The sequence below is a fragment of the Hyla sarda genome, chromosome 1, assembly GCF_029499605.1.
Source record: "Hyla sarda isolate aHylSar1 chromosome 1, aHylSar1.hap1, whole genome shotgun sequence".
Taxonomy (NCBI): domain Eukaryota; kingdom Metazoa; phylum Chordata; class Amphibia; order Anura; family Hylidae; genus Hyla; species Hyla sarda.
In genome coordinates, this window is record NC_079189.1 from 304316164 (window position 1) to 304429369 (window position 113206).

The window sequence follows — 113206 nt, forward strand, 5'->3', positions numbered from 1 at the left end:
TCATTTTTCAGAGGCCTTTTCAAAACTGAAAGAAGCGATGTGATTGGTTGCTATGGGCAATTCAGCAACTTTTCCTCTGGACAGGTTTTGATATACAGTGGTCCCTCAACTTACAATGGCCTCAACATACAATAGTTTCAACATACAATGGTCTTTTCTCGACCATTCTAACTTGAAACCAGACTCAACATACAATGTTATGGAATCTGCTAAACGTGTCAATGGCCGGAAGAACCGACCAATCAGAATGGGCATTTCACTGGTAAAACCCCTGTATTCCTAAAGTGCATGCACTGACTGGTGTCTGGTAGCGCCCCCTACAGTACAGGGAGGTATTACATGTTCTGTACTCTTTACCTGTGCCAGGGTTAGCTGCTCCTTTGTACACCAGGTGAGGGTGGCTCCATTGCGTGTACTGTACAGGACCCTGAAGAAGCTTCTGTCCTCTACTTAGACCAGTGTTTCCCAAAGAGGGTGCCTCCAGCTGTTGCAAAACTACAACTCCCAGCATGCCCGGACAGCCGAAGGCTGTCCGGGCATGCTGGGAGTTGTAGTTTTGCAACAGCTGGAGGCACCCTCTTTGGGAATCACTGAAATAGACAGTGATTTACAGCTCCCAGCAGATCTTTGGTTTATCTGTATTAATTATCTACTTATTTTTCTTTAATCCTCACTTTTTCCTATTTTTGGATGACATTTTGTTGGAATGAGAACCAATTACTAGGTTTCCATAGAGTTATAGTCTCAACATACGATGGTTTCAACATACAATTGCCGTCCTGGAAGCAATTGATATTGTAACTTGAGGGACCACTGTATATGTGTAGTCATGTTGGACTATCTATTTAGTGTGGATTAAACAGATCTTGTATAGATTGGAGCAGTTTTTTATTTTTTAGATCAATTCTTAATCTCCTCACTGTGAAATGCGACGTTTCACATATTTTCTTTTGTGTGTCATGTTATCACTGCGGCAGGGTGTTTTTTCTGTAGAAACAGCATGTTGTACATTGGTTCTTTTCTTGCAGTTTCGCCCTCATATCTATGACATGAAGCTTGATCATGAAATCTAATAACTGAGCATGCATGGTTCGGCCATACGAGGACTCGATCTGCAATGTTGCATGCTCACAGGTATAGGTTTTAGTTTTATTTGAAAACTACTGACTAAGCCAAACAATAGGAAAGTAGATTATGGTAAACATATATATGGACATTTATCAACGGGTTTAGTCAGGTTTTCTTTACTATAATTGTCGCAAAATTGTCGCAACTGGGACTACGCGATTTTTCGTGCGACATTTTGACTGGAAAGCGAGAAAAGCAAGTTTTCCAAAAATTAACTACGTAGTAATAATTTAAAAATGGACTACGGGTAGTCAGGTATTTATTAACTGCGACAGTCGCAACTGCGCAAAAAAAAGTCGCAACAGGGTTAAAAATTGACCAAATTTACTCCAGCTCAAACATGGAGCAGGAAAAGCTACTACCAAAGTAAAAAAAGGAAAAATTGCTTACGTGAAAGAAAATTATCAACAGGCTGAAAGCAGTTGATAAATAAGTCGCACATAAGCAAAAAAAAAGTAAGGAAAAAATTACTAAAAAAAATAATATATAAGCAAAGATTGATAAATGTCCCTCATAAAGTTACAAATGGTATAATAGCCATGTTTTGGATACAACTGTGTGTTATCATTCCTAGTTTCAATAAAATATTGGGGAACATTTATTAAAACCTGTACGGAGGAAAAGTGTTGCAGTTGCCCATAGCAACCAATCAGATTGCTTCTTTCATTTTTCAAGGGCCTTTTAAAAAAAATGAAAGAAGCGATCTGATTGGTTGCTATGGGCAGCTGTACCATTTTTTCCCCTAAGTAGATTTTGATAAATTTCCCTCTATGTTCCTACACCCTGTGACACTGACCAGTCTGGGATGACATTGTCAAGAATGGGAAAAAATATGCTTCAGGATTGTTACTTCTCTGGAGAACAAACTCGTCCTCTATAAACAGTATTATGTTTATTAAGTGAAAGGAAGCAAGCGTCAGTATCATCACAAGCCCCATAATGCTAGATAAATGTACTGTCATAGCCAGTCAAATCTTTACCCATTGTAGCGGGGAGCTAAGCCACACAGCATATGCCAGTGCAGGTTAAAGGGGCACTCCGGCCCTAATACATCTTATCCCCTATACAAAGCATAGGGGATAAGATGTCTGATTGCGGGGGTCCCGCCGCTGGGGACCCCTGCAATCTTTCACTCAGCACCTACCTTTGTGAGCTCTCTGCAGCGCTGGTGGCTCCAAGTGTGCAGCGTGATGACCACAGGCTGGAGTATCGTGATGTCATGACTCCGCCCCCGTGTGACATCATGCCCCTCCCCTTCACTGGGGAGAGCTTGCAATGGTGGGTTCTGAATGACAGATTACAGGGGTCCCCAGCGGCGGGACCCCCGCGATCAGACATCTTATCCCCTATCCTTTGGATAGGGGATAAGATGTATTAGGACCGGAGTACCCCTTTAACCAAGTTTAGTTAGTAAATTAAAGTTGGGCCTTGTTCCCACATGTATTATCAATTCTGTTCTTCAGTTTCACCATTGTTACAGAAAAACAAAAACGACAGTGTCCCATCCACCAAACAACAGACAACAATGGAACTTGACAGACCTCACTAACTAATAATGTGTTTTTGTTGCCTGCTGTGCTATTGCTCCTGCCAAATGTGATCAAATATGTGACAAAGCCTCTAATGCAGATGTGAATAGAGCCCTCATAAAAATGAATTGTCCAGTATTAGAAAAAGCAGATTTTTTCATTAACTGGCGCATCACCTGTCCTCAGGTTGTGTGTGTGTGGTATTACAGCTCAGTTCCATACAGTTGTAATACCACATACAACCTGATGACAGGGGTGATGCTGTTTTTGGAAGAAATTGGATCTGTTTTTCTATTCCTGAGTAACTCCTTTACATTTAAAGAGTCTGTGGAGAAATTATAAAGTAATCATTCAATTTTCTTTTGCCTAAACTGTTCACCATAGGCTAATATCAATGAATTATGTACGGACTCTTGTGTATACCTTCTGTGTGTTTTTTTTAAATTCATGTACCATAAAATTCACCATCCTGGCTCTTTCTTCTCCCTAACGCAACCTACAATTCCCATGATGCCTCTGGCTTTTAAAGGGGTAGTCCAGTTGAAAACATTTTTTTCATATCAACTGGCTGCAGAAAGTTAAACAGATTTGTAAATTACTTATGTTAAAAAAATCTTAACCCTTTTAGTACTTATCAGCTGCTGCATACTGCAGAGGAAGTTGTGTAGATCTTTTCTGTCTGAGCACAGTGCTCTCTGCTGACACCTCTGTCCATGTCAGGAATTGTCCAGAGCAGGAGCAAACCTCTCCTGCTCTGGACAGTTTCTGAAACGGACAGAGGTGTCAACAGAGAGCACTGTGCTCAGACAGAAAAGAACAACTCAACTTCCTATGTAGCATACAGCAGCTGATAAGTACTGGAGACATTTTTAAATAGATGTCATTTACAAATCTGTTTAACTTTCTAGCACCAGTTGATTTAAAAAAACATTTTTCCACCTGAGTACCCCTTAAAGAGGTTATCCCACAAGGAAAAGTTATACCTTATGTATAGCATCCCACAAGGAAAAGTTATACCTTATGTATAGTATAGGAGACAACTAGCTGGTCAGTGGAGGTCTGATCACTTCGACCCCCACCAATCATGAGAATGAAGGTGAAATGTCGCCAGGAATGAATGGAGAGTAAGAGCTATAAGTGAGCTTTAAACGTGTCAGATCCCCCACCTCTTTACACTTTTGGATTTTTAAGCCTTTTAAGCCTTTATTCGTATGGATGCTGGACTTTATTGCTTTGGAGTGGACAACCCTGTCAAAACCCAATCTTGTTAGATAAAAGAAGTGGAGAAGGAACAACTGACTCATACTTAGGAGCACCTTTTTTAGGTGCAGGGAAGGCAGTATGATATGCAGACTTTAAAGGGGCACTCCGCTGGAAACATCTAATCCCCTATCCAAAGGCTTGGGGATAAGATAGATTAGATCACAGGGGTCCCGCCGCTGTCATTCGGTCCACACCATGCTCAATGACTGGCGATGCCCCCCCCATTCACATCTATGGGAGGAGGCGTGACAGCTATGTACTAGCCGCCACGCCCCCTCCATAGACATGAATGGAGGGGGCGTGGTGCGACGTCATGAACGCCGGCCCAGAGATTCCCAGCGGCAGGTCCCCCGTGATCCAACATCTTATCCCCTATCCTTGGATAGGGGATAAGATCTTTCCAATGGACTACCCCTTTAAAGTCATGGGATATGTTTATTTGGGTGGATTTAATTGCAAGTTTGCAGTGAGTTCCATTGCGAGTTTTAGCTGTGATGGAATTTCCACAGCGGATTACAGTGAAGTCAATGCAATTCTCTGTGGATATCCCATGAAAGCTCAAACTTGCAGGAGGAAACTTGGTGAAACTCGCAATTAAATAGTGTGACCGTACCCTTACTGTTATTTCAAAAACATTTGAAATAAACTCAAAAATATATCTTATCAGAGAAAAATGCTTCCTTCTCCTTACAAAGCTCCTTCTTTTATCCCCCCTGCCTGATACAAACCCCTGCCTGATACAAACACAGATCTAGCAGATGGGCAATTAATGAGTGTGGTGGCCCAGTACAGGAGTTGCATAGTGTGTTGCATATAAAATGTGTTATACCTTTAAGAGATGTTGCTATTAGTTGTAACCAAGGAAGGTACCAGTACCATGTGACCTACAGGGTGACCTATAGGACCCCTCCTAGTCTCCCCCACATAAGCCCTGGGAGGGGCTAGTTTGCTCTCTTTGAGCTCTGCTCTTTCAGCTTAGCTGAGTTGCAGTAAGATCAAGTTCTGTCAGAGTGTGTCTGGAGTCCAGAGGAGGCCTGAAGTCTACCACACAGCCACGGATCCGCAAGTCCACTACCCCCAGGTCCAAGAACCTGGTAAACTACAAATGGGGTATAGTCAGTCTCAGTCAAGTCAGTCCAAGTCAATCTGTCTCAAGTCAGCGTGGCCGTGCATCAAATTGTCCAAGTCCACCATACGTCCCAGCAAGCACTGTGGTCTCTGAAGTCACTGGTCACCTCTGTGGGCCTAGCCAAGCTGTATAGACTGTTACACCTGTCTGACTCAGTAACGCTACTGTTGTTCTGTAACTTGGCGTCTGAGTCATTATTTGCCCCCATGCCTAGACCAGGATCCAGCTGCCTACCTTCGGGTGGTGAAGCGGTTAAACGACGCCCTGGTGTCACGAACACAAGGGGTTAATGCCATCTGTCCTCATCACACCCTCACCACAATGAGTCTTTTACAAAACTGGATAGTTCATGCAGCCCTTTAGTTACTTATTTTAAATCTACTTCAAAGTGAGATATGCGGCCGTTCAGTGATGACTTTAAAGAACGCACTAATAACATTAAATTAGTAAGGGGCTTTATTATACTTTTTGACACCATACATAGGTTGTTTCTTTTGCTGGAAAACCCCTTTAAGGGAAAGCCATCTTCAGCAGAGTAAAGACATGTTTTCAGTTTTATTGATATCAGGTAACACTGCCTGTAGAAGTCTATGGAGAATGACGTTGCAAATAGAGGAGGGGGGTGAGTGAGGAAGAGAGTGAAAGTGCACACATTCTGCAGAATTCTCTCACAGTGTGACTGATCTTTTACGCTGCATAAATACTGTTCTATAATGTCTCCATGATGCTGCTACTTTGGAGGGTTTGCTATAGAGAAGTAGCAGAGCAGAGTCCCCTGATTTCTCTGTGTATGTAGTGTATGGGAGCCGTCATGGAGGCTAGTCTTCATCCACTTTGAAGTTGGGCTCAGGGAAAGCTGACTGAGGGAAGGCGCATGTAAGGAGGATTAACCGGGGGGAAAATGCCATATCTACTGTATAATGTCCAGAAATAGGACTGCTCCTCATGTATATCCACATGACAGTTACACTTTAAGAACTTTGTATACTTTAAACAGCCCTATGCCACAATCTTACAGTATTTCTAGCCAATGACTGAAAATCTAAACTTGACCAAACCTTCACCAAGATCAGCAAAGCTCTGCATTGGTTTTCCTAAAAGGTGTCCTGTGATGTGCCAACTGTGTGCAGAATAGTACAGGGAACAGATATTACAAATCCTATACAGTGATCCCTCAACTTACAATGGCCTCAACATACAATAGTTTCAACAAACAATGGTCTTTTCTGGACCATTGTAAATGAAACCAGATTCAACATACAATGCTACGGACAGTCTAGATCTGTGAAATGTGTCAATGGCCGGAAGAACTGACCGATCAGAATGGGTAATTTACTGGTAAAACCCCTGTATTCCTGAAGCGTATGCACTGACTGATGTCTGGTAGGGCCCCCTACAGTACAGAGAGGTATCACATGTTCTGTACACTTTACCTTTACCACAGTTAGCTGCTCCTTTGGACACCAAGTAAGGGCGACTCCATGTTACTTTTTTAGGACATTGTGTGTACTGTACAGGACCCTGAAGAAGCTCCTGTTCTTTACATAGACCAGTGTTTCCCAAGCAGGGTGCCCCCAGCTGTGGCAAAACTACAACTCCCAGCATGCCCAGACAGCCAAAGGCTGTCCGGGCATGCTGGGAGTTGTAGTTTTGCAACAGCTGGAGGCTACCTGCTTGGAAAACACTGAAATAGACAGTGATTTACAGCTCCCAGCAGATCGTTCTTACTTTTATATGTAAGGATTTGCTTTATCTGTATTATTTATCTACTTATTTTTCTTTAATTCTCACTTTTTCCTATTTTTGGATGACATTTTGTGGCTTCAGAACCAATTACCAGGTTTCCATAGAGTTCTGGTCTCAACATACAATGGTTTCAACATACAATGGTCATCCCGGAACCAATTAATAGTGTAACTTGAGGGACCACTGTATATAATAGTTGATATAGTTAATGGTCGCTATTGTTTTTCTAGCCTGAGAACTATGTAACGACATAGAAAATACCTATCCTTTTATTCTGGCTCATATCTGTGAATACACCAAAAACACATGTGTTTCTTCAATGCATTCTTTCCTGAGCCGGCCTGGACTCCATCCAACTGAATGAATGGAAAAACAAGTGTATGGTGATGATAAATACAGCTGGGCACGGAGCTAAAAACGTCTTTCAAACAAACGTGTGTAAAAGTTCTAGATATCATTTTGCTGTATGTACTACCTGTCCCAGATCTACAGTAAATAGAATGGAGTTGTGAATGAGGCACCAAAGGTCTGTTAGCATTTGGATGTGAGCTATATGTAGCTCTGATAACTCTTCTGTCAATTCTGCTTGTTAAACATGCCAGACTTGACAGTGATATTCAATGGGGAATATAACAGATAGATATGGTATTGTTGGTGCAATAAAAAGGTCCGTATCTATAAGGTGTGCTCTTATAGAAGTGCTGATAACAGTTAAATCGAAACTTCCTTTCTTTTCTTTATTTGAAAACGTGGGTTGGAGTATTCTGTTACACCCCCTCCCTATAATATGTGATGTGCCAGAAATATGCAAAAAGTATACAGTTCTTAAAGGGTACTCCGGTGGAAAACTTTTTACTTTTCTTATGAACTGGTGACAGAAAGTTAAACAGATTTGAAAATGACTTCTATAAAAAAAAAAAAATCTTTACCCTTCCAGTACTTTTTAGCAGCTGTATGCTACAGAGGAAATTCTTTTCATTTTTTAAATTTCTTTTTTGTCGTGTCCACAGTGCTCTCTGCTGACCCCTCTGTCCGTGTCATAAACTGTCCAGAGTAGCATAGGTTTGCTATGGGGATTTTTTTCTCCTGCTCTGGACAGTTCCTGATACGGGCATTAAGTGTCAGCAGAGAGCACTGTGGACAAGACAATAAAGAAATTCAAAAAGAAAAGAATTTCCTCTGTAGCAAACAGCTGCTAAAAAGTACTGGAAGGGTAAATATTTTCTAATAGAAGTAATTTACAAATCTGTTTAACTTTCTAGCACCAGTTGATTTAAAAAAAAAAAAAAGTTTTCCACGGGAGTACTCCTTTAAGAAAGAGAAGATGCCTTTATCCTCAACTCCAGGAAAGTCGTCAAAAAAAAAAAAAAAAGCTGTTAGCTGAGACACATGGGGGGAGATTTATCATTGCTTTTATCTAATTTTTTTGGTCTATGTTCAGGCGCAGTTCAGGCACCAGCAGCATATTTTGAGACTTTTTTGCGCCTTTTTATATAGACAGTTTCACTCTTTTTGCCTACACGTAGAACTTTTTCTTTTTGACTATGCAGTGGTCACGTATTTATCATTTGCGACTTTTGTCAAAAGTCGCCATTTTGTGCACAAAGGTAAATTTTTAGGCACAAAGCTACACTACCTACCAGTAGGCGTGAGAATAATTTCTACCTTCCACAATTCAACCTTTAACCCCTTCCCGCAGAATCCCGTCTATAGACGGCAAATTGTGCAGGTCCTTCGCGCATTCCGCCGTCTATAGAGGGCATTCAGTTAACCCGGCGATGCGCAGCATTGCACAGGTTAACTGGCAGAAGTCCCGCTGTTACCAGCGGAGGACAACTTCTGCTAGCCCCCCCCAGGACTAGGGATCAACTGATATCGATTTTTTTAGGGCCAATACCGATAATCTGTGACCTTTCAGACCAATAGCCGATAACTTATACCGATATTCCGGTATAAGTTATTGGCTATTTAGCCCCCCACCCACCCGGCCCTGCAGAAGCCGCTGCAGATCAATGATTTAAAGCGGGCGCATTAAATCAATGAACTGCAGCGGCTTTTGCGGGGCCAGAGACTGCCGCCGCCGCTCGCTTCTCTCACCCTGCCTGTCCTGGGGTCGTCCCTAGTCCAACCACCGCCGCTGCCACTGCACCATTGCCTCCCCCATCCCGTGTTTTATAATTACCTGTTTCCGGGGTCCGCGCTACGTCTGGCTCCGGCGGCGTCCTGAGCTGTCACTGTGCGCACTGACGGTGAAGTCGCGTTGAGGATGTCACTCGTCATTGCACTGCGCAGCGCGCAGGACGCCGCAGTTTCTATTTGTTTTTTGTCCTGCATTTTTTTGTTTGGGAAAAAAAAACGCAAGAAAAAACGCCACTGCAATTTCCTGCGTCTGGCGTTTTTTTTCTGGCGTTTTTTCATTTGTGTGGAAATTGCATTTTTGGCACCTTGGCAGTTTTTCCAGCATTTCCAAGTTGGATTTTTTTAACTTTTTTGGCTTACTCCAGAGAAAATGGCTGCTATCCATCTTCCTGGGAACAGCCCCTTCTTTTCACAGGTGAAAAAACGCCAAAGAAAAACGCCAAATGCAAAACATACATGCCATATTTAATAGCGTTTTTTTCACTCCCATTGACTTCTGTGGGAGAAAAACGCCACGATTTTGCCAAAAAAAAATGCCAGTGGCTCAGCATGCTGCGACCTTGGAAAACAGCCAAGGAGCTGAACAACGCCAAAAAAGAGAGTAAAAATGCCAAAAGGATTTAAAAAAAATGCCAAAATGACAATTGCCAAGTGGAAAAAGAATTTTGTGATTTCTCATTGATTCACAGATAACATCTGGACGCATCTTTTTTGACCGACAAAACGCCACATGGCAGATTCAGCGTTTTTCTCTGCGTTCCCCCCAAATGGAGCTTTTGTTTATTTACACAATGAATCATTCCTATCAGTTATTTTTCAATTTCTAGTAGAACTTCCTATGGTGAATCCCAGACTTATGCTCACATAGCCAAGGTTGGGAGAACCCATGAAAATATAAAAACTAGAAAGATAAAAACAGGATGTGCTCTGTAGTGTATTACCTCAGGACCAATGTTAATCTAAATGGGAACTGCGCTTACCAAGGGTGGTTGTACTGGAGACCAAGTACAACAATGGGGTAGCGTATATAGAAGATGGGGTTCTCTGCTGCCACTCCATGCCAGCATTTTGCGGAGATTACGCTTCCTCCGATTCTCCGCGAAACACGTTGAATTGTGGGTAGTAAAATTCCCGTACCTTATCCTGGTCTAAGCACCCGCTTTATGGTCTTGGAGGAGGAATGTTTGTTCTTATAAATATATAAAGACATGTATACATGTATGAGGTTTTTTTTTTTTTTTTTTTTTTTGCTGAAATTTAGTCTGTTTTACAGGCAAGAAAATTGAAATAAATCTAAAAGTTCATACAGTATAACTGCCAGGAGACCAAACTGATTATACTTTGCTTTATTCTCATGGTGTGGTTTTTCAGTATTTTCATACAGTTTTCCTGTGATAGCGTGATTTTACTGTGATCCATTACATTAAAATAGCCTACAAGTGCTGTTTTTCTCACAAGTTTGCCAGAAGAGTAGTCAAAATGGCACAAAAAATTGATCAAAAACTTGGAAAAGCACTGTGAGTACACAGCCTAACACATTCAACTGCATATTGACAAGTGGAACACATCCCTAAGCCTGGAGCAAATAATCTGCTTTCGAAGCTTCAAAAAAGAAACTGCTTGAAAGTTTATAGAAGCTAGCATTACCAACATGTTTATTGTGGCGGAAGGGAGGATTAGACCACCACAATGATTATTGCTCCTGCAGCCATCCAAGGTATCTTGCTAAGGGTTGGTTCACATTACGTTAGTGCCCCCAATAGTAGTGACTGGCGGCATCCTATTGAAAACAGGATTTCGATGTATATTGTTAACAGGAGCAGCAGGAGCTGTCTGTGGCTGTGAGGAATCCCCTAGTGACTCAGTTTCTGACCTATGTGCTATTTTTAAGGGGTATTCTGGAATTTTTTTCATTTGACTATGCTACAGGGGCTGTAAAGTTAGTGTAGTTCATAATATAGTGTCTGTACCTGTGTTTGATGGTGGTCTCGCAATTATTCTATGATTTTTGGCCCAATGTTCATTTTTAACAGCAAACAAAATCACTGTCATATCAGGTTTTCCCAGGTTGCAATGCAGCCCGAGACATTACATCACTAGTCAGGTGTTCAGAGGAGGCCTGTCTTTGCTTCAAATGGTGTAGTGACCGCTGGGTGGGAGGGAAATCATTCTGCAGTGAATTGTTGTTTTGCAAAAGCTGGGGGCACCCTGGTTAGAAAAGGAAAAAATCCCGGCACTCACTCAAAGTCTTCTGTGAAGTGATTAGTGTTTCTTCACACATACAAATATGACGCATTCCGTATAAAGCCTTTGTGGTGTCGGTGTAGAATGCAGAGTAGATGCAGGGCAGATGTAATGTTATGTTAAGGGGAAGATTGTATTAACCCCTTCTTGTCGTGACACCAGGGCGTGGTTTAGCCTTAACCACCCGAAGGTAATGCCGCTGATCCTGGGTTAGGCAGGGGCAATGAAGACACCAACGTCAGATTAAGGATAACGGCAGCTCTACTGAGGCAAGACAGGTGATATAGTCTTTGCAGTACAGCCAAATATCCCAGGGAGGGGACCAGTGACACAGGGGAACATCACAGGCTTGCTGGGACTTGCAGTAGATAGACTGACTTTAGTGCTGGCCACGGTGACTACAGATGGACTTGACTTGACAGAAATGGTGACTAACAATAAGATAACTTGACTTACTGATGACCGACTTGTGGCTGCAGGACTTTAGGCTTGATGCCTCCAATGCTCTGGACACAGACACTGAGATGACTGCACTGCCTGGACCTCAGCTTACAGCAGAAGAGCAGAGATTGCAGCCCCTCCCCTTGTTATAGGGGGCTGTGCAAGGAGCCCATAGGTCACTTGGGGGGTCACCTGGTCACTGGAGCCCTCTGGGTAGCAATCATGTGATCCAAACATTAAAGCAACAGTACATTAAATGAGGCAAGCCTATATACAAAATGGGGGTATGCTGCAGGGGAGCCCTGGGGACATGCAGGGACTCTGTCTGACAGGGCAGGAGGACAGTATGGGGCCACATCATCCCGTACTGGGACATCACACCTTACTCAGACTGACTAATGTTACTGATGTCAGTCTGAGCAAGGTTTTGGTGAAACACGTCATATTTGTAATGTGCACTGTGTGAATAAAAACTAATGACTTCGCAGAAGTGCCAGGATTTTTTCCTTTACCTGTACATTGTTCTCTCCGCGTGCACCACGGAATAACACGTCAGAGTGCCGACCTTTTCTTGTGATTGTTTGTCCCTGCTTAGAAAACACTGGTCTATTGCACTGAAGAGATCATAGGTGAGTTTCAGTTGGTGGGGTGGCCGATGTGTGGGAGAGAAAAAAATTACCTCACACTTACAAACAAGGAATTATGGTATTTGTAGTTCGAGGGAGGGAACTCCAAAAGGTAATAGCCAGTTCACAAAAAGATAGCCACAGCATTATGGTTGACTCAGAACATGCTTTAGCAGTTTATCTCCAAGACAAGCACAGATCCTTCCTAAAAATGTCCATTATTATTTGGCAGAAAAAGACTAAAATCACCTTATGGGGGATAACCCCTTTAAGTGGACTCAAAAACGCAAGCTGCTGTGCTTGAAATAGCGGATAGGTCCAAAACAGAGTCACTAATAGAAAGCAATAAGGTCTGTTGCTCCTGTTAACAGTGTACATTAGCATCCCTTTTAAATGTGTTTGTGTGATATGGGATCTGAAAGAATGTGGGGGTCTGGAATGGGATCTGAAAGAACGTTGGGGTCTGGAATGGGATCTGAATGAATGTGGGGGTCTGGAATGGGATCTGAATGAATGTGGGGGTCCGGAATGGGATCTGAAAGAACGTTGGGTTCTGGAATGGGATCTGAATGAATGTGGGGGTCCGGAATGGGATCTGAAAGAACTTTGGGTTCTGGAATGGGATCTGAATGAATGTGGGGGTCCGGAATGGGATCTGAAAGAACGTTGGGTTCTGGAATGGGATCTGAATGAATGTGGGGGTCTGGAATGGGATCTGAATGAATGTGGGGGTCTGGAATGGGATCTGAATGAATGTGGGGGTCTGGAATGGGATCTGAATGAATGTGGGGGTCTGGAATGGGATCTGAAAGAACATTTGGGTCTGGAATGGGATCTGAAAGAACGTTGGGGTCTGGAATGGGATCTGAATTAATGTGGGGGTCTGGAATGGGCTCTTAATCAATTTTGAGGTTTTGTATCGGTTCTAACTTACCTTGGATCTGAATATATCAGGGGTCTGTTCTAAAGTCTAAATTCAGTTTTTGGGGTCTGAGTCTGGGGTGTGAATTAATATAGTTGATGAGATTTGTGTCTGAATTCATTTTAGGGTTCTGAGCCTGGGGGTCTGAATCCATTTGAGGGAGCCGAGTTATGAGTCTGAGTTAATGTGGAGGTCTAAGCCTGGAATCTGGATTAATATGGGGGACCGACTTAATGTGGGAGTCAAGTCTGTATTTATTTAGGGTTGTATATGTAGCGAAACACAAACACTCATCAGCCATAAAATTATATAGGTCCCTCATACCACAAAAATACCTTTTTCTTGTCAATGCATGGACGCCACAAGACCTCTGAAGGTATACTGCTATATCAGACACTAAGATTGTTTAAATCAGATCCATTTAAGGAAATTACCTTTTTATGTTTTTGTTTAAATGTTTTTAATTGTTGATGTTGTGTTTACTAATTTTTCATTTTACTATGTTACAAAATAATCCTGAAATCTTGCAGTTTCCTATCTCTAGGCCACTTTGCCTAAAACTGAGTTGAGACTTCCAGTTCTGTAAGTGGAGGAGGCTGCTAAGGATAAGGAGGAGGCTGCTGAAAAGTGATCTGTACAGCATTACAGCAAATGTACCCCCAGTATATAGATAAGTCAATAGAAGCTCAAGCTCCCCTGCCTGTAGAATGACCTTTGCACAGGTCACAGTGCAATCTTACAAACCTTCCCGTACAAAGAACAAAGGGGGACATGTATCAAAAATGGTGTAGCAATGTGTGATTTTATGTATGTTTTTTTGCGTCAAATGGAGCATATTTGCACCAAAATTATCAATTGTCGTACGCAAGTTTATAATTTTGGCACAAATGTAGCCCTACAAAAGGCGCAGACCCCAGAATTCCAGCCAATAAATCTGACTTTGGGACGTTCTATTGTTGTAGCTATTTTCTCTGTCACTTTATTCATGGTGTAGATTTGCGCCTAAATGAAGGTATTTGCGCCTAAACTTGCGCCAAATCGAAAAGTCGCAATTAATGAATTCCAGACCAAAGAATGATTGTAACTGAAATCACGACTAACAAAGTGAAATCAGTGATTTTGTTCTAAACCATTTGGCGCAATTGTTAGTCCCAAAAAGTGACATAAAAGGAAATTTGAGACAAATCACAGTCAAAAAAACAGGGTAAAATCCTTCATACATACCCCCCAAAGTCTGGAGATATTAACTGTGTCTATGTCCATGGGGCTTCCTGTAAAACCTAGTGGTAAAAGCTGTTAAAAACAACCCAGGCAAGATGGCTGCCCACATAATAATATAAAATAAATCACAATAAAAAAATAGAAAGAGATTAGAAAATCAGAAAATGTTTTAGTATTTGTCTTTAATCAGTAAAAACAAAAATCTTGGCAACACACTCCTGCAAGTTGTAAGAAGGCATCTTCCTGTATTGGACTTGTTCCAGGATGTCCTGATTGGATTGATATCTGGGGAATATGAAGGATAAGTCAACACCAACACAATGAAGAAATGAAAGAGAAGCTCCTTATGAGTAGGACTCACTGGGCTGATACAAAAACAAAGTGAAAGTGTGAGTGTATGCTCACCTTATGAGGCCTTGCTGATGAGGTTATGCTCATAAGGTTTTTTCAGTATAAAATTACTTTTCCTTGCATGCATCTTACTCCAATATATTTCAGTTTATGACTGGTATGTAAATCGCCAGTCTAAGGCTGGGTTCACACTTCGGAATATGCGGACCGACAAAATCCATCCAGAGATTCTGAGTGTGGTCAGCGCTGGCCAGCACCGACTGATTTAGTCAGTACTAGGAATGCGCAGACATTGCCATCCTAATAGACAGCAATGTCAGTGGAGTCGAGATACGCCAGAATATTGAATAGGTTCAATGTTCTGGCAGATTTTTAGAGAGAACTTTCCGGGTTGAAAGTCCGCCTCGAAAACTGCGGTGAGCAATGTGCAGCGTAATCCCATTGCCAGCAATGGGACTCTGCTGCACTGGAATTTATGAGCGGAATTTCAAAACAAAATTATGCTCAGAAATTTTGTAATGTGAATCCGGCCTTAGTTTCTTTTTGTAAACTGCCCCTGCAGTTTTTGAGTCAAAGCTAAAGTGAATTCAGAAGGAATGGGAAATATATAAAGGAAGGACTTATACTTCTCCTTCCTACTGGATCCACTTCTGACTTTGGCTCAAAAACTGCAGTGGCTGTTTTCCCAAAAATGACAGAAAAAACCCTTGTGGAAACCTAGCCCTAAAGGGGTACTCGGATGGAAAACAACTGTTTTCAAATAAACTGGTGCCAGATAGTTAAACAGATCTGTAAATTACTTCTATTTATAAATCATAAGCCTTCCAGTACTTATCAGCTGCTGTATGTTCCAGAGGAAGTTGTGTAGTTCTTTCTAGTCTGACCACAGTGCTAAATATACTGCCACCTCTGTCCATGTCAGGAACTGTTCAGAGCAGGAGCAAATCCCCATAGCAAACCTCTCCTGCTCTGGACAGTTCCTGACGTGGACCTGTCAGTAGACAGCATTGTGGTCACACTGGAAAGAACTACACAACTTCCTCTGGAACATACAGCAGAGGATAAGTACTAGAAGGCATAAGAGTTTCAAATAGAATTTACAAATCTGTATAACTTTCTATCACCAGTTGATTTAAAAACATGTCTTTTTTTTTTTTTCCACCAGAGTACTCCTTCAATAAATCTGCCTCCTTGAATAACTCTGTGGACACAAAAAAACATTTACAAGTTTAGAATAATGTTTTATTTTATGGGCTTGTTGTCTAGAGGTTTATTGGTGTATTGTTACGCCGAGCGCTCCGGGTCCCCGCTCCTCCCCGGAGCGCTCGCTTCACTCTCCCCGCGGCAGCGCTCCGGTCACGTCCTCTGACCCGGGGCGCTGCGATTCCGCTGCCAGCCGGGATGCGATTCGCGATGCGGGTAACGCCCGCTCGCGATGCGCACCCCGGCTCCCCTACCTGACTCGCTCTCCGTCTGTTCTGTCCCGGCGCGCGCGGCCCCGCTCCCTAGGGCGCGCGCGCGCCGGGTCTCTGCGATTTAAAGGGCCACTGCGCCGCTGATTGGCGCAGTGGTTCCAATTATTGTATTCACCTGTGCACTTCCCTATATCACCTCACTTCCCCTGCACTCCCTTGCCGGATCTTGTTGCCTTAGTGCCAGTGAAAGCGTTCCTTGTGTGTTCCTTGCCTGTGTTTCCAGACCTTCTGCCGTTGCCCCTGACTACGATCCTTGCTGCCTGCCCCGACCTTCTGCTACGTCCGACCTTGCTTTTGCCTACTCCCTTGTACCGCGCCTATCTTCAGCAGCCAGAGAGGTGAGCCGTTGCTAGTGGATACGACCTGGTCACTACCGCCGCAGCAAGACCATCCCGCTTTGCGGCGGGCTCTGGTGAAAACCAGTAGTGGCTTAGAACCGGTCCACTAGCACGGTCCACGCCAATCCCTCTCTGGCACAGAGGATCCACTACCTGCCAGCCGGCATCGTGACAGTAGATCCGGCCATGGATCCCGCTGAAGTTCCTCTGCCAGTTGTCGCTGACCTCACCACGGTGGTCGCCCAGCAGTCACAACAGATAGCGCAACAAGGCCAACAGCTGTCTCAACTGACCGTTATGCTACAACAGTTACTACCACAGCTTCAGCAGTCATCTCCTCCGCCAGCTCCTGCACCTCCTCCGCAGCGAGTGGCCGCTCCTGGGATACGCTTATCCTTGCCGGATAAATTTGATGGGGACTCTAAGTTTTGCCGTGGCTTTCTTTCCCAATGTTCCCTGCATCTGGAGATGATGTCGGACCTGTTTCCCACTGAAAGGTCTAAGGTGGCTTTCGTAGTCAGCCTTCTGTCCGGAAAAGCCCTGTCATGGGCCACACCGCTCTGGGACCGCAATGACCCCGTCACTGCCTCTGTACACTCCTTCTTCTCGGAAATCCGAAGTGTCTTTGAGGAACCTGCCCGAGCCTCTTCTGCTGAGACTGCCCTGTTGAACCTGGTCCAGGGTAATTCTTCCGTTGGCGAGTATGCCGTACAATTCCGTACTCTTGCTTCAGAATTGTCCTGGAATAATGAGGCCCTCTGCGCGACCTTCAAAAAAGGCCTATCCAGCAACATTAAAGATGTTCTGGCCGCACGAGAAATTCCTGCTAATCTACATGAACTTATTCACCTAGCCACTCGCATTGACATGCGTTTTTCCGAAAGGCGTCAGGAACTCCGCCAAGATATGGACTCTGTTCGCACGAGGCGTTTCTTCTCCTCGGCTCCTCTCTCCTCTGGTCCCCTGCAATCTGTTCCTGTGCCTCCCGCCGTGGAGGCTATGCAGGTCGATCGGTCTCGCCTGACACCTCAAGAGAGGACACGACGCCGTATGGAGAACCTCTGCCTGTACTGTGCTAGTACCGAACACTTCCTGAGAGATTGTCCTATCCGTCCTCCCCGCCTGGAAAGACGTACGCTGACTCCGCACAAAGGTGAGACAGTCCTTGATGTCTACTCTGCTTCTCCACGTCTTACTGTGCCTGTGCGGATGTCTGCCTCTGCCTTCTCCTTCTCTACAGTGGCCTTCTTGGACTCTGGATCTGCAGGAAATTTTATTTTGGCCTCTCTCGTCAAAAGGTTCAACATCCCGGTGACCAGTCTCGCCAGACCCCTCTACATCAATTGTGTAAATAATGAAAGATTGGACTGTACCATACGTTTCCGCACGGAGCCCCTTCTTATGAGCATCGGATCTCATCATGAGAGGATTGAACTTTTGGTCCTCCCCAATTGCACCTCGGAAATTCTCCTTGGACTTCCCTGGCTTCAACTTCATTCCCCTACCCTGGATTGGTCCACTGGGGAGATCAAGAGTTGGGGGTCCTCTTGTTCCAAGAACTGTCTAAAACCGGTTCCCAGTAACCCTTGCCGTAACTCTGTGGTTCCTCCAGTAACCGGTCTCCCTAAGGCCTATATGGACTTCGCGGATGTTTTCTGCAAAAAACAAGCTGAGACTCTACCTCCTCACAGGCCTTATGATTGCCCTATCGACCTCCTCCCGGGCACTACTCCACCCCGGGGCAGAATTTATCCTCTCTCTGCCCCAGAGACTCTTGCCATGTCCGAATACGTCCAGGAGAATCTAAAAAAGGGCTTTATCCGTAAATCCTCCTCTCCTGCCGGAGCCGGATTTTTCTTTGTGTCCAAAAAAGATGGCTCCCTACGTCCTTGCATTGACTACCGCGGTCTTAATAAAATCACGGTTAAGAACCGCTACCCCTTACCCCTCATCTCTGAACTCTTTGATCGCCTCCAAGGTGCCCACATCTTCACTAAATTGGACTTAAGAGGCGCCTATAACCTCATCCGCATCAGAGAGGGGGACGAGTGGAAAACGGCATTTAACACCAGAGATGGACACTTTGAGTATCTGGTCATGCCCTTTGGACTGTGCAACGCCCCTGCCGTCTTCCAAGACTTTGTCAATGAAATTTTTCGTGATCTGTTATACTCCTGTGTTGTTGTATATCTGGACGATATCCTAATTTTTTCTGCCAATCTAGAAGAACACCGCCAGCATGTCCGTATGGTTCTTCAGAGACTTCGTGACAACCAACTCTATGCCAAAATTGAGAAATGTCTGTTTGAATGCCAATCTCTTCCTTTTCTAGGATATTTGGTCTCTGGCCAGGGACTACAGATGGATCCAGACAAACTCTCTGCCGTCTTAGATTGGCCACGCCCCTCCGGACTCCGTGCTATCCAACGCTTTTTGGGGTTCGCCAATTATTACAGGCAATTTATTCCACATTTTTCTACCATTGTGGCTCCTATCGTGGCTTTAACCAAAAAAAATGCTGATCCCAAGTCCTGGCCTCCTCAAGCAGAAGACGCCTTTAAACGACTCAAGTCTGCCTTTTCTTCGGCTCCCGTCCTCTCCAGACCTGACCCTTCCAAACCCTTCCTATTGGAGGTTGATGCCTCCTCAGTGGGAGCTGGAGCTGTTCTTCTACAAAAAAATTCTTCCGGGCATGCTGTCACTTGTGGTTTTTTCTCTAGGACCTTCTCTCCAGCGGAGAGGAACTACTCCATCGGGGATCGAGAGCTTCTAGCCATTAAATTAGCACTTGAGGAATGGAGGCATCTGCTGGAGGGATCAAGTTCTCCTGTTATTATCTACACCGACCACAAGAACCTCTCCTACCTCCAGTCTGCCCAACGGCTGAATCCTCGCCAGGCCCGGTGGTCTCTGTTCTTTGCCCGATTTAATTTTGAGATTCACTTTCGTCCTGCCGATAAGAACATTAGGGCCGATGCTCTCTCTCGTTCCTCGGATGCCTCAGAAGTTGAACTCTCTCCGCAACACATCATTCCACCTGACTGCCTGATCTCCACTTCTCCTGCCTCCATCAGGCAGACTCCTCCAGGAAAGACCTTTGTTTCTCCTCGCCAACGCCTCGGAATCCTCAAATGGGGTCACTCCTCCCATCTCGCAGGTCATGCGGGTATCAAGAAATCTGTGCAACTCATCTCCCGCTTCTATTGGTGGCCGACTCTGGAGACGGATGTTGTGGACTTTGTGCGAGCCTGCACTATCTGTGCCCGGGATAAGACTCCTCGCCAGAAGCCCGCTGGTTTTCTTCATCCTCTGCCTGTCCCCGAACAGCCTTGGTCTCTGATTGGTATGGATTTTATTACTGATTTACCCCCTTCCCGTGGCAACACTGTTATTTGGGTGGTCGTTGATCGATTCTCCAAAATGGCACATTTCATCCCTCTTCCTGGTCTTCCTTCTGCGCCTCAGTTGGCTAAACAATTTTTTGTACACATTTTTCGTCTTCACGGGTTGCCTACGCAGATTGTCTCGGATAGAGGCGTCCAATTCGTGTCTAAATTCTGGAGGGCTCTCTGTAAACAACTCAAGATTAAATTAAATTTTTCTTCTGCATATCATCCCCAGTCCAATGGACAAGTAGAAAGGATTAACCAGATCTTGGGTGATTATTTGCGACATTTTGTTTCCTCCCGCCAGGATGACTGGGCAGATCTCCTCCCATGGGCCGAATTCTCGTATAACTTCAGGGTCTCTGAGTCTTCCTCCAAATCCCCATTTTTCGTGGTGTACGGCCGTCACCCTCTTCCCCCCCTCCCTACCCCCTTGCCCTCTGGTCTGCCCGCTGTGGATGAAATTTCTCGTGACCTTTCCATCATATGGAGAGAGACCCAAAATTCTCTCTTACAGGCTTCATCACGCATGAAGAAGTTCGCGGATAAGAAAAGAAGAGCTCCCCCCGTTTTTTCCCCTGGAGACAAGGTATGGCTCTCCGCTAAATATGTCCGCTTCCGTGTCCCTAGCTACAAGTTGGGACCACGCTATCTTGGTCCTTTCAAAATTTTGTGTCAAATTAATCCTGTCTCTTATAAACTTCTTCTTCCTCCCTCTCTTCGTATCCCTAATGCCTTTCACGTCTCTCTTCTCAAACCACTCATCCTCAACCGTTTTTCTCCCAAATCTGTTCCTCCCACTCCTGTTTCCGGCTCCTCGGACATCTTCTCGGTCAAAGAAATTTTAGCTGCCAAAAAGGTCAGAGGGAAAAATTTTTTTTTAGTGGACTGGGAGGGTTGTGGTCCTGAAGAGAGATCCTGGGAACCTGAGGACAACATCCTAGACAAAAGTCTGCTCCTCAGGTTCTCAGGCTCTAAGAAGAGGGGGAGACCCAAGGGGGGGGGTACTGTTACGCCGAGCGCTCCGGGTCCCCGCTCCTCCCCGGAGCGCTCGCTTCACTCTCCCCGCGGCAGCGCTCCGGTCACGTCCTCTGACCCGGGGCGCTGCGATTCCGCTGCCAGCCGGGATGCGATTCGCGATGCGGGTAACGCCCGCTCGCGATGCGCACCCCGGCTCCCCTACCTGACTCGCTCTCCGTCTGTTCTGTCCCGGCGCGCGCGGCCCCGCTCCCTAGGGCGCGCGCGCGCCGGGTCTCTGCGATTTAAAGGGCCACTGCGCCGCTGATTGGCGCAGTGGTTCCAATTATTGTATTCACCTGTGCACTTCCCTATATCACCTCACTTCCCCTGCACTCCCTTGCCGGATCTTGTTGCCTTAGTGCCAGTGAAAGCGTTCCTTGTGTGTTCCTTGCCTGTGTTTCCAGACCTTCTGCCGTTGCCCCTGACTACGATCCTTGCTGCCTGCCCCGACCTTCTGCTACGTCCGACCTTGCTTTTGCCTACTCCCTTGTACCGCGCCTATCTTCAGCAGCCAGAGAGGTGAGCCGTTGCTAGTGGATACGACCTGGTCACTACCGCCGCAGCAAGACCATCCCGCTTTGCGGCGGGCTCTGGTGAAAACCAGTAGTGGCTTAGAACCGGTCCACTAGCACGGTCCACGCCAATCCCTCTCTGGCACAGAGGATCCACTACCTGCCAGCCGGCATCGTGACATGTATGTTAGTGCATGTACTGTACGAGTAAGTACAAGGTAAGGATTGAGAGGGGAATTTATATTGTATATAGAGCTTTTTTGGTGTATTTTTTAACGCAAAAAAATTGTTTTTTTGCACATTTTTTTGTGTGCAAAATCTGATAGAATTTTTCATAGCCATGTCTAATGTTAAGTTTACTATAGAGCACTTTCTACTGTAGAATCAAATTTATTAACTGCGTTTTTTTTATGCAAAAAAATGCGCAAAAGCACTTTTCTTGTGCAGATATACACTATTTTGGGACAGTAAGGACTGCTACTCCCATCATGGACAGACTCTGCCCATGATGAGAGTTGTAGTCCAGGGGCCGAGGTGCAGATCGCACTGGGTCATTATCCAGAGACCCGCTGCGATCCGCATTTATTAACTGTAAAAGCCGGCGACACATGCGGCTCCACTGCGCTGCCCACTGGCTCCTGTATACACTGTCATAATTCATAATCCCCGCCGCTGGAACACTGGAGCTCTGATTGGTGAAAAGCTATTAATCAATCAGAGCTCCCGTCTCCCGGCGGGGATTATGAATTACAAGAACTGTATATAGGAGCCGGCGGGCAGCGCAGTGTAGCCGCATGTGTCCCGCTGGCTTGTATGATAATAAATGCAGATCGCAGCGGATCTCCAGAGAATGATCTGCTGCGATCTGCCCCTCTGCCCTTGGACTACTACTCTTATCATGGGACAGAGTCTGTCCCATGATGGGAGTAGTTGTAGTACCGCGGCACTGCTGAGGGATGGCACTTGCACATCCCCGGCTGCAGGACTTTATAGGACTACTACTCCCATCATGGACAGACTCTGCCCATAATGGTAGTTGTAGTCCAGGAGCTGAGGTGCAGATCGCACCGGGTCATTCTGCAGAGACCCACTGCGATCCACATTTAAGTTAACAAGCCGGCGGTACATGCGGCTACATCGCACTGCCGCCGGCTCCTGTATACACTGTCATCATTCATAATCCCCGCCGCCAGGTGACAGGAGCTCTGATTGCTGAAAAGCTAATGACCAATCAGAGCTCCCGTCTCCCGGCTGCGGGGATTAAAAATGGCACTCCTTGGCCTAGGCGGTAACAGGCTGGTGATATTTAGGCTGGGGAGGGCCAGTAACAATGGTCCTCGCCCATCCTGGTAACGTCAGGCTGTTGCTGCTTGGTTGGTATCTGGCTGATACTGAAAATAGGTTTTTTAAATAGTTTTTTAAATAAATAAACAAAAAAAGCGTGTGGTTGCCTCATTTTTTTCAGTATCAGCCAGATACCAACCAAGCAGCAACAGTCTGGCGTTACCAGGGGGGGGCAAGGACCATTGTTACTGGCCCTCCCCAGCCTAAATAACACCAGCCTGTTACCACCTTGGCCCAGGATTGCCATTTTTGATGCTCTGGGCCTGTTGGTACCGTCTCTTCCCAGAACCCCTTTGGCGGTGGGTATCGGGGTAATAATTGGAAGTGAGCGCTAGCTGTTTTGGGGGCTAACGATAAGCCCCGGCTTAGTCATGGATTCTGTCTACAAGACGCCTTCCACAACTAAGCCTGAAAATTCAATTATAAAAAGCACAACACATTGAAAAATTTTTTTTATTTAAGAAAACACTCCCCCACAGCCCTCGTTAACCCTTTTATTGACATTTAAGAAAAATGCTGTTCATCATCGCAATACACCAAATCTGACATAGTCCTCCGCATTCATGTATCTAAGTTTCTAAGAAAAAAAAACAGCAAAAAGTTTAGTAAATTTTTTTGTTTCCACACACCAGCAAAAACGCAAGAAAAAAAACGCAAGAAAAACTGACAAAACGCAGGAAAAACTTGGGACTGTTTTTCTGGCGTTTTTGCTGATGGCAAACCTCAATGGAATCCTGGCCTCAAAGCAATAGAACAAAATCCCTTCGTCCACTTTTCCTGTGAGGTAAAGAAGGAGTGTACGGTAGAGAAGGAGTGCGCGGTAGAGAAGGAGTGCGTGGTAGAGAAGGAGTGCGCGGTAGAGAAGGAGAGCACGGTAGAGAAGGAGTGTACGGTAGAGCGAGGGGGGGGGGGGGTGTTTCAATATTTGCACAAAATTCATCAAAGGAGTGCACAGCCTTAGTAAATTCTGACCAAGAGTGTACAATAGACAAGAGTGTAAAGGGGTAGATCTGTATCTACAAAAGACACCTAATGATAAATCTCCCCCTGAATGTTTGTCTTAAATATTAAAATTATGGCTGCGTTGGTGAATTTATACATTTTCAGTTGTTTAGAATAGATCTGTAATTTAGTTTATTCCTGTAGGGGGCTCCCTCAGCTACATATGTTGAAATGCTGGTGCAGAAAAGTTATTGCCTCAAAAAATTGCACAAGCCATGATATCTCATAAACGTAGTAACTTTATTATAGCAGTTTCAAAATACAAAAATATTAAAGAATAAAATATGGCTATACTACACACAAAGTAGGCTACTGGGCAGGGTATAGTAGTTTTTACAACAAGTGGTGTACGACTGGTGCAGATTGTAACAAACACATATGGGGAGATTTATCAAAACCTGTGCAGAGGAAGAAAGGTGCAGTTGCCCTAAGCAACCAATCAGATGGCTTCTTTCATTTTCACAGGCCTCTTTAAAAATGAAAGAAGCTATCTGGTTGCTATGGGCAACTGCACCACTCTTCCTCTGCACAGGTTTTGATAAATTTCCCCCATAGTATAGCAATAGCTAGTTTGTATAGCGTTTGCCCTTTTATAGGTATTATTGCAGAAATGTTATGTAGAGAGAATGTGGCACACAGGCTGCCAGGCTGTATAGTACAGATCGGCACTCTGTGTAAAGTGGTGCACTTTTGATAAAAGGTTTTGACAGGCTGCCATGTATCTATATTATGTTTTTTACCCGCTGTATACCTGCACTATTACCATCCTATATCCCCTGTGTTTTTTACAGTGTGCTTTCAATTTATTTTGCATTGTCAACAACTATATATATACACAAGATAAAAAAAAGTTTTTCATTTCTGTAAACATTTCTAAGAACTACTTCTTTCTAAATAAAAACACATCAGTGTAAAACGGCATGTATGTTACTCATGATATTGTTTCCCAATGCAGAACTAGTGGAGTTTTCTGCTATACTGATACATGTGATCATACCCCAGGGAAGAAGCGTGAGAGAGGAGTGCTAAGGAAACCACTTCCTAGTACTATCTACACACCCATATTGAGGGACTATGCATGTGTGCCATCTTGTTTAGGGTTTAGCCTCTATGGAATTTAGGTAAATGGAAATGAGGCCTCTATTGTATCTACTTAGATGCTCAATGCTCATTGCACAAATGACACTATACCACACTACTATAGCAATGAACATCAAAGAGTATCTATAGTTACATAGAACTTCTGACATCTCACTGAGACTAATCTGAAGTGTTCATTGCTGGGTGTCCGGGTTCCCTGTTCGCTGAAACAAAGCAACACAATGGTGCATGACACTTTTTCCCGACTATAGCTAAAGACTATAACAAGCTTATCGGTCATCCCTATCTGAGAACATGTAGGTAAATGAGAGTAGTGTAGCTCACTATAGCTTAGTACGTGCCCAAGGTTACTGTTGTTGAATCAATCCCCAGTTAGGCCAAGGAACAATTAAAATAATATATAATAGAGTTATACAGAAAACCAGTCCTCAAAGATACGTAGAAAAAATAGTGGAAAGAAGGTGATATGTCCAATTGCGTTAAAACAATTTATTATAGATAAATGTCAGAATGTATATAGTCGAGGTCTAACGCAGGGCCCTTGCGCAGACTCAACTGCAACAATAATAAAATAAATAAATGAATGGAATAAAACAAATTGCTGGTATAAAAATAGATACTATAAATAGTCCCCACAAGAGAATGTCCATATGTTCCATAAATATCAAATGGCCATGTAGTAGATGGTATAAACAGAGATCTGCTAATTAGTGAAAGCAGTTCATGATAAAGTGCATAAAAATGCCGTCCTCAGCCGTCCTGAGATGCGAGCCAAGCCGACAGTGTTCGGAGGGGCACAGTGAGAGCGTGCGCTGGCAGCGCGTGTAGTTGTGAATGGAGTCGCGCTCCTTCAGGATAGATGATTGACACAGTTGGAGTGCGTGCATTCAGCGCAGTGTTTCGGCTCCTAGGATATCCACATCAGCAGCGGATGGGAGTCCTGGATGGATGGATGCTCAGCTTCGGTAAGTGTGAGATCCTTGCTTGGTAGCAGCTGGCTCAATCTGTAAGGTGGTACAAAATGTATGTACAGATCCCAAATGGGCAAATTGTTAAGAAACAATTCCCGATGGGAATAGTTGTTTGACCATATGAAGTTAAGAGTGTGGAACAGTTCTCAATTGGGGTAAGTACAAGCAGAGGACTAGATGCGTTTCAAGGCCACGGGCCTTTTCTTCAGTAGTCTTGTATGGATGTGAGACTATGCAACAGTCCGGTTTATATAACCCAAAGGATTAAGAAAGGGGAGGGGGGAAGGAATGGGAGAAGGGTAATAAATAAAACATGAAATGGATCTGGTGATCCTACAAAAAGGCTTATAGTGCAAACATATTGTAAAAATGGTCACGCTACTGGATATAAGACAAAGAAGAAAAAGGAAGAAAGAAAAGAACATATATGGTGTACAGATGAATGATATAAAATAAATAAAATATAATATATGGAGAAAACCTCATAATGGTAGCAATAAAAAGTACATACAGTACATTAAGATACCAGTGCCATAAAAATTAAATAATAATAATAATAAAAATAAAAATAATGTAAAAAATTAAAAATTAAAATAAAAAATTATAAAAATATATATAAATAAATAAATAAATACATAAAAAATAAACAATAATAATGAAAAAATGCTAATGTGAGACAACCTGGAAAGTCTACAAGAGATAAATACAGCCAATAATGAAATAGATTGGACACAAATAAAATAAAATATATCATATATCAACACAGAAGAATCGATGTAGAACTTGAGTGGGATCAACCACGGGATCAAAGTGGGGTCCATCATTGCGTCGGTAAATGATCTGCCGATGACGGGCTGTGGGGAAGAGCCCGACCCAAGTGTATCAAAGAAAGCCAAAAATTTCAGCATTCATTCCCCTGGGTGTCAATGTATTAAATTAGAAGATTTTTTTTAGCTTCAGCTCTAGACTTACGTGGGATGTAATCTTCGCCTCTCCAACATCTCCTGACACTCTGGATAGCTGTAAAGAACAAATTAGAGGGGGTCTTGGTGGTGGTATTCTGAAAAATGTAATGATAGAGGATGTGTTTTGGTCCCTTTGTTTATACTATAGATATGTTCGGCCAATGGGGACTTTCAGCTGTCAAAAATGTTTGATTGCAGATAGTCCGGCTTCATGTTTAATTATTGTGTAAAGGGAACTAACATCTAAAGTGGCTAAAACATAGTTGGATTCCCATATAATGGCTTCTAATATTTGTATGACCTGAGTGGTGTCCTTTAAATAAAAATAATTTTTTTGTACAAACATATTTGTTTTTATGCAAATGTAAAGTAGACATATTGTATATGTGAACCCATATATTATTTTGAATATCCATTTTCCTTAAGGTGAAAAAGGGCTAAGTCCTTAAGGGGTTAAAGGGGTACTCCTCTGGAAAAAAAATTTTTAAATCAACTGGTGCCAGAAAGTTAAACAGATTTGTAAATCACTCCTATTTAAAAATCTTAATCCTTCCAGTACTTATCAGCTGCTAAATGCTCCATGGGGAATTCATTTCTTTTTTAATTTCCTTTCTGTCTGACCACAGTGCTCTCTGCTGACACCTCTATCCATTTTAGGAACTGTCCATAGTAGGAGCAAATCCCCATAGCAAACCTATCCTGTTCTGGACAGTTCCTAAAATGGACAGAGGCGTCAGCAGAGAGCAATGTGGTCAGACAGAAAGGAAATTAAAAAAGAAATGAATTCCCCATGGAGCATTTAGCAGCTGATAAGTACTGGAAGGATTAAGATTTTTAAATAGGAGTGATTTACAAATCTGTTTAACTTTCTGGCACCAGTTGATTTAAAAAAAAAATGTTTTCCAGAGGAGTACCCCTTTAACCCCTTAAGGACTTAGCCCTTTTTCACCTTAAGGAAAATGGATATTCAAAATAATATATGGGTTCACATATACAATATGTCTACTTTATATTTGCATCATAAAATTGATGAGTTTTTACTTTTGGAAGACACCAGAGGGCTTCAAAGTTCAGCAGCAATTTTCAAATTTTTCACAAAATTATCAAACTCCCTATTTTTCAGGGACCAGTTCAGTTTTGAAGTGGATTTGAAGGGTCTTCATATTAGAAATATCCCATAAATGACCCCATTATAAAAACTGCACCCCCCAAAGTATTCAAAATGACATTCAGTAAGTGTATTAACCCTTTAGGTGTTTCACAGGAATAGCAGCAAAGTGAAGGAGAAAATTCTAAATCTTCATTTTTTACACTCGCATGTTCTTGTAGACCCAATTTTTGAATTTTTGCAAGGGGTAAAAAGGAGAAAATTTTTATTTGTATTTGAAACCCAATTTCTCTCGAGTAAGGACATACCTCATATGTCTATGTAAAGTGTTCGGCGGGCGCAGTAGAGGGCTCAGAAGCGAAGGAGCGACAAATGGTTTTTGGGGGGCATGTTACCTTTAGGAAGCCCCTATGGTGCCAGAACAGCAAAAAAAAAAAAAACACATGGCATACCATTTTGGAAACTAGACCCCTCGGGGAACATAACAAGGGGTAAAGTGATCCTTAATACCCCACAGGTGATTCACAACTTTTGCATATGTAAAAAAAATAATAATAATTTTTACCTAAAATGCTTGGTTTCCCAAAAGTTTTACATTTTTAAAAAGGGTAATAGCAGAAAATAACTCCCAAAATTTGAAGCCCAATTTCTCCCAATTCAGAAAACACCCCATATGGGGGTGAAAAGTGCTCTGCTGGCGCACTACAGGTCTCAGAAGAGGAGTCACATTTGGCTTTTTGAAAGCAAATTTTGCTCTGGGGGCATGCCGCATTTAGGAAGCCCCTATGGTACCAGAACAGCAAAAAAAAAAAACACATGGCATACCATTTTGGAAACTAGACCCCTCGGGGAACGTAACAAGGGGTGAACCTTAATACCCCACAGGTGTTTCACGACTTTTGCATATGTAAAAAAAAATATATAATTTTTACCTAAAATGCTTGTTTTCCCAAAAATTTTACATTTTTAAAAAGGGTAATAGCAGAAAATACCCCCCAAAATTTGTAACACAATTTCTCCCGAGTACAGAAATACCCCATATGTGACCCTACACTGTTACCTTGAAATACGACAGGGCTCCAAAATGAGAGCGCCATGCGCATTTGAGGCCTAAATTAGGGACTTGCATAGGGGTGGACATAGGGGTATTCTATGCCAGTGATTCCCAAACAGGGAGCCTCCAGCTGTTGCTAAACTCCCAGCATGCCTGGACAGTCAGTGTCTGTCTTGCAATACTGAGAGTAGTTGTTTTGCAACAGCTGGAGGCTCCGTTTTGGAAACAGTGGTGTACCAGATTTTTTTCATTTTTAGAGGGGAGGGGAGGGGGGCTCTGTAGGGGTATGTGTATATGTAGTGTTTTTTACTTTTTATTTTATTTTGTGTTAGTGTAGTGTTTTTAGGGTACAGTCGCACGGGCGGGGGTTCACAGTAGTTTCTCGCTGGCAGTTTGAGCTGCAGCAGAAAATTTGCCGCAGCTCAAACTTGCAGCCGGATACTTACTGTATACCTCCGCCCATGTGAGTGTACCCTGTACATTCACATTGGGGGGGGGGGGGAAACATCCAGCGGTTGCAAAACTACAACTCCCAGCATGTACGGTCTATCAGTGCATGCTGGGAGTTGTAGTTTTGCAACAGCTGGAGGCACACTGGTTGTGAAACACCGAGTTTGGTAACAAACTCAGTGTTTTGCAACCATTGTGCCTTCAGCTGTTGCAAAACTACAACTCCCAGGATGCACTGATAGACCGTACATGCTGGGAGTTGTAGTTCTGCAACAGCTGGAGGCATACTACTTTGGCTGGGGATGCTGGGGAAGCTGGAGACACACTGGTTTGCTACTTAACTCAGTGTTTCACAACCAGTGTGCCTTCAGCTGTTGCAAAACTACAACTCTCAGCAGTCACCGACAGCCAACGGGCATGCTGGGAGTTGTAGTTATGCAACCAGCAGATGCACCACTACAACTCCCAGCATGCACTTTAGCTGATTGTGCAAGCTGGGAGTTGTAGTTATACAACAGCTGAAGGTACACTTTTCCATAGAAAAAATGTGCCTCCAGCTGTTGCAAAACTATAAGTCCCAGCATGCCCATAAGGGAATGCTGGGAGTTGTGGTGGTCTGCCTCCTGCTGTTGCATAACTACAGCTCCCAGCATGCCCTTTTTGCATGCTGGGAGCTGTTGCTAAGCAACAGCAGGAGGCTGTCACTCAGCTCCAACTGCTGCTCCGGCACACAGGTCAGTCCATCGTCGCAGGTCAGTCCCTCGCCGCCGCCGCCACTCTTGGGGCCCCAATCCCAACAGGGATGCCGGGGATCGGGGTCCCCAGCTCCCGGGGTCAACTTCCCGCACCCGCTCACGTCCTCCGGAAGAGGGGCGGAGCGGGTTGCGGGACTGACACCTGCAGCAGGTGCCCTGATTGGTCGGCCGGTAAACCGGCCGACGAATCAGGGCGATCGTGAGGTGGCACCAGTGCCACCTCACCCTTGCTGGCTATGGCTGTTCGGGGCCGTCTCTGACGGCTGGAGACCCGATTGACCCAGAATTCGCAGCAGTGATCTGCGGCCATCGCCGACATGGGGGGGTCATCATGACCCCCCTGGGCGATATGCCGCGATGCCTGCTGAACGATTTCAGCAGGCATCAGGCACCGGCTCCGCTCCAGCTGGCTGCGGGGGGCCGGGAAAGCTCAAGGACTCTGAAATGAAGACGTATGAGAACGTCATGAGTCCTTAAGGGGTTAAGAGAAACTGTACCCTAGAATCACAGTTTGAGGAGGAGGCCATTTTAGAACAATTAATCACTAAAACACGGAAATTAGATAGATCCTCTGTTTTTTCTTTTTACACCTAACCCTACTGAACCACAAATATCTAATCAGGAACCTAAATTGGTTTTACCTTTTAATAATGAATATAGACAAATTGAAAGAATTATAAAAAAAAGAATTGGCCTTTCCTGAAGAATGATAAACTAATAGGACAATAATACAAGTATCTTCCATATCAAAAAATTTTTGCTGAAAATTACTGAATGTCTTACCTGTCACGACAAAGGTGTTATTTATATGATACAATGTAAATGTGGTAAACAGTACATAGGACGCACTTAAAGACAGCTGAAAGTACACATTGCCGAACATATCTATAGTATAAACAAAGGGACCAAAACACATCCTCTATCATTTCATTTTTCAGAATATCACCACAAAGACCCCTCTAATTTGTTCTTTACAGCTATCCAGAGTGTCAGGAGATGTTGGAGAGGCGAAGATTACATCCCACGTAAGTCTAGAGCTGAAGCTAAAAAAATCTTTGAATTTGATACATTGACACCCAGGGGATTGAATGCTGAAATATACATTTTTGGCTTTCTTTGACACACTTGGGTCGGGCTCTTCCCCAAGGCCCGTCACCGGCAGGTCTTTTACCAATGCGATGACGGACCCTGTGGTTGATCTCGCTCAAGTTCTACATCGGTTCTTCTGTGTTGATATATTTTATTTTATTTTTGTCCAATCTATTCCATTATAGGCTGTATTTATTTATTTTTAGACTTTCCAGGTTGTCTCCCATTAACATTTATTCATTATTATTGTTTATTTATTTTATATATAGTTTTATTATAGTTTTATTTTATTTTTGTATATTTTTTTTCATTATTATTATTATTATTATTTTATTTTTATGTCACTGGTATCTTAATATATGTACTTTTTATTGCTACCATTATGAAGTTTTCTCCATATATTATATTTTATTTGTTTTCTATCATTCATCTGTACACCATATAATTTCTTTCTTTCACACTGGTGAGCCGTTCGGCGCTGCCCGATGTGCTGTGGAATTTTGTTGTCAAAATTAAAAATTTTACATTTTTTAAATTTCCCTCCCAGGTGCCGCAGGGGGAGGGAAATTTGTGTGCGCTTTGCGTGTGCATGAGGCTGGAACAGGACCTGTGATGATGTCACCGTCATGTAATCAGTCACATGGAGGAGGAGGAGTCTCATCATCAGGGGCTTCTGTTCTAGGCCTCAGCGTACCCCTACGTCCCCCAGCATCCCTTAGCTTCCCCCTCCTCCCTGGGGCCCAGAGAGGGAACGTGTGCGGAAGCTGCACCGGGCCGGTGTAGTGACCCGTGCCCCAAGTCCCCTCCCCCCTGCGGCACAGTGAATGATTGCCCTGCTGGAGCCCTGAGTCGGTGCCCTGCCGGAGAGGTGAAGAACGGGGAAGAAAAATGGCTTGCTTAACCCCTTAAGGACCGGAGGTTTTTCCGTTTTTGCATTTTCGTTTTTTGCTCCTTGCCTTTAAAAAATCATAACTCTTTCAAATTTACACCTAAAAATCCATATGATGGCTTATTTTTTGCACCACCAATTCTACTTTGTAATGACGTCAGTCATTTTGCCCAAAAATCTATGGTGAAGCGGGAAAAAAAATCATTGTGCGACAAAATTGAAAAAAAAACGCTGTTTTGTAACTTTTGGGGGCTTCCGTTTCAACGTAGTACATTTTTTGGTAAAAATGACACCTGATATGTATTCTGTAGGTCCATACGATTAAAATGATACCCTACTTATATAGGTTTGATTTTGTCGGACTTCTGGAAAAAATCATAACTACATGCAGGAAAATTAATACGTTTAAAATTGTCATCTTCTGACCCCTATAACTTTTTTATTTTTCCGTGTATGGGGCGGTATGAGCGCTCATTTTTTGCGCCGTGATCTGAAGTTTTTAACGGTACCATTTTTGCATTGATAGGACTTATCGCGCACGCCATTGACCATTTTTTATTGGAAAAGGGGGGTGATTCAAACTTTTAATAGGGGAGGAGTTAAATGATCTTTATTCACTTTTTTTTTGCAGTGTTATAGGTCCCATAGGGACCTATAACACTGCACACACTGATCTTCTATGTTGATCACTGGTTTCTCATAAGAAACCAGTGATCAACGATTCTGCCGGATGACTGCTCATGCCTGGATCTCAGGCACTGAGCAGTCATTCGGCGATCGGACAGCGAGGAGGCAGGAAGGGGCCCTCCCGCTGTCCTGTCAGCTGTTCGGGATGCCGCGATTAGCCGCGGCTATCCCGAACAGCCCGACTGAGCTAGCCGGGAACTTTCACTTTCACTTTTAGCGATCGGCGCTGCGCGCTATTAGAGGCGGGTCCCGGCTTCACTATGACGCCGGGCCCGCCATGATATGACGCGGGGTTACTGTGTAACCCCGCGTTATATCAGAAGAGCAGGACCAAGGACGTACCGGTACGTCCTTGGTCCTTAAGGGGTTAAGGTACTGTGGTGTCCCAGTACCACATTTCATATGGTACTTATCTATTTATGGGTCCCCATAGCCAGAGTCCCTAGGACGTAGGGATCCCTGTAATCTAGACTACCCCTAGTCACCTCTATCTTAACGTATAATTAGTAATTTATGCATATATAATATAAATAGTATAGTATAAATGTAAATAAATGGTTAATTACTTGTTTCCATGGTGTCGCGGGGCCTTCGGGTCATGTGATGCGTTTCAAGCCTCACTCTGGATGCATCCCAGGCCTCACTTTGGCATCTCTAGCCTCGTTTTGGTTTTATAATGTATATAGATCCTGTGACGTAAGCAATCCCATCACACCATGTAAGGTGAATGGCAGATGTCCGGACCAATCAGATTCGCCATGCCCCCTACCCATATAAGGGAGCGGCGGCCATGTTTCTCGCTCTTACCTCGTGGGCTGTCAAGCAAGCAAGACCTGTACAGCAGTAATCGCAGTGAGTTAGGCCCGAGGCTTGCGGCAACGGCTGAACGATTATAATTATAGAGTGTATCATCTCCCAAACACTTTGCAGCATCTCCGGACCTAATACCTCCCCTAAATCCGGACGGATCTGCAAATCTCTTCCTTAATTAAGAGACTTATTGTCTAGCTCAAGGTCCGCAACTACTGCCAGTCACTAAGTAACCAAAGGACTGTTTGTATGAGACTGTGACTGTACCGTGAATATTGCAAGCACTTCAGTAAACGTTATTCAAGTTCAAGTTCAAATCTCCTTGTGGACCTTCAGTTATTTTATGCACCTATCGTTACTGGGAAGGGTGGCGATAGGCTGGAACACTGATTCAGCATACCAGCCTTCAGCCTGGCATCACAAACCCTTCTAGGGTTAACATTAACCCCTTATATACCTATACCATACCAACACTACCATACAACCCCCAAGGGCTACCCCAGTACTGTACCATATCCATCCTCCCCCTCACCCATGTCCATCCCTCCCTCACCCATGTCCATCCCCCCTCACCCATGTACATGCCCCCTCTCACCCATGTCCATCCCCCCTCACCCATATTTATCTTCCTGTCATCCATGTCCACCTTGTCCACCCCCCTGTCCATCCCTGTCACCCATGTTCACCCCCCAGTCTACCCCCTGTCACCCATGTCCCCCCCTATTCACCCCTCTGTCCCCCCTCTTTTATCCCCCTTGTCATCCTTGTCCACCCTCCTGTCAGCCCTGTTTACCCCCATATGTCCCGTGTTCACCCTCCTGTCATCACCTGTCACCTATGTCCACCCCCCCCTATTCACCCCTCCATCCACCCTGCTTTGTCACTCCTGTCCACCCCTCTTTTAACCGCTTGTCACCCTTGTCCACCCCTCTGTCATCTCTGTCCATCCCCGTGTCACCCATGTTCACCCCCCCATTGTCCACCCCTCTGACCACATTCTTGTCACCCATGTACACCCCTCTGTCCCTTTGTCACCCCTGTTACCACCTTGTCACTCCTGTCCACCCCTGTCACCCCGACGCCCCCCTGTCACCCATGTACAGTCTCCTACACTCCTGTCACCCATGTACACCCCTCTACCACCCATGTACACTCCTCTACACCCCTGTCACCGATGTACACCCCTCTGTCACCCATGTACACCCCTTTACACCCCTCTTCCACCCATGTACACTCCTCTACACCCTCCTGTCACCCATGTACACTCCTCTACACCCCTCTGTCACCCATGTACACTCAAATAGTAAGGGGGAGAAATTATTAATAATTGCTCTTTGGGAGTTGTCTAAATTAGGGAGTGGACACCAGTACTAGTCCACAATATTATTATATTACCCATGTACACTCCTCTACACTTGTAAAAGGGGAATCTGGAGGCTAATGCTGGTAACGTGCGAGCCTAATAGATTTGTTTTGCAGGTTTTACTGTGAAGAGTTGTAGCTGGAAAAAATGGTCAGGAAGGTTCGGACCAGACAAACTACGCTGATCAGAGAAAACGTCATATGTGATTTGCTGTATAAAGCAGCACTTTAAACTACATACCCACTGATAAATAGATATTGGAATTTGTGTGCATTATGTTTTTTTTTTCTTTTTTTGCTTGTGAACTACGGTCGGGTGCCCCGCAAAATATTTTTTTTCGGAAGGGTGCCCCGAGCCAAAAAAGGTTAGGAAACACTGGTCTAAGTCTTATATCCAGTAGCGTGACCATTTTTATAATATGTTTGCACAATATGCCTTTTTGTAGTATCACCAGATCCATTTCATGTTTTATTTATTACCCTTCTCCCATCCCTTCCCCCTCCCCTTTCTTAATCCTTTGGGTTATATAAACCGGACTGTTGCATAGTCTCATATCCATACAAGACTACTTAAGAAAAGGCCTTGAAACACGTCTAGTCCTCTGCTTGTACTTTTTCTTATTGAGAACTGTTCCACACGCTCAACTTCATATGGTCAAACAACTATTCCCATCGTGCAATATTTCTTAACAATTTGCCCATTTGTGATTTGTACATACATTTTGTACCACCTTACAGATTGAGCCAGCTGCTACCAAGCAAGGAGCTCATGCTCGCTGGAGCTGAGCATCCATCCAGGACTCCCATCCGCTGCTAGCCTCACATCCTAGGAGCCGGAACACTGCGCTGAACGCACGCACTCCAACTGTGTCAATCATCTATGTTGAAGGAGCTCCCAGCGCATGCTCTCACTGTGACCCCCTGAACACTGTCGGCTTGCCTTGCATCTCAGGATGACTGGTATACTGCAGCCATAACCAGTGGCTGAAGCCCTAACACAACGTGGACCCGGTGAGCAGTGCAAATCACCACACTATTTGACTTATGCTGCCATAGCATTTTTATGCACTTTATCATTAACTGCTTTCACTAAATTGCAGATCTCTGTTTATACCATCTGCTACATGGCCATTTGATATTTATGGAACATACGGACATTCTCATTTGTGAGGACTATTTATAGTATCTATTTTTATCCCAGCTATTTGTTTTATTCTATTTATTTATTAAATTATTGTTGCTGTTGGGTCTGTGCAAGGGCCCTGCCTTAGACCTCAACTATATACATTCTGACATTTATCTATAACTAGCTCAGTACCCGGCGTTGCCCGTTTTTTTCCTTCCTAATCCTTGTTGGGGAGGAAAATAAACAAAAGAGGAAGCTTTTGACTTCATATCCCGACCTCCTATCCCGACCTCCTATCCCGTCCTCCTATCCCGTCCTCCTATCCCGTCCTCCTATCCCATCCACCTTTCCCCGACCTCCTATCTCGACCTCCTATCTGGACCTCCTTTCCTGTCCTCCTTTCCCGTCCTCCTTTCCCATCCTCCTATCCCGTCCTCATATCACGACCTCCTATCCCATCCTCCTATCTTGACCTCCTATCCCGTCCTCCTATCTCGTCCTCCTATCTCAAGCTCCTATCCCGTCCTCCTATCTCGAGCTCCTATCCCGTCCTCCTATCGCGTCCTACTATTGCGTCCTCCTATCCCGGTCCTCCTATCCCGGTCCTCCTATCCCGACCTCCTATCCCGTCCTCATATCCCGACCTCCTAACTCGACCTCCTATCCCAACCATCCCGTCCTCCTATCTTGACCTCCTATCTTGACCTCTCATCCCGTCCTCATATTCCGACCTGTAATATGTGTACCAGGTATTGAAATATCTCCAGCCGTACAGAAGTTATGTGGGAAAATACATTTCCCATTGATTTGCATGGGACTTTAAACAAAACCCCCAACCCTCACAAATGGGGGTAGTTAAGGGTTAAATTAACTATCCTATATTTTAAGTGGACATATCAGTAACATGTGACCAAGTATTATCGAAATATCTCCAGCCGTTTGGAAGTTATACAGTAACATATATTTCCCATTGACTTGTATAGGACTTTAAACATAAACCCCGCCCCTGGCAAATGGGGGTGAGTAAGGGTTAAATCACCTATCCTATGTTTGCTGTTGACAGATAAGTAATATGTGTGCCAAGTTTCATGTTAATATCTTTAGCCGTTTGGACATGATGCTGGAACATACACGCATACATACATACATACATACATACATACACACGTTGAGTTTTATATATATAGATACGGTAAGTTGTTTTAACGCTATTGGACATATCAGCTTCTTTTCACCATTTTTTCTTGGTACCTTTGAGGACTGGTTTTCTGTATGACTCTATTATACATTATTATTTTAATTGTTCCTGTCTAAGAACACATAGGGATGAGCCAAGCTGGTATGTACTATAGCAAGTACTTCAACAGCTTTACTTTAGCGATTGTGGAGGATCTCAACAACAAAGCGCCAACAATGACTTATTAAAAGCTCTATAAAGCTGAAAGTACTAAAAGTACTCAATACTCATCACTGTAATAATGGTGTGTGGTGACATCTAGTGGCACCCTCTGTTGGACATAGGTAGGGTGATTATGTAATCACACTGCCTGCATCCATATCTAGGTGCCAGGCTAGGGACAGGTGAGTATCTAATATACAATGGGGGCACAGTGTGTTAATTCCTATATGGGGCACAGGTTTATTCATATATGTGTATTCATATATGAGGCACAGTGTTTTTTTGTGGGTTTTTTTTCAATTCTTTATTTATTAAATATAAAATAAATAGACACATTAAACATTAACTATAGTGTTTTTCCCTTCTACGAATCCAAAATTATCACTTGTAAAGAGGAGGATAAATCTTTAATTTCCCAAAATGGAATAACAAAACATTAATAAAGATTGACAAGAAAAGAAGAAAAAAAGAGGAGGAGGAAAAAAAGAAAGGAAGTGAAAGAGAAGGGAAATTACCTTAAAGTTGTGGGGCATGGTATGTTAATCCATTTATTAAGCACAGTATTTTAATTCAAATATGAGGGAACAGTATATAATTAAATCATATTTGGGGGAACAGTATATTAATTCATACATGGGGACAGTATATAATCAATGAATTTTTTATGCACACAGTAAAAAATTCATATATGGGACACTGTATATAAATAATTCATATGTGGGGCACAGTATAATATAATAGATTTCAGGGGATACAGTGTGTATTAGATTTCAGATATATAGCATATATTATAAGGATTTTTGGGGGTAACATGGTTTCAGGGGATATAGTAGGTGTCAGTAATGTATTCAGAGTTTGCGACAGTATTTAGGGCGCACACTGTATGGGAGCGGTTGTTTTTAGGGGTGTAGTGTGTTCCAGTGTTAAATTCAGAGTGCACAGTGAAAAATTATATTTATATATTGAAGCATAGTGTGTGGCAGTGTAATGTTCAGAGGCTATAGAAAGTGGAATTATTATGTAAAGAGAACACAGTGTGTGGCAGCATTTTATTCAGAGGGTACAAAGTGGCAGTATTTTATTCAGAGGGTACAGTGCAGAGTTATACTCAGAAGGTACAGTGTGTGGCAGCATTATAGTCATAGGAGATGTTGTGTGGCAGTGTTATATTCAGAGGGTACAGTGCAGAGTTATACTCAGAAGGTACAGTGTTTGGCAGTATTATAGTCATAGGAGATGTTGTGTGGCAGTGTTATATTCAGAGGGTACAGTGCAGAGTTATACTCAGAAGGTACAGTGTGTGGCAGCATTATAGTCATAGGAGATGTTGTGTGGCAGTGTTATATTCAGAGGGTGCAGTGCAGAGTTATACTCAGAAGGTACAGTGTGTGGCAGTATTATAGTCATAGAAGATGTTGTGTGGCAGTGTTATATTCAGAGGGTACAGTGCAGAGTTATACTCAGAAGGTACAGTGTGTGGCAGCATTATAGTCATAGGAGATGTTGTGTGGCAGTGTTATATTTAGAGGGTACAGTGCAGAGTTATACTCAGAAGGTACAGTGTGTGGCAGTATTATAGTCATAGGAGATGTTGTGTGGCAGTGTTATATTCAGAGGGTACAGTGCAGAGTTATACTCAGAAGGTACAGTGTGTGGCAGCATTATAGTTATAGGAGATGTTGTGTGGCAGTGTTATATTCAGAGGGTACAGTGCAGAGTTATACTCAGAAGGTACAGTGTGTGGCAGCATTATAGTCATAGGAGATATTGTGTGGCAGTGTTATATTCAGAGGGTACAGTGCAGAGTTATACTCAGAAGGTACAGTGTGTGGCAGTATTATAGTCATAGGAGATGTTGTGTGGCAGTGTTATATTCAGAGGGTACAGTGTCTGCAGAGTTATACTCAGAAGGTACAGTGTGTGGCAGTATTATAGTCATAGGAGATGTTGTGTGGCAGTGTTATATTCAGAGGGTACAGTGCAGAGTTATACTCAGAAGGTACAGTGTGTGGCAGCATTATAGTCACAGGAGATGTTGTGTGGCAGTGTTATATTCAGAGGGTACAGTGCAGAGTTATATTCAGAAGGTACAGTGTGTGGCAGCATTATAGTCATAGGAGATATTGTGTGGCAGTGTTATATTCAGAGGGTACAGTGTCTGCAGAGTTATATTCAGAAGGTACAGTGTGTGGCAGTATTATAGTCATAGGAGATGTTGTGTGGCAGTGTTATATTCAGAGGGTACAGTGCAGAGTTATACTCAGAAGGTACAGTGTGTGGCAGCATTATAGTCATAGGAGATATTGTGTGGCAGTGTTATATTCAGAGGGTACAGTGCAGAGTTATACTCAGAAGGTACAGTGTGTGGCAGCATTATAGTCATAGGAGATATTGTGTGGCAGTGTTATATTCAGAGGGTACAGTGCAGAGTTATACTCAGAAGGTACAGTGTGTGGCAGCATTATAGTCATAGGAGATATTGTGTGGCAGTGTTATATTCAGAGGGTACAGTGCAGAGTTATACTCAGAAGGTACAGTGTGTGGCAGTATTATAGTCATAGGAGATATTGTGTGGCAGTGTTATATTCAGAGGGTACAATGCAGAGTTATACTCAGAAGGTACAGTGTGTGGCAGTATTATAGTCATAGGAGATATTGTGTGGCAGTGTTATATTCAGAGGGTACAGTGCAGAGTTATATTCAGAAGGTACAGTGTGTGGCAGCATTATAGTCATAGGAGATGTTGTGTGGCAGTGTTATATTCAGAGGGTACAGTGTCTGCAGAGTTATATTCAGAAGGTACAGTGTGTGGCAGCATTATAGTCATAGGAGATGTTGTGTGGCAGTGTTATATTCTGAGGGTACAGTGCCTGCCAGTGTTATATTCAGATTGCACAGGGTGAGTCCAGGTTATATGCAGAGGGTACAGAATGTGGTAGGGTTATATTAAGAGGGTACAGTGTATGTCAGGGTGAGTTACTGTGATTCAATAATATCATTGTGTATTCTGCCTGACTGTGTCCAATCAGTGCTGTCGTCACTATTCTGTAATGATGATTGGTTAAACAACAACTCCCAGCATTCCCTTTCCACTGCTTATGTAATACTCGGAGCTGTAGTTTCACATGATAAAAACATATTTAGCACTTTACCCTTACTTTATCAATGGTCATTTTCCATGACACCGCAAGCATCCATCACACCAAGTAGGGACCCTGTTAAATTCCACCCCGCATTCGTGTCCTTCTGAAGCCATACCTTTCCCTAGTGATATCAGCTGAATTCTAGGGATTCAACAGCCAGATTCACCGCTATCAGTTGACACCTGGGGACAGCTTCATTTTAAAAAGGTTCTTTCTTCTTTAAACAATTGTTTTCATATAGCCTGCAAGGTGCAGAAATTCTGGTGTCCACAGAGAGAATAGACATGGCTATTCTTTCTGAGGACTCAGCCGGGAAATGCATTGCCGTCTATGAGATGGTCCTAGTGTCGGAGATTTTCTGTGCAGACATTCCCCTGTGTGAACATAGCCTTAATGTGCATAATTTGCTGCAGATTTTCTGCAGCTGATTTTACTTGGTGCAGTATAGGCAATAATTATGGAGGCTAACTTTCTAGTGGCATGCGATAAACAGGCACACTCTAATACAGTGTTTCCCAACCAGGGTGCCTCCAGCTTTTGCTAAACTACAACTCCCAGTATGCCTGGACAGCCTTAGGCTGTCCAGGCATGCTGGGAGTTGTAGTTTTGCAACAGCTGAAGGCACCTTTTTTTGCAATACTGTGCAATAGTCTGTGCTTTATATGAATAGTCTGTTAACTTTAATTGGTCAGTATGAGATACTTCCAAATGTTTTCCAAGGTAATACCATTATCTTCCATTAACACAGTGGCCCTGATTTATTATTGTAAACCCGACACGATTTGTTGGGTTGTGCAACAGATTCTGTTCAATAGCGCCAGAATTCTGTCTCATTGCGCCAGAAATAAAAAAAAAACCCGACCAACTCTCCATTTTACTGAGAAACCCCGAAAAAGGGGCATGGTTGTGGGGAAAAGGGGGCGTGGTTACAGAAGAGGAGGCGTGCCCCCGACATTTTCACAAAAACCCAACATATTTACTAAGGTTTCCACAGAAAATGTGGTGGATTTCAGCTGAGGAAAACCAGACAGATCAGAGCATGTGTAAAAAAAAAAGCTAAATGTAGGGAAAAGTGCAAAATGTAGGGAAACCTTAGTAAATACAATGGGAAAAAATTATGGGGAATTAAAACCCACAAAGAAACCTACACAACACTCTTAATAAATGAGGGCCATTGTTGCTGAACGGTTCTCCCAAAGCAGACAACTCTGCGTTCCATGAAGCTGGGAATATGAGTTTAAGAATCTCTATCATGGTTGTAACACCCACACAAAAAGCTTGCATTCAAAGGGAAGGTCACTTTAATGCAATTCTGCTTACATCTAGTGGACATTTGTGGTATTGCACTTTTACAGAGTTCAGAGAAAAGTAAAGAATGAAAAAAAAAGTTAAGAATGTAAGAAAAAAATAAAATAAAATACCAACACACATTTCGCTATGTTCACACACAAATGACTGAAATTGTGGCCATGTTTTTAAAACTTTTCTTCATTTTGGACAGTTTACCTATTTTATCAACTGTTTTTTTGGGGGGGGGGGGACACTATTTTCAACCTTTTTGTTTTATACTGCAAAATTTATAGCCCAAAAAACGACTGTTAGCCAAAATATGGCTGTATTTTGTGCTAAAAAGGAGCCTGATACAATTTTACAACCTAAACAATTCAAGGAATATGTGTTTAAACATCCCATTAGATTGGCCGTTTTACATCCCAAAAACTGGGTTACATCTATACTCCATAAACCTGCACACAGCTTTTTCAATGAAGGGTCTGCACTTTGCAGTATGTGGAGCAGGTCCCCTAGGGCTCATCCCCAGGGCTGGCTCCACCTATAGGCAAAATAGGCAGCCGCCTAGAGTGCCCTCTTGATGGGGGTGCCGTTCTGCCCTCCGCAAGAAATGTATTTCTCCAGGTCCTGACAGCTGCTAAGCTGTTACCGCTGTAGTAAGGTGATTACATGAGGAGAGAGTTTGTTACAGTGTGTCACCCCAGTAATAAGGACATAACATGAAGAGGGGGGGTTGTTACAGTGTGTCACCCCAGTAATAAGGACATAACATGAGGAGGAGGTTTGTTACAGTGTGTCACCCCAGTAGTAAGGAGATAACATGAGGAGGAGGTTTGTTACAGTGTGTCACCCCAGTAGTAAGATAATTACATGAGGAGGGGGTTTGTTACAGTGTGTCACCCCAGTAGTAAGGTAATTACATGAGGAGGGGGTTTGTTACAGTGTGTCACCCCAGTAATAAGGACATAACATGAATAGGGGGTTTGTTACAGTGTGTCACCCCAGTAGTAAGGTAATTACATGAGGAGGGGGTTTGTTACAGTGTGTCACCCCAGTAATAAGGACATAACATGAGGAGGGGGTTTGTTACAGTGTGTCACCCTAGTAGTAAGGTAGTTACATGAGGAGGGGGTTTGTTACAGTGTGTCACCCCAGTAGTAAGGTAATTACATGAGGAGGGGGTTTGTTACAGTGTGTCACCCCAGTAATAAGGACATAACATGAAGAGGGGGGTTGTTACAGTGTGTCACCCCAGTAATAAGGACATAACATGAGGAGGAGGTTTGTTACAGTGTGTCACCCCAGTAGTAAGGAGATAACATGAGGAGGAGGTTTGTTACAGTGTGTCACCCCAGTAGTAAGATAATTACATGAGGAGGGGGTTTGTTACAGTGTGTCACCCCAGTAGTAAGGTAATTACATGAGGAGGGGGTTTGTTACAGTGTGTCACCCCAGTAATAAGGACATAACATGAGGAGGGGGTTTGTTACAGTGTGTCACCCTAGTAGTAAGGTAGTTACATGAGGAGGGGGTTTGTAACAGTGTGTCACCCCAGTAATAAGGAAAAAACATGAGGAGGGGGTTTGTTACAGTGTGTCACTCCAGTAGTAAAGTAATTACATGAGGAGGGGGTATGTTACAGTGTGTCACCCCAGTAATAAGGACATAACATGAGGAGGGTGTTTGTTACAGTGTGTCACCCCAGTAGTAAGGAGATTACATAAGGAGGGGGTTTGTTACAGTGTGTCACCCCAGTAGTAAGGAGATAACATGAGGAGGAGGTTTGCTACAGTGTGTCACCCTAGTAGTAAGGTAATTACATGAGGAGGGGGTTTGTTACAGTGTGTCACCCCAGTAATAAGGACATAACATGAGGAGGGGGTTTGTTACAGTGTGTCACCCTAGTAGTAAGGTAGTTACATGAGGAGGGGGTTTGTAACAGTGTGTCACCCCAGTAATAAGGAAAAAACATGAGGAGGGGGTTTGTTACAGTGTGTCACTCCAGTAATAAGGACATAACATGAGGAAGGGGTTTGTTACAGTGTGTCACCCCACTAGTAAGGAGATTACATGAGGAGGGGGTTTGTTACAGTGTGTCACCCCAGTAGTAAGATAATTACATGAGGAGGGGGTTTGTTACAGTGTGTCACCCCAGTAATAAGGACATAACATGAGGAGGGGGTTTGTTACAGTGTGTCACTCCAGTAGTAATGTAATTACATAAGGAGGGGGTTTGTTACAGTGTGTCACCCCAGTAATAAGGACATAACATGAGGAGGGGGTTTGTTACAGTGTGTCACCCCAGTAGTAAGGAGATTACATAAGGAGGGGGTTTGTTACAGTGTGTCACCCCAGTAGTAAGGAGATAACATGAGGAGGAGGTTTGCTACAGTGTGTCACCCCAGTAGTAAGGTAATTACATGAGGAGGGGGTTTGTTACAGTGTGTCACCCCAGTAATAAGGACATAACATGAGGAGGGGGTTTGCTACAGTGTGTCACCCTAGTAATAAGGACATAACATGAGGAGGGGGTTTGTTACAGTGTGTCACTCCAGTAGTAAGGTAATTACATGAGGAGGGGGTTTGTTACAGTGTGTCACCCCAGTAATAAGGACATAACATGAGGAGTGGGTTTGTTACAGTGTGTCACCCCACTAGTAAGGAGATTACATGAGGAGGAGGTTTGTTACAGTGTGTCACCCCAGTAGTAAGGAGATTACATGAGGAGGAGGTTTGTTACAGTGTGTCACCCCAGTAGTAAGGAGATTACATGAGGAGTTTTTTTTTACAGTGTGTCACCCCAGTAATAAGGACATAACATGAGGAGGGGGTTTGTTACAGTGTGTCACCCCAGTAGTAAGGAGATTACATGAGGAGGTTTGTTACAGTGTGTCTTCCCAGTAGTAAGGAGATTACATGAGGAGGGTTTTTTTTTTACAGTGTGTCACCCCAGTAATAAGGACATAACATGAGGAGGGGGTTTGTTACAGTGTGTCACCACAGTAGTATGAGTATGTGTCAAGGGGGCGGCAAAATTAGCTTTTGCCAAGAGTGGCAAAAATCCTTGCCCCAGCCCTGCTCACCCCTAAACTGTGATTGGCAGATGGAAGTTATGGTGCTCAATGGTGTAAGTGCAGGAAACAGACACAATGAGGAGGTGCAATGGGACTTTACTCATGGAGTTGTAAATACAAAATACAAGAGTTTTATTTCTCACTCTCAACTGGTGACCCGTAAAAAGGTTACCCAGGTGCTTGCAGAGGAGAGTTTTGCTGATTCGGATTTATCCTCGTAGCAGTTCCTAATGCTCCTCTATGCTGCAAAAGTAAGGAGAAATCTAGTGATGTTGTAAATTACCATCCAAAGTATATTGTATGTGTGGGCGTAGAAGGCTTGGTAACCCTTTCACTGTCTACTAGTGAAACTGGAACAGGGAGTGGAAGTACAATACAATGCAATAATACATTTGTATGCATAAAGCGAAGAAGACATCAGACACCCAATCCCATACGCTATTTTAGGACATTATACTTCCCATTGCCAGCTCCTAATGACTTTACCCAATGCCATACCTGATGCCCTCTGTCTCTAGTATTGGGTATGGTATCAGGTAAAGCTACTTAGAGCTAGAGAGGACTAGTGTTGCTCGCGAATATTCGCAATTCGAATATTATTCGCGAATATCGCATATTCGCGAATTCGCGAATTTCGCGAATATAGCGCTATATATTCGTAATTACGAATATTCGTATTTTTTTTTTTTTTTTTTTCTTCACAGTACACATCACAGTGATCACCCCTCTCTGCTTCCAGCTTGTGTGGTGTAAAGAAGGCTGTAATACTACTGTGTGAGACTGGCGTGAGAAAATTCGCATATGCGAAAATTAGCATATGCTAATTTGCGCATATGCGAATATTCGCGTATGTTAATTTTGTATTTGCTAATTTTCACATATGTTAATTTTCGCATACGCGAATAATCGCATATGCGAAAATAAACCGAGAATGTGCGAATATATGACGAAAATTCGTCCATATATTCGCGAATATTCGCGAATTCGAATATGGCCTATGCCGCTCAACACTAGAGAGGACCAGAAGCAGCAGAGGACAATTTAGCTATGCTTCAGCCCCTACCAAAATATTGTGTATGACACAGCATAGCAATCACATTTTAGGAATATGGGGGAGGGGGGGGGGTGCCAGTTTAAGCACGATTTTCATTGAGGAAGAGACAGATTAGCCTAATAAAATACATTAGACTTAAATTTGCATTGATTTTGTAATGACAGTTAAGCCAGTTAAAACTAGATGCCAAACCATCCCAATTCTTGTCATAGATGTTAGTATGAGTCGAAATACCGTAAAAACCAACAATCCAGTACAGACCTACAGGGAGCTAGGCAGATTGTATATGGGTCAGGTTCATTTGACCCAGTTCTCCTGTTTAGGTGCTGAAAGAAAGAAGAACTTTATGGAGGAGCTTATCAATGGGTTTTGTGTAGGTTTTAGCTAAATATTGTCACAAATTTTTGAGCAATCATTTTTTTGCACAAATTGGTGTGAAATTGCAACCTGTGTTTTGTGCTGAATTCAGAGCAAAAAATGATGAGTTTACTCCAGTTTTCTTATGAAAGCATTGATAACCCCCCCCCCCCCCCCCCGAATTGTGTACATTTTTGTACAATACCCATCCTTATATATAAAACTGTGCAGACATTTCTACCCAGAAAATCCACTCAAAAATTTGTGCCAGAAAATTGAACTTGTTCAATGTTTTGGCAGATTTCCGCACCACAGACATTGCCATCTATGGGGACGGCAATATCTGTGCGGTCCAAGTGCTGCACTCGTAATCTCCAGATGGATTTTGTCCATCTGGAAATCCTGAAGTGTGAATCCAGCCTTACCATAAATTTTAGACAAAGCCGATTGACATGTTGAGTAGGAAACTGTGTTTTAGAGGTTGGTGAGTTTACAAAAATGGGAATGTGTTTTAAAACTGGGTAAAAAAAAAATCAGCATTTAAAAACACATGTCAGTTCTATGATGTATCTGCAAATTTAGCATTTGCCATTATGAACAGTTATAAAAACAAGACGCTATCACTTCATAGTCATATACTATAACCTACTTTATAATCACTGTTACTAATAAAAATGGATGCAATTCATGGGTCAAATTGTGGAAAACTATGTGCAAGCAGAACCTAAGGAACTGAGACATTTTCCCAGACACCATTAGAAAAAAAATAATAATTAAATATAAAAGAGGAAATGTATCTAAGTTGAAATTCCCATGGAAATAAAACCCTTGGAAATCTGCAAATTTTCCATATACGATGAAGGAATGACCAATGTTCACTATTAAGAGCACTGACTTTATTTCCCCATTGTCATCCAGATGTGCCTACACTGTCATCTTCTGAACTCTGTTCTTGCTGTCATGTTTATGCTGTGAAAAGACGGATATAGTGGAAACATGACCTATGGGTGTCCTGTGGTGTCAGCAGGGAAAGGCTCTGACAGCATCCTTCCTTCGTCACTGATGAGTAGAGTGCAGCGCAGTATGGCGGTTGTTCTAGCACTAGATCAGCGTTATGTATCTTACCTAGTGTTGTCTTGGCACAGACCTGCCTTTTGTTTTTAGTAGGAAGTAAGGATGATGATATCATTTACTACTGATTCCATAGTCATTTTCATTACTGTTCTTTGTCTTTATGCTACCAGCTGTTGGACCTTGCACTTAATAGTAGACACTGGCCCTCATTTACTATTCTAAACCCGACCTCTTTTGTCAGGTTTTATTGGCGCATCTTTGTCTGGGACATGTCGCAGACATCGTGCGCCAGTCTGCGACACTATGCGACATTTTTTCCCGACGGACCCGATGTGGATTCTCCCAAACCCGAAAAAGGGGCGTAACCCGACATTTCTGAGCTTTCCCACGTATTTATTAAGGTTTCCAACCCGAATTTGTTGAATTGTTGTGGATTTTTTCCCGACAGCTCAGAGGAGTTGGAAACCAAAACCAACAAAACCCACGTGCGACAAACAGGATGCGACATAATAATAAATACCAGGGGAAAAAAGCAGTCGGGTAAGAAAGCAACATAGACTTACAACCCGATTTTCTTAGTAAATGAGGGCCATTGTGGTCGGCACCCTGTAAGCAGTTGTGACTGTTCCTGGTAAAAGGAAATAGTTGTCCCCTTTACATCATAATAACACTTCCAAACTTAGGGAAGACAAAAATGATTTTGTCAGGTGACTACCCTAGGAAAACCGTTTTTACCTCCCGGCATTAACACTGTGAGGATAAAAAGCTGCCCTGCTCCCACTCCTACCTCATTGTCTAGTTTCCCCGATCTGGTCCAAACTGCTCTCTAAAGGCCCCAGACAGAGCTTCCAATGCTCCAGGCAGATTGTACAGGTGAAACTCGAAACATTAGAATATCGTGCAAAAGATAATTTATTTCAGTAATGCAACTCGTCTGCGGAAGGAAGCATGAAGTGCTCCAAAATCTCCTGGTAGACGGATGCGTTGACCCTGGACTTAATAAAGCACAGTGACCAACAGCAGCAGATGATATGACTCCCCAAATCATATTGTGGTAGGGCCTTGGGGGTGTAGTGTAGTTGGGGTGTTGCTTCGGTATATGAGGGGTTTAACTTAACCCCTGTCACTCGTGACGCCAGGGTGAGGGTTAAAACGCTGAGGTAAATCTCCGGCCTATCGCCACCCTTCCCAGAAACAATAGGTGCGTGATTAAATTAATGAAGGTCCACAATAGGGATGAACTTGAACTTGTATAAACTTTACTGGGGTACTTGCGGTACATCCAATTAACAGCAACAGTCTTAGCAATACAGTCTCCATACAGCACGGCAGTGATTGACAGATGCTGCGGACCATTGACTTATCCAAAGGACTAGTAGAATTAGGGTTGATGCAGAGATCTGTCCGAATTTAGGGGTCTGTTTAGGTCCAGTGATCTTGCAGACTTAACAGGGATTGAGATAACTCACAGTTTTGTAAGATGGCCGTTGCCGCAAGGCTTGGGCCTAGTCACTGCTGATGACAGCTGCGCAGATCCTCCTCTATCAGCAGCCCATGAGGAAAGAGATGCTGCTTGCTTGGCAGCCCAGGAACAAGAGAGAGATTAATGGCCGCCGCTCCCTTATATGGAATGGGGCAGGGCCGTTTTGGATTGGTCCGTGTCAGCTGTCACTCACCGTTACAATGCATGGTGGGCGATCACCTGACTTCCTCCAAAGGTCCTTGAACCATAAACCATAGAGTTTTAGAACGCATCACGTGACCCGCAGGTCCTGCGACACTACAACAAGGTAAGTACACTTTATTTACATGTTTACACATTGAATTTGAATAATTTTAGCTATTAAAGGTTGACAAGGGGCTAACTATAGATGAGGACCCCACCGGTACCTAGGGACTCTGACTTTGGGGACCTCACCACAAGGTAACGAATGCAATCCGGTACCGGGACACCACAATATAATATATTGGGGATTTGGGGTTTTCATGAGCTGTAACCATAGCCCTCACAATTATGACAAATCACGGCTTGAACTATCTCGCTTTGCATCTAATGAGTCTCTCTCATACAGTACATTACTTTCACTTTTTAAATTGCATTACTTAAAGAAATAAACTTTTGCACGACATTTTAAATTTTAGAGTTTCACCTGTATATGGGTCAGGCTCATTTGACCAGTTCTCCTGTTAAAGGGGTACTCCGCCCCTAGAATCTTATCCCCTATCCAAAGGGTAGGGGATAAGATGTCAGATCGCCGGGGTGCCGCTGCTGGCGACCCCAGGATCTTCGCTGCAGCACAGCGCTATCATTACTGCACAGAGCAAACTCGCACCATGCGTAATGACAGGCAATACAGGGACTGGAGAATCGTTACGTCACAGCTCCGCCCCCTCAATACAAGTCTATGGGAGGGGGCATGGCAGCCATCACACCCCCTCTCATAGACTTGCATTAAGGGGGTGGGCCGTGACGTCACGAGGGGGCGGAGCCGTGACGTAACGATGCTCCGGCCCCTGTATTGCCCGTCATTACACACAGAGCAAGTGTGCTCTGTGCAGTAATGATAGCGGGGTGCCGCAGCCAAGATCCCGGAGGTCCCCAGCAACGGGATCCCAGCGATCTGACATCTTATCCCCTAAGATAAGATGCTAGGGGCGGAGTACCCCTTTAAGGTGCTGAAAGAAAGCAGAATTTATGGAGGAGCTTATCAATGGGTTTTAGTAAAATATTGTCACAACTTTTAGAGCAATATTTTATTTAGATTTTTTTGCTCTAATTTGTGTGAAATTGCAACCTGAGTTTTGTGCTGGGCAAAAAATGATGAGTTTACTCCAGCTTGTATATAAAAGCATTGATCCCCCCCCCCCAATTGTGTAATTTTTGTACAACACCCATCTTTGTATATTAAACTTTGCAAAATTGTTGATCTTTTTTCCACTCTATTCTGGCTCAGGGAATGATAGATCCCTCTCCTCCTACTGTTTTTGTGTTTATACTTTTTTTCTATAAACCATCCATACTATTGAACTTCGGAACACATCATATGGCATATGAGAATGATTTAGGCCGAGTTCACACTACTGAATTTCCGAGCAGAATTCCGTTTTGAAATTCTGCTCGGAAATTCCAGTGCAGCAGATTCTCATTGCTGGCAATGGGATTCCGCTGCTCTCTAAAGGCCCCAGACAGAGCTTCTGCTGCAGATGGGAACAAGGCCAAACTGAGAGTGGTTCTTCAATAAATAAAATAATAAATACTTTTCACAAAACTTTTACATGTTATTAAACTGCTTATAGACTCTTATTCCCGGGGACAACAATCTTTATCATAGTTTGTATACTATATGAAGTTCGCTTAATCATTCAGTTGACCCAATTTGCACTTTTCTTTAACCCTTTTATTACTTAAAGTATATTTTTATCAACCACAATACAATATGTGCTATGATAAAACCACTGGCATAACCAGCAAGGTAGCAACTAGAGATGAGCGATTTTACAGTAATTCGATCTGTCACGAACTTCTCGGCTCGGCAGTTGCTGACTTTAGCCTGCATAAATGAGTTCAGCTTTCAGATGCTCCGGTGGGCTGCAAAAGGTGGGTACAGTCCTAGTAGAGTCTCCTTGGACTGTACCCAACTTTTCCAGCCCACCAGAGCACCTTAAAGCTGAACTAATTTATACAGGCTAAAGTCAGCAACCGCCGAGCCGAGAACTTTGTGACGAATCGAATCACTGTAACTTCACTCATCTCTAGTAGCAACCATAAATGTTGCTTTAGGGTATTTAGGGATTCTATTGAATTATGAAATATTAAGTGGCTGTGGCTGTGAAAAAAATCTGAGAAGATCAAGCAGGGACAGAGATGAGAGGGGGAGCAAGGAGTCAATCCAGCCCTCATCACATTAGGAGCTTGGGAACACCACTTAGATTTTTTTGTACGAGAGAATTAAGGTACTTTTCCATGTTAGGGTGCATTCACACCACGTTTTTGCAAAACAGTTCCCGTATACGTTTTCTATGTGAAAACCGTATGGAACCGTATTGGAAAGCGTATGCATTGCCTCTCCATTGAAAACCGTATGCAAAAAGATGCATCAAGTTGTGTCCGTTTTGCATCCTGTACGGTTTTGTCAGGTTTTTTTTCCTGTACCCAAAACCGTAGTCTACCACTATTTCAGGTCCGGTTGAAAAACTGTATTCAACCGTATACGTTTTTTTTAACATGGGAGTCAATGGGAATCGTACAGAACTGTATGTGCATACAGTTCCATCCGGTTTTCCCCATACGGTTTTTGACTTTGCACAGTTTTTATTCTTGGAATTTCAATCAAACAAGTAAAACTTTATTCAAAATGGAGAGAAAGGTAAAAAAAACTATACGTTTTTTAACTGTATACGGGTTAAAAATTGTACACACGTTTTGATACAGTTTAGTCAGGTTTTGAGGAATCCGTTTTTCCTCAAAAACCTGATACGGGAACTGTATTGCAAAAACGTGGTGTGAATGCACCCTTATAGAAACACAGTGACAGCAGTTGTTAATGTGAATTGCAGCTGACAATTTATAGTTTGCAATTGGTTGTTTATTTTGTTTGAAAGTACAGAAAGTCGCCAAGGTATTCATGTCCTGAACACTTTTGCTGCTGAAAGTAGTTGCGAAGGCTCTATTAAAAGTTTTGTTGTGGGGTCACATGGTTACTAGTTAGACCTCTGTTGACACTATAAGGCTGGCTCCGTGTGCGGATTGTCTGCAGAGGGGTTTCCGGCTGAAGAGAATTAATTCTCTCGGCGGTGGGATTTCAGCAGTGGAAAGCCATTGTCACAATGTAATTCTCCTGCACTGGACTTTCCGAACGAAATTCCCAAGCAGAATTTCCTGACGGAAATATCATAGTGAGGGGTGATCAATAAATATATAAATAAATTAAACAGCATTGGAAATACAAATAAAAAATAAAATGCTAACTTCTCATTTGGTTATTCAAAACTTTTTCCCAGAATCTTTTTTGTGATGCAAAGGGCATTATTTTATGTGATTTTTGTATCACTAAATTTTTTGTGATATAGGAGGAAAATGTGAAACAAAAATGGAAATATTTGCCTTTCTTTTAGAAAAACAACAATTTTTTAACGAAGTGCTGTAAAATACTTCTATGTTTTGTTCGCTTTCTGCTGCATTTATTTTATTCCATATAGACAATGTAAATAGGGCTGTGTTTTTATATGTATTTTTTATTTTATCTAACATATTGTGCCCCTATATGGCCATAGCAGACATTCGTCACTCTCTACTTTGCACATTGTAGAGCATTGGTGCTTTGGAGCCTAAGATGCATGACCCAAAGTCCTCAAACACTCTCCAACATAAACCGAACAAGGTACGTTGTTGACGTTTTTTTTGTAAATCACAAAAATAGGAAAAGATAATTCAACATTGTGGTCTCAAAGACTTTTATCAAGGAGTCTGTCAGGTAAATTGTACCAGGTTCGTCTGCAGGAGCTGATCAGGCTACTAGAGAAACTTTGCATTCGGCCTATAGTGTAAATGTCTGACCACCAGAGGCGCTTAAATGGGATGTGCTGTAGATGGTAAGCAGCATCCACAAGAGCACAAGGTCCCTTTAATCAGCTGATCATCAGGGGTACCGATTATAGACATAAAGTGTCAGGGTGGTGTAGTGAAAGGGGATAGGGGAGCTGAAATGAGAAATAGCCTAAGGTCGTGGTCTACTTAATATATAGTTATATCCTTCATTGATGTTGTAGTCTTTTACACAAGATTATTGAAATCGTTTAAATTGTAACACGAATCAGTAAGTGTAAACAGTAAGTGTAGGAGAGCAGAGAGAGGAATGAGAGTCTTCAATTAAAGATGTTAAAAAACTAATTACAAAAAGAAGAGAACTGTTTGTGTTTGCTTAAAAACAATAAGAAGTGTTATTTCCACAGTAAGGTCAACAAGCAGCTTAGCCATGTAAAAGTGGTTACATTGTGCCAGCAGGGGGTCACAATTTTGACACCTCCTAGAAGGCAGGGAGCCTCTTATCTGGTGTGAAACTCAACTCTAGAGTGACCAAGGCCTAGAAATGGTCAGTATCAATGGAAGTGACATGTTAACAGCTGGTCAGCAGAGAAACAATTGGGGAACTTATTTGCATTTTCTCTGCAACTAAATTAACACCTTTTTTTTAGTAATGCAATTCACTGATAATCCTATCATATGTATGTATATTAGAAAAATACAGTTTCTGCTTTTGTCATCAAATAATAAAGGGACATAATAATTACAAATGGGAGAAGAGACTTGGCCTTATTCTGATCCTCCCCTCACAGAATACATTGGGGAAACGTTGTGTCTATGATTCAGTTTCAGTAAATTACGACAAATATTTGACAAAACTTATCATATTCAGGGGTGGACACTGTGCATGAATAGTGTATGGGGCACCAGGGACTCCAATAGCTCAGCATAGAAGACCTCCTATGTCTATTTAACAACCCACCAGCAATTTTGGATCAATGTCATAATGTCAGTGCTTTACATGCAGTAGAACACTGATAGCTAGTTATAAGGCATCTATAGGCCCATTTTTCTGCTGGAACCCCCTGCAACTGCACAGGTTGCACATATGGGATGTCTGCACCTGATCACATTTGAATTGATAGGTAACTTGTCAGATTGTTGGAATCAGCTGCATATATATATATATATATATATATATATATATATAAATTATTACATTTTACTAGGATTAATTTCAGCAATTTCAACAAGGGTTGTACTATAATGTAATATTGAGGCTTTGATATCCTGGGATCAGGAGGATTGTGCCGAGATTTGGACATTTGATATACTACAAAAGGTTATGGTTTTCGTTGGTTGCATATTTTATTTGATTCTCTCAGCTTGAAGGGATTTATATGGAACTTTAACCATTTTCTTTTGTACTAAATTAAGAATGATCACTAATACCCTTCCACCACAATATTACTGTGGTTTACACTAGCATATGCAGGCTGTGATGTACCTACTGTGAACGGGGGAGTGGCAGCCCAGGATTCAGGGCCAGCACCACCTGCAGGTACATCTTTGTGCATGCCTTGACCCACTGGGCCCCATAGCTATCTTAATAAACTTTTCTATATATGGAGCCTGAAGAGAGTAGCTTTTTTTCTTCCATCCAAAGTCCTTTTTTCACTTTGTAGTTTTTCTGGCAGTTTTAGTATCGGTTCACATTATAGAATTTCCGACCAGATTTCCTCTTAGGAATTTTGGTCGGAAATTAAAGGGGTTATGCAGGGAAAAACTTTTTTTTATATATCAACTGGCTCCAGGAAGTTAAACAGATTTGTGAATTACTTCTATTAAAAAATCTTAATCCTTTCAGTACTTATGAGCTTCTGAAGTTAAGGTTGTTCTTTTCTGTCTAAGTGCTCTCTGATGACACGTGTCTCCGGAACAGCCCAGTTTAGAAGAGGTTTGCTATGGGGATTTGCTTCTAAACTGGGTGGTTCCTGAGACACGTATCATCAGAGAGCACTTAGACAGAAAAGGAAAACCTTAACTTCAGAAGCTCATAAGTACTGAAAGGATTAAGTTTTTTAATAGAAGCAATTTACAAATCTGTTTAACTTTCTGGAGCCAGTTGATATATAAAAAAAAGTTTTTTCCTGGATAACCCCTTTAAGGTGCAACAGAATCCCATTGCTGGCGATAGAATTCCTCTGCACAGTGCACACTACATTTTAGCAGCAGATATTCTTTTGAAGCAATTCTGGCGCCAAAATAAAGAACTTGTCCATTCTTTAAGCTGAATCCGCACCGCAGACATTGCCGTCTATGGGGGTGGCAACGTCCGAGCGGTTCTAACGCCGGCTGATTCAGTCAGTGCTGGCCGTACTCCAGTCCCCCTAGAAATTCAGTAGTGTGAACCCAGCCTTAGAGTCAAAGCCAGAAGTGGATTTATGGTTTTAAAAGGAAGAAGAGAGATAAAGTTAGTCCTAAAGTAAGTTTAGGACTTAATGACGCATAAAGCTGCATCAAATACTACAGTTACAATTTCAGGCGTTTCTGTTATTTCAAAAAAAATATTTGACATGTACAAATGTTTGATCGATCAGGGTCAGATGTTCAGGCCCTACCAATAGCTAAAAGAAGCCAAGAGAAGTGATCAGATGAGCCGGATTGCTGCTATCCCCCTCTCACTGCAGGAGATGAGCTGCATAGATTTACTATAGAATCTGTCTTCTGCAACAAGGCAGGGAGAGCAGCAAGTAGGGGAGAAAAGCATTCTCCTGACTCCTCCTGGGTCTGATCACGCAGACCCTGACCAATCAAAACCTTTTACAGTTCTCTGTAATATAGATAAGTACCACACTATTAATAAGAGTCATACACCATCATATACATATAACCAAACAAGAGAAATGCACATTGTGGTCTAAAGGACTAAAATATGAAAATCTTTATTAACAATTACATACAATACATGTTAAAATACATAAAAACGATCCAGGAAAACATCCTCATCATGCCAAATAAAAAAAATGGTGGGATCCCTATAGTAAAAATGTTATTGGAACGAGTACAACTCTCATATGGCAGCTGTGCAAACCACAATAAATTGATAATACTGAATGAATAGACTGCCAGTACAGTAAAACACTGACAAACAAGTACATCCCATAATGCAATTGAATAAAATGCAAGTGCCTGAAATACTGACACACAGGGTAATTCAAAAAATAAAGTACAGGTCACCGGAAGAAGCAAGAATAAAGTGAAAGGCGCGTCGGGTATGGGGATTTCCCTGAAGTACATTTCATTAGGCTAATATGGCGGTTATTTGACCCGTATGGGAATCAACACGGTAAAGGAGGAGAGCATATTTAAAAGAAGAAAAACTACCACAAGAGGTTTTATATTAGAGGGCAAAGGTTTCTGCAGTAATATCAGGAAAAATTACTTTACTGAGAGAGTAGTGGATGCATGGAATAGCCTCCCTGCAGAAGTGGTCGCTGCAAATACAGTGAAGGAGTTTAAGCATGCATGGGATAAGCATAAGGCTATCCTTCATATAAGATAGAGATAGGCATAAGGCTATCCTTCATATAAGATAGAGATAGGCATAAGGCTATCCTTTATATAAGATAGGGATAGGCATAAGGCTATCCTTCATATAAGATAGGGATAGGCATAAGGCTATCCTTCATATAAGATAGAGATAGGCATAAGGCTATCCTTCATATAAGATAGAGATATGCATAAGGCTATACTTCATATAAGATAGAGATATGCATAAGGCTATCCTTCATATAAGATAGAGATAGGCATAAGGCTATCCTTCATATAAGATAGGGATAGGCATAAGGCTATCCTTCATATAAGATAGAGATAGGCATAAGGCTATCCTTCATACAAGATAGAGATATGCATAAGGCTATCCTTCATATAAGATAGAGATAGGCATAAGGCTATCCTTCATATAAGATAGGGATAGGCATAAGGCTATCCTTCATATAAGATAGGGATAGGCATAAGGCTATCCTTCATATAAGATAGGGATAGGTATAAGGCTATCCTTCATATAAGATAGGGATAGGCATAAGGCTATCCTTCATATAAGATAGAGATAGGTATAAGGCTATCCTTCATATAAGATAGGGATAGGCATAAGGCTATCCTTCATATAAGATAGAGATAGGCATAAGGCTATCCTTCATATAAGATAGAGATAGGCATAAGGCTATCCTTCATATAAGATAGGGATAGGCATAAGGCTATCCTTCATATAAGATAGGGATAGGCATAAGGCTATCCTTCATATAAGATAGAGATAGGCATAAGGCTATCCTTCATATAAGATAGAGATAGGCATAAGGCTATCCTTCATATAAGATAGGGATAGGCATAAGGCTATCCTTCATATAAGATAGGGATAGGTATAAGGCTATCCTTCATATAAGATAGAGATATGCATAAGGCTATCCTTCATATAAGATAGGGATAGGCATAAGGCTATCCTTCATATAAGATAGAGATAGGCATAAGGCTATCCTTCATATAAGATAGGGATAGGCATAAGGCTATCCTTCATATAAGATAGGGATAGGTATAAGGCTATCCTTCATATAAGATAGAGATAGGCATAAGGCTATCTGTTACGCCGAGCGCTCCGGGTCCCCGTTCCTCCCCGGAGCGCTCGCCTCATCTTCGTTGTTGCAGCGCCCCGGTCAGATCCACTGACCGGGTGCGCTGCGGTCCCGCCTTCAGCCGGGATGCGATCCGCGATGCGGATAGCGCCCGCTCGCGATGCGCACCCCGGCCCCCGTACCTGACTCGCTCTCCCTCGGTCCTGTCCCGGCGCGCGCGGCCCCGCTCCCTAGGGCGCGCGCGCGCCGGGTCTCTGCGATTTAAAGGGCCAGTGCACCAATGATGGTGCCTGGCCCAATCTTCCCAATTAGCTTAATTGGCTCCCACCTGTGCACTCCCCTATATCTAGTCACTTCCCCTGCACTCCCTTGCCGGATCTTGTTGCCTTAGTGCCTAGTGAAAGCGTTCCCTTGTCTGTTCCTAGTCCGTGTTCCTGACCTCCTGCCGTTGCCCCTGACTACGATCCTTGCCGCCTGCCCCCGACCTTCTGCTACGTCCGACCTTGCTTCTGCCTACTCCCTTGTACCGCGCCTATCTTCAGCATCTTCAGCAGCCAGAGAGGTAAGCCGTTGCTAGTGGATACGACCTGGTCACTACCGCCGCAGCAAGACCATCCCGCTTTGCGGCGGGCTCTGGTGAAAACCTGTAGTGGCTTAGAACCGGTCCACTAGCGCGGTCCTCGCCATCCCTCTCTGGCACAGAGGATCCACTACCTGCCAGCCGGCATCGTGACAGTAGATCCGGCCATGGATCCCGCTGAAGTTCCTCTGTCAGTTGTCGCTGACCTAACCACGGTGGCCGCCCAGCAAGCCCGACAGATCGCCCTTCTAACCCGTCAGCTGTCGGAAATGTCCACCATTTCGCACCAACTTCAGTCGCAACTTCTCCAGCAATCTTCTCCTCCGCCAGCTCCTGCACCTCCTCCGCAGCGAGTGGCCACTCCTAGCCTCTGCCTGTCCTTGCCGGACAAATTTGATGGGGACTCTAAGTATTGCCGTGGCTTTCAGTCGCAATGTTCCCAGCACTTGGAGATGATGTCGGACCAGTTTCCTACTGAAAGGTCTAAGGTGGCTTTCGTGTTCTGCCTTCTGTCTGGAAAAGCCCTGTCATGGGCCGCACCGCTCTGGGACCGCAATGACCCCGTCACTGCCTCTGTACACTCCTTCTTCTCGGAAATTCGAAGTGTCTTTGAGGAACCTGCCCGAGCTTCTTCAGCCGAGATTGCCCTGCTGAACCTGGCCCAGGGTGTTTCTTCCGTTGGCGAGTACGCCATTCAGTTCCGTGCTCTTGCTTACGACTTGTCCTGGAATAGTGAGGTTCTCTGCGCGACCTTTAAAAAAGGCCTATCCAGCAACATTAAAGATGTTCTGGCCGCACGAGAGACTCCTGCTGACCTACATGAACTCATTCATCTTGCCACTCGCATTGACATGCGTTCTTCCGGATGGCGTCTGGAGCTTCGCCTGGATATGGACTTTGTTCGCACAAAGCGTTTTTTCTCCCCGGCTCCTCTCTCCTCTGGTCCTCTGCAATCTGTTCCTGTGCTTCCCGCCGCGGAGGCTATGCAAGTTGACCGGTCTCGCTTGACACCTCAAGAGAGGACACGACGCCGCATGGAGAATCTTTGCCTGTACTATGCCGGTACCGAACACTTCCTGAAGGATTGTCCTATCCGTCCTCCCCGCCTGGAAAGACGTACGCTGACTCCGCACAAAGGTGACACAGTTCTTGATGTCAACTCTGCTTCTCCACGCCTTACTGTGCCTGTGCGGATATCAGCCTCTACCTTCTCCTTCTCTACTATGCTCTTCTTGGATTCCGGATCTGCAGGAAAATTTTTTTTGGCCTCTCTCATCAACAGGTTCTACGTTCCTGTGACCAGTCTCGCCAGACCCCTCTACATCTATTGTTTTTACAATAAAAGATTGGACTGTCTCGTACGTTTCCACACAGAACCCCTCCTAATGTGCATCGGACCTCATCACGGAAAAATTGAGTTTTTTTTCCTCAGGTTCTTTGGCCCCAAGAAGAGGGGGAGACCCAAGGGGGGGGGTACTGTTACGCCGAGCGCTCCGGGTCCCCGTTCCTCCCCGGAGCGCTCGCCTCATCTTCGTTGTTGCAGCGCCCCGGTCAGATCCACTGACCGGGTGCGCTGCGGTCCCGCCTTCAGCCGGGATGCGATCCGCGATGCGGATAGCGCCCGCTCGCGATGCGCACCCCGGCCCCCGTACCTGACTCGCTCTCCCTCGCTCCTGTCCCGGCGCGCGCGGCCCCGCTCCCTAGGGCGCGCGCGCGCCGGGTCTCTGCGATTTAAAGGGCCAGTGCACCAATGATGGTGCCTGGCCCAATCTTCCCAATTAGCTTAATTGGCTCCCACCTGTGCACTCCCCTATATCTAGTCACTTCCCCTGCACTCCCTTGCCGGATCTTGTTGCCTTAGTGCCTAGTGAAAGCGTTCCCTTGTCTGTTCCTAGTCCGTGTTCCTGACCTCCTGCCGTTGCCCCTGACTACGATCCTTGCCGCCTGCCCCCGACCTTCTGCTACGTCCGACCTTGCTTCTGCCTACTCCCTTGTACCGCGCCTATCTTCAGCATCTTCAGCAGCCAGAGAGGTAAGCCGTTGCTAGTGGATACGACCTGGTCACTACCGCCGCAGCAAGACCATCCCGCTTTGCGGCGGGCTCTGGTGAAAACCTGTAGTGGCTTAGAACCGGTCCACTAGCGCGGTCCTCGCCATCCCTCTCTGGCACAGAGGATCCACTACCTGCCAGCCGGCATCGTGACACTATCCTTCATATAAGATAGGGATAGGCATAAGGCTATCCTTCATATAAGATAGGGATAGGCATAAGGCTATCCTTCATATAAGATAGAGATAGGCATAAGGCTATCCTTCATATAAGATAGAGATAGGCATAAGGCTATCCTTCATATAAGATAGAGATAGGCATAAGGCTATCCTTCATATAAGATAGGGATAGGCATAAGGCTATCCTTCATATAAGATTGGCATAAGGCTATCCTTCATATAAGATAGGGCCAGGGACTATTCGTAGTATTCAGATTATTGGGCAGACTAGATGGGCCAAATGGTTCTTATCTGCCGACACCTTCTATGTTTCTATATTGGTTCACACAATTAAATTGTCTATTATAAAGGTATATGGATTGTGGACACCCAAATATGGCATGTTATTTTTTTTCAGGAATAGTCTGCTTAATACACTTCTTCTTTGCACGTGCACCTTATATTTTTATTTAGCCTGTGTGTCAGTTTTGACTGCGCATGGATTCTATTAATTTGTACGTGTGCGTTATTTTTAATTTTTTTACTGTACTGTATTCATTCAGTACTATCTATTTATTATGGTTTATGCTATGTTTACATATATGCGTTGTCCGGCATTTTTTCCCTCCAGCACTGTATAAAATGCGGAATGCGGAAACTGAGGCGTGAACTGATCCTAATCATTTGAAGGGAAACGCAGCAAGATGCGTTTCCCTTCAAATGATTAGGATCAGGCATTTTATACAGCGCTGGAGGGAAAAAATGCCGGACAACGCATATATGTAAACATAGCCTAAACCATAATAAATAGATAGTACTGAATGAATACAGTACAGTAAAAAAAAAAAAAAATAACGCACCCGGTGTACAGAAACAATTGACGCCAGATGCTACACAACTGATGCATGTTGTCATCAGTTGTGGCATCAGTTGCGTCGAGATTTAGGCTGGGATTACGAATGCTCATTCAGTTGTACTCATTCCAGTAACAATGTTTTACTATAGGGATCACACATTTTTGGATTTGCCATGATGAGGATCCATTTTGTGTATTTTAACATGTATTGTATGTAATTGTTAATAAAGATATTGGGGGAGATTTATCAAAACCTGTCCAGAGGAAAAATTGTCCAGTTGCCCATAGCAACCAATCAGATCACTTCTTTTATTTCTCAGAGACCTATTTTAAAATGAAAGAAGCGATCTGATTGGTTGCTATTTGCAACTAGGCAACTTTACCTCTGGACAGGTTTTAATAAATCTCCCCATTATTTTTTAATCTCTTTGATTATATTTCTGTGTAATATATCAAATGTTTTTAGAAATTATAGTAACACACAAAAAAGAAAACAATGTGTGTGACATGATAGCCTTATTCTAGATCAGTCAAAGGCTGTCCAGGCATGCTGAGAGTGGTAGTGTTTCAACAGCTGGAGGCATCCTGGTTAAGAAGCACTGTTCTAGATTTAAAGGGGTACTCCCGTGGAAACCTTTTTTTTTTTTTTTTCTTTTTTTTTTAATCAACTGGTGCCAGAAAGTTAAACATATTTGTAAATCACTTCTATTAAACAATCTTAATCCTTCCGGTACTTTTTAGGGGCTGTATACTAAAGAGAAATCGAAAAAAGAAATGCATTTCCTGTGATGTCCTGACCACAGTGCTCTCTGCTGACCTCTGCTGTCCATTTTAGGAACTATCCAGAGCAGGAGAAAATCCCCATAGCAAACATATGCTGCTCTGGACAGTTTCTAAAATGGACAGCAGAGGTCAGCAGAGAGCATTGTGGTCAGGACATCACAGGAAATGCATTTCTTTTTTCGATTTCTCTTTAGTATACAGCCCCTAAAAAGTACTGGAAGGATTAAGATTTTTTAATAGAAGTAATTTACAAATCTGTTTAACTTTCTTGCACCAGTTGATTTAAAAAAAAAAAAAAAGTTTTCCACGGGAGTACCCCTTTAATACATGAGGGATACTTCAGCACTAGACAGTTCTCTCCTGCAGAGTTTCTATTATGCTCTAGATTTGTCACCAATTGGCATTCAGAGTGAGAATTTAGTCTCTTGTTGCTGAATAATGCAAATGATGCAATGTAAAATGAGTATTGGTTAAAATAAAGTAATAAAGCAGGCAAAGCTTTATTCATATAACTATTTGTTTGGTTATCTTTTGTACTGGTAGGATATAATCCTATTCTTCGGGCTAAGTTCCTATGCAAAGATGTATTACCGGTGTCTTAATGTAGACTTCAGCCCCATAGTCACTGATGTATTTTGTATACCTGTAGTATGGATCCATAAGGCTAGGTTAACACTGAGAAATTTCTGTCCGGAAATCCACTTTGCAATTCCGGGGCTGGAAATTCTGCTACATGAAGATAAAATGAGAGTAAATGGGCTTTCCGTTCACCCATTCGCACTGCAGAATATTCATGGAAAATCTGCTTGAAAAATTCCACCAGAAGATTGAACTTGTTCAATCTTCTGGCGGATTTCAACTGCAGAATCCCATTGAAGTCAATGGGACCCTGATTTTGAGGTGGTATGTTTGTGATCATTCAAATAACATGACATTAATAATGCTGTCTTCTCTAAGATAATTCACATAAGCATTATGACAAAATAATGTATGAATGTGAATAATGTATGTCCTTACTATGGACCATTATGTAGGCACAACTCCATATAGCAGATTCATACTGTGTAGAAAGCACCCATGCAGCCAGGAATGGACTGAGATGTACAGAACATACATACTATTAACTTTAATTGTATTATAGTTTTTAGTCTTTATTATCATTGTATTTGCAAGATATCTCTTTATTAAGATTTAATAGCTTAAGTATCAACCCATAAGAAATAGACTCTGGTAGAAAGTAATGAGAGTTAGAGAGCGGGGAGAGAAGTACGCTTTTCTACCCGTACGTTCTAGTGATCGGTCGCGGGACTAAGCACTCACACCTTGACATTTGACCTGTCTCCAGGACATGTAAAAAAATATTTTTTGTGACAGGTACACTTTAAATGTCAAGCTACCAGAAGTGAGTGAGAGTGTGTGTGTGCAGTAAGTGTGTACCTGTGGCAGCTTTGAGTTTGAAAATAGTGTAATTTTCTGGAATATGGAATCTGTTAATATAATTTTTATATTTTATACTAGAGGTGCACCAAAATGGAAATTTCAGAACCGAAACGAAACCGAAATAAAAAAAAATGTCCGGCCGAAACCGATACCGAAACCGAAAATGACTTCTACCCGTCTTCTGGTAAAATGCAGCGCTCCGCTCATTAGATTAGATTCCCCCACATTAGATTGCCAGTTCCCCCACATTAATAGGCAGCTCCCCCACAATAGTAGGCAGCTTCCCCACAATAGTAGGCAGGTTCCCCACATTAGGTCAGCATTTCCCCCACAATAGTAGGCAGGTTCCCCACAATATTATGCAGCTCCCCCCAACAATATTAGGCAGCTCCCCCCACATTTGTAGGCAGTTCCCCCACAATATTAGGCAGCTCCCCACAACAATATTAGGCAGCTCCCCCCCCCCACAATATTATGCAGCTCCCCCCCCAACAATATTAGGCAGCTCCCCCCAACAATATTAGGCAGCTCCCCCCCACATTAGGTCAGCAGTTCCCCCACAATAGTAGGCAGCTTCCCCCCACCCCACAGACATACAGCTTCCAGCCATATACAGTGTATGGCTGGAGGCTGTATGTCTGTACTGCTGCCCCCACAGTGTTCCGGTGATCGCTCCTCCGGCCCGGGGTCACATCTACTGCTATGGCCTATGGACCCGTGAGTACGACCATAGAGGCGGAGAAGCGAGGGACCCCGAAGGAGGATCGCAGGAGGACGCCGGGGAATGGTGAGTGACCGGCGGACATCCTTATGTCCCAAAAAGATTTTTCGGGACACAGGGATGTCCGGGATAGGAATACTTCTTTTTATGTGCCCGGGCCGGCTCCCGTGTGTGGCTGCAGGTGGGGGCCGACCAGAGCATATAAAACCTAATACTGTATACTAAAAACCAGGGGGCCTCCAGCTGTTGTGAAACTACAACTCCCAGCATGCCCGGACAGACTTTGCTGGCATAAAAAGAAGTATTCCTATCCCGGAGAGCGCGCCCCCCCCCCCCCCCCCCAGATGTTGCGCCCGGTGCGGTCACCCCTGCACCCCCCACGAGTGCCTCTGCCACTGGCAGTGTTTGTAACTTGTGCTGTGGGCGGGCAGGGGAGGTGGGTCATTATCGGCACATTTTTTGTTGTTTTGGCATTTCCCCGAAACAGCTATTTTCGGCCGATATGTATCGGCCGCCGATATATCGGTGCATCCCTATTTTATACATATAAAGATATTTCTAGGGTCTATGAAATAGATGTTTTTTTTTTTGTTTTGTTTTTTAAGAATTTGAAACAGGCTCCTGGAATGTGAATTTACATAAAAAGGAGGAGACAGGACAATGAGTAGTTAACACCTCCCCCCGGCTCCAAAAAGCTGACAGATTTCACACATGGCTGTTTTTAAGAGTATTTAGGAATGTGTTCCACACCAAGCCAGCAGACCACTGACAAAGATCACCATGGGCACATTGGTGCTGTTCACTTCTATTCTCTTCTCCTATCTTATGCTGGTTGACTGCACTGAGCTACCATTCCAGGAGAGGATGCTTCTCAAAGCTTTGGGATTGAATGGACGACCTAGTCCTGTTGCTCCGGGTCCTGTACCGAAAACCCTTTGGAAGATTTTTGAGAAGGGCATTGATGCAGACAATCCATGCAGAATGGAGGGATTTCAAGTACCTGGAAATATTCTTAGATCCTATAGAGATCAAGGTAAGTGTTTTTACATTTAGATAAAATATTTTGGCATAAATTTTCCTTTTCCTCTCATGTACATAACCTTACATTTCTCAGTGTTGAGCCTTATCTGCCACTTCCCAGGCTAACTCTCCAACCTATTCCTTTGTAACAGTGTAATATCCATAATATTCTTTTAAATGTTAACTACTTCACACTGGTTAGTATCCCTAAGCATTCTTGTTCTAATATTTTTGTTATAGTGTGTATAGGAGCTCAATTCTTGTCCCCTTTTCTTGCTCCTTAAAGAAAATATATGTAAGTTTAAAAAAAAAAAAAAAAAAAAAAAAAAAAAAAAAAATTGTAAAACACAAACCCGAACTGAACATAAAATTCTGTGGAAACTGATCCAACCCACTGATAACGTAATATACAGAAATCTCCTGAACCATTCACACATCTGTAAACCATTATTTATGATACCTATATTCTAGAGACTGTTGGATATTGTTTCTTTTAGCGCTGTCATCTTGAAAGAATGTTATCGTAATTCCTTGATAACTTTTTTTAGTTATTATTCCTCACAACCATAACTTAAAATTGAGAGTAATGCGCCCAAGTGAGGCTCTGTATCATCCTCACTGCATAGGCAACAACATACCCACCACTTTCATGTGATTTCTCATCTGCACAAACCCTTTGTATTATTGAATATGAAATTAAATAGGTCATGTGAATAATACAAAGAGATGATTTGGGCCGCAAGGCTTTTTTTGCATTTGATCAGGGAGGGATTAGGTCAAATAAAACAACTTTTTTGCCGCTGTCTGTATCATGAAGCTCCAGTCCCTGCTGTGTGGCACATACGGATTCAGCCAATCAGGGGCCGCAACAGTGTCCCACCTCAGCCACTAATTGGTTAAGGGGCTTTTGACATTATGGGGAAGATTTATCAAAACCTGCCCAGAGTAAAAGTTGCCCATAGCAACCAATCAGCGCACTTCTTTCATTTTTAACAAGGCCTCTGCAAAATGAAAGAAGCAATCTGATTGGTTGCTATGGGCAACTGGACACCATTTCCTTTGCACAGGTCTTGATAAATCTCCCCCTATGCCCCTAAACCTGCAGTCCGGAGCTTTGTTACACCGACGACATCTTCATGGAAGCAAGGATGGTAAGTGCCAGTGTATTCAGGCGTTTGGGTTTTTATGTTCTAACTACCCCCTCCCTTAGCAAATGCATAATACAATAGCTGCCTGGAAAACCCCTTTAAAGATAATGCATTTTAGATTACATAGTAAACTGTACTTATAAAGCCAGGTAATTATCCTAATGTCTTTTTTTGCTTTTACAGGGCCTTTAAGCACTAGCGATGGATCTGATGGATCATTATGTCTCAAAAAACATCTCTTCTTTGACCTTTCTGTCGTGGAAAAAAAAGAACAATTAACACTCGGACAACTGGAGATCAAGTTCAAGCACAATAGATATCAAGGGCAGGCATTCCAGCTTCGATTGTACCGTCCTTTGCATATGGCCTTAAAGAGCATGAGAGACCACAAGAGCAATAGGAAGCTTCTGTTTGCTCAGTCATTCCGTCTTCATCATAGATCCTTTTCTTTCAACCTTACACAGGTGACACAAGACTGGACCAACACGAAAAGCAACATGGGACTCATTATGGAAATATCTGCTGATGGTAACACTAGCGTGGGGAATCCTTTATCTTCCTATTGTGAGCAAATTCATTCTTTCATCCATGCCTCTCTGCTTACAGTTTCACTTGACCCAACTAGTTGCAAAACACCACGTATCAAAAGAAGCACAGAGTCATCTTTACCAACTCCAAGTAATATCTGCAAAAAGAGGAGACTATACATTGACTTCAAGGATGTAGGATGGCAAAATTGGGTTATTGCTCCTCGTGGTTACATGGCCAACTACTGTCATGGAGAGTGTCCTTATCCATTGACAGAAATGCTCAAGGGCACCAACCATGCAGTGTTGCAGACACTGGTGCACTCTATAGAGCCAGAAGTTACACCTCTACCTTGCTGCGCGCCAACTAAGCTTTCGCCCATCTCAATGCTTTATTATGACAATAATGACAATGTTGTATTAAGACATTATGAGGATATGGTAGTTGATGAATGTGGCTGTAAATAAGCCAATTAACCTTCGACTGTGACCTCCTCCAACCTAAATGCTCCTCCATATAACAGTTGCATTTATTTAGGAGCACTTTATTCAATTTGCATAGCACAAAAGCCACTTCCCCTAAAAATGGAAATGGATATTTGAAATGAAATTCATGTGGATTTATTCATGGAAGCAAATGAAAAATTTACTAAAATCTGGGATTTAAAAATTTTTTTTCACGTTTACAAGCAAGGTTATTCCTAGATCCCACAGTGCCATACCTTTTTGCCTCATCAATTAAAGAGGAATAAGATTAAAACATCTGACAGATAAAATGGCATATCTACTGATTCTAATATGGGAGAACACTAGTTTTCTTTAGGACATTGAAAAGAAAAATATGTATGTTTCCATATCTGGAGTAGCCTCTATATTTTGCACTAAACTATTTGTTTTTACATTTTGGAGCACTATGAAGCCAGCTTTAAGCAGATATACAGCTTTGGACATAATATATGGACTTCTGCATAGTAGCAGACAACTATTTTATAGAAAGGATTGCTACAAATATCAGTTTTATTGATGAATTTATGTAAGATGCTTCAATAAAACCATTCATAAAATTTAAAAAAAGTTGCCTGTTTATTTTAATCTCATAGAAAATGTACAAACCATGATAACTGTCATACATTACGAGTGTTTATCTGTTATGATAAACAATGTTATTATTGCGACATCAATATTTAATACATAAACATGCAATATACATATTTATTAAGGATACAGTCAAATGGACATGTTTAATGCTGTGTTCAATCATTTCGTTTCATGTATCCTAAAGTAAACGTTGACAAAGTTATTCATCATAATATAAAAACTATTTTTACTTATAAGGTAAACAACAGGCATTCTGAGAATTATCAATACAAGCCAATTGTTACAATCCTGTTTTATCTTAACCTTAAAGGGGTAGTCCAGTAGTGAAAAACTTATCCCCTATCCCAAGGGGAAAAGTTTGAGATCACGGGGGGGGGGGGGGGGGGGGGGGTCCGACCGCTGGGGCCCCTTGCGATCTCTCTGTACGGGGGCCAGGCTCTCCGGCCAGATAGCGGGTGTCAACCACCGCACGAAGCGGCGGCCGACACGCCCCCTCAATACATCTCTATGGCAGAGCCGGAGATTGCCGAAGGCAGCGCTTCGGCTCTGCCATAGAGTTGTATTGAGGGGGAGTGTCGGCCGCTGCTTCATGCGGAGGTCGACACGCCCCCCTTCCCGCGGGCTGTCGGGGCTCCGTACAGGAGATCGCAGGGGGCCCCAGCGGTCGGACCCCCCGGCGATCTCAAACTTATCCCCTATCCTAAGTATAGGGGATAAGTTGTTCACCACTGGACTACTCCTTTAAGGCAAATGTTGTCCAGAAGTTATCACCTGCAGCCACATTCATCCACAGCCATATTTTCGTAGTGTCTTAGGACCACATTGTCATTATTATCATAGAACAACATGGAAATAGGAGACATCTTTGTTGGGACACAACAAGGCAGTGGGATATCCTCAGGTTCAAATGAATGAACCAGAGTTTGCAAGATAGCATGGTTAGAGCCATTTAGTACCTCTGTTAGAGGATAAGGGCATTCTCCATAACAGTAATTGGCCAAGTATCCTCGAGGGGCTATCACCCAGTTCTGCCACCCCACATCTCTAAATTCAACATAGAGGCGCCTCTTTTTACAGATGTTGCTGGCCATAAAAGGAAGCTTGCCATAACTTCTCTTCTTTCGGGGTTTCTTGCACTGTAGGGGATTAAGGGTGACAGTGAGCAGTGATGTATAGAGAAAGGCTTGTATACCCTGACACTCATCCAACGTGCCTTCTTTTCTATGCACAATCTCCAATTCTAGTCCCAAATTCTTATGAGAGTCTCTCCAAATCTGGCATAGATCTGTCAGGTTAAAGAACAGAGACTTGTAAAGCAGACGGAAAGTTTGTGCAGCCAAGAGTTTTCGGCTGGTCTTCTGACTACCCATTCCTTTTAGTGACATTTGTAGAATCCTGTACAGCCGCAAATCAAATATTTGTCCATAGTAGGTGTTTTGGCTAAATCTAAGCTCCAACCGTCCCATGGTTACCATCTCTTCTTTTTCCATTACAGAAAGATTGAAGAACAGTCTCTTTTCTAAACAGAGATTTGGAGAAAGTCCTGAAGTCTGAGGAACAAATCGACCTAAAGCAAAAGCATATTGAGAAAGTTACAAAAACAAAACAAAACACAACATGTATAGACACTTCAGTTAATATAGTTAAAGCCATAGGTTGTGATTCCAGTAATATAACAGTAGCATTGATATACAGCTAACTGGTAATGGGCAATAGATAGCAAACAGCCATAGAGCAGGATTGACCCTGATGCAATTTTTGTTGCCATCATAGTTGTTCAGGCTATGTTCACACAATGGAATTTCTGTGCAGAATTCTGCATGGTGATTCCACATCAGCAGAGACCCATTGATTTCAATAGGATTCTGCTGTGCTGTTCACGTTGAATTTTACGCTGGAAACATCTAGAGCAGAAATTCAAATTCCGGTATCTGCAGAAAGAATAGACCTGTCTATTCTTTCTGCAGACGCTGCACAAAAATGCATTGCAGTCTATGGGGGAGATTTATCAAAGTTGTCTATGTCCCTCATCAATATAGACCAAACTACAGAGGGTTAGTCTGGTCTATTGTGCACCTAATTTATCAAATGGCGCACGGCTCTTGATAAATTCTGTGCACAGACTGCATGTTCTATGCTTTAGTCTATATTTAAAGCTGCTCCAACATGGTCTGACATTTCGGCGTACTTTCAGCCTATGCGACTTGTCGCTGAAAAGTCGCACTTGATAAATTCAGCACCAATGCATTTTTCAATGCATTTCAGTCTAAAATAGACAAGAATGCATCATGTTCTAAAAATCCTCTAGAGCAAAAGTCGCAGAAAAGTCGCACAGATTTAGACTGCGACTTTCTGTGCGACAAATTTAGACAAGAAAAACCAGTCTAAATCCTTTGCATAGACTCATAGGGGGAGATTTATCAGACATTTCCATGTGTGATCACAGTCCAAGGTGTATTCTGACATCAGGTAAGTAATGCTACATGCTTCTGCAGCTTTTTACCTTTCTGCCCCAGTTCTGAAACCACCAAAAATCTATGGGGGAGATGAAAGTCAAAATCACTTTGCGACAAATCTGCATGATAAATGCCCCCACCCCTATTTGGTTTTGTTTCTCTGCGGGCCACTTTGTATGTCAGATAATGGTTAAGCAGTTGCTCGTATGTCAAGGGTTTCCCTGAGCTCTTCCACCCTGCCTACTGTCCTCCCATCGTACTCCTGCCAGTTCCCATCCCACAGCTGCTTTGTTTATTACCTGCCTGCTCCACTGCCTGTGGCATGGCTCAGCACAAGACTGCATGCTGTAAACATTATGCCACACCTCATTCTCCCCAAATGTCCCAATAAAAATATATGTATGTGTATATCACAGCATATTGTTCCTGCTTGCAAGAGTCAGGCTGTGTTGCAGGGGCTTGGCCTATGCAGTGACCTCCCCGGCATGCACTGGCCACATTATTATGCTGATGTTGCTGCAACATCATGCAGCTGTGGTGACCCAGTACAGAATCACGTGTTCTGTACTCCTGTCCATCCTCTGTGTCAGATGCTGCTTAATATCTGTCATGGGTCCCCTCTCCTCAGACCTCTCTATAATGCACTATAAAATATACGGTCATATAAGGGTTAATGTATTTGTATTATCCAAGTACATGTTTCTGTGGTATGGCGGCGGGGTGTGAGGTGCAGGGCAGATGGTATTAATTAGATAGGAGTCTTTCCTAGGACTGTATCCACCTTTTACAGCCCACCGGAGCACCTGAAAGCTGAACTAATTTATGCAGGAAAAGTCAGCGACCGCCGAGCCGAGAATTTACAGTAAGTTCGCTCATCTCTAGTATTAATCCCTTGTGTTCGTGACTCCAGGGCGTGGTTTAGCCTTGACCCCCCGAAGGTATACCGCTGGATCCTGGGCTAGGCACGGGGGCAATGAAGACACAGATGCCAAGTTAGGGACAACAGTAGCTTTACTGAGGGTAGACAGTTGTTACAGTCTATGCAGTACAGCCAATATCCCAAGGAGGTGACCAGTGACAGATCTCGCAGGTTTGCTGGGACTTGTAGTAGACAGGAGAATTTAATGCATGCCACGATGAGTAGACAGAAGACTTGACTGACAGGACAGTGACTTCAGCTTACTTGCACTTGAGGCTACAGAACTTGACTTGAGGCCTCCACTGCTCTGAAAACACACACACCATAGGCATGACTGACCTCAGCCAAGACTTGGTGCAAAAGAGAGGCTAGCTCCTCCTAGGACTTATACGGGGGATTCTAGCAGGGAGCCCATAGATCACCTTTGGGGTCAGCTGGTCACTAGTACCTCCTGGGTAACAATCACATGGTACATTTATTACAAGGTGCAATACACAATATAATTCATAACCTAGTTACATTGGGGGGAGGGAGGACAACGGCAGAGGGCCCCGGGGACATTGACAGGGCAGGGAAGGGAAGGTACGGGGAAGCACCATCCCCTACTGGGTCACTGCATTGCCTTAAATCTCTTGTTGCTAAGGACCTTGTTAAGGGGAGTATGTAGTGGTGAACATGTGACTTATCCGGCCAATGGGATCTCTCTAAAATCCTCCCATATATAGTGAGGTCAGGGTTCAGTTCTTCTCTCTTGAGTCTTTGCTGTGGTACAGTTTGGTGAGGAGTGAAGTCTGTCTGCAAGGTGGATCTGAAAGGAGGCCTGAGGCCAATTCCAGCAACCACGCATCTACTACAAGTTAACCCCACTACACAGGTGAAAGTCAAAGTCTTGCTATAAGCCTACAGTCTTGGCGATATTATACGTAACGTTAGCAAATTAGTCCCATACACTTTCTGGCACAGACTTAAATTGCATCAGCATGTGGCTTTTGCAGACAATATTGGACACAGTTCAGACTAGGGACTTGTGGCATAAGGCGCACACCCGTATCCTGTTCGTAGGACTCCAAAAGTTGTGGAAGCGGGGTGTGATGAGGGCAGATGTTGTTACCCTAGGGGCATATGGCATTAACCCCTTTTATTTATGATGCCAGGGCGTGGTTTAGCCTAAAAAAAAAAAAAAGGTATACCGCTGGATCCTGGGCAATAAAGACTCCAACGCCAAGTTACAAACAATGGTAGCTTTACTGAGGGTAGACAGTTGGTAAAGTCTATACAGTTCAGTCAGGGCCCAAGGAGGTGACCAGTGATGCATAGACCTTAAAGGGGTACTCCGGCCCTAAGACATCTTATTCCCTATCCAAAGGATAGGGGATAAGATGTCTGACCGCAGGGGTCCCACCACTGGGGACCCCTGCAATCTTGCATTCGGAACCCACCTCTTTGAGCTGCACGCCGCGCTGCCAGCTCACAAACTGCTGGGTGCCGACCATTTATCGCGTGACGTCACGCCCCCTCCCATAGGCTTGCATAGCGGGGGGGTGATGTCACATGGGGTGGAAACGTGACGTAACGATACTCCAGCCCCGTGGTCGGCACCCGGCATGCAGCTCAAAGAGGTGGGTGCCAAATGCAAAATTGCAGGGGTCCCCAGCGGCTGGACCCCCACGGTAAGACATGTTATCCCCTATCCTCTGGATAGGGGATAAGATGTCTTAGGGCCGGAGCACCCCTTTAAGGGCATGCTGGGTCTTGTAGTAGGACGGGACAATTGAATCCAGACTACGCTGACTTGTCAATGACGGACTGACTTGACTCAAAACTGTGACTTTAGCTCACTTGACATGATGGTGGCGGCAGGACTGGACTTTGAGGTCTCCAACACTCTGGACACACACAATAGGCACAACTGCACTGGACCTCACCAGGAAGCAAGAGCTAAGAGCTCGAAGAGAGAGAAGCTAACTCCAACCAGGGCTTATATGGGGGAGACTAGCATGGAGCCCATAGGTCACTCTTGAGATCACATGGTCACTGGTACCTCCTGAGTAACAATCACATGATCTAACTCTTAAATGGGCACTGTCATGAAAACAAAAATTTGATATGTTGTAGTACTTAAGTACTACAACATATCTCTAATATATTTTAATAAAAAAAAAATAAATAAAAAAAAAAGTGATTTTAAAACAGTTTAAAATCACTTAAATTCGGCCACTAGGGGTCGCCCTCCTAGTGGCCGAATGCATTCAGCAGTGACGTCACTGATTAATTCCGACTCGTTGAAGCCTGGCAACGAGTCGAAATTCAATCACTGCTGTGCTCGCTGATTGACAGGCGGGAGCGAGCGATTTGAAGGAAGAGGACGCGCACAGGCTCGGGGACAAGGTAAAGTATTATGTTCACTGTATTATGAATACATGTATACATGTATTATGTATATGTTCAAGTATTATGTATACTGTTCACCTATACAGTATGCCTCAAGTTCCCCCACTACAACTCCCAGCATGCCCTGGGAGTTGTAGTGGGGAAACAGCTGGAGGGACACTGAATAGGTGAACTGAGGGGGAGTGGGTTGAGTGGAGCGGCGGGCCGGGGGGGGGTTGCGGGCTGCGTGGCGGGGAGGGGGTACTCTGGGTGAACTAAGGGGGAAGGGGGAGTGAGTTGAGCGGCGCGACGGGGCCGAGGGGTGGGTGGTTGCGGGCTGCACGGCGGGGAGCAGTATGTGCTCCGGTGTTCACCTATACAGGGTGCCTCCAGTTGTTTCCCCACTACAACTCCCAGCATGCCCTGACAGCCAATAGATGTCAGGGCAAGCTGGGAGTTGCAGGGGGCAAACAGCTGGAGGCCCCCTCTATAGGTGAACTACAGGCGGAAGTTTCGGCCCCAGCAGGCATCAGTGACGTGGTGCCTGCTGGGGAAGTCAGGCAGACAAAAAAGCATTTTTAATATGTAAAAAAAAAAAAAAATTATAGGCAGGGAGGGGGTTAGGGATAGATGGGTAATAGGCAGGGATAGAAAAGTGATAGTGGGAGCTACCCTTTAAAGATACAACACAATACACTGCAGAACATATGTACAGGGGGGATACAGGTGCAAGGGGCCCTGGGGACACTGAAGGAGGCTGCCTGACAGGGCAGCAAGGGTACATGGCAACATCTCCCATACTGGGCTACCACAATAGCATGGGCTTAATCAGTCATATACAGCACAATCAAATATAAGTCACAGCAAGTCGATAAGCTTCCCTAAGTTCACCCTGCAACTTCTGCATGCTGATCTGAACAGATTGTACCACCTTGCGTTATTTGCCCCGTGCCTGGTACAGGTGTAGCTGGCCTACCTCAGGTGGTGTATAAGTCAACCACGCCCTGGCATCACAATAAGGTTAATTACACTTTACCCCATCCGACACCACACAGCCATTGGTCAGCACATGTGGGTGTGATTTTGCCCACATAGGGTGGTCACAACATAGAACCAGCCCTGGTGACACAGCCTGTCACCTGCAAGTGAGAAGGAAAGGAAAGCATGCTGATGGAAGCAAGGATATGTAATAATTGTATAAAATGGGAAGATTTATCAAACCTTGTGCAAAGGAACAGTGGAGCAGTCGCCCGTAGCAACCAGATTCCATCTTTCATTTTTCAGAGGACTTTTTAAAAAAATAAAACCTTGCTATCTTATTGGTTGCTATAGGCAACTGCTTTAAGCTGGGTTCACACCACGTTTTTCAAATACGGTTGCCGAATACGGTTTTCCGCTAAAAAAACGTATGGCAAAAACCGTATGCAACCGTATGACTCCAAATACGGTTTTTCCCCGTGTATGGTTCTATCTGTTTGCATCCGTTATTACTAACGGTTTTGCTATTTTGTTGGAATTAGTTTTCAAGCAATTTAATAAAGTTACTATTGTTCTATTGAAATTCCAATCTGCGCATGTGTCAACTTCAAAAACGGATTAGAAAAACCGTGTGCAACTGTATTCTGAAATTCTGTGTACGGTTCTCATAGACAACAATGTTAAAAGAACCGCATATGGTTCGCATACGGTTTTCCAACCGGAGGCAAAAACGTGGTCGACAGCGTTTTGCCTACGGTTGAAAAATTGGCAAAACCGTATCCGAGGCAAAACGGATGCAACCGTACACAACATTTGGAATACGGTTTACAATGCATTCTCAATGCATACGGTCGTATACGTTTTTTTTGCGGAAAACTGTATACGGTTACCGTATTTGAAAATCGTAGTGTGAACCCAGCCTTACTGTTCCTTTGCACGAGGATTGCTAAATGCCCCACTTAGTGTCATGGGAAAACCTCTTTATGAAATAAATAGAAAGAAAAAAGACCGGGGAACGGCGCCTCGTGTATTACCCTTAAACACAAACAGCAAGTGTAAATGTGGGAGAAACCCACGGCACTTATAGGTGGCTGCTCACCAGATGTAAATAGAAGTAACGCATATCACCCCAAATAGGGGTACTCACTGATGTCCAAAGGAGGGCTGCAAGCCGGAGGTCACAGGCACATACGTCCTGACGTAGTCATCAAACGGAAAATGGAAAAGGACCTCATTCATCCAGGCGCTGCCGGTTAGGTCATCAGGTGCACAAAATGATGCAATGTATACCTTGGAATATTGTATACATGAAAGTTTATTAAAAAATAATAAACAACATACAGATTACGCGTTTCGAGGGTGACTCCCCTCTTCCTCAGATCAGGTGTGCACAGATCTGAGGAAGAGGGGAGTCACCCTCGAAACGCGTAATCTGTATGTTGTTTATTATTTTTTAATAAACTTTCATGTATACAATATTCCAAGGTATACATTGCATCATTTTGTGCACCTGATGACCTAACCGGCAGCGCCTGGATGAATGAGGTCCTTTTCCATTTTCCGTCTTTATGAAATACACTGTGAATGCGTTAAGTGTGACTCTCTATGCGCAAAATACACTGCAGGTTCTGCTACCATCAGACATACAGGGCTACCCCACAGCAACCGTGTATGTGCAGTAAGGTCTGAGGCAGGGCCCCAGCCCACAGACGTGTCTGACACACAGGCCTGCTTGTACCAGAATCCGCAGTGCATTTCCTTCGAAGGGGCAACATGAAACCCTACCCAAAAGAGGTTTTGCAATGATTAATTTTTCACAGCAAACCTAATGTGTTAGGTTGAATGAAACCAATGTCTCCCTCTGAAAAATAATGCAGATGTGACCTTGTTTCCTGTTTCAACCTTCTTTTTTATCCTCTCTTCTTCATATGAAAATCTGTGTGGTGGGCGGAGCTTCTGACTGTCACATGTTTGCTCTGAACTCATTAGTGCAGAAGCTCATTCATGCTGCATAAAGAATGTAATCTTCATAATGGTAAAGTCATCTCTTCTCTACTCACACAGTTTTATTATAAGGAGTTATATGTGCAGTATTATATGAGTTAGATTTACCTCATCCTGGCCAGTGAATATTCAGCCAGACTCCTTTATATATATTTATTGCAGAGAATGATGAACTTCTAGAATGTTCTGTGAGGTCAGTGTATTAACTGTATACTGCAGTCTATTTGGCTATGTATTCACTGTGCGTGAGAAGAACTGAGCATGTCTGACCAAAGAAAAAACAGCCTACAAGATGTATCCCATAGCAACGAGAGAGAGAAAATAAACCCTGCAACAAAACAGCATCTAGCCTATATATATCGGTAGGGCTACTTTTCAGAAAAGGGGAAAGAGATTTATCAAAACCTGTCCAAAGAGTTGAGTGCGACACATGTTTTAAATGCAGCTTTGATTTTTCTTTATGTATATATTCAGCAAATATACAATTTTCAAAAATATTCACCCATGTGCACAAATAAATCAGTAGCGTCCAGCGGGAGACATCTTTCAGCTCCTCAGGTTTTCTTAACTTTTATAACCTGTGTTCGGCCATCTCCTACACCAGCAGGTGAGTAAGTCCATGCAACGTTTCGAAGGAAACACCCAGCAGATCATGCTGGACAAAGAAGGTGTTTCCTTCGAAACGTTGCATGGACTTACTCACCTGCTGGTGTAGGAGATGGCCGAACAAAGGTTATATAACTAAAGAAAACCTGAGGAGCTGAAAGATGTCTCCCGCTGGACGCTACTGATTTATTTGTGCACATGGGTGAATATTTTTGAAAATTGTGTATGGTATTTGCTGAATATATACATAAAGAAAAATCAAAGCTGCATTTAAAACGTGTGTCGCACTCCTTGTTTATTGAATGCATTGTTTTTGAGTACGGAGCACTCAAGTGACCACGTGTACCCTATGCACAGGGAGCCCCTATATTTATTAATATAAGACAGAGGAAGAGTTGCCCATAGCATCCAATCAGATCACTTTCATTTTTGAAAAGGCCTCTGCAAAATGAAAGCAGCAATCTGATTGGTTGCTATGGGCAACTCAGCAACTTTTTGGAGAAATCTCCCCCCTAAATATTTCTGATAGTTACTTGTATATGTTGGCAAAATGCATCAGCTTAGACCTATTTATTTTCATGTTATACTTGCTGGTTTACCATGTTCAGTTTCTTCTTTAGGAGTTATAATAGGGCCTAGGTGTCCAACCTTTGGTCCTCCAACTGTTGCAAAACAACTCCCAGCATGCTTAGACAGCCCCACGCTGGATATCAGAGTAATAGGGTGAGCGATTTGTCTGTGAAATAGAGGATGATAGGGACTGTATGTGGGAACTAGTGCTAGAAGCTCTGTAGTAAGTGAGCACAATATGTAGGAGATTTATCAAGCTCCGTAGATTTTTTTTTTTGCGTAAAAAAATTTGCACCGGCGACTTTTCTATACATGCTGCATCTTTTTGATTTTTCCTTATTCCAAAGAACATTTCCGGCTCAAAGTTATTATTTTTTTTCTTTGCAGTGGTCGTGTATTTATCAAACGCCGCTATTTATGAAGAAAAAAAGTCTCATCTCCATTTAAAAGTCACTTATGTATTCCAGGTCCAACCTGGCTTACAGAAAGTGCATACGTCTGCAGAAAAGGACATTAACACCCACTATAACAACTGTTCTTGTTCTGCATTATGAAACAAAGCTATTACATTAATGTTAATTATAGAAAAAAATTATATAACTAATAACTCAATTTTAAAGGATGAAAATATACACTGCACACCTTGTTAATTTTAGGACACGTACATGCTGGCGTTCCCACTAAATTTTTAAATTAATGTTGTGTTAAAATAGAATAAGGCACAAAATAATTGTGTAAGAATTTTTACAGAATACATAACCCATATGTGGCACTAAAATTTTTCCTTAAAAAAAAAAAAAAAAAAAAAAAAAAAAATCCATAGTAACAGCTTCATGCACATTTTGGGGTGGGTAACATACCAAGCTTTTTTTGTTGTTGTGTGGCTTCACTATTAGGCGCCCATTGGTGCTGCGCTGTCTTCCTGTCTTCCTTCCTGACGTAAACTCCGGCCTCAGCGCAGAGACGTTAGACGTAAAATGAAACAAAAAGCCTCCATACTATGGATATTCATGGTGCGGAATAGTTGGAGTGAAGCTATCTAGTGCCAGACAGGCCAGTCAGGGTGTCACCCGATGTGGTACACCCCCCCCCCCCCCCCCCCCCCTTCCCGTCACTCTCTAGCAATGCTACTGGTAATAAAGTGTAGATGAAGAACTTTGGCTATTAACATAGGAACACTTTTCTGCTTTAAAAACTGCTTTTGTCAGCGAGTTTCCCGGGTTTTGCTTACGTGGGATTTATTTATCAAGGTCGTGCGACTATTTGATAAATAGGTCGTATGTAAGCAAAAGTTAGTTTAAAAAAAAAATAAATTGTCAAATAAAAGCCATACGTTTGAAAAGAAAGATAAATCTCCGTCAATATAACCTGCAAAAGAGGGTGGGGACTTTATTCCACCGTCTGGTAACGAGCAAGGTAGGAGAAAAGCCTGGAATAGATGTCAGCAAAGAATCATGGGAATTGTATTCTGCTACCCACAAGGGTTGCTGCTGGAGCCCTGCCCACTCTTCTTGCACTGACAAGAATTAGATAGGAAGCAACAGTGTAAATGAACTTGTAAATGTTGTGGGATAAGTGGTATACCGCAGTCTAGTGTGTGTAATGGCCTAAACCCCCTTTCAAGTTCTCTTTTAACAGAGGGCTACCCCTTTAAGCAGGGGTCTCAAACTCCCGGAACGAAATTTTGCGGCCCGCACCAGGGATGTGTAATTTGTGTTGCCTGACGCACGGGACATGTAGTTCCGGGTGCCGGGCAGGTGACTTCTTCAGACATTTAGCCTTGATTTGGGCAAGCAGCGCTAAATGCTGGAAGACTTCACCCCCGCCCAATAGAGCCCATTACCTTCACTCGCCCCGCTGTGTGTGTGTGTGTGTGTGTGTGTGTGTGTGTGTGTGTGTGTGTGTGCGCACACAATGCTACCTAGTGTGGGGAACATGCTACCTTCCTAATGCGCCCCTTCCCCCCAGAAGTAGCACCCCCTCATCATTCGTCAGCTCATGCTATTACCACAGGGGGGTAGGGGGAATGGGGAGGGGGTTGTAGGTAAATGATGGGGGTGCTACTGCTGGTGGAGGGTGTTGCTAGAGGTTGATGAGGGGCATTATATGTGAGGGGGGCTGCTACCTCCAGTGGCCCCAGATAATTGGAGTTTGAGACTCCTGCCTGTAAGCCTGATGCACATGACTGTATTATTAATAGTGCTCAAATTCAAGTGCAGTGGACTCCATTTTAACTCTGGCTTCCACAAAAAATATAATAATAATAATAATAGCACAATTTTCACAGTATGCAGGATGCAGCAGAAACCCCTGGAAAACCATGGGATGCTGCAATGGGGTTTCTGAGCAGAATCTTCCCACTGGATTCCACAATGCAGTCATGTGAACATGCCCTTAGTGTCAGTGGGATTCTGCTGCACAGTACACAAAAAGGAATTTCAGCAGGAGAACTTTCCACCTGAAATTCATCTGCCAAAAAAACAAAAAAAAAAAAAACAACCCTTGTTAATTCTTTCAGCAGAATACATTGCCACCAATGTTGGAGATTCTGTAGAGTGAACCCAGCTTTAGGTGTAACTGTAGAGGATTTTTCATCTGCAATAATTTAGGGTATATTCACATGCATCTGATTTGTAGCAAAACATTTCTGCACCTAAATGACAGTTCCGTTGTTTTGAATAGGCAATGGCTCTTGCAAACAGTGGTCTGCTAGACCTTTTGAGGCAACTTGGAGTTTATTAATAGAGATGAGCGAACTTACAGTAAATTTGATTCGTCACGAACTTCTCGGCTCGGCAGTTGATGTCTTATCCTGCATAAATGAGTTCCGCTTTCCGGTGCTCCGGTGGGCTGGAAAAGGTGGATACAGTCCTAGGAAAGAGTCTCCTAGGACTGTATCCACCTTTTCCAGCCCACGGGAGCACCTGAAAGCTGAACTAATTTATGCAGGAAAAGTCATCAACTGCCGAGCCGAGAAGTTCATGACGAATCGAATTTACTGTAAGTTCGCTCATCTCTATTTATTAACATGTGGCAGATGTGTTGTCACAGTTTCTGCAATTGTTTGAAATGTATTTATACAAAAACATGGGGTGAACCTCTTCTTACCTTGATCAGGAAACACTCGGATAATACTTCCAGGGACATTGAACTCTTCCACAAAGCATAAATCTTGTTTCTTCTTGGGGGCTGTGTTACCCATCCTCTGGTTGTAGATCTTCCATAATATGGAAGGTATTGGAGGGGGAGAGACAGGATTTGGCTTAGCTGGGAAACCCAAACTTCTTAAGAATAATTCTTCCCTGAGCCTCATCTCAGAATCTGTTATCAATGGGACAGCCATAGCCAGCAGGACCCCCAATGTGAGCAGCAGCATTCTGTTAATCTCTACAAAGCAATGCTGATTCCATCCATAACCCAGCTTTATATTCAGTAATCAGCACTTAATTGGAGGAAGTTGTGCTAAAGCTGCTTGGATCATGGGTGCAGACAAGTCTTTGAGGCCCCATTCACACAGTGGAATTTCTGTCCGGATATTCTGTAGGCAGCAGAACAAGCCAGGGCTAGTACCACTTGTGTGCCATCTCCATAGACTGCAATACAAAATAAATTTTCTTATTCATTCATTCTGCTGAGTCCAGAATTTGAATTTCCGCTGAAATTCTGCCATGTGCATGGTGCACCAAAGTTCCATTGAAATTTTTTTTTTGTCTGGACTCCTCGGAATTTCCAGCGTGTGAATGCAGCCTAAGGGTACATTCATGCTCCTGTTAATCATATCTATAGGCATTCCACTGGAAACAGGATGCTTGTGTGGTGTCCCGGTACCGTATCGCATACCGTACCTAGTGTGGAGGTCCCCAAAGTCAGAGTAACTACATTCAGGTAGGGTTCCTCAGGTGGGACCGCCCCTAGTTGCCTCTCTTTAAGTCTAACTTTAATGTTAATATATATGTCTATATTTAATAATTATATCTATATTTCATAGTAATGTATAGTACTTCCCTTGTTCAGCGTCGCAGGACCTTCGGTCATGTGACAATGCTTGTAACCTCTATGGTATGTTGTAGGACCTTAGGAGGTCCTTGGATCACGTGTTACCCACAAATCTCTGTAATGGTGATTGACATGCGTTTGGACCAATTAGCATTAGTCCAGCCCCTGCCCATATAAGGGAGCTGCGTCCAATTATCGCTCTCTTGGGTTGCTGCTCTCGTGGATGCCGGACTAACAGAACGGTGTGCTACGCAACTTTCAAAGACACGCTAGGCCTCAAAACCTACGGCCTCAGCAAATCATGAGTTCAAATCTAACTTCCTGCTAATGCTAGCGTGACTACTGGACCGCAACTAATTCCCCTAAATCCAGTGGAACAGCGCAATAGACTAAAAGACTCTGAATGCTAAAGTCCCAACCATTGTCAATCTCCAAAGGAAAGCTGTTGTTATACTAAGAGACTGTTATGTTAATGAAGTGTACAGAAAATCTTCAGTAAAAGTTAACACTGTTTACAGAAGCTCTCCGGTTGTGGACAATCTATTATTCTCTACCTCAAACCCATTATCATCTACCTCCCTATCGTTCCTGGGAAGGGGGGCGGTAGGAAAAGCTTTATTGAGGAGCCCTCACCCTGGCGTCACGAATAGCAAGGGTTTAAACATATGTAAAAGACTGGGGGCTCAATCCAATCCATCTTTATGAGACAGATGATAAAACAAAAACTGGAAACCCCATTTTCCCATTAGCCCATAAAAAACACAAACACATGAGACAATGTTAAAACAGCGGATGGGGAACATCCTGGAAATATTGTGTCACAATGACTGTAAACATGCACACCTACAATAATGAATGTATATAAAGCTGCAAATTGACTATTGCACTAAGACCCCAAGAATTGTAATAGTATATATATCCAGTATTGTAATTAAAACTACTATATGTGCAAAAAGATATTATCCAGCACCAAAAAATATAAAATATAGCAGCATATATATGGGTTCTTGTGCAAAATAGCAGTATCTAGAAGAAGAAGTACAGATCAGTAAATCATATTATCAATAATGCAGCATATAAATAGGGCAACGTACAATGTACAGCATAGCAGCATTTACAATAGTATAGTCACCAACAACAATATGAAGTAAGCCATACCGCAACATGATAAAAGGCGCACTGTATGCACCATGATGCTCCCCCCACCTCACACTCCGACGCGTTTCGCCAAGCTTCCTCTAGGAGTATGCACATTGTGATTTGCAAGTATTACAGGCTATGTCAGTGTCTTGCATAACTGTTCATTGTTGTTTACATAGATATGTTGCTGCATAGCCTGTATATTTATGATGTATAACAGCTTTACATGTATGGTGTGACGAATCATTCAATATAATAGGACGGGTGCCTGTTTCTAGGAGAGGGGGTTCATGGCCCCTCCCTAGGTGAGTGTTTGGGCTTATATTTCTAGCCCATCATTTTAAATGGTTTTATCATTTTTTTCTTCCTTCCCTCTGTTTTGTATAGTTATATACTTGGTGTATATTTAATAAAATTGGTATATTTATTCAACATTTGTGTGTTGGTGTGCTGATGCATATTCAGTGTTTTCCCCTTCTTCTCTATTGTTACCATGAATAACAAGCACCCTTTGATTACCGCACAGCTACACTCCCCATACCCTACACCCCCCAGGCTATTACACTTGCTACCCTACACAGGAGCAGCGAACTGCATTGAAATCAATGGCTGAACAGAGTCACCTAATGCAGCAGCCCACCCTTTTGAGTTTATTTAAAATAGCATATACGTCTAGAACAGAGTCACTATGTGAATCCATTGGCCTTTGAAATTAATGGGGTCCGCTGCTCCTGTTAACTAGGCTAGGTTCATACTGCGTTTGAGCTTCTATTAGTCATATCAGGTGGCATCCCGCCGAAATCAGAATGCTGCACGGCAATGGAAGCCATTTATTTCCATAGCCCAAATGGAGTCAACAGTCGGGCTGTATGCACTACTTTCAGCAGACTCAAAAGAGCAGTGTGCTGCATCATTCAGTCTGCTGTAAAATAGCATATATGACCCAACTATTGACTCCGTTCAAGCCATTGAAATGAATGGCATTCATCGTCCTCCATTACAGAATACATCAGCATGCTGTTTTCAGTGGGATGCCAACAGATATGTCTAATGGAAGCCCTAAAACCGAGACAAAAAATGCAATTCTTTTAAGTCCAGTTAATTTAGCTATATGCAAAAAAATGGTCAATCTGTTGCAGTCAGTTTAAAAAAAATAATGTATATGATTGGGAAATGGATTATGCTACGTGGCATTCCTTTATTTACTTTTAACAAATAAAAGTATGTTGTAGGGTTTTTAATGGCATTTTTATCATTTATAAAGCATATGACTCAATGATTTATATTGAAGAATATAAAAAAAAATCACAAACATTGTAACACACATTTACAAATTTTTAGGCAGAAAAAAACCTATGGAGGTCTATGGGGGGGGGGGGGGTGTAAACCAGAAACTGCTGTGTTCTGGCGCTGATTCACAAGATGCTACAAACAAAAAAAACATTGTAGGGATAACATTGTGGTTTATAATTCTCTGTGGCCTTCCAGCTGGAGCTAGGTTCATACTGCTATTAGCAATCTACCATTTTTGGCAAGATACTGACATATCCTGTAATGGAAGGCAGTGGCGCCATTCATTTTACTGGCCTCAAACGGAGTCACCTATTGACTCTGTTCGGGACCTATGGGCTATTTTAAGCACACTAGAAAAGCACATACAACTCATTTTGGGCCATTGAAATGATGTCTGTTGCTCTTTTATTTGACTATGCTACAGTGGCCGTAAAGTTAGTGTAGTTTACAATATAGTGTCTGTACCTGTGTTTGATGGCTGGTCTCACAATTCTTATGTGATCTTTGCCCGATGTTTATTTTTAACAGCATACAAAATGAGTATTGTCTCAGCCTTTCCCAGGTTGCAGTGCAGCCCTAGACATTACATCACTAGTCAGGTGATGAATGGGAGCTTGTCTGTTTCAATGGATGGAGAGACTGCCGGCTGCGGGGGGGGAGTGAGATCATTCTTCAGGGCATTGTAGTTTTGCAACTGCTGGAGGCACCCTGGTTAGAAAACACTGGTGTATTGTTTATAGCACAGCATGGAAGGCAGCTCACCTGTGCTTCAATGTGTGGGATGGCATATGTGTTGTAGGAGGGAACTCCAACAGGAAGTAGCCATTTCACAAAAAGAATGCAGCAGCGTTATAGTGCACTCACAACACAGCCATTTAGCTCTAAGAGAGGTAAAAACTAAATTCACCTTATGGTGGATAACCCCTTTAAGACTGTTTAGTCTATGGTCACATGGAGAGATTTGTCAAAACCTGGAAGAGGAAAGCTGACCAGTTGCCTATGGCAACCAATCAGATCACTTCTTTAAGTTTTAAAAATGCATCTGAAAAATAAAAGAAACTGGTTGGTATGGGCAACTGGTAAGTTTTCTTCTGCACAGGTTTTAATAAATCTCCCCAACACTGTCTAAGCATTAGGCTATGCTTACACTGCGTTAGTGCACCTCTTAGTTGTATAATTTGGCATCACGGCAAAAACAGCATGCCAACATATACTGTTAATGGGAGAAGCGGACCTTATTGATTTCAATGGCCAAACGGAGTCACCTAGCCAAACGGAGTTCCATTTGCTGAGCTTTTGCTCACAGCTGGAGGCACACTATGGGTCAGGTCACCGGTGGATCCGCAGCGTATTTTACGCTACGTTACGTGTGACCCTATTCTTAGACTGTATCTTTTGTTAAGATCTGTGCTCTGTTGGCCGTGTCAGGAACTGTCCAGAGTGTGTTAAAATTCCCATAGCAAACCTCTCCTGCTCCTGACAAAGACAGAGGTGTCAGCAGAGTGCACTGTGGTCAGACTAGAAAGAACTACACAACTTACTCTGGAACATACAGCAGCTGATAAATACTGGAAGGCTTAAGATTTTTTTAAATAGAAGTAATTTAGAAATCTGTATAACTTTCTGAGACCAGTTTCATCCAGGTAACCCTTTTAAGTCTCTACTGGATGATGGTTTCTCCAAGTCAATTATTAGTAAGAAAGTGCAGGAATACATTTTTTGTGGAAAAACTGATGATACCTATTATTCACTCTTTACCGAAAGTTCACAAGAAACAATTCTGCCTTTTATGTGTCCCATAGTGGTGGGGATCAGATCCTTGAACGAGCACGTGCGTGAGTGGCACACCGGTATTACAGCCCCTTGTTGTGAAGAGTCCTAGTTGCATCAAAGACACCAAACATCTTATGGACCAATGCAGATGGAGTAACTCTTTCTCATAGATAACGTGCAACATAGTGGTTTTCCTCCTTTATCCCCCATGACCTAGCCTTCATCGCTGTTTTTGACATCATGAACAGGTTTTCTAATCATGCTTTTTAGAGATGAGCGGACTTTTGAAAAATTTGATTTGGTCGATTGTCCAAATTTTTTGAAAAAATTTGTATCGATCCAAATTTATTCACGGCAAATCTATATTAAAAATGGCTATTTCTGGCCTACCGAGAGCCTTAACTCCTTGGGGATGGAGCCCATTATGACCCTAAGGACGGGAGCGTTTTTTTTTTTCAAATCTGACCACTGTCACTTTAAGCATTAACCCCTTAAGGACCAAGGACGTACCGGTACGTCCTTGGTTCTGCTCTTCTGATATAACGCGGGGTTACACAGTAACCCCGCGTCATATCATGGCGGGCCCGGCGTCATAGTGAAGCCGGGACCCGCCTCTAATAGCGCGCAGTGCCGATCGCGGCGCCGCGCGCTATTAACCCTTTAGCCGCGCGCTCAGAGCTGAGCCGCGCGGCTAAAAGTGAAAGTTCCCGGCTAGCTCAGTCGGGCTGTTCGGGATAGCCGCGGCTAATCGCGGCATCCCGAACAGCTGACAGGACAGCGGGAGGGCCCCTTCCTGCCTCCTCGCTGTCCGATCGCCGAATGACTGCTCAGTGCCTGAGATCCAGGCATGAGCAGTCATGCGGCAGAATCGTTGATCACTGGTTTCTTATGAGAAACCAGTGATCAACATAGAAGATCAGTGTGTGCAGTGTTATAGGTCCCTATGGGACCTATAACATTGCAAAAAAAAATTTTAAAAAAAAAGTGAATAAATATCATTTAACTCCTCCCCTATTAAAAGTTTGAATCACCCCCCTTTTCCAATAAAAAAAAAAACTGTGTAAATAAAAATAAAAATAAACATATGTGGTATCACCGCGTGCGGAAATGTCCGAATTATAAAAATATATCATTAATTAAACCGCTCGGTCAATGGCGTGCGCGCAAAAAAATTCCAAAGTCCAAAATAGTGCATTTTTGGTCACTTTTTATATCATTTAAAAATGAATAAAAAGTGATCAATAAGTCCTATCAATGCAAAAATGGTACCGTTAAAAACTTCAGATCACGGCGCAAAAAATGAGCCCTCATACCGCCCCATACACGGAAAAATAAAAAGTTATAGGGATCAGAAGATGACAATTTTAAACGTATTAATTTTCCTGCATGTAGTTATGATTTTTTCCAGAAGTCCGACAAAATCAAACCTATATAAGTAGGGTATCATTTTAATCGTATGGACCTACAGAATACATATCAGGTGTCATTTTTACCGAAAAATGTACTACGTAGAAACGGAAGCCCCCAAAAGTTACAAAACAGCGTTTTTTTTTCAATTTTGTCGCACAATGATTTTTTTTCCCGCTTCACCATAGATTTTTGGGCAAAATGACTGACGTCATTACAAAGTAGAATTGGTGGCGCAAAAAATATGCCATCATATGGATTTTTAGGTGTAAATTTGAAAGAGTTATGATTTTTTAAAGGCAAGGAGCAAAAAACGAAAATGCAAAAACGGAAAAACCTCCGGTCCTTAAGGGGTTAATAACTCTGGGATGCTTTATCTTATAAATTTGATTCAGAGAGTGTTTTTTCGTGACATATTCTACTTTATGGTAGTGGTAAATTTTCGTCTATACTTATACTTCTATAATTTCTTGGTGAAAAATTCCAAAATTTTATGAAAATGTGAAAATTTTGCATTTTTCTAACTTTGAAGCTCTCTGCTTTTAAGGGAAATAGACATTCCAAATAAATTATATATTGATTCACATATACAATATGTCTACTTTATATTTGCATCATAAAGTTGACATATTTTTACTTTTGGAAGACATCAGAGGGCTTCAAAGTTCAGCAGCAATTTTTCACAAAATTTTAAAAATCGGAATTTTTCAGGGACCAGTTCAGTTTGGAAGTGGATTTGAAGGGCCTTCAAATTAGAAATACCCCACAAATGACCCAATTATAAAAACTGCACCCCCTCAAAGTATCCAAAATGAAATTCAGAAAGTTTGTTAACCCTTTAGGTGTTTCGCAGGAATAGCAGCAAAGTGAAGGAGAAAATTCAAAATCTTCATTTTTTACACTCGCATGTTCTTGTAGACCCAGTTTTTGAATTTTTACAAGTGGTAATAGGAGAAAAAGCCCCCAAAAATTTGTAACCCAATTTCTCTCGAGTAAGGAAATACCTCATATGTGTATGTCAAGTGTTCGGCGGGCGCAGTGGAGGGCTCAGAAAGGAAGGAGCAACAATGGGATTTTGGAGAGTGAATTTTGCTGAAATGGTTTTTGGGGGGCATGTCACATTTAGAAAGCCCCTACGGTGCCAGAACAGCTGAAAACCCCCACATGGCATACCATTTTGGAAACTACACCTCTAAAGACACGTAACAAGCGGTCCAGTGAGCCTTAACACCCCACAGGTGTTTGACGACTTTTCGTTAAAATCGGTTGTGTAAATGAAAAAAAAAATTTTGCACTAAAGTGCATTTTTTTCCACAAATTTACCATTTTTACAAAGGGTAATGGGAGAAAATTCCCCCCAAAATTTGTAACCCCATCTCTTCTGAGTATGGAAACACCCCATGTTAGGACGTAAAATGCTCTGCGGGCGAACTACAATGCTCAGAAAAGAAGAAGCGCCAGTGAGCCTTTGGAAAGAGAATTCGTTTGCAATGGTAGTCAGGGGTCATGTGCGTTTACAAAGCCCCCCGTGGTGCCAGAACAGTGGACCCCCCCACATATGACCCCATTTTGGAAACGACACCCCTCACAGAATTTAATAAGGGGTGCAGTGAGTATTTACACCCCACTGGCGTTTGACAAATCTTTGGAACAGTGGGCTGTGCAAATGAAAAAGTAAATTTTTCATTTTCACGGACCACTGTTCCAAAAATCTGTCAGACACCTGTGGGGCATAAATGCTCACTGCACCCCTTAATACATTACATGAGGGGTGTAGCTTCCAAATGGGGTCACATGTGGGGTGGTCCATTGTTCTGGCACATGGCCTTCAATTCCGGACAAATTTTCTCTTCAAAATCCCAATGGCGCTCCTTCTCTTCTGAGCATTGTAGTTCGCCCGCAGAGCACTTTACATCCACATATGAGGTATGTTTATATGAGGTACTCAGAAGAAATGGAGTTACACATTTTGGGGGGATTTTTTCCTATTTTCCCTTGTGAAAATGAAAAATTTAGGGTAACACCAGCATTTTAGTGAAAACATGAAAATTCGTCAAACACCTGTGGGGTGTTCAGGCTCACTATACCCCTTGTCACGTTCCGTGAGGGGTGTAGTTTCTAAAATGGGGTCACATGTGGGTATTTATGTTTTTGCGTTTATGTCAGAACCGCTGTAAAATCAGCCACCCCTGTGCAAATCCCCAATTTAGGCCTCATATGTACATGGTGCGCTCTCACTCCTGAGCCTTGTTGTGCACCTGCAGAGCATTTTACGCCCACATATGGGGTATTTCCGTACTCAGGAGAAATTGCGTTACAAATTTTGGAGGTCTTTTTTTCCTTTTACTGCTTGTGAAAATAAAAAGTATGGGGCAACACCAGCATGTTAGTGTAAACATTTTTATTTTTTTACACTAACAGGCTGGTGTAGCCCCCAACTTTTCCTTTTCATAAGGGGTAAAAGGAGAAAAAGCCCCCCAAAATTTGTAGTGCAATTTCTTTCAATTACAGAAATACCCCATATGTGGCCCTAAACTGTTTCCTTGAAATACGACAGTGCTCAGAAATGAGAGCGCCATGCGCATTTGAGGACTAAATTAGGGATTGCATAGGGGTGGACATAGGGGTATTCTACACCAGTGATTCCCAAAAAGGGTGCCTCCAGCTGTTGCTAAACTCCCAGCATGCATGGACAGTCAGTGGCTGTCCAGAAATGCTGGGAGTTGTTGTTTTGCAACAGCTGGAGGCTCCGTTTTGGAAACACTGCAATACGTTTTTTATTTTTTTGGGGGGACAGTGTAAGGGGTGTATGTGTAGTGTTTTACCCTTTATTTTAGTGTAGTTAGTGTAGTGTAGTGTTTTTAGGGTACATTCGCACTGGCGTGTTACCTTGAGTTTCCCGCTAGGAGTTTGCGCTGTGGCGAAAAATTAGCCGCAGCCCAAACTTGAAGCAGGAAACTCACTGTAAACCTGCCTGTGAGAATGTACCCTGTACGTTCACATGGGGGGGGGGGCAAACCTCCAGCTGTTTCAAAACTACAACTCCCAGCATGTACCGACAGACCGTGCATGCTGGAAGTTGTAGTTTTGCAACAGCTGGAGGCACACTGGTTGGAAAACCTTCAGTTAAGTTCTGTTACCTAACCCAGTATTTTCCAACCAGTGTGCCTCCAGCTGTTGCAAAACTACAACTCCCAGCATGTACTGGCAGACCGTGCATGTTGGGAGTTGTACTTTTGCAACAGCTGGAGGCACACTGGTTGGAAAACCTTCAGTTAGGTTCTGTTACCTAACTCAATATTTTCCAACCAGTGTGCCTCCAGCTGTTGCAAAACTACAACTCCCAGCATGTACTGATTGCCAATGGGCATTCTGGGAGATGTAGTTGTGCAACAGCTGGAGGTACGCAACTACAGCTCCCAGCATGCCGAGACAGCTGTTTGGGCATGCTGGGATTTGCAGTTTTGCAACATCTGGAGGGCTACAGATTATAGACCACTGCACAGTGATCTCCAAACTGTGACCCTCCAGATGTTGCAAAACTACAAATCCCAGCATGCCCAGACAGTAAAGAGGAAAACTAAAGTTAACCCCCCCGCCCCCGATCTGCTATTGGTGGTCGTGTCTAGACCACCAATAGAAGGGAGAGGAGGGGTGGCACCTCTGCTACCTCACTCCTATCCCTTCAGGGGGATTGTAGATGTCTTAGACAACCGCGATCCCCCTTATATTCCGGGTCACTATAGACCCGTATGACCCGGAATCGGCGCAAATCGCAAGTGTGAATTCACTTGTGATTTGCGCCGATCGCCGACATGGGGAGGTCTAATATGTAGATATGTGATATGCACTTATGAGGGCAGAAAAATGCGCTACTGTGCGCTTAATAAACTTACTCTAGTAAAACACCAGCCGGTGATTACTTTTGGCTGTCCTTTCACAGTATGTAGGCCCTTGACAGATTAACAGGCACAAAAAAGTACACCACTTAGATGCAGGTATGTGGTATGCACTTATGAGGGCAGAATTCCTTCCAGAGTTCCTTGTCCCATGTACTGACATGTGGATCCGCCATTTTAGATGCCCTGGAGCCTGAACCGCAATAAATGGAGTTTAATGAAGCGATTTTCACGATAGAATCACGGCGATATTCGCATTCGTTGCAAATCAAATATCTCATGAAATTCGTAACAAATTCGGGTTTGTCAGCTTCGATTCGCTCATCTCTAATGCTTTTGATTTACAGAAATGTTGTTGGGGATGTAACGGTTTACACAATGGGGGGAATATTCAAAGACGTGTACAATTAGTGCATTTTTACGCCTCAAACAGTGTTAAATGAGCCTCATTTTCAGAAGTGTGTTTGGGCTTTTGAAAATTTGGGGCACGTTTGTCCCACAGGCAAAAAAAATTATACTGGTAAATAGCACATCATTTAATGCCAGTTTACTTGTGTGCCAGAAAGTTGTGCTAAACCTTTCAAAATAGGGTGTCAAATAGCACAAAAAGCCTAGCTATGCCCCTTTTTTAAAAAGAAAATTGGCAAAAAGGGCACTAAATCGGATGAACATCTGAATATGTGGCACTCATAGTGTGCGCAATATTTTAAGCAAATGTGGCACAGTTAAGGCAAAAAAAGTGTGCTAAATTCTTTGAATATCCCCCCCTAATGATTATTTGTTCTATAAGGGGATTTATAAGCAATGCACGGGTGCATCTGGGGCTGAGGAACCTGACAGGTTTGCAGAATACATTTATTGCAATAACTGCAGTCTGAGATTTACGTATCAATGGTGTAAAAATGTGCTTCCTTCTTGGATGTCACATTGAAAGTAAATGGAAGCAATAACATAATGGCCCTCATTTACTTAGAAAATCGGGTTGTAAGTCTATCTTGCTTTCTTACCCGACTGCTTTTTTTCCCCTGGTATTTATTATTATGTCGCATCCTGTGGGTTTTGTAGGTTTTGGTTTCCAACTCCTCTGAGCTGTCGGGAAAAAATCCACAACAATTCAACAAATTCGGGTTGGAAACCTTTATAAATACGTGGGAAAGCTCAGAAATGTCGGGTTACGCCCCTTTTTCGGGTTTGGGAGAATCCACATCGGGTCTGTCGGGAAAAAATGTCGCATCATGTCGCAGACTGGCGCACGATGTCTGGGACATGTTGCAGACAAAGATGCGCCAAAAAAACCTGACAAAACAAGTCGGGTTTAGAATAATAAATGAGGGCCAATAACATGATTGGAATTGTGTCTTTCAGGAAACCCTTGCTAGTAATACATTTTTGAGAGCTAACTCGTGCCCTCCTAAACACTTGACTGAAAGCATTCTGGAAGGGGAATTAATGCACATTAAGCAGAACAGTTCCTTTCCCAAGGTGTACCGGAGGGAAGCCAATGTGGTCTGCACAAGTTTGGGGGAGCACAACTGGATTTTTGGCAAAGCTAGACGCAGGATGTACAGTATACAGAGGTCTGAGCTGTTTATATGGAACAGAGAAAAGAAAGGTAACAACACTCCTGAGTTTATCACGTATAGTGCTATTAGCTCACGTAGGGCTCTGACTGGCCAGCATGTTAGCTCCTAGTGTGATCTCACTGGAGGTAGGTTGTCATTGGTTTTCACTAAAAGGGTTCCATAAGTGTGCTGAATCTGTAGTCTGTCTTTACCCAAAGAGATGCAATGTGGTTTCTGAGACTGTGGACAAAAGAATGTATTCTATTCATAATTTTCATTAACTGCATTTCTCGTTTTGTCGCATATAAGATAGATTGTACTGTATGTGGTATAATTTATGGGAGAAATACAAAAAGACTCCTAAAAACATTGCAGAAGCATATATGCCAATTGACAGGCCCTATGAAAGTTAATATCTTTAACATTTTTGGCGGTTCATAAGGGAGACATGACATCTTTAGAATTTTAAGGTGTAGAAAAAGTACACAAATTTAAAAGAGGTGGGGATCATGTATGGACTCTCCGAAATTGGGAGATCATGTGGATTTATTTGTTAAACAGTATTCAGTCCTATAGCCTAAATAAACAAACTGATTTAATGTTGCACTATTAGTTTTGTCATTTTTAACCCTTACTTTTGCTTTTAACAAACATTGGCCCTGGTTTACTACTGTAAACCCGACCTGTTTTGTCGGGTTATGAGCCAGAAATTGGCGCATTGCCAAATTGTAATTGTAAAAAAACAAACAAAAAAATAAAGGGGTGTAGCCGCCGTGAAAAGGGGGTGCTGGTAGACATTTTTTTAAAAATCCCAACATATTTACTAAGGTTTCAACAGAAAATGTGGTGGATTTGAGCTCTGGGAAAACCACACTGTTTAGAGCAGTTGTAAAAAAAAAATGTAGGGAAACATTAGTAAATACAGTGGAAAAACTCCACTCCACTCTTAGTAAATCAGGGCCATTGTGTATTATAGGGGAACTCCGGTGGAAAAAAAATGTTTTCAAATCAACTGGTGCAAGAAAGTTGAACAGATTTGTAAATCACCTCTATCTAAAAATCTTAACCCTTCCAGTACTAATCAGCGGCTGTATACTACAGATATACTACAGAGAAATTTGTGAAGTTCTTTTCTGTCTGACAATAGTGCTCTCTGCTGACACCTCTGTCCGTGTCAGGAACTGTCCAGAGCAAGATAGATTTCCTATGGTGATATGTTTCTAATATGGACAATTCCTGACATGGACAGGTGTATCAACAGAGAGCACTGTTGTCAGACAGAAAAGAAATTCACAAATTTCTCAGTTTTATACTAATAAGTACTGGAAGGATTAAGATTTTTTAACAGAAGTAAATTACAAACCCATTCAACTTTTCAGGCACCAGTTGACTTAAAAACATTTGTTTTCTACTTGTTTCCACCAGGGTTACCCTTTAACAATAAAGCTTTGTTCACAGGATCCCTGAACGTTCCCTTTCACCATTGTTAGGGAGGAGTTGTTCTTGGAGTATTTAAGGGTTGAGAACAAGAACTAGTGCGAAGTAGTACTATGATTAAGGGTCTGTTGACCTGAAATGTACCAGTACGTCATGGGTCTTTAACCTCTTCAGGACATAGGGCATATGGATACGCCCTGCATCCCGAGTCCTTAAGGACCGAGGGCGTATCCATACGCCCGTGGGAATTCCGGCCCCCACCGCTAGCCGGTTGGGGACCGGAGCCGGATGCCTGCTGAAATCGTTCAGCAGGCATCCCGGCATATCGCCCAGGGGGGTCATTATGCCCCCCCCATGTCGGCGATCACCGCAGATCGCTGGACAATTCAGTCCAGCGATCTGCGGCGATTCCGGGTCAATCGGGTCTCCAGTGACCCGATGACCCGGAATTACTGGCTGTTCGGGGCCGTCTCTGACGGCCCCGAACAGCCAGAGCCTGCAGGGGTGAGGTGGCACTGGTGCCACCTCACGATCGCCCTGATTCGTCGGCCGGATTACCGGCCGACCAATCAGGGCGCCTGCTGCGGGTGTCACTCCCGCACCCGCTCCGCCCCTCTTCTGGAGGACGTGAGCGGGTGCGGGACGTGCACCCCCGGTGCTGGGGACCCCGATCCCCGGCGCCTCTGTTGGGATCGGGGCCCCAGGAGCAGCTGCGGCGGCGGAGACGACGAGGGACTGACCTGCAGCGTCTGGATCGTTGGAGGTGAGTGACAGCCTCCTGCTGTTGCTTAGCAACAGCTCCCAGCATGCCCTTTTTGCAACAGTTATGCAACAGCAGGAGGCAGACCAACACAACTCCCAGCATTTCCTTATGGGCATGCTGGGACTTATGGTTTTGCAACAGCTGGAGGCACATTCTTTCTATGGAAAAGTGTACCTTCAGCTGTTGTATAACTACAACTCCCAGCTTGCACAAACAGCTAAAGTGCATGCTGGGAGTTGTAGTGGTGCATCTGCTGGTTGCATAACTACAACTCCCAGCATGCCCGTTGGCTGTCGGTGACTGCTGAGAATTGTAGTTTTGCAACAGCTGAAGGCACACTGGTTGTGAAACACTGAGTTAGGTCACAAACTCAGTGATACATAACCAGTGTGCCTACAGTTGTTGCAAAACTGCAACTCTCAGCAGTCACCGACAGCCAACGGGCATGCTGGGAGTTGTAGTTATGCAACAGCTGGATGTCCCCCCAATGTGAACGTACAGGAAACACTCACATGGGCGTAGGATTACAGTAAGTATCTGGCTGCAAATTTGAGCTGCCGCAAAGCTGCAGCTCAAATTGCCAGCGAGAAACTACTGTGAACCCCCGCCCGTGCGACTGTACTCTAAAGACACTACACTACACTACCACAAAAAATAAAATAAAAAGTAAAAAAAACACTACATATACACATACCCCTACACAGCCCCCCTCCCCTCCCCAATAAAAATGAAAAACGTCTGGTACGCCACTGTTTCCAGAACGGAGCCTCCAGCTGTTGCAAAACAACTCCCAGTATTGTCGGACAGCCGTTGACTGTCCAGGCATGCTGGGAGTTTTGCAACAGCTGGAGGCACCCTGTTTGGGAATCATTGGCGTAGAATACCCCTATGTCCACCCCTATGCAATCCCTAATTTAGGCCTCAAATGCGCATGGCGCTCTCACTTTGGAGCCCTGTCGTATTTCAAGGCAACAGTTTAGGGTCACATATGGGGTATCGCCGTACTCGGGAGAAATTGTGTTACAAATTTTGGGGGGTATTTTCTGCTTTTACCCTTTTTAAAAATGTAAAATTTTTGGGAAAACAAGCATTTTAGGTTAAAAAAAATTTTTTTTTTTTACATATGCAAAAGTCGTGAAACACCTGTGGGGTATAAAGGTTCACTTAACCCCTTGTTACGTTCCCCGAGGGGTCTAGTTTCCAAAATGGTATGCCATGTGTTTTTTTTTTTGCTGTCCTGGCACCATAGGGGCTTCCTAAATGCGGCATGCCCCCAGAGAAAAATTTGCGTTCAAAAAGCCAAATGTGACTCCTTCTCTTCCGAGACCTGTAGTGCGCCAGCAGAGCACTTTTCACCCCCATATGGGGTGTTTTCTGAATCGGGAGAAATTGGGCTTCAAATTTTTAGGTGTATTTTCTGCTATTACCCTTTTTAAAAATAAAATTTTGGGGGGAAAACAAGCATTTTAGGTAAAAATTATAATTTTTTTTTTACATTTGCAAAAGTCGTGAAACACCTGTGGGGTATTAAGGTTCACTTTATCCCATGTTACATTCCCCGAGGGGTCTAGTTTCCAAAATGGTATGCCATGTGTTTTTTTTTTGCTGTTCTGGCACCATAAGGGCTTCCTAAAGGTAACATGCCCCCCAAAAACCATTTCAGAAAAACGTACTCTCCAAAATCCCCTTGTCGCTCCTTCCCTTCTGAGCCCTCTACTGCGCCCGCCGAACACTTTACATAGACATATGAGGTATGTGCTTACTCGAGAGAAATTGGGCTACAAACACAAGTAAAAATTTTGTCCTTTTACCCCTTGTAAAAATTCAAAAATTGGGTCTACAAGAACATGCGAGTGTAAAAAATGAAGATTGTGAATTTTCTCCTTCACTTTGCTGCTATTCGTGTGAAACACCTAAAGGGTTAAAACGCTGACTGAATGTCATTTTGAATACTTTGGGGGGTGTAGTTTTTATAATGGGGTCATTTATGGGGTATTTCTAATATGAAGACCCTTCAAATCCACTTCAAACCTGAACTGGTCCCTGAAAAATACTGAGTTTGAAAATTTTGTGAAAAATCGAAAATTGCTGCTGACCGTTGAAGCCCTCTGGTGTCTTCCAAAAGTAAAAACACGTCAATTTTATGATGCAAACATAAAGTAGACATATTGCATATGTGAACCAAAAAAAATGTATTCGTAATATCCATTTTCCTTACAAGCAGAGAGCTTCAAAGTTAGAAAAATGCAAAATTTTCAAATTTTTCATCAAATTTACGGATTTTTCACCAAGAAAGGATGCAAGTATCGACAAAAATTTACCACTATGTTAAAGTAGAATATGTCACGAAAAAACAATCTCGGAATCAGAATGATAACTAAAAGCATTCCAGAGTTATTAATGTTTAAAGTGACAGTGGTCAGATGTGCAAAAAACGCTCCGGTCCTTAAGGCCAAAATGGGCTCCGTCCTGAAGGGGTTAAGGGGTTAAAGGGGTACTCTGGTGCAAATTTTTTTTTTTTTTTAAATCAACTGGTGCCAGAAAGTTAACCCCATATGGACCCCCTTAAGGGTTTTTCAGTTTTTGCACTTTCGTTTTTTCCTCCTTACCTATTAAAAATCATAACCCTTTCAATTTCCCACCTAAAAATCCATATTATGGCTTATTTTTTGCATCACAAATTCTACTTTGCAGTGACACACTGGTCGGGAAATATCGAGTTAGGTAATAGGTTCTATTACCTAACTCAGTATTTTCCAACCAGTGTGCCTCCAGCTGTTGCAAAACTACAATTCCCAGCATGCACGTTCTGTCAGTGCATGCTGGGAGTTGTAGTTTTGCCCCCCCTCCCATGTGAATGTACAGGTTACATTCACACTGGCGGCGGATTACAGTGAGTTCCCCGCTTCAAGCTTGAGCTGCGGCAAATTTTCCGCCGCAGCTAAAACTCCTAGCGGGAGACTCAGTGTAATCCGCTGTCAGTGTGAATGTAGCCTAAAAACACTACACTACACTACACTAACACAAAATAAAGAGTAAAACACTACATATACACACATACACTGCCCCCCCCCCCCCCCAATAAAAATGAAAAACGTATCCTACGGCAGTGTTTCCAAAACGGAGCCTCCAGCTGTTGCAAAACAAGAACTCCCAGCATTTCCGGACAGCCATTGACTGTCCAAGCATGCTGGGAGTTTTGCAACAGCTGGAGGCACCCTGTTTGGGAATCACTGGCTTAGAATACCCCTATGTCCACCCCTATGCAAATCTCTTATTCTCTTAAAAAATTTTTTTTTACATATGCAAAAGTCGTGAAACACCTGTGGGGTATTAAGGTTCACTTTACCCCTTGTTACATTCCCCAAGGGGTCTAGTTTCCAAAATTGTATGCCATGTGTTTTTTTTTTTTTGCTGTCCTGGCACCATAGGGGCTTCCTAAATGCGGCATGCCCCCAGAGCAAAATTTGCTTCCAAAAAGCCAAATGTGACCCCTCTTCTGAGACCTGTAGTGCGCCAGCAGAGGACTTTTCATCCCCATATGGGGTGTTTTCTGAATCGGGAGAAATTGGGCTTCAAATTTTGGGGGGTATTTTCTGCTATTACCTTTTTTAAAAATGTAAAATTTTTGCTAAACCAAGCATTTTTGGTAAATTTTTTTTTTTCTACATATGCAAAAGTCGTGAAACACCTGTAGGGTATTAAGGTTCACTTTATCCCTTGTTACGTTCCTCAAGGGGTCTAGATTCCAAAATGTTATGCCATGTGTTTTTTTTTTTTTTTTTTTGCTGTCCTGGCACCATAGGGGCTTCCTAAATGCGACATGCCCCCCAAAAACCATTTCAGAAAAACGTACTCTCCAAAATCCTCTTGTCGCTCCTTCGCTTCTGAGCCCTCTACTGCGCCCGCCGAACAATTTACATAGACATATGAGGTATGTGCTTACTCGAGAGAAATTGGGCTACAAACTAAAGTATAAATTTTATCCTTTTACCCCTTGTAAAAATTCAAAAATTGGGTCTACAAGAACATGCAAGTATAAAAAATGAAGATTTTGAATTTTCTCCTTAACTTTGCTGCTTTTCCTGTGAAACACCTAAAGGGTTAAAACACTTACTGAATGTCATTTTCAATACTTTGGGTGGTGCAGTTTTTATAATGGGGATATGAAGACCCTTCAAATCCACTTCAAACCTGAACTGGTCCATGAAAAATTGCGAGTTTGAAAATTTTGTGAAAAATTGCAAAATTGCTGCTGAACTTTGAAGCCCTCTGATGTCTTCCAAAAGTAAAAACACGTCAATTTTATGATGCAATCATAAAGTAGACATATTGTATATGTGAATCCCCAAAAAAACATTTTTGGGAATATCCATTTTCCTTACAAGCAGAGAGCTTCAAAGTTAGAAAAATGCAAAATGTTAAAATTTTTCACCAAGAAAGGATGCAAGTTACCACAAAAATTTACCACTATGTTAAAGTAGAATATGTCACGAAAAAACAATCTCGGAATCAGATTGATAAGTAAAAGCATTCCAGAGTTATTAATGTTTAAAGTGACAGTGGTCAGATGTGCAAAAAAGGGCTGCGTCCTAGAGCTGAAAATGGGCTGCGTCCTTAAGGGGTTAATTATCGAAATATTTTTATAATTCGGACATTTTCGCATGCGGCGATACCACATATGTTTATTTTTATTTACACTGGGTTTTTTTTTATGAAAAGAGGGGGGTGGTTCAAACTTTTATTAGGGAAGGTGTTAAATGATCTTTATTCACCTTTTTTTTAGCTATAACACTGCACACACTGATCTTTTACATTGATCAGTGGTTTCTCATAAGAAACCACTGATCGATGATTCTGCCGCTTGACTGCTCATGCCTGGATCTCAGGCACTGAGCAGTCATTCGGCGATCGGACAGCATGGAGGCAGGAAGGGACCCTCCGGCTGTTATGTAAGCTTTTTGGGATGCCGCCTTTTCGCCGCGGCGATCCGAACAGCTCCCTGAGCTAACCGGCATAGTTTTACTTTCACTTCAGACGCGGTGTTCAACTTTGAACGCTGCATCTAAAGGGTTATTAGCGCGCGGGACCACGATCAGCGCTGCATGCTATTAACGCCGTGGCCCCGCGTTATAGAACGGGAGCGGACTCATGACGTACTGGTACGTCATGGGTCCTTAAGGGGTTAAAGGGGTACTCTGGTGGAATTTTTTTTTTTAAATCAACTGGTGCCAGAAAGTTAATCAACTGGTGCCAGAAAGTTAAACAGATTTGTAAATCTACCCGAATTCACACTGTGATTTCTATCCCCTCCTTTTTTTCTTTTTTGTTTGAACATGTGCTGCACTCTTCCCCACCCCCTCAGCCCAACCCTATATAAGTAGTAATTAGCTACATAAGGGCCATTTCTTTCTTAGCAGCCTCCCAGTCTGACTGGGAGAGCATGGTAAGTGAGCTATTACACCTTGTTCACACTGGTGTGGTGCTGGGCGGCGACCGTTACTGCCGTGGCGCTGTGTCTGCGGGCGGGTGCAGCCCATAGACTGGTTTGAGTGGCATTGGGGCCGCTCTGCCAGTGGGTCGTTCCCCCCCCCCCCGTGGGCACTGGTGTCGCGGCGGTGGTGGTCGCCGCCCAGTGCTGCGCCATTTTATGTTAGGGACGTTAGGGACCCACTCTAAATAGGTGGCCTTGACGTGGCGAGTGGGCTTGTACTTTTTGATCAAAAATGTATACTAACAACCTGTTAGTTTTTGATATTATGCTGAGAAGCAATCAGATCATTATACAAGATTGTAGATGTTCACCATGTCTGTTTTCTACCCGAATTCACACTGTGATTTCTATCCCCTCCTTTTTTTCTTTTTTGTTTGAACATGTGCTGCACTCTTCCCCACCCCCTCAGCCCAACCCTACATAAGTAGTAATTAGCTACATAAGGGCCATTTCTTTCTTAGCAGCCTCCCAGTCTGACTGGGAGAGCATGGTAAGTGAGCTATTACACCTTGTTCACACTGGTGTGGTGCTGGGCGGCGTCCGTTACTGCCGTGGCTCTGTGTCTGCGGGCGGGTGCGGCCCCTAGACTGGTTTGAGTGGCATTGGGGCCGCTCTGCCAGTGGGTCGTTCCCCCCCGTGGGCACTGGTGTCGCGGCGGTGGTGGTCGCCGCCCAGTGCTGCGCCATTTTATGTTAGGGACGTTAGGGACCCACTCTAAATAGGTGGCCTTGACGTGGCGAGTGGGCTTGTACTTTTGATCAAAAATGTATACTAACAACCTGTTAGTTTTTGATATTATGCTGAGAAGCAATCAGATCATTATACAAGATTGTAGATGTGCACCATGTCTGTTTTCTACCCGAATTCACACTGTGATTTCTATCCCCTCCTTTTTTTCTTTTTTGTTTGAACATGTGCTGCACTCTTCCCCACCCCCTCAGCCCAACCCTATATAAGTAGTAATTAGCTACATAAGGGCCATTTCTTTCTTTGCAGCCTCCCAGTCTGACTGGGAGAGCATGGTAAGTGAGCTATTACACCTTGTTCACACTGGTGTGGTGCTGGGCGGCGTCCGTTACTGCCGTGGTGCTGTGTCTGCGGGCGGGTGTGGCCCATAGACTGGTTTGAGTGGCATTGGGGCCGCTCTGCCAGTGGGTCGTTCCCCCCGTGGGCACTGGTGTCGCGGCGGTGGTGGTCGCCGCCCAGTGCTGCGCCATTTTATGCTAGGGACGTTAGGGACCCACTCTAAATAGGTGGCCTTGACGTGGCGAGTGGGCTTGTACTTTTTGATCAAAAATGTATACTTACAACCTGTTAGTTTTTGATATTATGCTGAGAAGCAATCAGATCATTATACAAGATTGTAGATGTGCACCATGTCTGTTTTCTACCCGAATTCAGATTTGTAAATTACTTTTATTTTATCCGTTACTAGCAATTAGTGCAATTTAAAACCCTAATCATTAAAATGTTCTCCTCAATTTGGGGAAAAAAAACTAAAATAATCATTAAAGTGGCACAAAATAGCTTTGGCTGAGTGGCTCTGTTCAGGCCATTGAAATGAATGGCACCCACTGCCCCTTGGCAGTATGCCAACTGATACTTCTGACTGCTAAAACAGGGGGGGGGGGGGGGAATATTCATAGACTTTAGTTGTTAGGGGTCTTTTTTTTCTGCGCCTCAAAGAGTGTCAACTGCGCAAGTGTGTTCGGTGTTTAGAAAATTTGGGGCAAATAAGGCATGATGTAATTGCATGCAATACTTTGTGCATCAGAAACTTGTGCTTAACCTTTGAAAATAGGCTGCTGGTCTGGGCTACTCCCCTTTGGGATCATAATGATCCAGTGTCTTTAAACCTGCAGGCCTTTCTCTCAGAATTCCGCAATGTCTTTGAAGAACCCACACGGGCCTCCTCGGCCAAGACGGCACTTCTGAACCTCAGCCAAGGAAATTCCTCTGTTGGTGACTATGCGGTTCATTTCCGCACTCTTGCCTCTGAACTGGCTTGGAACGACGAGGCCTTGTGTGCTACTTTTAAAAAAGGACTGTCTAGTAGAATCAAGGATGCTCTCGCTACTCGTGATCCTCTGTCTACCCTGAGTGAGCTTATCCATTTGGCCACTCGAATTGGTGTGCGTTTTGCCGAGAGGCAGGAGGAGCTTTTTCTTGAAAGAGAACCTGTCCGAACATGTCGATTTCCTCGTCTGGCACCCGTGTTCCAACGTCCACCTCTACCGTCTCCTTTTCCTCCTGCCGAAGAGGCAATGCAGGTAGATTGGTCTGGTTTAACGCAGCAGGAAAGATCCCGTCGACGCAATGAAAATTTGTGCCTATATAGTGCTAGTCCAGAGCACTTTCTCAAAGACTGTTCTATACGTCCTCAGCGTCCGGGAAACGCTCGCACCCAGGACACGTGGGAGAGGCGTCCCTGGGTGTGAATACTACCTCTCCTCATTTGACCATGCCAGTTCTAGTTTATGCTCCTGCCAAGACATCTTTCTCTGCTTCTGCCTTTTTAGACTGTGATTCCGCTGGAGATTTTATTGATGCTTCCCTGGTCTATAAACATAGTCTCCCAGTGACTCGGCTTCCTAAGACTTTGTACATTTCTTTTGTCAATGGAGAAAACCTTAACTGTGCGGTGCTATTCCGCACTGAACCTCTCATTATGCAAGTGGGTGTGTTACATAAGGAAAAGATTGAGTTCTATGTGCTTCCTCATTGTACTTCGGAGCTTCTTCTTGGTCTTCCTTGGCTTCAACGTCACACTCAACTTCTCGACTGGAAATCTGGTGAGGTCACGCGCTGGGGACCTTTTTGCCAAAATCACTGTCTTGGTTCTACCCAGCCTAAGTCTGTCTCTTTGCCTTCTTCTCTGCCTGGTCTACCTCTTCCTTATCAAGACTATTCTGATGTATTCAGCGAAAAGCAGGCTGAGACTCTTCCACCACATCGTCCCTATGACTGTCCTATTGACCTACAGCCTGGGACTACTCCTAGGTGAAAAATGTATCCTTTGTCAGTTCCAGAGACACAAGCTATGGCAAAATACATTCAAGAGAATCTTCAAAAGGGCTTTATTCATAAGTCCACCTCTCCTGCTGGAGCTGGTTTCTTCTTTGTCGGGAAGAAGGATGGTTCTCTTCGTCCTTGTATTGACTACCGGGGATTAAACAAGATCACGATCAAGAATCGCTATCCTCTTCATTTAATTTCTGAACTTTTTGATCGCTTATGTGGTGCCAAGGTCTTCTCCAAGCTGGATTTGCGGGGAGCATATAACCTCATTCGAATCTGTGAGAGACACGAATGGAAGAGGGCCTTTAATACCCGGGATGGACACTTTGAGTACCTCGTGATGCCTTTCGGGCTCTGTAATTCCCCGGCTGCCTTCCAAGAATTTGCCAATGACATCTTCCGAGATCTACTCTATACCTGTGTAGTGGTTCATCGCTCTCATGTCCGCCAAGTTCTATGGCACTTCCGAGATAACCATTTTTACGCCAAACTCGAAAAATGCATATTCGAGAAATCCAGTCTTCCATTTCTGGGTTACATTGTTTCAACCAAGGTCTACAGATGGATCCTAATACGTTGTCTGCAGTTTTGGACTGGTCACGTCCTACTGGCTTACGAGCTATTTAACGATGTCTTGGGTTTGCCAACTATTATCGACAGTTCATTCCACATTTCTCAGCCTTGGTTGCCCCGATTGTGGCTTTCACAAAAAAGAACTGTAACCCCAAGTCTTGGACTCAAGAGGCCTTCTCTGGATTAAAATCTGCATCTGCCTCTGCTTCAATCCTCTCTAGACCTGATCCTGACAAACCCTTCTTTTTGGAGGTAGATGCTTCATCGGTAGGAGCTGGGGCCGTCCTTACTCAAAAAACTCCCTAGGGCAAAACTTTAACCTGTAGCTTTTTTTCCAAAACCTTTTCGCCAGCAGAGAGGATTTACTCTATCAGAGATCGTGAACTCCTGGCTATTAAACTTGCCTTGGAAGAGTGGCAACATTTACTGGAGGGTTCATCTAATCCTGTTAGCATCTTCACAGATCCTAAAAATCTAATATACTTCCAGTCTGCTCAGCGCTTGAACCCCCGGCAGGCCAGATGGTCCCTTTTCTTTACCAGGTTTAATTTCTTTATTCATTTCCATCCTGAGGACAAGAATGTCAGAGCCGATGCTCTTTCTAGATCTTCCGATGTGGTTGGTCTGGACTCCACTCCTAGACGCATTGTTCCACCTGAGCGATTGGTTTCTGCTATACCTGTCAATCTTCTGCAAGTTCCTCCTGGGAAATCTTTCGTGCCTTCTCAACTGAGACGAAATGTCTTGAATTGAGGACATTCTTCCTTGCTGGCGGGTCACTATGGAGTACAGAAGTCCGTCCAACTTATTTCTCAGCATTACTGGTGGCCAAACCTTGAACGCGATGTCACAGATTTTGTCTGTTCCTGTGCTATCTGTTCTTGTGACAAGACTCCCAGGCAGAGACCAGAGGGGCTTCTACAACTTTTGCCTATTCCGGAAACTCCAAGGTCTCATATAGCTATGGACTTTATTACTAAAATCAAGCTGGACTTTTCTTCTGCCTACCACCCACAAAACAATGGCCAGGTAGAAAGAGTTAATCAAATCCTGGGAGACTATCTCCGTCATTTTGTCTCAGCTCGACAGGATGATTGGGTCGATCTCTTACCTTGTGCAGAATTCTCTTACAATCACAAGGATTCTGAGTCTACGAGGACATCACCATTCTTTGTTGTCTATGGCCATCATTTTTGTCCTCCCCTTCCTCTTCCAGTCTCTTCTCGTGTGCCAGCGGTGGATGAACAATACGGTATTTCATGATCATTTGGCAAGAAACCCAGAACGCTTTGAAGCACGCCTCTTCCCGTATGAAGTCTCAGGCGGATAAGAAGAGAAGGTCTCCTGGTGAGAGTGTCTGGCTTTCTTCTAAGTATATCCCTTTCAGGATCCCCAGTTACAAGTTGGGTCCTCGCTACCTTGAAAAATTCGAGGCCTTGCAGAAAATCAATTCGGTCTTCTACAAGTTCCGTTTGTCATCTTCTCTACGCATCCCTCATTCTTTTCACGTTTCCCTTCTCAAGCCATTTATCATCAACAGGTTTTCACAAAAAGCACATCGTCTCTACTCCTGTGTCTGGGCCTTTGGACATCTTCGTGGTCAAAGAGATGAAGGCGACTAAGACCCTGAAAGGGAGAAGTTATTTTTGGGTCAATTGGAAAGGTTTCGGTCCTGAGGAAACGCACTTCTGCTCCATCCACTTCTGCTGGCGGGCCCGGGAATCTTGGGCCGTCACTCACCTTCCCTATCTGCTGTTCCTCCTGTAGTCTCGCATCGTCGGCGCACGTGTGCTTTAGGATTTAAAGGGCCAGTGCGCCCTTTATTGTTGCTTTCACCTGTGCCTTGTCTATTAGTGTGATCAACTCTCACACCCCCTTGCCAGATCTTTTCCCCTAATGCCTCAAAGAAAGCAGTCATTGGAGGAGATTTTTCAATGGATTTAGACTAGTTTTTCCCATCTAAATTTGTCGCAACAGAAAGTCGCAGTCTAAATATGTGCGACTTTTTAGCGAATTTTACTTTATAGGATTTTTAGAACATGATGCATTCTAGTCTATTTTAGACAGAAAAATGCATTGGTGCTGAACTTATCTAAAGCGACTTTTCAGCAACAAGTTGCAAAGGCTGAAAGTACGCTGAAATGTCAGACCATGCTGGAGCAGGTTTAAATACAGTCTAAAGCATAGATCCCGAAGTCCGTGCGCAGAATTTATCAAGAGCCATGTGACTTTTGATAAATTAGGTGCACAATAGACCAACCTAACGCTCTGTAGTTTGGTCTATATTGATGCGGGAAATAGACAGCTTTGATAAATCTCCCCCATTGTGTTTGCCTTTCTGTGTTCCTGACTACGCTCCTGTGCCGCCAGCCTACTGACCTTGCTACGTCCTGACTAGGCTTCTGTACTGCCTGTCCTGCCAGCCTCTCTACGTGTCATCCCTCCTGAGTCTCGATACACCTAGCAGCCTGTGTGGTCGAGCCGTGCCAAGGGTAGCGGCCTGGGTGCCGCCTGATGCAGCAAGACCATCCTGCTTTGCGGCAGGCTCTGGTGAAAACCAGCGGCACCTTAGACTCCGCTCCCTGGTACGGCTCACGTTATCTTTCACACAGGTCCAGAGCATCCACTACCACCTGCCGTAACACATATGTTTAATGCTGCAGCAATGGAGCGCAATCGGACAGTGAGGAGGCAGGTAAATTCCCTCCCGCCATACTCTGAGCTGATTGGGACCCCAGCTATTTTTTTGCGGGTGTCCTGAACATCTCCTCTGAGCTACCAGAGAGTAAATTTTCCTGTTTTAGATGCTGCAATCAACTTTGACTAAAGGGTAATGTCGGACATCGGCCTGATCGGTGATGCGTGGCAATAGCCGTAGGTCCTGGCTGCTCATAGCAACCAGGACCCACTGTGATCTCTCCTATCCTGTCTGTCTGTGTGATCTCACAGAGGAGTACTAGCCCACCCTCACTTACTGGACTTTGTCCATGCCTGTGCTTCAGCTTGGACAAAGCCATGATTTTATAAGCCATGATTTCTATAAAAAGGAAATAATATTTTCTTATGCTGTTCATTAGAAAGGTTAATGTTTTGCCAAAATGTACAACATATAAAAAGTTGTTGTATCAGACAGTGCCCATTTAATGAGTGACTAGTCCTGTCAAACTAGTCTGATCGACTTCTATTTGGGGGTCAGTTCTATATTGGACCTTGGTTAGGCTGTTAATGTTGTGTATCTAGATTTCTGAAAGGCATAGGATACTAGGCCACATAAATGGTTGGTACATAATGTCAGGATGCTGGGTCCAGGAGAAAATACACAACATTTGGGACACACTCTTCAATAATTATATTTAGGTGTTTCATTCAGTCTTATTGCCGCAGGTGTATAAATAAACAAACATTTGTGAAAGAATGGGTCATTCTAAAGAGCTCAATGAACTCCAGTGTGGTATTGTAATAGGATACTATCATTGTACTCAGTTCATTAAATTTCACCCCTCCTAGATCTTCTAAGATCAGTTGTAAGTGGTATTATATAAAAATGGAAGCATTTAGGAGCTACAGTAACTTGGCCATGACCTGAAGACCACATAAAGTTTCAAATCAGGGTCACCAACATTCCTTAGACTTCATAACTGCAGAGTTTCAAACCTCCTCTGGAATTAAAATCATCACAAAAACTATGTTCCGTCGGGAACTTGATGGTAGGGGTTTTAGTTGGCCTTACATTTTTGACTTTTGTATGCCTCTAACATTTTAAGAACAATTTGAACTTGACTGGCCCAAACAGAGCCCTGACCTCAACCCCGCTCAAACACTATTGGGATGAAGTAAAGAAGAAAATGCTCCTCTCATCCAACATCAGTGCCTGACCTCAGAAATGCTCTTCTGGATGAATGGGCAAAAACTCCCACAAATAACTCCAAAATCTTGTAAAAAGTTTTCCAGAAACGTGGAAGCTGTTACAACCACAAAGGGAGGACCAACTCCATATTAAAGCCTATACAGTCGTCCTTCAAGTTACAATATTAATTGGTTCCAGGACGACCATTGTATGTTGAAACCATTGTATGTTGAGACCATAAGTCTATGAAAACCTGGTAATTGGTTCTGAAGCCCTCAAAATGTCATCCAAAAATAGGAAAAAGTGAGGATTAAAGAAATATAAGTAGATAACTAATACAGATAAAGCAGGTCCTTACAAATAAAGTTAAGAAAGAGCTGCTGAAAGTTGGCAATTGCTTTGTATATAGAGGACAGGAGCTTCTTCATGGTCCAGTATAGAACCCACAATGTCCTAAAAAAGTAAAATAGGGATGCCCTCATGTGGTGTACAAAGGAGCAGCTAACCCTGGCACAGGTACAGAACATGTAGCACCAAAGTAGTACAGAACATGTAATACCTCCCTGTACTGTAGGGAGGCACTACCAGACATCCAGTCAGTGCATGCACTTCAGTAATGCAAATGGTTTACCAGTGAATGCTCATTCTGATTGGTCAGTTCTTTCATCCACTGACACATTTCACAGATCTGGACTGTTCATAGCATTGTATGTTGAGTCTGGTTTCAAAATGCAATGGTTCAGAAAAGACCATTCTATGTTCACAATATTGTAATCTGAAGCCATTGTAACTTGAGGGACCATTCTAGATTTAGAATAGGATGTTGTATTAACTAAATGATAGGAAAAAGAGCATAGTTACTAATGGAATGTTGAGTTATTAGTAGAGTACCAAAGGAGGCAGTATCCAGTCCTTTTTTTTTTTTTTAAACATATCTACTCATGACAATGCAGTTAACTGACAAGGTAGAATTCTAATATTTGCATATGATACTAAAATCTGTAAGGAAATCAACACATAGGAGGATAATATTAAAGGGGTATTCTGGGCAAAAACAGCTTATCCTTTAGGATAGGGGATAAGATATCTGATCGCGGGGGGCCTGCTGCTGGGCCCCCCTGCGATCTCCTTGCAGCACCAGCATTCTATGCGGAGGTGCGTCTCTAGTTTCGGAAACCTCTGGGTTTCCGGGACTGGAGATGTGACGTAATGCCATGCCCCCTCCATTCATGTCTATGGAAGGGGGCGTGATGGCTGTCACGCCCCCTTCCATAGACATGAATGGAGGGGGCGTGGTGTGGCGTCATGTCCCCAGTCCCAGAAACCCGGAGGTGTCCGAAACTGGAGACGCAGCCGGCATAGAATGCGGGTGCTGCAGGGAGATCGCAGGGGGTCTATGCACTGGAACAAAAAATATGACAATGTATTAAGTAGTTAAACACTGGGTAAAACTGCTACTGAAAAAGCCATGGGGATATTAGTGAACAGTAAACCAGAGCCAGGCAGCTGCTGCTAAGGCATATAAAATCATAGGATACATCAAGAGAGGCTCATGAAAAAAACATAGTTTTTGCCTCTGTATAAATGATTAGTCAGACCAGGGACATCGTTAGGGGGGGCAAACAGGCTTTAGGCCCAGGTGACCCTCCAATAGCCCTGGGTCTAATTTCTAATTTGCCACCGCAGCTGTAAAGGGGAAGTGGCTCATGGGGGGTCTAGCGGGAAAGGCCGGCGTCTTCTAGCGCACGTCAGCGCAGCCCGCCCCTCAGTTTTGCGCCGAGGAGTGGAGCGCGGCATTCTGCAGTGCAGGCTCGGCCCAGACATTCGGCACATACATTCAGGAGGCTCGGAGTGACACAGCAAGGTATCTGACCTACCACCCCACCACCATGTCCCTCTGTAGATGTAGTAAAACTACATCTTTCAGCATGCCCAGGCTGGGAGTTGTAGTCTTGCAACATCTAGAGGCACCTTGGTAAAAAAAAAAAATGCATTGAAACTGAGGCTTCTAAGGCAGTGTTCCACAACTAGGGTGCCTCCAGGTGTTGCAAACCTACAACTCTCAGCATGCTCAGACAAAGCCAAAGGCTGTTTGAGCATGCTGAGAGTTGTAGTTTTGCAACAGCTTGAGGTACATAGGCTTGTAAGCACCAAAATCAGATGGCTCCAGGTATAGTCTATTACAGGCTGTCGCAGATTCCCCACCACAAATTACAAAACTCAAAAAGTGAAAATACTGGGGTATGACTTATAAGATAAAAATGCTATTTATTGGGTATATGATAAAACACATATAACCCCTATTAGGCAACAAATTACTCGCTTGTGACCGCAAAGTGAATAAAAAAAATATATACAGATAATAAACATATATATAACATCCACCACCTAAATTATTGCACATGTAAATTGTCACTTCAGTAGTCCCATGACAGTGACTTGTTACACATAAATAATCAGTTGCCACCTATTAGTCAATTACCAGTGACTCATTGTATTGCACATATTCCGAGCTCATAGATTGTACATATTGGGACCTCAGGAGAGAAACACATCAATATCGGGAAGACTAATGTATGCTATCCCTACACTCCCTGTTAGTCCCTATGATGTAGTGCAAATCTGGCCCCTAATCACACCTTCCCCTCATTGTGTGGCATGTAACTGGGGCACTAGTCCTAATAAGGACGACCCCCATGCCTCAGGACCCTGTTCCTACACTGTAAGGTTCCTGTCAATATTGTACACAGTTATTGAGGACAAAAAGTGCAAATGTGCAAGTGCAGTAGTGCAAATACATGCCTTAAATTACAATAGAAAAAATCTACCGCATATGGTAACAATGTAACCCGGTCTCCAACGCAGCGTTAGATGACATATCTAAGAACATAGACAAACAATAGATACTACTGATACTCGCTATGGTGACAATAAAGGTACGTGTTGCATTATGTCACAACGCAGCGTGATTCACCATTAACCCTCCATATCACGGAGCATAGACGACCCTCAGATAAACCATTTTATATCCTAGTTAATCAGATCGAAAGTGTAAGTACGCCATATAGGAGTCGTTCGCCATGTCACACAACCCACACTTATTCTATACAGACAGTAGCCTTAAATTATAGATCTTTTCCGCATTGGTGGTACCTTATGCCTAATTGTCAGCGAATTAATTATACTTATGTTTCTACATAGAAATATGCCAAACTCTTAGAACCTTATCTTTCATTGGCTAGCCCAGGTATTCTGGACCGCCGAGGGGAGACTTATTAGATTTGCTCACATGCCACTCATAATTCCATACAACAATACTTGTGTCACGATGCCGGCTGGCAGGAGGTGGATCCTCTGTGCCAGAGAGGGATTGCGTGGACCGTGCTAGTGGACCGGTTCTAAGTCACTACTGGTTTTCACCAGAGCCCGCCGCAAAGCGGGATGGTCTTGCTGCGGCGGTAGTGACCAGGTCGTATCCACTAGCAACGGCTCACCTCTCTGGCTGCTGAAGATAGGCGCGGTACAAGGGAGTAGACAGAAGCAAGGTCGGACGTAGCAGAAGGTCGGGGCAGGCAGCAAGGATCGTAGTCAGGGGCAACGGCAGGAGGTCTGGAACACAGGCTAGGAACACACAAGGAAACGCTTTCACTGGCACGATGGCAACAAGATCCGGCAAGGAAGTGCAAGGGAAGTGAGGTGATATAGGGAAGTGCACAGGTGATCAGACTAATTGGAACCACTGCGCCAATCAGCGGCGCAGTGGCCCTTTAAATCGCAAAGACCCGGCGCGCGCGCGCCCTAAGGAGCGGGGCCGCGCGCGCCGGGACAGGACCGACGGGGAGCGAGTCAGGTACGGGAGCCGGGGTGCGCATCGCGAGCGGGCGCCACCCGCATCGCGAATCGCATCCCGGCTGGAGGCGGTATCGCAGCGCCCCGGGTCAGTGGATCTGACCGGGGCGCTGCAGTGAGGAGAGTGTAGCGAGCGCTCCGGGGAGGAGCGGGGACCCGGAGCGCTCGGCGTAACAGTACCCCCCCCCTTGGGTCTCCCCCTCTTCTTAGAGCCTGAGAACCTGAGGAGCAGACTTTTGTCTAGGATATTGTCCTCAGGTTCCCAGGATCTCTCTTCTGGACCACAACCCTCCCAATCCACTAAAAAAAAGGTTTTCCCTCTGACCTTTTTGGATGCCAGAATCTCTTTGACGGAGAAGATGTCCGAGGAGCCGGAAACAGGAGTGGGAGGAACAGATTTGGGAGAGAAACGGTTGATGATAAGTGGTTTAAGAAGAGAAACGTGAAAGGCATTAGGAATACGAAGAGAAGGAGGAAGAAGAAGTTTGTAAGAGACAGGATTAATCTGGCACAAAATTTTGAAAGGACCAAGATAGCGTGGTCCCAACTTGTAGCTAGGGACACGGAAGCGGACATATTTAGCGGAGAGCCATACCTTGTCTCCAGGGGAAAAAATGGGAGGAGCTCTTCTTTTCTTATCCGCGAACTTCTTCATGCGTGATGAAGCCTGTAAGAGAGAATTTTGGGTCTCTCTCCATATGATGGAAAGGTCACGAGAAATTTCATCCACAGCGGGCAGACCAGAGGGCAAGGGGGTAGGGAGGGGGGGAAGAGGGTGACGGCCGTACACCACGAAAAATGGGGATTTGGAGGAAGATTCAGAGACTCTGAAGTTATATGAGAATTCGGCCCATGGAAGAAGATCTGCCCAGTCATCCTGGCGGGAGGAAACAAAATGTCGTAAATAATCACCCAAGACCTGGTTAATTCTTTCTACTTGTCCATTGGATTGAGGATGATATGCAGAAGAAAAATTTAATTTAATCTTGAGTTGTTTACAGAGAGCCCTCCAGAATTTAGACACGAATTGGACGCCTCTATCCGAGACGATCTGCGTAGGCAACCCGTGAAGACGAAAAATGTGTATAAAAAATTGTTTAGCCAACTGAGGCGCTGAAGGAAGACCAGGAAGAGGGATGAAA

At 43.5% G+C, this 113206-nt stretch overlaps 2 protein-coding genes across 5 annotated transcripts; one reads left to right on the forward strand and one right to left on the reverse strand.

Annotated features, from left to right (window-relative positions):
* Positions 1-14687: 14687 nt before the first annotated feature.
* LOC130270189 (derriere protein-like) lies at positions 14688-67977 on the forward strand. Of its 4 annotated transcripts, XM_056518169.1 has the most exons (5): positions 30164-30199; positions 31198-31245; positions 35796-36068; positions 64923-65350; positions 66669-67977. In XM_056518169.1, the coding sequence occupies exons 4-5, from the start codon at positions 65098-65100 to the stop codon at positions 67478-67480; spliced, it is 1065 nt and encodes a 354-aa protein (XP_056374144.1). In that variant the 5' UTR covers positions 30164-30199; positions 31198-31245; positions 35796-36068; positions 64923-65097; the 3' UTR covers positions 67481-67977. The 4 variants fall into 4 exon arrangements, with proteins under 4 accessions (XP_056374145.1, XP_056374144.1, XP_056374143.1 ...); XM_056518170.1 differs by lacking the exons at positions 30164-30199; positions 31198-31245; positions 35796-36068 and adding exons at positions 14688-14777; positions 63675-63780; XM_056518168.1 differs by lacking the exons at positions 30164-30199; positions 31198-31245; positions 35796-36068 and adding an exon at positions 63611-63780 and having other exon boundaries at positions 65176-65350.
* Positions 67978-68877: 900 nt separating this feature from the next.
* Positions 68878-81356, reverse strand: LOC130270235 (protein DVR-1-like). Its single transcript, XM_056518173.1, has 2 exons — positions 81122-81356; positions 68878-69677 (listed from the first exon to the last, which is right to left on the reverse strand). Exons 1-2 carry the CDS (start codon positions 81354-81356, stop codon positions 68878-68880), a joined length of 1035 nt encoding a protein of 344 aa, XP_056374148.1.
* Between the last annotated feature and the right edge of the window lie 31850 nt (positions 81357-113206).

Excerpts from the sequence above, each read along its gene's own strand:
- LOC130270189 (XM_056518168.1), top strand. The coding sequence starts at position 63,637 with ATGGAATCTGTTAATATAATTTTTATATTTTATACTAGAGGTGCACCA. Across the intron at positions 63,781-65,175 it reads TGACTTCTACCCGTCTTCTG|GAGAGGATGCTTCTCAAAGC; the intron begins GTAAAATGCAGC and ends CTACCATTCCAG. Across the intron at positions 65,351-66,668 it reads TAGATCCTATAGAGATCAAG|GGCCTTTAAGCACTAGCGAT; the intron begins GTAAGTGTTTTT and ends TTGCTTTTACAG.
- LOC130270235 (XM_056518173.1), bottom strand. The coding sequence starts at position 81,356 with ATGGCTGTCCCATTGATAACAGATTCTGAGATGAGGCTCAGGGAAGAA. Across the intron at positions 69,678-81,121 it reads CCGAGTGTTTCCTGATCAAG|GTCGATTTGTTCCTCAGACT; the intron begins GTAAGAAGAGGT and ends CTTTTGCTTTAG.